This window comes from Rissa tridactyla, chromosome 18 (genome assembly GCF_028500815.1).
Source record: "Rissa tridactyla isolate bRisTri1 chromosome 18, bRisTri1.patW.cur.20221130, whole genome shotgun sequence".
Lineage (NCBI taxonomy): Eukaryota > Metazoa > Chordata > Aves > Charadriiformes > Laridae > Rissa > Rissa tridactyla.
In genome coordinates, this window is record NC_071483.1 from 2161643 (window position 1) to 2300004 (window position 138362).

General features: G+C 53.5%; 7 protein-coding genes across 13 annotated transcripts; 1 reads left to right on the forward strand and 6 right to left on the reverse strand.

Moving 5' to 3' along the window:
• Positions 1-1725: 1725 nt before the first annotated feature.
• On the forward strand, positions 1726-4356 carry LOC128919055 (SH3 domain-containing kinase-binding protein 1-like). The gene is made up of 6 exons (XM_054224015.1): positions 1726-1890; positions 3244-3355; positions 3518-3579; positions 3670-3976; positions 4069-4132; positions 4213-4356. Exons 2-6 carry the CDS (start codon positions 3264-3266, stop codon positions 4249-4251), a joined length of 564 nt encoding a protein of 187 aa, XP_054079990.1. The 5' UTR covers positions 1726-1890; positions 3244-3263; the 3' UTR covers positions 4252-4356.
• Positions 4357-5135: 779 nt separating this feature from the next.
• On the reverse strand, positions 5136-9013 carry EVA1B (eva-1 homolog B). The gene is made up of 3 exons (XM_054223771.1): positions 8652-9013; positions 6467-6583; positions 5136-6355 (listed from the first exon to the last, which is right to left on the reverse strand). Exons 1-3 carry the CDS (start codon positions 8839-8841, stop codon positions 5940-5942), a joined length of 723 nt encoding a protein of 240 aa, XP_054079746.1. The 5' UTR covers positions 8842-9013; the 3' UTR covers positions 5136-5939.
• Positions 9014-9609: 596 nt separating this feature from the next.
• STK40 (serine/threonine kinase 40) lies at positions 9610-35062 on the reverse strand. 3 transcript variants are annotated; one of them, XM_054223769.1, is made up of 12 exons: positions 34948-35062; positions 27545-27657; positions 25407-25526; positions 24312-24397; positions 23694-23837; positions 22484-22711; positions 21608-21660; positions 18490-18605; positions 14209-14353; positions 13720-13839; positions 12670-12754; positions 9610-11874 (listed from the first exon to the last, which is right to left on the reverse strand). In XM_054223769.1, the coding sequence occupies exons 3-12, from the start codon at positions 25516-25518 to the stop codon at positions 11656-11658; spliced, it is 1308 nt and encodes a 435-aa protein (XP_054079744.1). In that variant the 5' UTR covers positions 25519-25526; positions 27545-27657; positions 34948-35062; the 3' UTR covers positions 9610-11655. The 3 variants fall into 3 exon arrangements, with proteins under 3 accessions (XP_054079744.1, XP_054079745.1, XP_054079743.1); XM_054223770.1 differs by having other exon boundaries at positions 27545-27858; positions 34948-35012; XM_054223768.1 differs by lacking the exon at positions 27545-27657 and having other exon boundaries at positions 34948-35054.
• Positions 35063-36218: 1156 nt separating this feature from the next.
• LSM10 (LSM10, U7 small nuclear RNA associated) lies at positions 36219-38076 on the reverse strand. Of its 4 annotated transcripts, none has more exons than XM_054223922.1 (2): positions 38056-38076; positions 36219-36838 (listed from the first exon to the last, which is right to left on the reverse strand). In XM_054223922.1, exon 2 carries the CDS (start codon positions 36829-36831, stop codon positions 36460-36462), a length of 372 nt encoding a protein of 123 aa, XP_054079897.1. In that variant the 5' UTR covers positions 36832-36838; positions 38056-38076; the 3' UTR covers positions 36219-36459. The 4 variants fall into 4 exon arrangements, with proteins under 4 accessions (XP_054079897.1, XP_054079899.1, XP_054079896.1 ...); XM_054223924.1 differs by lacking the exon at positions 38056-38076 and adding an exon at positions 37355-37374; XM_054223921.1 differs by lacking the exon at positions 38056-38076 and adding an exon at positions 37333-37353.
• Positions 37515-48900, reverse strand: OSCP1 (organic solute carrier partner 1). Its single transcript, XM_054223919.1, has 10 exons — positions 48718-48900; positions 43112-43266; positions 42247-42414; positions 41547-41627; positions 40855-40958; positions 40345-40473; positions 39733-39802; positions 38813-38952; positions 38056-38119; positions 37515-37672 (listed from the first exon to the last, which is right to left on the reverse strand). The coding sequence occupies exons 1-10, from the start codon at positions 48827-48829 to the stop codon at positions 37556-37558; spliced, it is 1140 nt and encodes a 379-aa protein (XP_054079894.1). The 5' UTR covers positions 48830-48900; the 3' UTR covers positions 37515-37555.
• Positions 48901-49745: 845 nt separating this feature from the next.
• Positions 49746-56893, reverse strand: MRPS15 (mitochondrial ribosomal protein S15). Its single transcript, XM_054223836.1, has 8 exons — positions 56735-56893; positions 55443-55505; positions 54816-54891; positions 53907-53955; positions 53033-53117; positions 52099-52157; positions 50672-50863; positions 49746-49921 (listed from the first exon to the last, which is right to left on the reverse strand). Exons 1-8 carry the CDS (start codon positions 56829-56831, stop codon positions 49802-49804), a joined length of 741 nt encoding a protein of 246 aa, XP_054079811.1. The 5' UTR covers positions 56832-56893; the 3' UTR covers positions 49746-49801.
• A 129-nt stretch (positions 56894-57022) lies between these two features.
• Positions 57023-64849, reverse strand: CSF3R (colony stimulating factor 3 receptor). 2 transcript variants are annotated; one of them, XM_054223834.1, is made up of 16 exons: positions 64660-64849; positions 63669-63764; positions 63037-63336; positions 62552-62675; positions 62243-62412; positions 61299-61453; positions 60545-60698; positions 60370-60452; positions 60049-60262; positions 59567-59755; positions 59189-59290; positions 58737-58883; positions 58379-58519; positions 58168-58258; positions 57853-57934; positions 57023-57683 (listed from the first exon to the last, which is right to left on the reverse strand). In XM_054223834.1, exons 1-16 carry the CDS (start codon positions 64697-64699, stop codon positions 57192-57194), a joined length of 2580 nt encoding a protein of 859 aa, XP_054079809.1. In that variant the 5' UTR covers positions 64700-64849; the 3' UTR covers positions 57023-57191. The 2 variants fall into 2 exon arrangements, with proteins under 2 accessions (XP_054079809.1, XP_054079810.1); XM_054223835.1 differs by having other exon boundaries at positions 64643-64804.
• Positions 64850-138362: the final 73513 nt, after the last annotated feature.

A 138362-nucleotide genomic window follows, 5' to 3' on the forward strand; every position in this document is an offset into this window, starting at 1 on the left:
CTGGGCTGAAAGCAACTAACGGCCGGGGTTTGAGCAGTGAGTAAACCGTTGAGCTGCGTTGTTTTAGCAGTAACTGTGGGGGGGAAGAGGGAAGGTGACAGCCCCAGGCCACGTTCCTGGCCCTGCTGCCTGTCACCCGTCAACAGGACGACCAGCTCCATCCATGCTCTAAAACTGAACCCTTCCCTGAAGATCATGGCTCCGGTTTGAGCGAGGAAGCGGGGCCGCTGCGTGTCTGCTGCCTCAGAGGAAGGTTGCTCCTTGCTCTCCGGTGTCCCCGGCTTGGGGGTGCAGTGCCCCTGCCTTGCTGTTACCGGTGTTGGCTAACAGCGCTTGAGATAGTGATGTGGGTTAACGGTTCGTGTTTCCCTTCACACTTGTATTTGAGCCCTTGAGCCAACTTGGGACAAGGGGTGCCCAGTGCTCCTGGCCAAATGCAGGGCGAGCACGCTTCCTGCTCCCCACGGAAACTCCGCCGCCCTGCCGGCCCCCTCTGCCCCGTGCTGATCCGTGGCCCCCTCTGTGGCTCAGTGTTGGCCACTCAATGCCTTTGGTCTAAAGGAATATTCATTCCCTCAGCCTGGACCAAGCGCTGGCCAGGACCAGCTGGGGAGCCCTGTGGCCACTAATGGCCCCTCTGGCTGCTGCGCTCTGCGGAGGGACGGCAGCGGTGCGGCCACACCAGCCCTGTGTGCTCGCGGTCTGTGGGTTTTGGCCCCTCTGTGGTTGAGGTTTCACTTCCCCCTCCACACCGAAGGTGGCAGAGACACAGCGAGACCCGGGTGCCTTTGAGCTGCCGGCCGGGGCCGGGTGCTTCGCTCCCGCTTCACAGCCCGCGCCGGCTGCGGCCGTGCCCGTGTCCCTGCGTTCGGCTGCTGCTGGTGCGTGAGCTCAGGTAGGGACGTGCCACGCGAGCGGTGCCGAGAGCTCCGGGGGCTGCTGCCGGGAGCTGTCATGGGGCAGGGGGGGGCCTGGGGCTGCTGCTGGCGCTGCGGGGGCTCCTCTCCCCTCTCCTCACAACGCGAGGCACCCCCGGGTGTCCGAGGCCATGAGTCCCTCCCTGCTCTGCAGTGGGTCAGGTGCCCTCTTCACCTTTCTTTAAAGTACCTCGACATACAGGGCCCCTCATCCCTCGCCGCTGAGGAGCCGCCACTGCCCGCGGGCAGCCCATCGCTCCGGGCATCGCGCTCTGACTTTTGTGCTGCAATTCCTCCCTAAGGGGGAGGAAGGGGTTGTCTCCCTTTCTTGATATGCAGCTTCTAAGCAGGTACCTCGCATCTTGCAAGTTACTCCTTTCCCTTTTCCATCTTTCGTGTGGCCCCTAATTACTTGTAAGGGGTCTTCAATGATTTCCCAATTACGCCAATTGCCACAAGCCCCGGCTAATGAGAATTTGGGGCTTGGATTCACTCCATAGCTCCGCAAATAACCGGTGATGCCGCTCACCGGCCTCCCAACTACGCCAATGTGTCGCACGTGGAGTGACGCACTTCACTCGTGAGAGAGAAGAACGATATATTTTATTGATATCCGTCCCCCAAAGCCCAGCGTAAGCCAGATGCAGCCATCACGACCCCACTGGTGGGGATGGCTTGGGGGGTGGCACACTGTCACACGCGGCGGTGGGGAGGTGTCGCGGGTCCTCATCAGGGTGCAGGGAAGGACAAGGAGGTGGGTTGGGGCAGCCAGGGGCCCGTCCGGGCCGGGGGGGCTGGAGGAGCCCCGTGGGGCGCGGGGATGCGGCGTGGACCGGCACCGAGCTGCTCTCTGCTTCGACTTCCTTCCCAGCGCCGAGCCGATTTCCTCCGGCGTCACGTGCGCGGTGTGGGACCGTGGGAGCCTGGCACGGCATCGCGCCCCGCGGCCTCGTGGGCAGCCCCACGCCGGCAGGTAGGATGGAGCGGCTGCGGCTTGGGGGGGGGTCCCGCACCCGGGGCCATCCCTATGGCAGCACCTGCGCTGGGACACGCTGCTCCCGGGCTGTGCCGGTGCCCCGGGAGCAGGGGGAGCTGCTGGGGAGGAGCAGGTGCAGGGGCTGGGGGGACACGGGGCAGCGCCGGGCACCACCAACCCCACACTGCTGGGAGCGATGGAGCCCCAGGGACGCAGAGCAGCTCCCCGTGCCCCTGGCGCTGGGTGCCCTTGTCTCTGTCCTCGTCCTTGCGGCCCTCGTGGCTGTGGCCGTCTCTTTGGGTGGATGAAACCCACAGGCATTTTTGGTGCCTGTGAGGTCGCCATGGTGAGGGCTGAGCTGATGGCGGCAGGGACCAGGTGGCATCAGGGATGCTGGCCCGCCATGGGGACGGGGAGGGTGGTCTGCCACAGGGCCTGCGTGGCCCACCACAGGGACAAGGTTGCCCACCATAAGGACAGGGTGGTCCGTAGGCACATGCCTGTGGCCTGATGTTTCATATCCTGCTCTGCCGGGGGCCTCATCTCGGTGGGACCCCGGGCCTCGCTGGCAGAGGGATGCTGCTGTGCCGTAGGCGGTGGCGGGACGGCATCCTGCCCGTGCCGCGGTACCGGTGCTCTGGGGGAGGTTTGCAGGCGCCTGCTCTGCCACACGCAGAGGAAGCGCCGACCGCAGCGGGGCTGGGTGCAGGGCTGGGTGCGGGGATGGCAGGGGGGGCAGCTGCCCCCAAAGCAACCAAGAGGGCCCTGAGCACAGGGTGCTGGGGGCGGTGGGGCAGAGCCGCCATGGGGCTGGTTGGGTGCCACCAAGCATCACTGCTGGCCCCGGCAGCTGTTGGAGATGGTGCTGGCGGGAATTTTGGCCCAGGAGCACCGTGGGACCTCGTCTCCTACCAGTCCTGTGCACCCCCTGTCCCCCCCCCCACGACCCTGAGCCCGGGGTCCCAGGCAGGAGCTGGGTGCAGGGACGTGTGGAGCCAGGGACGGCCCCTAGAGACCATGTCCGAGCAGGGCGGGGGGGGGTGTCAGCCATCCCACCCAGTTGAAGGGTCCCTGGGAGAGGGGCCGTGATGGTGGTCCTTCCCCTAGCACCTGATGAGCCCCTTTGCCCCCCCAGGCAGCCTGTGACACAGCGAAGGACAAGGAGGGGAGCGCCCAGGTGAGTCCTGGGCTGGGGCAGGAGGGAGGGATGGGGATGGGACAGGACCCCTGAGCCCGGGGCAAGTTCCCGGTGCTGCAGCCGTAGCTCCCGTCGGGAAGCGCTTCCTGCCCCGCTCTCGCCCGGCTGTGCCGCCTGCGCCACCCCAGCCCCGCTCCTGCCTCTGCTCCCAGAGCTGCCGGCACCGGTGAGGATGGAGGCGGCCAAGGTCCCCCCCAGCAAGAGGATGGCTCCTGCTCCCCCCGTCCCTGCCAAGGCCAAACCAGCCCCCATGCTGCCCAGCAAGTAAGACACATGGCCGTGTGGGGGTGTCTGGGGCCACGGCGATGTCCCCAGCACCGCGGCCTTGCCCGATGCCCATGCCTGGTCTCCAGAGTGGGGCTGGCGTCTCCCCCACGGGAGGGCTGAGCATGGCCCGGCTTGACCACCTCTGCCACCCCCCCCCAGGCTCGGTGGCCCCCAGCCCTGTGCCTCGGCCGACGTGGAGCTGGGCAGAGCCGGAGACACAGGTAGGTGTTGGGTGCCAGCACTGGGCGCTGCAGCCATGGCGGGGCCGTGCCCTGTGCCGGCACCGGGCGCTGATGCTCTTCCTTTGGCAGATGCTGACGGCTTCAGCGTGGTGCCGGTCACCACAGCCAAGCTGAGCCACCCCACCGCCACGCGCCCCCGCGTGCCGGGCCAGCGGCCGCCCAGCCTGGCCCTGGGGAGCGCTGGGGGTCCCTGCGGGGGGGAGCAGCCCTGGGGGCTCTGTGCCCCTCTCCCCAGCGCGGGGCAGGCGCCCGGCCCGCCGTGGAGCGTGGAGGTGCTGGCGGCACCGCGGGCGGGAGAGACGCTGGCCCTGGAGGACCTGAAGGCTGAGGTCCGGTCCCTGCACATCCTCGTGGACCTGATGCGAGTCCAGCACCTGTGAGTGGGGTTGGGGGCGTGTGGGGGGGTCCCCAGCAGCTTCTGGCTGCTCCCCGTCGGGTCTGGCCCCCGGCTGAGCCGTTGCGTTGCAGGCGGGACCTGGAGGACATGCGGCTGGAGATGTGCCAGGAGCGGGCCAAGCGCCAGGCGCTGCAGGTGAGTCCCTGGCGAGGGGCTGCCCCGCTGCTGGGGTCCCGGCTGCATCCCCCCCCAGTGCTCACAACCTCTCCCCGCAGGCGGAGATCGAGCGGGTGCGGAAGGCGCTGCCCTGTTAGCGCGGGCGGGGGGCTGCGGTGCACCCACGCGGTGCCGCTGGGCTGTGCCATGTGCCCCCCACCCCGGCCCCGCTGCCCCCAGCGAGTTCTGCACCCACCAGGCGTCTAAACACCCCCCCCCCCCCCCCCCCCCCCCTCCACGGGCACTGCTCCCCGCGCGCACTGCGGCCCCGAGACCCCGCACCAGCCCCTGGGCCTATAGATATTGACCAAAATAAAGTATTTTGGGTATGGAGAGCTGCTGGGCTGCGTGGGCGCTGCAGGGGGGCTGCCATAGCCCTGAGGGTTGGGCTGGTCCTGGCGGGCACAGGGGGTCCCACCGTGGCACTGGGGGCCCCTCCCTGGTACAAGGGGTCCTGCCCTGACCCAGGAGGTCCTACCATGGCACAGGGGGTCCCTGCCTGGCACAGGGGGGGTCCCTCCATGGCACTGGGGGTCCTGTCCCAGCACGGGGGGGGTGTCCCTCCCTGGCACAGGGTGTTGCGCTATAGCAAGGTGTGGGGGGGTCCCTCCCTGGCACAGGGGGTCCCACCAGTGCTGGCTCAGTGGAGAGCCCAGGGCAGGAGCCTGCAGGGCTCAGCCCCCGTTGCCGGGAGCGGACGAGCCAGCAGCCACGGGCAGACACTGCCAGCCGGTCCCGGGGGTGTCCGAGTGCCCCCCGCCACCCCCTGCGCCTTGCCCCGGGCTGGGATGCAGAGCCAGGGCCTGCAGCTGGGCAGGGTCAGCGCCTCCTCCTCATCCTCCTCCTCTTCCTTCAGCCCCCGCACAGTTTCCCAGCCCAGGCCCGGAACATCCTGGCCTGCAGCCACCGGCAAACATCTGGAAAACATCTGGATGCTGCTGGTGCTGTCGGCCAGGCCTGGGAAGGAGCTATTTTTATAAAGCTGCTGGGGAGGGGGCAGCAGGGCCCCCCGCGCCCCACGGGGCCGGGTGCGTGGGCAGGAGGTGGCCCAGCCCTGTGGGGAGCAGCCTGTGTCCCCGGGGAGCGCCGGCCGCCCCACAGCCCAGCAGGGAGACATCCGCCCGGGATGGCCGCGGGTCAGGGCCGGGCGGTGCCGGAAAGGACCCGGCTAATTTTAGTGGGGACGGGGCGGGGGGGGGGTGGAATTGGCCTGGGTCCCCCCCACCCACCCGGCACAGCTTGTCCGACTGCTGCAGCCGCGGCCGCCCCAGCACGCGGGACCCCCCCTCGGCGCGCAGGGACCCCCACGCTGGGCTCCGGTCGAGTGTGACAGCACCATGTTTCTGGGGCAGCACCCCACAGCTTACACGGACGTACAGCCCGGCCGCGACCCACCGCATGGGCCTCCCACCGGTGCCGAGTCGATGGGGCCAGTGCCCGCGGCCGAGCCCGGCGAGGTCCGCCCTGTCCTCGTCCTTGTCCCCACAGGGTCCTGGGGCTGCTCAGCTGGTGCCAGCAGTCGTACCAATGGCTCAAAGTGCATTGTGTCCCGCAGCGGCGGGGGCGAGACTGGCCCTGGGGGTGCCCATGGCACTGGGTGCGGCTGGCAGCGGGGCAGAGGTGCTCTGGGGCGGCTCCTCCAACCCTGGGCAGTGAGCAGCCCCCCGCCCCCGCTGTCCTCCCACCTCCTGGCCCCAGGTCGGGTCCCAGGGGTGGCACAGTGTCGGCTGAGCTACCGGGGGGGGAGCTGGGCACGGTGCCGGGGCAGCTGCCCCCGTGCCGGGGGTCAGTAGTAGTGGACACGGCCCAGGGTGCCGGTGCCGGTGCCCAGGATGTCGGGCTGCCCGTTGCGCCAGATCTCGCGGATGATGCGCTCGCGCTCCTCCAGCCGCTGCGCCCGCTCCAGCTCCTCTGCCGAGGCGAAGACGTTGACGGCCAGCGCCCCGTCCCCGGGGCCGTGAGTCTCCAGGGGGATCTCGGTCATCGGCAGCAGCGACTCGGACGCTGCGTGGTCGACGGTGTCCTCCTCGTCCTCATCCTCGTCCTCATCCTCCTCGTCCTCGTCCTCGCTGAGGTCCCGGTGGCGGGGCGGGGGGCGCGCGGGGGGCCGGCAGGAGATGCGCAGCACCAGGAGGCACAGGGTCAGCACCAGCCCAAAGCAGACACCCAGCACGAAGTAGAGCCCGAAGCTCTCGGGGTTGGCTGTGGGGAGAGCAGAGGGGCTGAGGGACCGGCCGAAACCCCTCCCTGGGGCCCGAAGCGGCCCTGAGGCCCCCCCCGGGCCCTGTCCCTGCCGGGTGTGGGTGGGCTCACCTCGGATGTGCGCGTACGCGGCCATGCTGTTGCTCAGCAGCTCCATGTCCCGCTTGCGGCTCTCCATCTTGTGCCCGGCCACGCTCAGTGTCTCCAGGGACGGCACGTGCTCGGCATCTGGGGGACACAGGGGCTGACTGAGGTGCTGCTTGGGGTCCCCTCCGCAGCCATGCCTGGGTGCAACCTTGCCCCAAGGGCTCCCTGCTGAGCACCAGCTGGCGCAGGGGCTCGTGCCCGGTCTGGGCTGCTCCGGCCACAGCTGAGTCCCCCAGGTGCCAAACCGAAGCCGTCCCGCGCTCCCACCGCCCCTCTGTCCTTCCTGCGGGACCAGGACGGATACGGCTCCTCCAGGACACGGCGTCAAGCAGATTTGCGGCACTCGGCCAGGCTTTCCATCCCCTGGCCGAGTCATGGGCAGAGGACACGGCGATGGGACGTGGGGCTGAGCTTGGTGCCAAGCGGAGCTGGGGTCCCAGCGTGCCGGCAGGGCCACACGGGAGCTGGCGCTGCTTGTACACACACACACACACACACACACACACACACACCAGGATCTCGGACAGTAACCCCCATGCTCTGCCTCCACCATGGTCAGGGTCTCCCCACCCCAGGGCCGCAAGGGGCCGGTGGTGGGGCAGCGTGTGTGCCCCCCTCGTGGCGCTGCTCCCAGCTCGGCTGTTAGCCATGGGGCCCCACAGCCTGGGGGCAAGGACCGCCTGCGGTGCAAAGGCCACCGGGGTTGGCAAGCAGCAGGGATCGGGGCTGACCCCGCGCACCCCGGGGCAGGGAAGGGCGAGGGGCCGGCACTGGCCCTGGCTGCATGAGGAGAAGCCACCTACGCTCTCCCAGTGGAGGCAGCCACGGATCCCATGGAACCTGTCCCGGAGCTGGAGAGGGGACATGGGTGCCCCAGGCTGTCCCCCCCCACCATGACACCCTGCGGGCCGGGGTGCCTGAGCCCCATGCTGGGTGTGGGGGTGAGCACCCATCTCCCCCCACCCAGGGACTTGCCTGGCCCCAAGCGGCTGAGCTCCAGCCCCAGCAGCCCGTCCCCACAGCGCTGGTGTGGGGCCAGGTCCCCTCAGCTGTGGGGTGCCCCCAAGGCGTGGGGCTGGGCGTGGGGACGGGCAGCGGGCAGGGCAGGAGATGATGCAGCGCCCGGCCCTGGCAGGGGATGAGTGCATTTCCCAGAAACATCTCCACGGAGGGAGGAATGAGGAAAGAAATGCAGAAAATGTGACACATCAGCAGAACCGTCCCCGGACAGTCCAGCGCTGTGGGGCCGCTGCACATCCCCGGGCTGGGCAGCCCCTCGCCATGGGACACCCCGAGACACGGCCAGCGGTGTCCCCAGAAGGGTCCTGGTGCCCTCCCGGCGCAGCAGCCCCACCGCCAGCCTGCAATGGGGCCAGCTGGGGGCTGCACGGCCCCGCTGTGGGGCTGGTGGGCAGAGCCCCGCCATGGGGCACCAGGGACTCCCTGGAGCCCCGTCGGTGGCAGGGCTGCTGGCGAGGACACCCCGGGGCTGGCCCCAGGGACACGAGGGTGCTCAGCACCCGCAGATGGGTGCCCGCGGCCACGGGTGGTGGCAGGGTGGGGGTCCCGGGCGGCAGCAGGCACAGGGTGTGTGTGAGCGCGGGGGCACAGATGGCGGGAGCGGGGCCAGGTGGGTGCCAGGCCCTACCCTGCAAGAGACCCGGGGCTGCTCCGCACCCTGGGGACACCCAGGATCACCCCGGGATACGAGTGCGCCTGCGGGCACAGCCCCGGAGCGCTCAGCCCTGCGTGTCTGAGCACTGAGCCCTGTGGCCCCGAGCACTAAGATCCGCGTCCCCAAACCCCAAGCTCTGTGTCCCCAAGCCCCCAGCCCCGAGTCCCCAAGCCCCCAGCCCTGCATCCTCAACCGCTGCGTCCCTGAGCTCTGCATCCCCAGGCACTGAGCCCTGCGCCCTCAAACCCCACGTCCCCAAGCACCGAGCCCCACATCCCCAACCCCACGTCCTCGGGTGCAACGCCGGAGCGCCTTGAGCAGGGGACAGGGCAGATCCGCGACACCCCGCCGCAGCCATCGGGGCTGGATGGAGGCGGAGTGTTGGGGTCCCTTGGGGTGCCCTGTCTGCTCCATGGTCCCCTGTGGCCCTGAGCCCCGTGCTGGTGCCCGGGCGCTGGCGGGGCTGGTACTCACCGGGGTGGCGGGTGGCCCCGGAGCGGGGCAGGAAGGCGAGCGGCGGCAGGAGCCCGCTGTACTTTGGCTGGAGAGAGGGAAGAGAGAGAAAGGTCTGTTTAGCATTAACGCTGCAGCAACAGGAAATAGTTTGGAGGCGGCTGGCGGTCAGCGCTCCCCGCCGGAGCCAATGGCAGCCCCGTCCCAACATCGAGCGGGGCGCGGGGCTGGGGCTCGTCCCGCTCCCCCGGGACCCTGCGCTCGGCCCTGCCGCGGAGACGCCCGCAGCAGGATCAGCCCCGGCCCTCCCTGGGCCCAGGCTGGGCTGGCGGAGCCGGATCCCGGCCGAGCACCCCGGGCTGAGGGGGCCGTGCCTCGGCCGGACGAAGCCCCACGCGTTGCACTGCAGCCCCGCAGGGACAGGCGCGCGGGGGCTCCTGCCACAGCCCCAGCCCCGCAGCGTGGGGACAGGCAGGGTCCTGCCCCTGTCCGGGCTGCCCTGTTGGCCCCAGGGGGGCTGGAGCAGCCCAGGCCATGGGGCAGGGGTCCAGCCCCACTGACGCCCCCCCGGCCACAGCACGCGCTGCTCCGGAGTGGCAGTGGTGTGGGGCAGAGCCGAGGGTGGGGGGCTCTGCCAGCCCTGGACGTGTCAGGACTAGACATCTGGGACACAGAGCCCTGCATCCCACGGTTGTCCCCAAGGGCCCAGGGTCCCTCCCGCATGTCTCTCTGAGCACAACAGCCCCCGCAGCCCCCCGGTCCCCTCTCCCCCCAGTCCCTGCTCTCCTCCCACCCCAGTCCCCATGGCGTCGCTGTGTGCCAGGTTCTTGGTATGAAGTTTTATTGCCGACATGCAGGAGTAGTTTCGATGTAGTACAAAAATAATGTCTTTATACAAATTTTTTTCCTCTTTTTTTTTTTTTTTTTTTTTTTCTTCTTTTCTTTTTTCTTACAACAGGCTCCTTCCCGCCGCGCGGCCCCCTCTACCCGCACGCCCCCCAGCTGCTCCTGCCCTCCCAGCACCACCCCCTCTTCCAGTTTGCTTTAATACAAGTGTGATTTACTGGCGATGACCGGTGCACAGGAATACTGGGTATGATACAGCCTTGCAGGGTCCCCAGAATATTGCTTTAACTTTGGGAAAAAAAAATAAAATAAAGAGGTGGGAGCAAGACAGGAGAAAAGCAGATGGAGAGAGCAGGGCCCCAGGGTGGGGGTGTCCGTGGCCCAGGGGTGCTCAGGGGCTGGGGGTCCCTGCTCTGCTGCTGGTGGCACAGGGGGCAATGGGCACACAGCGGGGTGGGCCAGGACAGACCTACCATCTTTAAAATAAATAAGGCTAAGACTCGAGGCTACTGGCTCAGCTGGCCGGGGTTGGTGCAACCGTTCTAGTCTGTATTAGTGTTCACAATTCCCTGCCTGCCCGCTGCCGAGCAGCTTCGGCGACTTCGCAGGCAGGACATAATGCCCGACGCTGCCAAGGAGTTTCAGGTCAATCCCTACGTCCCCAACAGAGACACCTGGAGGTTGGCCCAGGCCAGACGCAGTCCACCGCCCCAGCCCGGGGCAAGAGAAGGCAACACGCTACAAATAGATCTGCTACTCGCTCCCTGCCCGCACGCCCGGGGCGGTAGAGCTGACCCCAAAAAACAGGGCCAGCCCCCACAGCCGAGGCCACAGCAGCTTCTCCCATCCCTACTCACGCGTTTCCTTGTGCCCAGCTCGAGGGTGGCAGGAGAGGGCGATGCCGGAGCTGGCGCAGGGCTGGGAGCAGCCGGGAGCAGGGGAAGCCCCGGCCAGGGCCCTGCGAGCCCTGGGACCTCTGTGTGAGAACAGTTCATCTGGCAAGACAGGCATCCAGTTCACAAAATGAGGCTCAGAAACAATCGTTCCTGTTCTCAGCACAGGCAGACGCTCTTCCAGTGGCATTAGGTGACAAACCGGGACATCCTTCTCCCGCCTGAGCGCCACGCGGGGACAGCAGGGGCAGCCCCGGGTTTGCAGGGCAAGGCTGGGATGGCAAGATAAGCACGGGAACAAATACAGTAAAGACTTCAGCCAGCCCCTTCCTAATTCTAGGCAGATTATTTTGGGAAGCTTTTTCACATTATAACTCATGTATTATATCTGTACCACAACTGAAGTGTGAAAATGCTAAATCAGAATTAATGCAATTTTAACTGCACCTTAGATAAGCTACTGAAAAATAAGATTAAATCATATATCCTTATGAAACTAAAAGAATCAGTGAAAGGTGGGAAAGAGGTCAGAGGCCACACCGGGCCAAGTCCTGCAAAACCTTTGAACTGCGGATAAGATCCGATCTTTGCAGCGACCGCCTGCAAGAAGGACTCGCGCCCGCAGCGGTGGCCGGGCTCTGGGGGCAGCCCCCGCTCACACCGGGCAACCGGGCGGCTGCCTGTGCCAGCTCACAAGGGCCTTGGCACGCTGCAGCCCACACATGGCCACCAAGGGTCAGACACCACAGCCAAACCAGGTGGCCCGTTAAGGACAGGAAAGATTTGATGCAGACGAAGGGAAGTGGGAGGTTTCAAGAAATGCTTCCTTTCGAGAAACCCTGATAAATCTAAGCTTATTCAAACCATATGGAGCGAACGCAATCAGCCGGCTCTCCATACTGCACAGCCGCGACTCCTGTGCCAGCAAACCAGCTTCACCCTTGGTAGTCTTCTCCTTTCCCACAGGCTTTGCTCGATCCAGAGAACAGCATGGTTAAAAAGACAAGAGAGGTAGATTACAGTCATGATTAAAAGCAGATTAGTCATCGAGGCTTCGATTTAAAAAACAGATTCCAGAAGATGCCAAGAGGTTGCTGCTTCCAAAACTAGCTTTTTCAAAAGTCTTCTCCCTCCAGAGCGAGTGTGTGTGTGTGTCCCTGAACAGAGCTCAGAAGAATTGCTACATTATTCTCCATCACGGGACACCGGTATTGCTGTTGAGCTGTAGTAGGCGATGTGAAAGGCAGACTGCAGGATGGTGCTTGTGCTCTCAGACGTGTGGGAAGCTACTTCCGAAGGTACCTCTGGGCCAGGATGGCTGCGTCCAAAGGGTTCATGGGCTGGGCGTCGTGGCCCAGGCGTCGCACGGGGGGGATGTTCCCAAACTGCCGCTTCTGTAGGAAGCTCTTGGCCTCATGCAAGGTGTTCTTCTCCTCAGCCAAGAGCAGCTGCTGCCTCATGTAGTTCTCGAACTCGTACTGTGAGCACTCCTCTGTCACCTTCACCTGCGAGAGAACCACCCCGTCAGAGCCACGGCAACACACAATGGTCCCACAACTCCCCTCCAATGGTCCTGAGCTACCACGGGATAACTGGAGTCACAAGAACTGGACCTGCTGCCAGACGTACAGGCAGGACCCTGGTGGCACTAGCGAAACAGAGGTCTGGAGACCTCAGGGGCTCTGTCCTGATGCAGCTCATCCCAACCCTGCCAGACATTCAGGGGCTGCAGCTGTCTGACCCCAGTTCTCGCATCCCCCCAAGCCCAGTGGAGGGATTCCTGATGGCAACACCGACTGCGGCATCGCAGCCAAAAGCTCCTACAAGGCTGTCCCCAGGCAGTGAGGTCACGGGCCACCACTTCCAACATAAAATACGCTGGCAAGAAAACAGGATGTTTGCTCCCATTGCAGAACTCACCAGGGAGCCTGAGCCAACACCGCAACCTCTTCCCAGCTCTCCCAGCGCGTGCGAGCTCTCAGCTGTGTGCAAGGGAGCGCGCTTGCTCAGAGAGCAGCGACCTGCCCCTCGGCCAGCTCCAGGGCCAGCGAGCTCACTTCCAGGCAGCATGGCCAGCTGGATGTGACTCCCGGTCCCAGCAGCATGAGCCTTTCCTTCCGCTGCACAGGACTGCGATGGACATGGCCACCTCGTAAAGCGGCAGACACAGCTAGGCCCCCGCCGCCCTCCCCTCACCAGCCCGGGGGCCACAAGGGGCTGCCATCTCTTCCCATTACACACAGACTTGGCACAGGGGCATGGAAAAACAGTTCCGTGGAAAGGAACGTAGGCAAACCTACCTCCTGGGGGTTTTCAGGGTTAGCCACTTGGTCATCGATGTCTGGCACCACTTGCAAAGGGCCACTCAGCGAGGACATAGACTGCCTGGGGGGAGAGCACGGCGTCAGGGACCTGAAGCACAGCCCCAGCTCGCCCACCCTCACCCAACAGCCTGGCCAGGGCAACCAGCCTGTGGCACAGCACTGTCTGGACGCCACACCGGCTACTGCTACTAAAGGATGCTATTCCAAATTCAGTTTCCCTGCCAGAGCTGCCTTTTTTTTTTTTTTTTTTTTTTTTTTTTTTTTTTAAAACAGGATGTGGAACTCTAACTCTTGCATAGGTAGGAGAGAAAACAGCCACAGCTCCAAAAATCACAGACTTCACTGCTGACTCAACAGGCAGCACAAGAACTTTGCCCAGGCGTGCTGTGCCGCACAGACAGAAGGTCACGGGGCTGACGAGAGAGGGCTGGACTGAGCAAACACTGCCAGGATCCGTATCTGCCGGAGTGCGCTACTGGAATCTCATCCCGGTTGGTTCATACCAGTCCTGGAGTCAGAGTTACCCTGGAAAGGCATCCCCACCCTGCACGTGTAGTGTTCCCACTGTAATGGCCTCTCCTGCTCTTCCCTTCTAGAGATCTCCTGCTGCTTTTACGTAAAGGATAATGCAGTGCTGATTACAAGCTTGCAGGAAATGCCTGCGTTTGGCTGTATCTGTTTGTACGTGTAAGATATTCCTGACCATTAGACTTCCTTTAAAAATCAAATCTGGGGAGCAGGAGGGGGGCACAGCAGCAAAGGCCCTCCTGTACCCCAGCACTGTTTTGTAACGTTACTGCTGTACCGGCTCCAGCCCCGGCCAATGACAAGCATTTGTAGAGGCCACTCTGGCTGTACCACCAGCAGACAACAATGGTTGAGACACAGGATTTAAAGACTTTTTTGCAGCCCTCACAGATCCTCCTCTGGTGTCCTGTTTGGCAGCAGTCTCTCCTGGCTGCAGCTGTAATAACACAGCCTGCGGCCAGAGGAGCCATGTTCCTGTCTCTCTCCTCTTGCACATACCATGATGCTATGATGGAGCTGAGAGAATCCAGCACTTCAGAAGCCGTCAGACGCTGCTGCGGATCCAAGACCAGCAGTTTTCGGATCAAGCACACAGTGTTTTCTGAGACCCGTCCATCCCTGGGAGAGAGAACGCGCGGTGAGCGCGAGTGCACGAGGCGGGCAGGGGCAGCAGCAGGATGGACGTGCTGGGAACACGGGTCAGGGACTGCAGGAGCCACCATCGCTCTGACCAAGAGACCCCAGAATTACCCAGGAGGTTCATTCCCTGTCCCTGCAGCATGGGACCTTTCTCACCTTTGTACAAGATGTCCCAGCTCCGCTACTGCTTCCTTGGTGGCTACCGCATACAGTCTTTGTTCTCATTACTGCTGCAACCCTCAGGGGCTTTGATTGAAGCCCCTCCAGCTCCGGCTGTCCCAGTAAGGCCCAGAGCACCGCCCACACAGGCACTAAGAGAAGGGCCTCCCCGGGACAGGCTGTACTCACTCAGGGATGGTGTACTCGGCAGCCTTGATTTTGCGGAAAAGCTCCTGAGGTATGCTGTCGTAGAAGGGGAACTGGCCATAGAGCATGGTGAAGAGCACCACGCCCAACGCCCACATGTCACTGGGTTTTCCACGGTATGGCCGTCCTGCAGGGAGCAAGGAGACAAAAGCAAGAGGCTTTACGACACCACTCACCTCTGCAGCTCACCACCAGCACTAAAGGCAATGAAGCAACCTCTGCTGTGATTCTTTTTCCTAAGTATTAATCAAAACCGCTCAAGAATTCCTATCGCAAGACACTAAGGACCTCTTTCAAAGGTGCATCCTTTGCCAGCAAGCACACTGTTCATCTCCATACAGGTGTCTTCCCTCTCCCTGCAGAGCAGAATGGCCCCGATGAGATTCAAGAGCATCAAGTAATCAGAGCCACTGCGTACTGTGCTGCCTTCACACCTCGCTCCCCTTCCCATCCCTGCAGGCTGCCGCCGCCGGCAGCCCGAGCCCCGCAGGCTCCCCAGACGCACCTTGCTGTGAGTTCAGGCCAAAGGAGAAGAGAACTTAAGGGCCAGTGAGTGCGAGGCACAGGGAGGCAGGAAAGAAATCCTGAGAAGAGTAAGTGCCCCACGGGTGAGGAGCGGCCCAAGACTAGCCCCAGCCTCACCACCCCAGCTGCAGTGGGGATTTCATAGAAAACCATAAAATGTGTTGGGTTGGAAGGGACCATCCTTCCTAAAGGCCACCTCGTCCAACCCCCTGCAGTCAGCAGGGACATCTGTAACTAGATCAGGTTGCTCAGAGCCTCATCCAGCCTGGCCTTGAATGTCTCCAGGGATGGGGCCTCCACCCCCTCTCTGGGCAACCTGGGCCAGTGTCTCACCACCCTCAGTGTACAGAACTTCTTCCTCATGTCTGATCTGAACCTGCCCTGCTCTAGTTTAAACCATTGCCCCTCGTCCTGTTGCTACAGGCCCTTGCAAACAGCCCCTCCCCAGCTTTCCTGGAGCCCCTTTAGGGACTGGAAGGGGTTGGAAGGTCTCCCCAGAGCCTTCTCTTCTCCAGGCTGAACCCCCCCAGCTCTCTCAGCCTGTCCCCACAGCAGAGGGGCTCCAGCCCTCGGATCATCTTCGTGGCCTCCTCTGGACCCGCTACAACAGCTCCACGTCCTTCTTGTGCTGAGCACTCCAGAGCTGGACACAGTACTCCAGGTGGGGTATTTGCGTGGAAGCACAGACTGAGACGCTCCGCACCCGGCTCAGATGGAGCCCATCGAGATCGGACTCTGCCTCTGGGACAGATCCAGCACACAGCCACTGGAGCCTGCTGTGAAGCCCCGGAGGGCGCAGGAAGGTGCCTCCCTGGCACAAAGACATTCCTGAAAGCTGCTGCAGCCCCAGCACGCCCTGGGATCCACTCAATCCCAGGGCTGCTTTAAAGCCCCTTCAATCGCACAATAAATCAGCCAACAGCAGCATGCATGAGGGTCAAAAAATTAAACTCCAGTGCGGTACCACAGCATAGGACTGAGGGAATGACTTCCTCTGACTCACACAGTGAGTCACTGCTGCAGCATTTGTTATTTGTACTAATTATTCTTTGCTTTATATGCTCAAAAAAAGGCACCTCTCCCTCCTCCTCCAGCTTTTCCTGCGGTGACATTTCAGCAGCCATAAAACGCAAGCCGTCTCTTAGCAGAAGACAGCTTCTCCTGGAGACCTAAAACAATGATTAATTCTTGAGGCGCTTTAGCTTCCTCTCGCACAGGAGCATTAGCGATACAGACAGAGGGAAGCTCAGAGTCTGAAGGTGGTGGTGAAGCCTGGAATGTCCTCAAGTAACTTTTCCCTCGATGCGTGGAGGGGAACTGCAGACTGAACCATTTGGGAACAGCATTTTCGAGAGCACGGGATGGAGCTGCACGGACTCCCCGTGGGGACGGGCTATTCACAGAGACATCAGAGCTGGAGCACGGTGCGATTGCACCCCAAGGTCAGCCCAGGTGGTGCTACAGCATGATGCAGTCCTGCAACTAAGGCTTCTCCTTGCAGGGTCTTGAACACCCTCAGCCACCAGAGAAGGCAGCAAAGAGCCTGTTCCGTGCCTTGTGGCATGTGGCCTACAGACTGGCTGGTCAATCCACCACGAGAGCCATCAGAAGAAACATGGGTGGCTGGAGCTGAGCTGTGCTGGCAGGGAGGGTGACAGGGTGTCGAGGACAGAATGGCACTCCAGCCAGGGAGGCAGGAGCAGCTCCGTGCAGCCTTTACCAGACACCGGCCACTCGAGCTGCAACTGCTCCAAGCTCCTGTAGAGCAGTTGGCTCATATCATCCATCTGGTTACAGGGGCCTCAGGATATCCTGCAGAACAGGAAAGGCCTGCAAAAAACACACGTCGCACCTCCCCGCCTGCCTCTGCTCCCTTCCTGGAAGCAGCCTTAAACCTGCCTGGCAGATCACAGCGGAAGAGCTCAGCTACATTTATTGCTGCCGCCTGTAAACCTGACAACAAACTCACTGAGGGGAGTCCACTGGGTCTGGAAATATCACGATTAGTTCCCTCCTAGGGCACTTCTGAAATACAACAGCTCAGGATACCATGAATGAATAAGTCAAATCTTCAGCAGAGGTGTTTTCAGTATTCTAGATGTTATCCTCACACAAACCAGTGTGACAGCCTGGTAAGGGTTCTGGCCTTGGCGCTGGCTATATGCACACCAGGGAGTGGTGCTGCCCGACACACTGCCAGTTGGTCCAGAAAAGCTGGCACCGATGACCTGCTGTCAGTTTTAGGCAGTTTCCCATCATCCAAGTGCTAGCTCAGCCCTGCGGATGGATAACCCTTGGCAGGTGGGATGCATTAGAATCATAGAATCATAGGGTTGGAAGGAACCTCTGGAGATCATCCCCTCCAACCCCCTGCCAGAGCAGGGTCACCCAGAGCAGGTGGCACAGGAACGCCTCCAGGCGGGGTTGGGATGTCTCCAGAGACGGAGACTCCCCCACCTCTCTGGGCAGCCTGTGCCAGGGCTCTGCCACCCTCACAGCAAAGAAGTTCCTCCTCGTGTTGAGGTGGAACTTCCCATGTTCCAGTTTGTGCCCGTTACCCCTTGTCCTGTCCCCGGGCACCACTGAGAAGAGCCTGGCCCCATCCTCCTGACACCCCCCCTTTCAGTATTTAGAAGTGTTGATAAGATCCCCCCTCAGCCGTCTTTTTTCCAGACTGAAGAGACCCAAATCCCTCAGTCTTTAGGGATGATCATGGGCTGCACATGCAGTTCAGCCCCATCCAAAGGGATTTTTATCTGTGCTCACAAGGAGTGCTCCACAACATGAGCTAATGCATGGTAACTGGAGTCTATACAGACTTAGAGAAAGATGCTTCAGATGCACAGTCCCAACTGTAAGTACATCTTCCAACACTTTAGTCAAGCTCACCTGGATGAGAGCGAAAAACCCCACAAGAACAACCCCAAAATGATGCCTTGGTCACTGCCCTGACAAACAGGACAATCACTGCCTGCTCAGCTCACAAGAGCTAGCACAGAGTTCATCCAAGAGAAACCTCCTCAAGCAACTAGACAGACAAAAAGTACATCTGCTTCGGAAAGTCCCATGCCCTGGAAACAGTTAAAAGGTAGGAGGACGTTAGGGAAAGCTGTTCTTCGCCAGGCTTCTGCTTAAGTCCTCAGCTGGAGACAAGGCACAGGCCAGACTGCGGGAGACAAGATACAGCCCGGACAGACTGCTGGTCTGGCCTGCTGCGATCATTCCTTTATGTTTAAGTAACTCCTCTCAGTTGGCCCAGAAGCCGCCCAGAGGGTCAGTAGTTCCCCTCTGGAAGGGAGCAGCAGCTGCAGCAACTGCTCCTGTTAGTGCACAGCCTGGAACAAACTGACATTATGGTGGGGTTTGGACCCATTGCCGCTTAGGCCTAGGGATTTACCTGCAGCTTAAGGAACAAGACTCAGATGTTGGAAACAGAACGTCTTGTCTGCAGTCGGACTTACTTAGTAACAGGCAGGGAGCTTTTAATTAGCTTTGAAGTTCAGACTAGCCTTAAGAAAAAAGTTACAGTTGCTCCTTCCCTCCATACTTTCCCAGCTGGAAAACACAGACTAAGTCTCATAACCCAACCCTAATTAAGAGGCTCTCACAGAAGGCAAGTTACATTTGGGAACAGAACTAGGTGGTTTCCATTTATTGTCAAGAGCCACAAATAAATGAAACAAGCGGTAAGTGTGGGGGCTGTGAACTCCCACTGAGGACCGAAGGGGATTCGCCTACCACTAAGCACGTCCGGGCTGATGTAGGCAGGGCTCCCTCGCTGGTCTTTCAGCAGGTCATCTTCACTCACGAGGTGCTTTCCAAGACAGAAGTTTGTTATGGTTATTCGATGAGTCCTGGGGAGAATCAGAAGACATCAGTGAACACGGGCTGTCCTGCACGAGCCAAACAGCACCGAGGAAGTTAATGCCAAAACAGAGGTGTGCGTCTGTGGGGTTCTTCGGGAAGCCTGAAGTGCTGGGAAAAGACAAGCGGAGCTGCAAGATCAACTCCATCCCGACAGGGAGGGATGCCAGGCCTGCCAGCATGGCTTGCAGGACTCTTACAGGGGGAGTAAGAGGATCTATTTTACAGCTATGGACAATGTCTACTGACAACCTGAGTGGCACGTGTAAACGTGGCTGTAAGCACCTTGTAGCCACACAGCCGCCTTCTGGCCAGCCACCCTAGGAGCATCCGCACCCTGCAGGCATCAGCAGCACCAGCATCCGCACTTCCGTGCCTGCTGACCAGCATAGGGCATGAGTGTTAAGAAAGCGAAAGTTTATTTTAACAGCTGATTCTCCCCTACACTTCCCAGCTACCGTCTGTGAAAGCATCTCCTCCGCACAACATCTTCTGGAAGCTGAGGGAAAACACCCTACGGAAGGGCTGCCCCATGACTGCGCCCTGTGCACCATTTGCTCGAGCGCCACTAGCAGATGAGTTACGGGACCTTCCATCAGATTCAGTTCACCTGCTTTGGTGTTACCCAACAGTCCCACAGCAGGAGCCCTGTGGCAGTTTTACCTGATCTGCAGGACTGTTCTTCACGTGCAAGGACACAGAACAATCTCATCAACACCCAAAAAACCTCTTACATTTCAGTACTTCAGAACAGGGGAGAACTGCAGGTACACGTGACTTCTCTGTTAAGATACCCCTACTTCCCTGTGGTATTGCCAGCTCCAATTAGTTAATTTTTCCAGGGAAAGTAAGCTTATTACAAAATTACTACCACGTTAAATCTTTCATGTCACTCAGGTACTTTGGATTCTAACGTACAACTTGAAGAACTGAGCAGAAAAACATTGTCTAGAAGATTTCTATATCCTTGAAAAGTATTGAAGTATTGCACAACTAGAGCCTGAGAGCATGAATTAAGTCAGTCAAAATAACCAAGAAATATTTCCAGCAAATCTAAGAGACAAGTGAAATAAAACCAAGTGTGGGTTGGCAATGGAGAGTTGATTATTAAGACAGACAGACTTGTGTTTAAAAAGTGTTAGCTTCAACTGTCAAGAGACTTCCCTGGCTGAATAACAATTTGCAGGATTTGTTAAAGATTTAAAAGACTGAGTGTTCTAAAGGACACTGAAACGTTCAGCGTTGCTTGGTTTTATTTAGTCACTGAAATTTGATCTAATCTGTAATCATCCAACTACTGCGCTGGCTAATTGGAAAACCTGCAAGGCTTTAACGTCCCCATCTCGCAGGGGACAATGTCAGAGTGATCTTCGTTAGCCCAGGGTGTACGAGGCCTGGATAGGACACCGCAGTGATAAGCGGCCACCTTCACTCCCCGGCCACCAGAAAAGACCTGGCTCTTTTGTGAGCAGGGCTGGAACAGAGCAAACGTTTCTGCTTAGCCCCAGTGACTGGTCCTCTCCATGGTGATCTATTCTTACACCTCACCCACCCTTCCACATGACTCACTGCTGTAGAGGCTACAGTTTTTCCTCACCAAAGCTGATGGGCTTGCTAGTAAAAAGCCAAAACATAGCATGCAATACAAAGAATTACTTTGGCAAGTGCGTTCACAAAGCTTCAAATACCTCCCTCCCTGCCTGCTAGTGGGGGCCCCTGTGTGCAGCTCCATCAGTGGGATGCTCCAGTGCACACTTTGCCCAGAAAAGAAGGGAAGCGCCGGGTGCATCCTTAAAGCAGCAACCTTTGTCTGCCTCTTCCTAGCAAGGAGAGTCAAAGCAGCAAGCAGAAGATAGGAGATTAATCTTAAAGCAGCTCTATAGAAATGACTTAAAAAAAAATTTACAGGTGGCCCTGAAAACCAGCAGCTGCTGTGTGCTGGGGGGACCAAGTTCAGCCTCAGCAGGTAAAAATCTGTTTGCTTTCAAACAGTGTTAGGGAGGGGGGGAGACACAAGCTGTGACCACAGTGAACCTGCATGCTTTGTACAGACTCTGGAAGCCTGCAGCCTAAAGCCTTCCGGTTTTTTATTAATTCCACAGAAAAACAGACAGTGCGAAGAGACAATGAATTCCTCTCATTCTTAAAGTTAGCGCAAAATATTTAGCCAGTAATATAATACTGAAGGACACAGCAGAACATCTGAACGGGAACTCGCTTGCCATCCAAGTAAGGACATAACCCAAGACAACTAAAAAAACCTCCAAGGAGCCACCAAGCCAAGTGCAGGTGCCACCAGCTGCCTCTCACTGCGCTGAACTCCTGCCCCAGTGACGCCGGTCACTCTGGTCCCTCCTGCCTCTGCCCAGCATCCTCCACAGGCAGGACATCAGCGCGTTATAAGCTGCGGCTGGCTTCAAACCAGCTAACGGGAACAAGGGAGCTATTTCAAGCACAGATACAGACCAGACAGAAGAACTTTTGTTTAGGTAAGTAAATATTTTACTGCTAGCAAAAACACAGCAGTGTAACAGTCAAAGATTTAACACTGCTGCAATTATAGTACAGGCTGCAGTGTTGGGAATTCCTTTAGCACGATGGAAAGCGAGTTATGTGAACAGAACCTCTTTATTTTAATTTTTTAACTCTTTTTTTTTTAATATATATATATAAGCATGCCTCTTGCAGGTTTCTGAATTACTATAAAATTTAGCTTTCAGAAGTCAGAATCCAAAAAGAAGTGCTGGCATTGGGTCGCTAAGGTTGGTGGCAGAGGAAACTATCTAGGTTGGGCTCAATTCATTTTTGGAGATTAACTCATATAACTTTGAACTGGATTTTGTATTTTTGCGCAGCCTGCTTCCATTTCCCTCGCCCTTCTCACATGACAGCACTCTCAACAAGCGTTGCCGTCTGCTGTTTCTAACAGAAATCTGCTTCAGAGAAAAACCGTAAGACAACTGCCAGAACAGCAGCTCTCCAGCGGACTTACCTTTTGTTTAGCACCATGTTTCCTAGTTTCAAGTCTCTGTGCACAATATTTTTCTGTAAAATATATAATAATACAACGTGAGCAAAAGCGTATTTGTTATAGAAGCATAAATTTGACACTCGGACAAATGCACTAGGTATCTTCTGAAATCGCGTCATCTTCATTCTCAGAAATAACCTAGATACAGGTTTCGAGTCATGCGGCACCCTGGGTACTTTGTGCACTTCATTTTCGATTCTGGTCAGAAGGACAGAACAAGCAAGTTTCCTACTTCGAACACACAGACTGTCTTGACTGAAACTAAGAAGCCTGAAACTTAAGCGTCCAGGCTCAGCAAGACCCATATGATGAGCATTTCCTCAAAAGACAGACACTTCGTTGCTCGGGTAAGGAAGGACGAGTGTCCCTTGCCACGGGGTAAGAATCAAACATTGGCATATTTTTATGACAGTAATTTCTATTTCATGGCTCTCAAACTTGTAGCTTGAGGTTCTGATCCCAGAAATCAATTCTTAGATACTGATTTATTTTGCTTCAAAGGGAAATAGCTTGAAGTGTTTCCTGCATTCGATTAGCCTCTGCTCTCCACTGCCACCACCCCTTTCTGAGGTTCCTAACACTGTAGTTCACCTCATCTGCATTTAGTCCAGCTGGGCCCTCTCCACAGCCAATAAATGCTACGTTATCATCAAGAAACTTGAGGGGAAGGGAAGGGAAGGCTCTTTTACGGCTTGAGGTCTTACGCAGAGGGAAACAGCTGAAACACCCATGCTCTGTAACCGTGCCACCGCCTGCGCAAGGAAGCCTTAGAACATCATTATGCTAACGTGGGAAAACTAAGCCTTCCAGCACCGAAAGGGATAACAAAGATCTTACCTTATGTAATGCTTCTACCACTCGTACCACATCATAAAATATCACTACTGTCTCCCGCTCACTGAGTCTCTTCTCTTTAATGACATAATGCTGCAGATTGATCAGATCTGCTGTTTTGTCACTGAAATCATGAGCACAGAGACAGTCTAACACAAGACAAATGCGCTTCTTCATTTTTCTGACCATTCTGTTGGCTTCTAGATCTTCTATAATTTCACAAGCTCGGTCCTACAGGGAGGCAAACAAATGAGCAATAGTTTAGGGAAGTGATCTAGGCATATGGACTCACGTACAGAGCACTAGAGAACAAATAACTACACGGTGATCTCAAAATAAGCAAATGCAGTCGCAGTGCTTGATCGCTGCCCCAAGCTGGGATTTCAAAAAGAAAATACCTGATCTCTAATTAAAGAAGCCAGAGAAAAATCTATGCTGTTTGGCTGTATGTGTAAGTCACACTGATATTCTTTATTTACACATAGACACCTTTAGATAAAACCTAGAACAACTCTACAGGGGTACAGACTCTGTGAATCCTAGGGATCCAAACACATTAGTAACGAGAAGAACAGAAACCTTAAGATACAATTAGCAGTTCTTCCGTAACATTAAGCAGGATACAGCTGAGTTACATATTTAGCTTATTTAAGATATAGTACAGATGTCCTCAAAGGAAAAAAATCTGTTGACAAAGTTTAACCACCAAGGCAATACCAACATCCAACCAGGAATTCCTGCCAGCCCGTCACATCCATGAACAGCTCTGAAGGTGATAACAGCAGCGCCATTCACTCACACAAGACACTGACCAGCACAAACAGTTTCTCGGCAATTCGTCCCCTCTTACGAGTCATCACAAAACAGTACAGGGACTGGAAAGCACAAATTCAGTTCTAAAGGGTGCTCCATGGCACAATTAATTTGCCGGTGAAGCAGCTATTTTTCCACTTGATGGGGATGCTACTGAGCACCTGTTCCATCTTTGAACGTTCTCACATTTGCCAAATCCCAAACCCCGTTACATCCCACTTAACCCTCAAAAGCCCCCGCCGCAAACTTGCTTGTTTGAAGCAGCAGCGGTTAATCTCAGCCATGTGCTGGTGATTCCTTACACACAAGAACGGGGTCAGCACGAACCGTACATTAAAGAGCAGCTCAAGCCAATAGCCATTCCTGGCGTTCCCCCAAGCCGGATGGTGACCAGCTGTACCTGAAAGAGCCCGTGATGATGGACCACTCCCTCCTGGTTGTGGAGCAGGGAAAGGAGAGAATACTCTGTGTGCAGCAGCATCTTGCCCTGTCGTTCCTCCTGGGTTTCTATTCCTTTATCACCCCTTTCTTCTAAGGTGAGAATCTTCAGGAAGAGGGAAAAGACCTTTACAGCTCCCAGAAAAACCCAAACACCCCCAATCCTCTCACATTTTAGGTATTCACATGTGTTTAACAGCTGATGTAATTATTCTGATGTTTGCATACTTGCCACAAACCTGTCTGAACCAACATCTGTGCAGAAGGCACAGCAGGAGCTTGATTAACACAGGAATGCAGCTCAGGTGGCTTTCCGCAAATATCCCAGGTGACTTTTCCCCACTGGAGCCCCCCCAATCCCAGGCACAGGGGAGCAGAGGGCTCCAGGAGAGCAGCGCACAGAGGCCTCGTCTCAGGGCTGATCTCGACAGCAGACCTGTGCCTGGCAGAACTGCCCTGCCGAGGGGAAGTTCCGACAGCGCCCTGGTGCTGCCAACAGCACACGCTACTGTAAGCGCTTCTGTCGCAAGAGCTCAAGTTAAAGAGCTCTGAAGATCTGGAAGCCCTGCAGTTTGCTTACCTTTAGCTGATAGAAGTCATCTGTCCCATCCTTTCTTGCCAAACACTGAACAATACTTGGCACAGGGGAGTTACCTAAACGTGGACCTAACAGCACAAAGCAAAAACAGACTTGTTTTCCTTTAAGCAGCAATGACTAATTCAGGGTTACATCAGTAAGCAAGTGTCACGCAGTTTACATTAGTTTAAACTAAGTTCCTTTTTTTTTTTTCCAGGAGACCTAATGTGTTTCCACAAATTACAACCTTCAGAATAAAAAAAAAAAAAGAAAAAAAAAGAGGCACTGAACTCTGAAACGTTTTCAGACAATGTTTCATTTGTTCACTGGAGAAACATTTAACTAAAGCCCACACATGGCACAGCTGTTTTGAGAAATTCAAATTTCTGCATGCCTGAACCATAAGGCTTTTACATTTACTAGCAACACCCATGGCAACTGCTGTTGCCACACCTCCGCAGCCAGCCGCCACCTCTGCAGGACTGCTCAGGTTGGCAGATCAGTCCAAGTTTCAGCTTAACCTACAGTCCCCAGCCCCCAGCTTCAATCAATCAGCTTCCAACCGACTACCTGTTGGTTTTCACTGGGAAGTCCATCATGGTTTTTTGATGGTTTATATAACTACTTCTGAACTAACAACTATTCCAGCAAGTCTCAAAAGGTAGCAGAGTGGTCTTGCCTTGGCACCTACCGCTTATAACGACCACTGCAGCATTATTAAATTGCCCACATGCCGATTTGGCAGCATATATCATGCAAGCAGGGTTGAACATCTCCCCAGAGACCTAACCAAAAAGCCCCCTGAATGAAGTTGCTCTTTAACAAAGTCTAAGGATGTGGGTTAAAAAAAAAAAAGAAAAAAAAAAGCAAGGGCTCATATTTATCTTAAATGCCAAGCCTGCCTTGCTGTATTAGTATTACAGATCTCCTCAGCTTGACTAGCTGCAGAAGCTCCAAGGGCTACAGCAAGTGAACTGCACTCTGAGGTAAGACGCTAAATTACACATCTGCTTTGTCTCATTTCAAAGCGCCTTTTATTTTCAGTTTTGCAGTCAGCAGCTACCTTGAAAACTGAAGAAGAAAACCCCCTCTGCTTACCTAGTATAAAAGGGCCCGCTCTCTTGGCATTATTTCCAGAAATCCCTGTACAAAGAGCTTTTGCCTTAGTGGATGTTTCCCCAGCTCCTCTGTCTGACGCTCGCCGCTTCATCCTTGGCTCTTGAAAGAGAAAGAAGATGGCATTTGATGAGCAACTGAGTTAATTTCTTATACTATTCCTTGTTTCATACTGGGAGGCTTTCACCTACTGATGCGCTTGCGTCTCTGCCTACTCGCGTTTCTACAAAAAAAAGCTCTGGCTCATTGCTGATAGACCAGTTGTGGGTTGGAGGCTTAATGCATTTTTGAAGGTATAAATCAGCCGTATTATTCAAAGCAACATTTCCTAGAACAGTTGTCTGAGAGACATGGTGGGAACAAGTCAAAATAATTAAAGCTTGTTTTACAGCAAAAACAAGTTTGCAAATTAACGTATTCCAAAAAACTCTGAAAGAAAATGCCTAAGACACGCTTTTTGTCTCTGTGTCTACTTCTGATTCAGCCCATGGGCTTCTGGGGGTTCCTTCCCGGAGGACTTTGTACCAGGCACCGCCGCCAGCTCACCGGGGAACTCGGGAGGCTCCAGTCTGTCCCACAAACAGCCAAGAACGCACAAAACTAACTGACCATGAAAACAAACAATACCTTTCACCTTTTCCAGCAAGTGCATAGAAAACTAACACATGCTAGTTATTGTGAGATTCTGTTAATTTAACAATGATTTTTAAAAAATGTATTTTTTTGGCTTAAGGTAAGTCCTCCCTCTCTCTTTGTACCTCTTTAGGCTCTAACCTTTTTATTACATCTCCATCTATCTACATCCAACGCAGCTGAAATTTGAGTCCAACATATGAAACTTTCACTCGAATCTCCACGATGCTTTGTTTAGAATTAACACGCGATTACCTGCCGTTAATGGATATTCCAGTGAAGGAAACACTGTGTTGCCAGTACGTGTGCTCTTTTGCACCACCACTCCATGCAAAGCACAAGTCAATCTATTAAATGAGAGTCTCATGCTTTGCATCCAAGTATTTATTCAAGGTCCGCACACCACTACAATTCAGCACAAAGAACTAAAAGTTTCACTAACTCCTGCTTATTCAGGTATTGCAGAAAATGCGATTTCTAACATGCATTTTCTGCTGCTTGGAAATCCAAAGAGCTTTAGGTATTGCAGAACCAATACCTAAAGGGACAAATAAGTTCAAGCCTCTGTGACTAAAACACTCCTTTCCCAAAGGAAAGTCTTGTTTCAGTTGAGCAGGAAAAGAACCTCTTGCGACCGCTGCCCGGGCAGCCTTCCCGCGCTGCACGCTCGCTGCCAGCGCAAATCAGCCCCAGCAGACTGATGGTTTGCCCCCAATACACCTCCTATTCACCTTTAGCTCTTGGAAAAGAGCTTCAAAGACTTTCACAGATACCTAGACATTAAATGCTCATGCTTTAACATTTCAAAAATTTTTATTTTTTTTAAGCGGGTTGGGGGGGAGTTGGAACTAAGCACAGATCCATTTTCTCCCTTGAGCAAGTCAAAACCCAGCCCGGGTAGTCTTCCCTAAGAGGTTACTACAGCAGAACCGGAAAATATTTTGGGGCTGTACTTATTTGTTTTAAAAAAGTCCCAGTGTTTCACCGCGTAAGACTCTGATAAATCACCACGCTTTGAATGAAGTTTACCCTCTGGCAGTCCCACCCTTTCTGTAGACACAAGCGTGCTCTCATTGCATTAATTCATCTCGCAGTACCTGTCACCAAGACGGGAGATAGCAGGAGAGATAAGGGGGGGAAGTCTTACAGCAGACTTCGCATCCCTGCGCTCCCTGCACTTCCACCAGCCGCCCAGCTCTCCGGCGCACGGCGTCAGCAGCCCAGCCAGCTGAGCAGAGCAAGTCCCGAGTCCCACATGCTCCTGGTTCTGTTCATTCCGCATCCCTGACCTAATATTGATTGCGCCTTATAAAATTCCCCACTCCTTGCAACATCATCATCCCTGCTGGAAATGTATGAGTAAGATTTCCACTGGAGAAACCCCACTGCACAGAAACTCTGAGATAATGACCGTTGTGCAATCCGAGCTGGATAGGAATCACTGGTGCAAACGGCGTTATCGTAAACAAAATAATCTGAGGACTCACGTAGTTCAGCATCAACTGTATCTTTACTCTTCTTCCAAACTAGGTTTTCCAACGTCTCAGGAGACAGGAGTCATCACCTTGGAGAAGGCTGGATGGTCGAAAGGTCGAGGAGTCTGTAATGCGAAATGAGATACACTTGATGCTGTGGTTCTGGATTATTCTTGATTACGATAACGTGGTATGCACCGAAACTTCTGCAGCTTGAAACATCTGTGTTTATTTTGGCTTAGAAAAGGCCTGAAGCTCCTGACATCACGTGAGAGAGTAAAAGGGCTCCTGAAGTTCAGTCCCCAGAGAGTCACAGACGCATGGCCCTGCGCAGCAAGACAAATACAAACGTCAACGATCTCAAAAGGCATTCTGTGACACGAGACAGACCTTCAGAGCAGAAACAAACACCTTCTCCATTTTAACCTCCCCCACACGGTGCTAGCTTGCCTGTTTTCAACAGTATCTGAAATACGCCCAAGTGAGCAATAGTGTCACAACAGAATCTTCACCACTGGAAGCAGGTCTTTTTTATATTCAGCCACTTAAAAAAATAATAGAATTAATTCAATTCAAATTCAGTACTGCTTAATAGTTCACCTGGTCCCATTTAAAAAGAGAAATTTAGGATTTAAATCTAGACACTGTAGAATTGAATCTATACCACCTCTACCAAATGCTTAAAGCTTACCCCTCAGATATTACACGTGTTACACCTTTCTTAATCCAAGCTGGTTTACTTTACCAGCATCCAGTTAGATCAATTTAAAATTGCCCAAGGGACGTTTGGGATGCAGGAGCCAAACTCCCAACACCACACAAAACACAACAAGGTATTATCGCCCGGTCCTGGGGGGAGGTCTGCAAAGCCTGCTAAAGATGTTTCCGAATTAAAGTACCGCAGCTATTTATACTTTGATGAACAATGTTCAGGCTGTAGGCAGCCCCGTGCCGGCGGCGCAGGCAGCCCGCTCGCCAGCCAGCACTTTCGCTATGAGTCGTCTCGGCGCTGAGAGCGAGCGGAGGTGCCCCAGCCCGACCGCTGCTTAAAGGACATCCACCGACTTAAATATCACAGCTTCGTCGCAGAACGCTTGTAAGAACAAGTGAGAAATGCACCAATATAAATGGGAACTCGACTCTTAAGGACAATCCTGCGCCACTCACGGCACTGCCTACCCCGTCTCCCTGCTCGGATCCTGCTGCTCCGGCTGCATCGCCAGGGTAGCAGAGCCCACCAAAAGCCACAGGGGCCTGCAGCAGCACCCAGAGGGTTCACACCTGAGCACTTCGGGTTCCTCTGAGACTGGAATGAAGGACGGTCGTACAGAAGGAAGGTCCCAGAGCAAAGGGAAGAAAATTGGGGCCAGCCGCTGTGAAAAAGCAGGAAGTTTGTTCCCTTTTCTGCACATTGTGTAACCTCAATTAGAGCAAGGAAATTGGTCAAAAGGGCACAGAGTTCCTTGTGCAAGCCTCCTGCAGAACAAGTGGCCATCCTCGAGGCATAGGGCTAAGAAGAGTATTTTGAAACAGGGTTCAAGGACAACCTTAAAACAAGAACAGCAGTGCAGGAGGCTCCCCCTCCCTGCCGAGCCAGCGGGCATTTTCTACCTGCAAATTCATTTGACCTTGGCTCAAGCTGGGCTGATACAAAGCTCTGACTTCAAGGGGCTTCACTGCTACAAGTACTCGCTGGCATTGCTCAGACACCAACTACATCCTGGAAGAACAAGCTTTTAAGTAAGTTTTAGACAAAAGCCATGATAAACTGGACCACTTAAAATGACTCCGCAGCTGTAAGCAGAAACACGAGGCCACAGTGGCCCTTACTGCTCAGACCCAGAGCGGGGCCCGTTGCGAGATGGGGGTCCCGTCCCACGAGCAGTGAGCTGATCTGCCATGCGCCCGTGGGCCCCGGAGCATCCCAGACCCCCAGCTCCGGCTCCCCCTACCCTGCACTGGCCGCAGGAGCCCTGCTCGCCCCGCACAGCGCAGCTGGAGGGGTGCCGGCAGTGTCACTGCTCCTCCACCTAACGCAGTCCAACAGCAAACGAGTTTCTTCTCTGTGGCAGCCATTGCCACTGGGGCAGCCGAGCCTTCCCAGGACAGGATTGCTCCGAGCGCGCCAGAGGGGATTACTGCATCGCACAAGGATTTCCTCCTCGCACACAATGAGCAGAGGGCAAACGAGCAGCAAGTGGAGCCCCACACACGAACTGGGTACACTGCAGCACAGCTGAGAGTTAAAACAGCCCAAAGGTGAGAATTTAGAACATTTCCATGAGAGGTGGTGAGCACTGTAAAGGTGAAGAGCATCTCCCAGCCCCTGCAGCAACGCCTCTGGCTACAGGCAGCCCCACAGACAGCCGGGACTTTCCAATTCTTAAGACTAAAAAAAAAAAAAAAAAAAAAAAAAGTCTTTAACATCGGCAGGATCACTCTCAAGTGAGTGCATCCAACATTTCTGCAAAGAATCAGAACAAAACCATTTATCCTTTAAACCACTCCATCCTAAGGAGAGGACTGCCGGGTACTGACGCGGTGGGTTTACCACCCCCTCCCCCAAAAACCGAACTGTACAATCTGAATCAAGCCACCCCCACGCCCCATCCCACCATCTGTGACACAAATGGTCTCTCTCACACAGACAATGAAGTTACAAGTCTAGCACAAAAATTCATTACTTAATTTTAATGTGGTGCATCCAATATATCAAACATCTTACTGGAGAAGTGTCTAAAGCTTCTTACTGTGCTAGCTATGACTTTAATAGAATACTTAATCAAATAATTTTGGAGACCTAGATGTAACATCTTTTAATTACATAGCTTAAGGAAATTGTCTAATTCCTGAATTACTGCATGGTGTTCCAGTGCCCAGCATAACAACAAAGGAAAACAAGAGAGGAGGAAACTGCCCTTTTCATCTCAGATCAAGGAACAGGCAGGTCCTGCAGTCCAGCAGCCACGGCTAATAGCTGGAGCAGGAAAAAAAAAGCACCTCTGGGGCGTTAACAGGATTACTCAGCAGCACAGAAACTAGTCAAGACACCGGAGCAGCTGATACAACCTCCGCATGATGCTTTCTGTTGTTTTATCTTGCAACAAGGGGGCAAAGCGAGTTAGCCGGTATTTACACTTTCTAGTGTGATGACTGGCAACCTCAAAGGCATCCTACCCCACTGCTACACGCGAGCTGATCTTGAAAAGTAAGGCAGTGGGATGAGCTGGCAGCTGGGAACCAGCAGCAGATGATGGAGCCCACCAGTGTCTGCTGGAAGTTCAGGGCTACTGAGGACAAGCTCCTTCAGCAAGGACCTCACACCATTAACGGAATCCTGCCCCAGGAGCCCAGGTGCTGCCGGGGCAGCTCCCAGGCGGCCGACGGAGCCAAGCTGTGGCTGCTCCCGCTCGCCCCACCGCCAGTACGCGGCACCCAAACCCGCCCGTTGCTGCTGACCTGGAAACGCTGCAGGTGGAAACACGACAGGGCTGCGCAGGAGTCGCAGGCAGGGCTGCCGACACGTGAATCACCGCTCCCCGCAGGCTTCCTCACCGGGCTCAAAACCTCCGTGGCGGAGAGGCGGCACCGGGCGCTCTACCGCCTAGGGAAGCACAATACTGCTCTGCACCCATGAACTCTCCATCTCCTTCCCCAGGCAGAAGACGACCTGACACCCAACGCGGCAGCGTTTCTGCCCGGCTTTCTCTTCTGGGAGCCAAACGCTGCAGCTTTTGGGATGAAGCTGGAGACCAACAGGTTTTGTCCTGTTCTCCCTGTCCACTCTCCTCTCAGCCAGTGCAGGCCCCAGCTTTTGCAAAAATTAAGCTGAAAGAATGGATTCAAATGCACAGTATCAGGCTGCACCTTTTACCACCGAAATAACACACTGGGCAGTATTTATCAGTGAAGACCAATCGAAGTTCACATTTAAGCCTGGCTCACGGCAAGTTCCAGCTCAGGAGAAGCTATGTTGGACATGACCTAAAAACCTACATGAATGCTAACATCAAATGAGTAAAACTTCGAGTATGGTCTGGCATCCCAGCATGGGAACAAGCAGGTCGGTATCGCTGCGAGAAGGAGCAATCCCAGAGCGTTGCCACACACTTTCCCAGGGCAAACCTGGCTGGAGACAGCTCAGACCCGAGTCATCAGCGCTCCCAGGGAGAGAGGCTCGATTCCCATTGGAAAAGCTTCCCTGAGAACAGGCAGAGTCGGGATCAGGCAGGTCTGTGGAGGAGTCACTGGCTGGGGGATTACAGGGAATGTTTGCCAGGCAGATTCCAAGCAAAGGAGGCGTGCAAGAAGGAGGGACAGCTGGGGTGGGCTCCCCCCTCCGCAAAGCACTGTGGTAGATTCACTGTACAGGAACATTAACTTTACCAAAGGCTTTGGAAGTTTAACTGTTCTGTAAGAGAAGTAATAATAAAAAAAAAAAAAAAAGCAGCCCATCAGATGACTCAGAGGCACCAGCACAACCCATGTACCGCTGCACGAGCCCTTCCGGGAAGGGAAGCCTTCTCCAGAAACAGAGGAGCCCTGACTCAGAGATTTCTTGGAAACGTGCGGAGACTCATTCAAGCTCCTTCCCTAAGCAAGAAGTTAGTGCAAAACCAGACCCAGAGAGTCTCTGACCAAAGTAGAAGGAAGAATCTGAAGGTGCCGGCACAGCACAAGGGGCTGGGGCACCCCTATGCCATCCAAAGGCACCTGGTAAGCTACGAACTTGCCAGCAGCCCCTGCTGAACCAACCCACTAGAACATCTCCTTCCTCAGCCCAACGTGCCGATTAGTTTCATCCCGGGCATGTAGGCATGGCACAGCCGGCACTTGAGAGGCCGCAGTGCTCAAAGGGACCCCAGTACACCTTGCCTATATCCCCACATCTACCTGTGGCCAGTCTCCAACTTCCCAGGGACAAAAAAGGCTTCCACAGGCCACACCAGGGAAAGCAAATTCCTTCCTGGCCCCCCGAGGAAGGCAGGGAAACTCTGAAGCACAGGATTCCAGCAACATAATTACAGTGCAAGCAAGCAACAAGCTGGGCTTTCTTTAAACCCTTCTGATGCATCAACGCATGAGATAGCCAAGGACTCATCTCTGGGAGTTCCCTGTTTGGTTACATAAACACCAGCTTCAGCTTAACCCTTTCACGCTGAAGCACAGCCCACATCCACCAGGAAAAGTCCCCGCGCTGGCCCAACATCCTCACGGCAGGGGGACAGCACAGGAAAAGAGCCGGGAAATCCAATGGCAGCAGTCGAGGCTGCATCGCTCTCCCAGCACAGAGCACGAGGTCCTGACTTTGGGCTGCTCCTGTGAAGTCAGGCAGACACTACCTTTAAAATCACCATCAGGTGAGATCCGTATTATATTATGAGATTTTATTTTTCCTTTATAGCTTATGTTACTATGTACACTTAATATTCCCTAAATCCACTGCAACAGGACTTTCCACATCCGCACAAAGGTTATCGCATGACTCACGCACGTGCTGACACTTTCGTTACAGTGAGGTGTGGCTGCTGTTTTTCACGATAGTCTACTCATCTAGCCTAAACAGATAGAGAGAAATACACTTAAGTTATCAATATACACTGCCACGCTAATGTTGCTATCGTTCGTAGCATGAAAGCACACTGATAGACACTGTAAATCCACAAATGTGCATCTGACTAACAAAAATAGACTGTTTCACATAGAAAACTACAAGGGGTATGGTACCTCCTCCGGTCTAGCAAGAGCTCACAGGTATGAGCACACCGTACAAGTCCCGAGCGCGGCCGAGTCCCTGCAGACAGATCACACATCCCTTGTTTTGGCTAAGCACAGTGGGCAGTCCAGGCAAAATCAATAGGGTTGTCCTTAATCAAACAGCAGCCAAGCGCCTACAAGGCTTCCCTCTGCATGGTTTCAGATGATTCCGTAATATCCTGAGGATAAAAAGCAGGTGAACACGAGGGTCCTTTTAAATAATGTGATTATGTGACCAAACCATCAGCAAGGATTCCACAGAGAAACAATAAAAGGATGTAGCAAAAACACTCCAGCATCAGGGAAAGATGTCCTGCATCCCAACCACTACCGGCCCAGGGCCATTTGCCACAGGTAAGCCTTTCCCTGTCCCTCAAGGAACACCCACCTGGGCTGCAGGCACCCCGCAAACACAACCACCCTCCCCCTGCACCCAACTTGGGAGGCTGTCACCGTGCACTGGCCTCTGCTCTGGCTGTTCCACCTCCCTCCAGACACAGGATTACAGCCAGGACGCCCAGCTCACCTACACAGCAGCATACGCTAAGCCTACACATTAAGACTCTAAACTAGCAGAGAACTGACCATCAACACCAGTACAGCATGTCTGCAGCCATGGCAGGAGCAGCTGGCCAGGGACAAGACAAGGCCCAAACCCCGTGTCAGGGCAAGGAGCAGCGGGGCAGAGCTGCCACGGGCTGCCTCCGACAGCAGCGGGAGACCCTTAACGCTCCCACCTATCGTGACAGCGAAGCTCCCAAAGGCCACAGCCAAGGGGTAACAGAAAGGGGTTGCGATGGAGGCAACCCCAGAGCGTGCCTCCTGCTCTCCTCAGGTGAGCGCACACAGGGAGGACGGGGCAGGTTTCCGTAGCCGGAGCCAGCTATAATGCTTTATGGTCTTACTCATTCTCACGGAGAGGCACAACCTCCAGCGACTCACTGCCGAGGCACACGAGACTCCTCCTCGGAGCAGAGGTCCCAGCCTCCCACACTGGGACATTCCTGCCCAGGCCGAAAGCGAGATCAGCCCCCACAGGACCCCTGTGCTCGCCCGGGGAGCCCTGAACCTGCCACCGCGCTACGAAACCAGCTCTGCCGTCAGCGGGGCCCGAACCCCCAGCTCTGACAGGGCAGAAAGGGACAAAGGGATTTTACTCGGTGACATTTTTAATTCCCCACCAGATCAAATCCCACCCTCCTCCGGGGAGCCTCCGCGGCACCGGCAGCGCACGGCCCGGCCGGGCCGCCCCGGGGGAGGCTCCCCAGAGAGGCCCGGAGATCCTCACGGCGGGTCGAGGCCACGGCACACGCGTGGGGACCGGCGCGGCCCGGCTTCCCCAGGGCCCCTCCCGAGCTGCCGGCAGCGGGCGGACTCCACCGGCGCGGCCCGGCCACGGCCCCGCGAGCCGGGAGGGCGCTGCCCCGAAGGCCCCGCAGAGCGGCCGGGCACCCGGCACCACGCGGCGAAGCCTCTGCCGGGGACCGGCGCAGAATGAGCACAAACGAAACGGCTCCACGCAGCGACTGGCCCGGTTTCGCACGGCCGGGGTTGTCGGCGGCGACTCTCGGCTGCGCTGCCCGGGCCGCCCACCCCCTCGCACAGCAGTACCGGGACCCGCCCCGGGCCCCGGCTCGCCCCCGCCGATCCCCGCTCACCCATGGCCCCGGGGCCGGCGCGGCGGCCGGCGCCTCCCGCAGCCCCACGCCCGGCCGCGGCCTCCGCTCCGCTCCGCGGCGGCGGCCACCTGACAGCGGAAGTGACGCACGCGCCACCGCCCCCCCGGCGCCACCATCCCGCCTCCCCCTGCGCCGCCGCAGAGATGGCGACGGGGAAGGGGCGGCGCTGATTGGCCGGCTGAGCCAGCGCCGGCTGCTATTGGCGGAGAGCCCGGAGGCTGGAAGGGGATCTTTGCGGCAGAGTTTCATTGGTCGAGGCGCGGAGACAGAGTGATGGCAAGAAGCGAAGGCTGATTGGCTGGGGCGGGATGACTCCCTCCGCCGATTGGCTGCCGCTCCGGACGGGGGGGTTGTGAGGCACGCGGGAGATTCGAACGCGCCGTTGATTGGCGGAGAGGCGGGTGCTTTCACGGCGGGCCCCGCCCACAGAGGCCCGGCACCACGGGCCGCCGGGGCCCAGCCCAGCCCAGCCCAGCGCAGGGCCAGTCCGCACCGCGGGGCCTGCAGCACCCGGGCCCGGGGTCGGCTCCGGAGCAGGAGGCTGGCCCCTGGCAGGAGGTCCCTGGCCTCCCCACTAAAGCCCAGCCGCCTTCCTGGCTTTCCTGCGGCTGGCGCTGTCCCCGGCCCATGGAGGACGCGTGGCCCCCATTCAGAGCAGTTTCTTACACCCGAGCTCTTAAACACCCTCCCGTCTCCCTGAGTCACAGCGAAGCAGTGCCCGGTGCTGCCACCACCCCAGCGCAGGGCCTGGGCCCAGAGCGGGGCCCACTAGGGGAGAGGCGCCCAGCTCCGCCTCAGGAGGCCCATGGCACCAGGTGACAAAGGGAGCCCTGTGGGAAGCAGATGAAGTCAGCTGTTGGCTGCGCGGTGCTCACGGCAGAGGCGCAGCAGGCCGAGGAAGCGCCGCAGAGCTTTGGGGATGGGTGACGGTGGAGTGGGGACGCGGAGGAGCCGGCAGCAGCAGCAGCGTTCCCCGTGTCTCAGGAGAAGCACCTTTGCACTTCTCCAGGCAGACAGTGCTGCCCCTTCCCCTCCAAGCTCAGCCCCGCTCCACTCGGGACAGACGTTCGTCTCACCCTCTTCCCATTAAACGCTTTCAGCCCAGCAGGAAGCCAAGAGAACAGACCACCAGCCCCCTCCCAGTGCAGGACCAGCGTCTCCGGCTCCTGTGGGCAGTGATGCTGGCAGCAGCAGGACTCCAGATCTGTGAGCAGGGGAAGGCAAAGCTGCAGGACGGCTGCGGCTGAGCAACAACCACAGAATCCAGCTTTGGCCAAAAGGGCTTTGTTTGACCACCAGAGAAGGGACACAAGTAGCTGCCAACAGAACAGGAAATGAGCTGAGATCACAGACCCTTCTAAGTGGGGTTATTAATTAAAAAAAAAAATAGTAACCCTGCTCCCCCACAGGCACCAGCCAGGGGAGCAGCAGAGCCCCAGGCCGAAGTGCGGAGGTGGCTGGCAGTCCGGTGGAAGGGGCAAGTCCGGGGTCTCACTTGTGCTTGGCGCGAGGGAACTCCTTCCTGCCCTTGTCGCGGCCCCCGAAGTAGCGGACCCTGTGGATGGCCTGCAGCTGCTGCTCGATGGTGGTCCTGATGTCCACCTCGTCAGGGATGTGGACGTAGCGGACGTTCCTGCCGGTCACAAAGAGCTCATCCAGGCAGGACACCGTGCCCTGCCTGTCCGTGAAGGTCACCTCAGCCAGCCGCACGTTCATGAAGGCGTCCACGTTAGTGACGCGCCCCGTGGCTGTGCTCTCATCACGGAGGTCCACGGTGGTGACGTGGCCGCGCAGACCCTGCAGCAGGATGACCAGGCTGTTCTCGGCGATGGTGCGCTCCTTGACAGAGTGGCTGACCTCCATCGCGCGGCTGTGGCGAGGAAGAGGGAGATGGCGGGGAAGAGGGAGATGCCGTGCTGCACCCCAGCGGGGCGCCCGCCTCCACACTGCTGGGAGACCCACCCTCCTCTCCTTGCACGCTCGTATATGCGCACACTACCCCTCTCCCAAGTCACTCCATGTGACCCCCCTTGCACAGCGCGGTCCTCGCTCCCTGCTCCCCTTGCACGCTCACTGAACACGGCCCCTCTCCCACGGGTCACTCGTGTTCTCCACGTGCCCCCCTTGCACGCACATACAGACTGTCCTCCCTCCCTTGCACACTCACCCCTACGCTGCCCCCCATCCCCTTGCGCTCTGCACGCCCCTGTGCCCGCTGCCTCCTCCCCTGGCACACTCACCCCCTGTCCCCTCCCCCTGCACACGCACACGCCACCTCCTCCCCTCGCACCGCTCCTCCCCGGGCACACGCACTCCACCGCCCCCCTCCCTCGCACGGTGCCGCTCCCCGCCTTGCACGCTCACCCGCCGCTTCCCCCCCTCGCACCCTCAGGCCCTGCCTCCCCCCTCGCACACTCACCCGCTCCCCCCCGCACACCCGCCGCGCTCCCCGGCGGCAGGAAGGGGCGGCCCCGCCTGCGCACTGCGCCCGCCCCCCGGCCCCAGCCCCAGCCCCGGCCCCGGCCCCGGCCCCGGCCCCGTGCGGTCGCCGCTCGCAGCCGGGCTGTGCGCAGGTCTTTAATGTCGCTCAGAGCCCGTCCATCAGCGCCAGCAGGTCCTCGCCCTTCCCGGAGCTGGCCGGGCGCGGCTCCGCCACCTCCAGTTCCCCCAGGATGCGGGAGAGCTCCGCCCGCCGCCCCGGCTCCTGCGGGAGAGACACCGCCTCAGCCCGCCGGCAGCGGGCACCGGCACCCGAACCGCTACTGGGCTGTACTGGGACGTACCCAACTGCCTGCTGATGCCCTTGAGCCCCTTTAAAAAGGGCTGCTGGCGTCAGGCTGTCACCGCAAGCAGGCAAACGACCCAGTTCTAGCTAAAAACTTGCTGTAATATTTGTCAGGTTTCAAGTTCTCTTATTAAATAGTCACCAAATCCACAGGCTTGGCAGGAAATACTGCCATTACTTATTCATGAGCTTAACTGAAGTGGGAAAAAAATGTATTTTTTAAGTAACTAATCTGGGTGAAACTTGGCTCTAGGCAAGGTAGGAATGATGGGGATCAAAGATCTGAAACGCGCTGTACGTACCTGCGTGGCTTCTATGTTGATAACCTTGTAAGACAACTCCTCTGGTCTAGTCAATGCAGCGTGTCTTGATTAAAAACATGGAAAGAGTGCTTAATCTCATGAAGACATACAAGTAAATCATAAAAAACAGATTTCCTGAGACTCCCATCGGCATTATTCCTACTAGGCAGATTAATGTACCGGCCCCAGTTTGGAGACTTTTCCCTGTCTTAGATTTTTTACACCAAGTGTAGAACAGTGGCAATATCTCTGCAGTTGAGATTAAAAGTAGGTAAAAACATTCTGCAGAAAATACGTAACAAAAAGTCTCCCTTGTGCTCCCTGCCAGGAGAGGGCTAAGTTTCAAGCCCGTCAGGCTCATCAGCTCCATCAGTTATATTCCTGTCTCTGAAATATGTAGATGTATTTGGGGCAGAGGACAGTGAAAAGGGCTGAAGGGATGTCTCTGTTACACGGGACAGAACTAAGCACAGATGGTCACCTGCTGCTGACCGCCAGTGTCACTTGGAGGGAATGCAAGGCTGACCATCGAAGGAGACACCAGCAGGGAAATGGCTCGCCTTGCCGCCAGCCTGAATAAAAAGGTCAAGCCAGGGAAAGGGCTCCTCTTTGTTCCTGTAGGGACCATCCGGACCAGAATAATACAATGCTAAACCCCCTGCTGTTCTGTTCCTAAAGCTGTTCTGGGCCAGCGTTAGTCTCCAGGGCTGTCCGCATGGCACTACATCACAGACCCCAAAGAAGGACTCGAGCATACTCTTCCTCCTCGTCGGTTGTGAACAAATTCAATCGAAATCCCGTCTCACTGCCACCAGGTGTCTTGACCTCCAGGCCTCCCAGCAGCCTGGCCAAAAAGTCCATTTCTTCTTTAGCGAGAGGGTTAGGGACTGTGTTCTCCTGCAGCAAACAGCAATGGGTTCATTGGTCAGGTTACCAGAGGTGAGGACTGTAATAATTTCTGTGTTTTCTGTTATTACATAAATGTTCTTCAGAGTGATATAAATACATTTCTGTATTGTTAACGGTACAGATTGTGCAGATAACTAGTAATTATCAGCTACACTTTAAAATGGTTGCTTGAATTTATAGACCCAGGACAATATAATTTTCCAGCTAAATTAAACAGCTGAGAAATCTGTAACACCAGCTTTCTGTTTTCTGAAGAGATTAAAATAGGAAGCAAGAACACCATTGCATAAGCTTGTGTGTAAGATTCTTTAGGAAAACATGCCCTTCCCCAGCTCAAAAGAGACTGTGGAGGATTGGATGGGGCTCTGAGAAGAACAACAGAACAGGTTCCCCTGAAGTTATCCATACCTGTAGACAAAAAGATGGTTATTGTTTCCCTGAGAAAGGAAATGAATGAAGGGGAAGACAGCACAGCTGTGTAGTCAATGATTTGGAGATGACGGATGGGGGTGTTTCATTCAGTGACCCCATCTACTAAGACAAGGGAAGCAGAATCATAGAATGGTTCGGGTTGGAAGGAACCATAAAGATCATCTAGTTCCAACCCCCCTGCCCTGGGCAGGGACACCTCCCACTAGAATGTAAAGTCTGGTAGATGTGGTGAAACTGCTCAAAGGAAACGCTCCCACCATGCGTGACCGGCTGCAGCACTCGCTGACACAGACTAGTTAGCCAGTTAACCAGGGACAGGAGCAGAACAACACTGACCTTCGCATGGGATGCCAAGTTTTTGGATGATCCTGACATGTGTGTCTCTACTGGCCGGCTGACGCTGTACCTAGAGGGAAAAACAGAGAGGAAGAGCAACCTGTTACTCGTACGGGATACAGGGACTGGAGGAAGCAGCACAGTATCTATGATTTTATTATATCTTTCTGAAGACTGTAAATAACTGAAATGAGAAGTTACAGTTCAGTTTTATGGAGTATTGAAGCATTAAAACGTGTGAGCCACAAAGCTGTAAGAACAAATGCTGCTCTCTTATTCTTTGAATGGAAAATTACAGTCAGACAAACATGAAAAGAAAGGATTTCTTGAATGCAGCCAAAATTAAATTACATTTCACATAATATGCAGCACCAGATGAGAACACTCTTTACTCAGCTCTACTTTAGACATAAATCAAACTTTTGCTCTTTTCCACAGCTCTTTATGCACATCTGTCCACATGCATTCTGTTTCAGGACATCACTTTGTAAAAAAGTCAGGCTGAGAATAGCGAAAGAGGCAAAAATATACAAGGCTGAAGATGTGCTCCTGAACCAATCCAAAACCATCAACATTTACTTCATGTTTCTATGTAGGACAAAAATTACTTACATATTTGTTCCAAGTTTGAGGACTCTGTCTCCATAAAGATCAAAAGATCCTTCCCTTTGTGGAGTAACATAATTTCCATCAGTGGTGAACTCCGTTCTTTTAACTTCATCTCCATTGTGATTAAACACCCTTAAAAACAAGTCATTATCGAAACATATTTAGTAGTTTTATTGCTGGTTTTCAGCACCGATTTCCTGTGCTTACTGCACAAGAAAATGGGGAATAAAACCCTATTCTCTATATTGGTAAATGCCTGTTTTATAGGATAAATTACTAATAGCTAATTTGCTAGAAGAGAGAATGCCGGAAATGGCTTAGTATTTCATTGCCGGGTGACTTAGTCCCAAATCCTGCCCTTTAAATAGCACTCACCGGAGGCTCAGCTATCTGCGCAACATGAACGACAGTCTAAGCTCGAGTCCTATCAGACCTCTGGGACTGACTGCTCCTCCGCGAGCAGCCACACACGCAAGGCACTGCCACCGGTACCAGCAGCGCTTCGGAACCCACCTGATGAGCCCTGGAACTTCTGTACCCCAAGGAACAGGGCCCGATATTGGCAGCACAAAGCGACCATTAGAGTTCTGCACCTTATCCTTCAGAAAGATAGAAACCTGCAAAAGAATATTCCACCTTTGAGAAAATCTACTGCATATCTTCTGATCCGAATGCTTTGAAGTCTGACCTTGCAGCCTTCCTGACTAGACTGGGTAGGTTTCCTAGAGATTTTGATGTATACACAGAAACGATGATACAGGCCAAAGCCAGTAATGTAGAATTGTGGTCCGGAGGATAGGCATGCTGATCTAACATTAAAAAAACCCAATAAAATATATAAAATATGCACTGTTTTTGCACTCGAGTATGATCAATTTATTTGGAGACTATTAAGCCCCATGATTTCAAGCTCAGGTTCTGAGTTTCGTATCATGTTTCTACTAAAAGGAAAAACATATTTATCACCTAGCAAATCTGTACTCGTAGAGATTCCTTTTTTCATAACATGTTAGAATTACTGAGTATTATTGTAGTAGATGTGCTCAATTTGTGAAATTTTGAAGACTGAAATTACAAGCACACTGAGATGGCTGAAAAGCATAAGTAACAAAACCAAACCCACAGTGTGATTATAACAAGATACCTTCATATTCTAGCCACAAACTCCCTTTCATTCTTACTGACTAGCTATATTGGGCTCTTACCCTTATGTGCATGTCCTGAAAAAAAATCAGGAGTGTTTGCCTGATGAGCTGAAATTCACCAGCAGAGAGACAGCTGTATGTCTGGAAAAGAAAAAGCATCAGGTAAAGCTTTGCAGGTGTACCACGTCCAACCCAGGTAAAGGTGGAAATAAGTACAGCAGAATACTGCTGGCCAAAAATGGTACGTGTGTGGCAGAGGTGTCAGAAATTATATAAGGGGGGCTGCTGGTCATTATCAGTAATTATTCTCCATGACTAAGAATCTGATTTAATTTCTGCTGAAGTCAGTGGAGACTGATCAAGCTGAATAAGCAATGTATTGATTTAAACCGGGCCAGCAGAAAACACTTGACTTGTAGGCATCTCCCCCTCCAGAAGCCCTCTGGAAACATTTCATGACTTCCCAGAACTTTTAACGCTTTCTGAAACCTAGTTGCCTTTGACTGCGACACTCATGTTCTTTGTCCAAAGAATTACAGCAGTTACATGAGCAAAAGTTGCTAACTGGGATGCCAATTTGTTTCCCTCGGGTTAAAAAGAAGAAAGGTTATTTGGTAGGTTCTCTGACGTTGAGAACTTCTCAACCTCCACACTTGATATGGCACTTACTGAGGTAGTATTCAGTCTCCAAGATTAGCTTGAAAGAGAAAAATAATACTGAAACCACAGTGTGTCCCGCCATTTCTCTAAGGATTCTTACTTCAATCAGCTGTCGGAAAGTCTCATCCACCTGGTTCAGAATGCCCGGGGAATCGCATATGAAATCCTTGATGGTGTCCAGGTGATTGAACGTGACCAGCAGAATGTCTTTGGGCCGAGGGCACAGCAGCACTTGGTATTTGAAAGCCATAGTCATAAGGTCATACAGCTGCAAAGTAACACGGGGAAAATTTGGTTCTGCCACAACAGAGAGAGCAACATGGCTCAGGTAACTTCACACTACTGGAGAAAGGGATTTAGACACTTAGGCCAGCACCTGCCTATGGTAAGAAGAACCATTTTAGCTCTGTTTCCTAAGAAAATAAGACCTCTGCATCACATCGCCGGCCCCCCTGCTGGTCTCTCTAACTGCCTTTAAAACTACTGCCAATGTCAACACCACTAACACCCGGGTAGAGGTCTCTCAGGTAATCCAGTTCCTGCAATTTCTTTCAAAATTGTCTGCTGGAAATACTGTTTGCAGGCAAAAATTCTAACACCTGCAACTGCAAAACAGTGAGCATCAATACAGAAATATCTATATTTATACACACTTAATTATATGTATATAATTTTAATATATGTAAAAAAATCCGATGAACGCCTACTGAACCTCTTAAAACCAAGCATTTAGCTTTTAAAGCAGAAATACTTAGTCCTGAAGTATCTGTTACTACTATGGATTTCCCCAAAGCTTCCTTGTCTGAGAACCATTTTACAAAGAAAGCAAGTGGAAAGAGGGCTGTTACAAAATGCTTCAAAATTACAGTGATGTAAAGCCACGTGCTAATTATCGCAATCAGAAACTTGTGAATGGCAACACAGAAGTGCAGCATAGTCAGGACTGGGCAGGTGGTCTTCTTTACCTTGTCCATGCTCGCCTGGTTCAGCCTCATGATTGAAGCATGCGCTAGCCGGTCGTACACCGTTCGCAGAGCTTTCTTGGAGTAGAGTTCCTGTGGTTTAAACAGCTCTTCCATAAATTTTTTATTGAACATGGTTGTGATGATGTCATTCATAACTGCAAAGACAAACAGTCTCTGTTTTTTGCTTCAGAAACAGCACATTCATCTGATTCATCCCACACTGAGAACTCGGACACTGAGAGCTGCGAGGAGCGACATGAATGCTTACCTGTGAAAACTAGGAACAGAGCCACAAAAGATAAAAGGAGGAGGAATGTCATTTCTTAGCGTCAACATTTTTCTCAACCCCACATTGGTCTAAGCGAGCAGCGTGATTCCTGCTGACTGTCCCCAGGGGCAGAAACACTACCTGAGCTGCAGACAACAAACCCTGTTTTCCAGTGGGAATAAGACTGGTTTTGTTGCCTTACTTTTACAGCAACGGTTAGCACTTTCCCCTTTTAAAATAATTTTTTTATCGGCTACTCCGGCATGTATTATCTATAAAAGCTACAGTTCTGCTTCCCAAGAAGACTGTTTTGCATGACTCTAGATTTTTGCAAACTGTAGGTAGCTGACTCTGCCTGTTCTCTCTTTAGCACTATTTGGCGCTATTAGTCAATTTTTCCTTCTAAACAGAAGCTCCTGACTGATTCAAGGCTCTTTGAAGTATTTGTGTTAAACGGATTAACGCTTGACAAGTATTTAAGGAAGCATTTATAACACTGGCATCTATGTCAGGCCACCCAGGGCTCTTACAAAAGTGCAGACCTCTACACTTCCTTCTGCATGCTTCATAAACGTTCCATGGAATTGTTATGTGACTTACTCAAGAGTAGGTAGAGATCAGGAGTGCTGAGTATAAGGACCGTGCTCTGGTTATCAAGCTTTTAATGCACAGAAGATAGAAGACATTTTGCAGTGATTCAAGGAGATACAATACCTTAGCTTTTGTGCTGGATCTGATACTTTTATCGTATACCTGATACATTCCACAGAGTTATCATAAATAAGCATTTATTTCTCGGTCAAAAAATGTTAAATAAAAAATTCAATTCATACATTACTGTACAAGCATGAATTTTCCTAAGCAGATGACCGTTACCGAAGCTCATGCTGCCAGCTGATTCTTATGGATTAGAAAAATCTCAGCGGAAGTGATAAAAAAAAAAAAAAAGAAAAAGTGAACATACTGAACATACTTATAGCAGTAGTTATCAGCTATTTGAAGCCCTGCTATAATTATTCATTGGTGGGTTTTCACAACTGTGGTACTGAAGATACACAAACCGCCAAAAAAAAAATTAATGTCCCAGTCACTTCATCTTTTCTTAGGGGCTTAACTCTCTGGGGAACACGGCTAGGTATGCTGTGCGTGCTGGGAACCAGGACACGGATAGGTGTTTTCCTGAAGGCAAGTGCCTTCTGAGGCGATGCTCTCTCCCTACTTAAACCTGATCTTTACAGGTGTTCTCCTGCACTGGCGTACGCCACTGGTGACACACACATCTGAGCAGCCATTGCACTCCATCCAGTGGGGCTCACTGGTTCCTGTTTTAAGCACCCAAACGATACAGACAGGTCTCAGCTCAGTTTCTGAGCAGCATGGATTACAAATACACGTAATTACGAATGGGAAATAAATCCCTCCCCTTTCTCCCTTCTTTTCAAACAAACTGTCCATAAAACAATCCCTACTTGCAGTCTCAGGCAAAAATCCTCACTTTTTTTCAGTGGAGAAACCCCAATATATTAGTATTAGTATGTGTTAGTATATATTTCATTACGCAAGCAATCAGTTAGGACAAAAATAAGAACTTTTGCCTTATACTGCGATCAAGAAAAATATTTTTTTAAGTTGCTTGCATATGTTGTCCACACAAAGGCTTCTCCTCTGTCTTCGGAGAGTCACTAATAACCAAAACTGTCAGGAGATGGACAACGTCCCAGTACGCTGACAGTGGCTGGTAGATATTCACAATGGAATCAGAAGATCTGTGTTAAACCAAACACCAAGCCTTACATAAATTATCTTCTGAAATTAAAACCTCTTCTATTGGCTATAAAAAGAACTGAGAAAGACATAAAAAAAATAATGTTAAAGGGCAAATCTCACATGGTATGTTTGATAATGACACAGCAAAGAGATCTCAGAGCACAGGTAGTCCCTAGGGAGGTGTTTACACCATTTTAACAATGGAAAATAATAGAGAAAGGAGCTCACGGAAAATGGCACGCGAAGCAACATAGCATAAAAGCAATTTAGCAGAGAGGGGTTTCATCGACTGGGATGGGGAAAGGGAAACGAAGTATAGACAATGCGATGGACAGAAGAGAAGCTGAGGATTTACGGTGGTTTTCGCCTACACGTGCCATGTCACCGGTGACAGACACGTTCCAACATCTACTGCGCTTTCACGTAACATGGCTCGGATGCATGACATGAGACTGGAGTCTTTATGTCTGTATTATGCTCATGCTTCTTGGAGGACATTCAGGCAGCAGAGGGAATGTTACGAGTCCAAAACAGTCATACATTCTCCTTACAATACATTTATAGTTAGCAACAAGGTCAAAGGCAGGTGAAGCCGCCTTCTCATGGCTTCATCAGCAATAGACTTAGCTAGTTACTCTATCATACCTCTTCAGAGACCGCCTCAAGAGCGGTGTCCACAGGCAAACTTCTCTCTCACAAGAGAAGCTGATTGGTCAACATGGGATCTCCATCTGTGCCGCTGCCATCTAAATGTGACAAAGTGGGCTTTCATACAGCTCCTCATCATTTGGATGTAATAAAAGAGGACTACGGAATCTTTTACACTTCTGAGATATTAAATGCTGGAAACAAGCGTTCTTGGAAACAGCACATAATGGTAGCAAAAAAAAAAAAAAGCCAGGGCAAACTCCAGGATATCAATATTTACCTCCAGTAAATATTCAAAACCTACAAACAATGCTTATTTTGAAAAACATGAATTATAACCCCCATCTCTCTTAAAAAAGGGCTGCTCAAAAAGACACTGAAAGTTCTAGTCGTGCTCACCTAGCAAAAGACCTGAGAGAGTTGAAGAGATTTATTTCTTCATCCAGCTCCTTACCACACCCTTGCTGGAAGGTACCATTTCAAGGCAGAGGACAGAAGGAAGCGCACACTCACACCTCAGCTGCTCCACTGAGAACCTGATGTCCCAGCTCAAACCCACCTTCAGGGATAATTTCAGTCAAGAGGAGCTTGGCTGAAGTGTGGGCACCCGCTCCTCTGTGATCGCTCTGCTGCAGGGTGGTGACCACCAGCAGAGATGGATAAGCAGCTAGGATGGAAATGCCTTAAATCTTTCCTGGAGTTCACCTGTCAAAACCCTAAGCAACGAATTAGAAAAAACTTTAGAAAAATGCAGTATACATAGTATTCCTGCATTTAAGCAGAAAACCCTCACAGTGCTCACAAAATTATATGCTTGTGTTAATACAATGCTAGAAAAATAAAATATAATTTTGGCTAGAAAGACCACTCTGATAAAAAGTTTTGATCTATTTATAGTCTTGGTTAAATTAGCAACTTATTTTTGAAGCCATATGATTTCAAGATACTGTTTATTTTTTCTAAGAGCTATAGTTAAAGTGCATTTTAATGAACAGGTGAGTATTATTATTCATCTTTGACACTATGACTAGAAGGCTGCAGGAACAGCATACAGTGTGTTCACGTACAATGAGCCTCATGTGTGCATGTAGTGGTGTTCGTCTACTGCATGCAGCTAGAAGATTACAGTACCTCGTTTCCTGTCCACATCTGTCCATTCATCTACACGAAGCATATAAAACAAAAACATCAGTTCAAGAAGTAAGAACAATAGTTTCAAGGAGAATAAAAGAAATAAACTAAAAAAAAATAATCTAACTAATGGACTTTGTTTTTTTCTCATCAGCATTCAGCACTTAACAAGAACAAACTCTTCTGTTACTTGACATCTGTCACTTCCAATGAGCACACAAAAGACAAAACCGTGCCCTCCCCTTGCAAAAAATCTTGTTTATTCAACGGAGATAAAATTTTACCCTTGATTGAATCTTAGCACATTTTGCATTTAGCTTGGAAAGTTTTCAGCTGTTTTTTGCACTTACAAATGAAGGATATTTGAGTGAACAGTTTTAAGCACTAACAAACACCTCGGTGTGAACAAAACCACATCTCAGTAAAACTAATGCCTGCTTTTTAAAAGATAAAACACATGTGTGGATAAACTAGCACAGATCTAATCCTCCTGCTGAGATACTCCACCAAGTATGGCTCTAAACTTTGACATCTATGGACAGTAGTAACCTTTTGTCAGCTCATTCTCTGAAGACAGGCATGAATAATTAAAAATCACATCGCTGTAGTGAAGCCTTTGCTATTGTTTAGCACTTCTTCATACCGGATAGGCAGGAGAAGGAAAAAACGTAACAACCTCTTCAACACTCGGTTAATATTGAGTTGATTTTTTATCACAAAATACTAAAGCTTCCTGAAGCACATTCCCCATCCCATGACAGAAAGCTGCAAGAATTTTTAAATGCAAAGCAGTTTTAATTTATAAGTGGTAAACAAAGAGGTGCTCAGCTGTAAGCTGTAATTTTTGTGCACGCATGTGAACACACAGGGCTCTACTTTTACAATAATTTTGACAAAATGATAGACTGAGAGGTTTTTATAAAAGGGTTTCAGGACAAGGGTTTCAGGAGCCACATTTATGTTATTTGAAGTTTTTCTTAATTGCGCATGCTGCTTCTGCATAGGCTTTACAAAATAGTTCCTGGAAACTACTTCCGATTGCAAAGCAATCTGGTCTTCCCGAAACAGCTCAGGACCTGGACTGAGATGCCTAAATCCGGAGTAATTTTGATTCCAAAAGTATATTTCTGAAGCTCCAACCTTTGAAACAAGTGCAGAAACACTGGAATATGTTTCAGTTTCTACCTTATCTGTCTGCATTTCACAAATTAGCTTCAGTAAAACCTTCAGGGAGTTATTAGCACAGAAACTTTCATGGGAGCCGATTAACTCAACGAGCTTTACTTGAAATTTAAGACAAGAAAAACACACACGATTAATTTCTGTGACAGAGCTGTTAAACCGTGGCGAGGAAACTACTTGCCGAAGACTGCTTTCGACGCCAGACACTGTGATGCTCTGTCACTTTTCAAGCATCCTTCCAGTAACAGCACTGCAAGTACATTCGCGTTTATTCCTGTACTACGTTAAGAAAACCAGCCCCACAGGCGTGAGCGGCCCGTCGCTTCGGGGGGCACTGAACCCGGCCGGGCTTTGGAAAGAGCCGAGAGGGAGGGCGGGAGGAGAGGCGGCCCCGGGGGACGGGAGGAGCGGCACTGCCACAGCTGCCGGTGCCTGTCCCCCGGGGCCTCCCCGCCATCGCCAGCGACGTCCCGGCGCTCTGCTCGGCCCCGGCTCCGCACTCAGCCAGGGAAAGGCCGCAGGGAGAAGCCCCGCACGGAAGGGACAGGCCGCGGTACCCCGCGGCGGGCAGCCCCCGGCCCAGGCCCGGCCCCGGCCGCCCGCCGCTCACCTTTGCGGGCTTTCTCCCCGGGGATGCTCTGGGCGCGGAGGCGCTGGTCCAGGATGTAGAGCATCTCCCCGCCCAGGTTGAGGAACAGCAGCGGCAGCGTCCGCGCCGACATGGCGACCGCCGGCCCCGCCGCCACCGCCGCCAACGTTGCCGGGCAACCACGGGGCCAATCGGGAGGCGCCGTCTTGGCCGGTCGGGGCTCGCGCGCGCAAGCTCCGCCCCTGTGCGTGCGCGGCCCCTCACAGGGGCGTGGATCCCAAACAGCCTCTGGGTCAGGGCTGGTGCTGAGCGAACCGAAAGAAGCGGTAAGAAAACGGTTGAACTGAAGTAATTTCGATAAATAAGGAAGGGCTCGGCGCAGCCCGGGGGCTGGCGGGATAACCGTGCGTACCGCGGCCGAGGGCAACACAGGGAAGTCTTGCCAAAAGCCATAGAAAAGGGGACACCATAATCATATTGGTAATTCTTGAGAAACCATTGTTGGCGGGTTTGGTGTAACACACACAGTCGCCAAGTCTGGGAGGGATGGAGGGATGATTGCCAGAGAATGAATATAAAGGTGTAAGTCCACTGGGAAATTACAGACTTGATTATTAACTCCATTTCTGCAGCTGCAGAGCTCCCCATCCACCTGCGTTTTCCTGTGAGAAGGAATGGTGCTTTGAGCCGCTGTCAGGGCTGCTTTCTTTCCAAACAAGCAGCATTTTGCCTCATTCTCCTCATTCATCATCTGGCAGCCCAAATCCCTCATGAGCAGCTGGGTCAGTGCTGTCTGACAGCACGATCCTGCTGTCAGGCCAGGCGGTGACAGGAGGGACACTGCCCGGGGTGTTCTCACTTGCAGACATCCCTGCCCAAGGGGGTGCAGCCCCCCCAGGTACTCCTCTCCCCCAGATCAAGCTCCTCACAACACAGCCCAGCGCACCAGCCTTAAATTAAACTTCTAAAATGCCTAATCCACTCATTGCACCTTTCTGGGTGCTCACCATGGCGCAAGACCACACATGCACAGAAGCAAAGAGGCAACGTGTCTTTAGGTGATAATTTATTGTTAGAGACCAGCCGTGTCAGCCTCACCGTGCCGCTAGACAGGCGTCCCCTCGCGCTGCGCCTCTTTCTCCTTCGCAGCTCTTGCTCTTGCTTGCCACTCTCTCCTCTGCTTTAGCCTCTCTGGTGCTTTCAGCTTCCGCGCCTCCTGAAAAACCTGCGGGAGGAGCACAAAGGAGGTGAGAGAAGGGGAGAGACAAAGCTGCCTGCTGCTGAGCAGAGCTGCTCCGCCACCGCTGCTTGCTGCAGCACAGACCCCAGCTCCTGCGCCAGAGGCCAGGCAGCATGCTGTGCAGCAAGAGCAACTCCTTCCCCTGCACCTCCGCCGGAGCTCCAGCCAGCCCTACTTTCAGGGTACCATTCGGGGGTATTCTGTTCTAGCTACCCAGTCTTTTGGTTATAATTTAATTGGATTGAAATTTAGTATTCACAGACTGAAGGTGTGTCCAGCTTTTTGATTCTGCTCAGTTATACCCAGAGATACTGTACACAGCAGTTACACCAATGTATTTAGAGCAAATGAAAAGTAGACAGTGGGGAGTACCCACATTTCTGTTCCAAAGCTACTATCAAATTCAATTGTCTCACATATTAGTTTCCATACTAGGCTTTGAAAAGAAGCTGTTTTGAATCATACATTTCTGAGCAAACTAGTAGCGCAATCTGAAGTTCTCAAGCACAGTGTCACTCCCACTGCATAACTGTCTTTCATGGAGCTCTTTGCTGAGCTTATGTATTTTTCTACAGACATTATAGTCTCCTCAAATTCAAAGCACAGATTAAAAGGACTAACCTATCTGTCTTTTCTAACTGTCTTAACTGTGCCCTTCTACAAAGAGAGGTTTTTTATATAAAGAGATATTTTCCTACTCCAGCTATGTGGCGCTCTCCCCAGATTGCTGCATACCTTGAGACAGAAAGCCTTCTTCACAACCCAGCGCTTGGTGACCCTCCTGGAGTAGGGAGGGGGCAGGGTGTACTTGATATTCAGCTGCTTGCAGGTGTTTTCAAAGGTATCATAGCGGACACGGCGAAGATATGCCAGTAGTTTCTTCCGTCGATCTATATCCATCAGCATGCGACGACGGTTACTTTTATCCTGCAAAGGACTTAACGTTCACTAGATTGCAGACAGATTATACTTCCATTCCAATAAATTACTTAGAATAGACCAGATTATGGCTGAAAGGAAACAATCAGGTTAAGGACAGCATCTTAGAACAATTTTTCTTGGCAGATACTGCAAGCACATTAGGTCACTACAAGGAGATCTGAGAAGACTTAATTTACTTTTTATGGGAATTGCTTTCTTCATTCTGTGTCTGCACCTTCCTCCCCCAGCGCTGAGGGCTGTTTTCAACTTGTATGCTGTTTCAGGCAGCGGCAAAAGCTGCAATGGCTTGGAGGCAAAGGCTGTAGGGAAGGTCTACAGGGTAAAAACTCTGCTTCCCCTGAAATGTATTCTTCCAGAAATAACACAGAAGCATTTACCTTTGGTTTTCCAGAAATTAAATGTGAAAATAAAATGTGACTTGGCTCTATCTGATCATTTGGGTTGTTCTTTGGAAGAGAATATGCATGGCTTGAGCCATTCAGGGAAATCCTCCATGGGAGAAATTTCCCTATCCTATACAAGCTATCAAGTGATTTGTGTAAAAAGCAGGCTTCGTCCAAGTAATTTCAAAATGTCTCTTCTGCTGAAACATTTAGTACAACTTCTGGCTTCTTAGAAAAACTGAATTCTATTCTGTTTTACCCTTCAAGCTTTTATAATTAACAAATAATTACACATGTTTTTCAAATGCAGTTGATGAATCCATTTCCCACCTTTTGCACTGCATAAAGAGTCTTTAATATACCTTGTTTATAAACTCATACTTGTGGTGTTTCAAATTTGGGCTCTGAAGCCAGGTAGCTTTAGATAGGAAAGTGGTCATTACGACATTAACACAGTCCTGTCTGCTAAACATTTTCATAGGCAGAACAAAGAGAATACAGCTGCTGAAGAGATAACAGTAATTACTTTGAAAACTAAGCAGTGAAGTCACATCTGCAGCACGGATAAATTTAGCTAACCTCTGCTCAAAGGTATCTGCTCGGCCATTTCCACCAATCCAGTAACAAAAAAGAACACTCTCCACATTTCAGTTGGTGAGAACGCAGCTGTGGCTGAGCCAGCAGTTTCCCAGACCGGCACCAGGGAACAGTTATAACTCGTTTATAAACCTTAGGAAAGCCATAATCCCCAGAATTAAAATCCTTTTGTTCTAAACTGAGAAAACAACCCGACCAGCTGCTGTCTCAGACGTGTGGGCTCACATTACTGATAGTTACCTTGGGATGCCTCTGAAGATGCTCCTCGTAACCGCGTATCTTGGCAGTCAGCAGAGCAACTATAAAGAACAGACATAGAGAGCCGTGTGAGAGCAGCAGCTTTCCAGGGTGTCATCTGCATTCCCTTCAAATTGCCAGTGGAGGACTGCTGTTCTTATGGGTACCCACTGCACCACAGTAATATTGCCGCACAGCCCTCCCAGTAAGTGCAAAACAAACCACAAAATATAACCTACATAACCCAAATCAGAACTATGGTTATTATGAAGCTGCTTAATTAGAGGTTAAAATTGTAACAACAGATCATATGAGTTTATCTGTAAAATGCCTCTTGCACTCACTTAATTACTGGTGACTTTACATTCATTTCACTTCACTTGGTTTAAATTTTGGAGGAACAGACAAAATTAGGAGGTTCTTTCTAAGAGCTGCAGCCAGCCCTTTGCGATTTCAGGCTTTGGAGAAAGGTGCTGGGGGCATCCAGAGAAACTGAAGGCCTTTACTAATGATAAAGGAGCGCATCTTGGGCAATGGCAGTGTGACCTTCATCCTTGCACTATGCTTCAGCCAGAGCTCTCTGACGCAGAGGGGAATTTGGGTTCCATGGCGAAATCTAGTAGTTCATTTTGGTAATGAATGCAATGCAATGCTTTGTGTCATATAAGCACTTCAAGCAGAATAATGCATGTGCTGCCTTTGGAGCAGGAATTTGGAAAGCACCCTGGCAGACATCTGCCAGTAAGTGCATGCGCTGCCTGTCACACGTTCCCAAACCCCAAAGAGGCCTTCCTGCAGACTCCCTGCCTCTCAGGTGCTCTTCCTGAAAGAGACTGTCCTGACTGATACAGGGAACTTGAAGTGCTGGGGTGGCAACAGCCGAATAAAAGCAGAGATCTATCACCTGCCAACAATGTCCTTCTACTTTTTAACTCACCTTGCACCTCAAAGGAGCCATTGTCACTGGGAGACCTCCTGACCTTCTCCACCAGCTGCTGTGTCTTTATTTTCATCTTCTCCTTCTGTGGATAACAGAAAAGAGCTTGTGACTTTCTCAGGAATACTAAAGGTCTGAGACACCTCAGCTCTCTTCTCAGATAAAGGCTTTGTAATTAATAGCTCTACTCAGTGTCCATCACAAAATGTGTAAAAAGTGCTGCAAAAAAGGACATGCTGCTTGCAGGACAGTGCTCAAAGTACTGCAGCGCAGCAAAGCAGCACAAAAAGATCTCACAATGGCACCGTCATTGTTCAACCCATAGGGTGGTGGCACACCCTTCTTCCCAAGATGGCAGAGAAGGGTGTTGAAGAGGCCCCGCTGCTCCCCTGAATGAAAGAGAGAACTGAAGCTGATCTCACATTGCAGCAGCCTTTACTTTTCACATCTTTTTAAGCTTAACTGGTAAGCCGCAAGAAAATGCAAGATCTTTCCGCTACCTGACGATTTGCTTACTTCATTTTCTGGGCATAGAAAAAGTAAAAGTAATCTGAAGAACATCTGCTGTCCAGTGTACTATTTTCTGGAACACAGGCCAAGCATCATCAGTAACATAACACAGCTCATCTCCCCTGCAATTGCCTAATATTTTCTTCTCTCATTTTAGTATGCAATTATTACCATAAAGAAGACTGCATGATAAATTTTAAGAGCATACAAGACTTATCACTCTCATGTATTTAATAGCCCCAGATTTGCAGTTATCGAGCAACACTTAAAAATAAAGTGAAGGGTATTTAACAATATAGACATGTCTTACACAAATGTGCTTGCTAAATCGTCTCATTTTTTATGCAAGTAGAATGAAACTAACCTGGCTTGCCATTTCCAGTGACAACAGTCTTCTCACTACATCGTCAACACTGCAAGGAGATCGCAGATTACTTCATAAGATAGGAACAAAGTATGTTTAACAACAGAAATGAGGTTCAGTTTTCAGAACATATTAACTTTTCTCAACTTTTATTCTACAAATTTACAGCAACTCTCCTCCCCTCCCAAACCTGTCAGCCAGAAACCATTTCTTGCATTCCCAAGAAAAATCTTGGCTGAGATTACAGAAGCATCGAGTTGTTTTGCTGCTATGGGAAACACAGTGTTATTTCAAATGATGATGAAATCTTATGGATTCAGAAACAATTACATGCAAACTGGGTGATGAAGATTAACCCCCAAATAAGTGTGCAAGGACAAAAGAATTAATTTTAAGACTGACTCCTTCAAAGATCAGTGAAAGTCTCAGATACACCACTGGGGGCTCTCCATGCACCACACATGAGCAGTTCTGGAATCAGAGCGTAAAAATGTTCAGCTCCAGGTCCAAATTTCAGAGGCAGACGTTCATTTTGAGTTGTTTAACTACACATTCTCTAGCACCTGAGTTCAAGACAGGCACAGATTGTTTCTAAGAAGGTTATTTCTAGTATTTCAAGATTATTTCTTTTTTCTGTGGACTACGAAGTCCACAGAAGACGTGAGCACCAGCCCTTAAATCTTAATCTTACATTCATTAAACAAAAACTTTACATATCTGTAATCAGTGGCTGCTTTTGCAAATTTCACTTTCAATAGGACTTTGCAATTTTTTGTGCTAAATTGCATACCTGTGACCACAGAACATTAATAACTACTGAGCAGGTGACAGCTTTCACATATCGTGGTTGTGTGCATCTAAGATGCAAATTTCCAAAGAGAAGAGTCATTCCCTTTCCCTGTATCATACCTATTTATTATTGGGACATTGGCATAATCTTTCTTCAGCATTGTGGGAGGAAGATCATCCAAATGGCTGGGGATGTCTACAAAGAGAAGATTAACATTTGAGGAAGAGCAGTACGAAGTCAGAGCTCTGAACGTGCTTGCAAACTAGATCAGAGGAAACAAGCTGCAAAGAAAACAGACTGTATGCTCCAAACAAGAAGGAAGAACTTAAAGAGATCACGCTGAAGTGGCAGGAATTGACTCAATAAAATTGCGTCCAGTCTCTTGCCTTCAGTGGTCTGGATTTACAACATGGTGTATGGTCCACTGAGATCAGTGATCTCTTGCTAATGACAACTGCTAATTTCCCACACATCCGCGAGACGCTGAATTTTCTGAGTAACTTTTGAGCTTGCAAAGAATTATTTCTAGACGCACAGAACCACAAAAAGGTTTACAAAGGGACCTTATGAAGCTTCTAGTCCAATTTCCCCCTTAAAGTGGGACTGTCACCCTTTCTTTGTCTAGCAAAGCCTTGAAAATCCCTGAGGAATACCAAATACCTTCTCTTGCTGCGGCATTAGGGTACAACACTGATAATATCAGCAGTAAAACATTTTGCCATGTGATCCCATTAATCCTGACATACCTTTCCTCTTTCTTCTCACAGGTCTGGCGTACCATCTGGCTGTCTGAATAAAGGGACTGCAAACTTGATGGGAGAAAACAAAGATTTATCAGACTTGTGTGCACTGTTTTACCTATGTACACATCAAATATTGCCCAGTCTGTACTAGAAAACTGGTCAGAGTACTTAGACTTCAAGTCTAAGTGGCCAGCCAGGTCTTTTGTCCCAAAGGAGTGTGGATCAGTTCAGTGTGGTTCTCACACAAGTGCTAAAACAAATGGGCGAAGCGGTGCCGCTTCAGGGTGACCTGAACCCAAATGGTGAGAAGAACAGAGCAGTGGGAAGAGATTACAGACACTGAACAGAGAGTGCGAGGGCTCCCCAGCTGAACTGTGTTCATCTGAAGGGCTTAAACTGACAAACTAATTTAAGTAATTTCACGTGTGAGTTATATGGGCTGCTCTGGACTACCCCAGTGGCAGAGGCACTGAGACCTAGAGACAACCTTTGACCACCACAGCTTGGTGCAGATGAGAACATTCATAAGCAGCCTGAATTGAGCTGTTCTTTGACCTTTCAAGAACAAACTCTTCCAACTGCTCTTTCAAGGCCCCTGCTACTGGAACCAATACTTGCTTCAGAGTATTTACGTGTGCCTCAAACATGTTTTCAAGTACAGACTTTGCCAGTCCACATAACTCCCTGAGAAGCACGCGAGCTCAGCTCTAGATCTGTAAGGCACCAGAGCTGTGCGCGGGCTGCCAGCACAGGCAGTGAGCACGGGGCTCTGCACGCCCTGCCGTGCTTGCGGTGCAGAAACAGCGTGTGTGGAAGCCATGACGGGGCCGCAGCCCGTGCGTCGGCCCAGCTCACAGCACCTTTGAGGTCTCTGGCCTTGGAGCCTCCCAAGCTGCCCCAGCAGATCCCCATCGGACGTGGCGGCAGCCCCCACCCCAGTCCTCGCCCTGGCCCGTGCTCCAGCCAGCCTGGCTGCCCCAGCGCCAGCCTGGGGACTCAGCCCCGCCATCCCCGTCCTCCCCCGGGGCCCTGAGGGGCACCCCGGGGCCCTGCCCGCGTCCTGCCTCCCCGGCAGCCCCCCACGCCCCGCGAGGGTCATCCAGTCCCCCGTCCCCTCTCAGGTCCACCGCAGGCTCCTTCTCCCCGCGCCCCAGGCCACCCCCACCCTCCCGACTGCCCCTTCCCCCCCGTCCCCCCCGCCCTGGCCTTCTCTTCCTCCGCCGGACCCCGCTTCCTCTTCCACCCTCCCTCACAGCGGCCTCTCTAGTACGGCCGGAGCTCCCTCCGCGCCTCACCGGCCCCGCCGCTGCCGTGGGCGCCCCCCAGGACGGCGGCCCCGCCGCGGGCCGGCCCCGCCAGGCAGCGGCCGAGCACCGTCCGCAACGCCAACATCGCCCGCCGCTCACGGCCCCGCCGCCGTGGGCGCCGCCATCTTGCCCAGGCGCGGCGGCCGAGCACGGAGCGAGGGAGGAGGAGTCGAGCGCCGAGCACGTCGATGGGCGCCGCCAGCCCGAGCCCCGGCGGAGGGTCCGGGACCCACCGGCCGCTCGGGGCTCGTCCTACTGCAGAGGCGTCCCGGGCCCTTCTCAGCGCGTCCCCGTTTATTGCTGGAGAGGAGAGGAAGGGCGGGAGGGAACGCACATAGCACGGGCGGAGGGAGCCGGGCCCCAAGGCCTAGGCTCGGCCCGGGCCGCCTGCAGGCCGCGGGGGAGGCCCGAGGCTGGGTCCGCGGGCGCTGACCGGCCCCCGGCACTAAAACGTCCGGCAGTCCTGGAGCTCCTCGGCCCCGCTGATGCGGAGGCCCTGCAGCAGGGGGAAGGTGGCGAGCAGCTCCTCGGGGCAGCCCCCGTCCCCCGGGCAGCCGTGAGGGGTGGCCCGGTGGAACCAGAGGTTCTGGTAGGGCTTGGGGCTGGGGCTGGGCTCGGGGAGCAGGGGCTGGCTGGAGCTGGAGCGCAGGTAGAGGCGCGGCGGGGCGTGCTGCTGGCCCTTGTACCCGTCGCCCACCACCCGCGCATACTGGACGGTCTCCCCGCTCCCGCCGGGGCCCCGGTGCGGCTCCGCTGCCGCCCAGCCACGGCCCGGCCTGCCCAGTCCCTCCTGCTGCACGTAGGGTTGGGGCATGGCGGGAAAGGGGCTGGCAGGCTCGGCGGTGGGCTCCTTGCCCCAGGTGGCCCTTTCCAGCACTGTGACGGTAGAAATGGTGGCCAGGCCGGGCTCCCTCGTGCCGGGGACCTGCAGATGTTCCTGGAAAAACGGCTGTGGGTCACGGCCTGTCCGCAGGGTGCGTCCCCTCTTCTTCCCCGCATCGGGCAGCACGTGAGGGATGCTTCCCGTGCTCCCGTTCCCCTTCTCAGCGTGGCCTTGTGCCCAGGTGGGGAGCAGCAGCCGGGGGGAGCAGCCGTCCAGATCTCACCTGCTGCAGCTCTACCGGCACCCACTTGCCCAGGCTGCTGTTGGCGGGGTCAGGGACGTTGGGCCAGAACTGCTGCTTCACCCTGGCAGCCACAGGACAAGGAGACTCAGTGACGACGCCTGAAACTGGTGGCCCTGGGGGCTGGTCTTGCTCCCATGATGCTCACAGCAGGATGCTGCTGTTCCCCACAGCCACCCCATCCCTCTGGCAGCTGGGCTGTGGCCAGGGCCACCACAGCTGCCGGGGACAGGGATTCCGCAGGCAGCCCAGCCTGGTGCAGGGCTGGTCCAGCCTGTGGTGGCTCTCGGTACTCACCGCCCGTTCTTCTGGAAGCAGATGAGCAAAAGTATGAGCAGGACAAAGATTAGCGCGAGGGTCAGGAAGAGAAACTGGATTTCAATGTCATCTGGAAAGAGGGCAGGGAAGAGCGTCACAGGCGGAGCACGGTGGGACACCTCTGGCAGCACTGTGCCGCGAGGCAGGACCCAGGGTCTGGCGGGTCCCTTCCCGTCCGTACGCCCCTCACCTAGCACCATGGTCACCAGGGTCAGGCTGGTGCCATTGGTGCTGCCGGCTGCCGTGGATGCCATGATGTGCACTTTGTACAGGGTCGATGGCTTCAGCTCCCGAATGACAAAAGAGCTGAGGGAGGGATTCACAGTGGCACCTGGGAAACACAGGGGCTGTTGGCATGGTGGGGGCTGCTCTGTGGGTGCCCCTCACCTGCACAGCCCCTTGGGTCTCTGCTGGCAGGGGGTCCCTTATGGGACCCACACACCCCTCCTGACCCTCTCTGAGGAGGGCACGGTGTCTGCTGTCGTTCCCACCCAACACACGGCAGTGGGGTGGACGGCAGGGCCGGCGGTGACGCAGGCAGGACTCACTGGACACTTCTGCGGTGCTGTTGGCCCAAAAGATGGTGTAGCTGGTAATAAAGCCATTCTGCACCTCAACCGGCACTGGGTCCCAGCACAGCTCGGCGCCAGACTTGCTGATGCTCTTCAGGTGGAGCTTCGGGGCGTAGGATGGTGCTGAAACAGGACAAGCGACCGGGCGCTGTGCAGAACCGCTGCCTCGGGGTGGGGGACCAGCGGGGGGATGCGCTGAGTGGCGAGTCCCACTCCTGAGGTGTGAGTGTCAGGCCCTGCCCCACGCTGTGTCCCTGTGGGGCTCGGTCCACCTGAGAGCACCTTTGGAGACCAGCCAAGATCCAGCCCAGTGGGCTGAGCTCTTCTGCACAGCCCCGGAAGGAGGGGTACGTGGCGGGAAGGCTGGCTCTCCTTTGTGAAAGGCAGAGGTTTGGTGGTGTGGGGTGAGCCCCCAGGAGCACACGTACCCTTCTGCTTGGAGTAGGCTGCGGTGTGGACGGGCAGCCCTATGGCGTCCTTGTAGAGGGGGTACACCGAGATGTTGTACTGCTGGAAAGGCTCGATGCCATCTGCAACAGAGAGCAGAGGCGGGGCCAGGGGCTCGGGGCTCTGGCTGCCGAGACCCCCTGGCTGCCCTATGCCTGCCCCATGGCACCAGCCACTTGCCCCATGCTGTACCCAGAGCGAGCGGGGAGGGTATGGAGCAGGCTCGGGGCAGGGGTTGGTCCTGGGGCAGCCAGGCTGTGAGCCATGGATGCGGGCGCAAGAGGGGTGCCCATCCCCTGGTACAGCCCCCCCTGCACAGCCGACCACGAGGGCAGGGACCCCCGGCAGCCCCGGCTTACCCCGGATGAGGGCTGTGGTGGCCGCCCCGTCACGCTCCATCTGCCAGCAGGCACTGCAGCGCCCGGGCTCCGAGGACACCCGCTGCCACTCCAGGATATAGGCGGCCACCGGGGCCGGCGGGCTCTCCCAGCACACCCAGAGGCTGCGCTCGCCCCCGGGCACAGCCCAGAGCCTGGCCAGGGGCTGACCTGCATGGGGACAACCAGCCGGGATGATGGGAGAGGGGAGCATCCCTGCTGCATCACCCCCCTCAGCCCCCCGGCCGCTGCCTGGAGCCTGCCCTGCTCCTCGCCCTGGCTCTGTGCCCCACAGGCAGCCTGTGCGGGCCCCCCCCCGGCTGCGCACCCAGGGAGGTGCCTCCCCCACAGTGGGGCGAGGGAGCAGCACCCAGTTTGAGACCTCGTGGAGCTGCCGGGGGAGTGGCAGAGCCCCAGGGGGGTGCGCGGAGGTTTCAGGCGCGGGAGGTTTGCACTGCCCTCACCTTTCCTCTCCAGGAGGACGACCTCGGTCACTGCCGACTCGCCGGCGGCATTGTAGACTGAGAGATAGACCCTCCTGGTCCCCGCCGGCACGGAGAAGTTGCACTGGGTGTGGGTGGTGTTGCAGACGGTAGGGGGGTCCCTGCCCCTCCTCCGGGGGCTCAGGGTGATGCGGTACCCCAGCACTCTCCCATTTGCCTCCCGCTGCCGTGGGGCCTGGGCGCAGGCAGGGTGTGCGGGGATGCTCGGTCCCCACGGGGATGCTCCATCCCCAGGGCGATCCCCCGGCAGCCCCCAAGCCCCCACCGCCCGCCCGCACTCACCTTCCAGCGCAGCTGCACCTCCAGCCGCCCGCCTGCCCCCGCCAGCCGAGTGCTCCACCACGCGTCCAGCTTCCCCGTGGGGGCTGCAACCGGAGAAGGGGGAGAGCGTGGCCATGCCACCGCTGCTGTGCCACCCGGCCGTGCAGAGGGGACCCCCCGGTGCTTCCGCACCCACCTTTCTCATGGGTGGTGTAGTTCCTGCCTGGGCTCCACTCGCTCCAGTAGCCCCGTGCCGAGCTCCGCCGGCACCGCATCTGGAAGTGGTACTGCGTGCCGAAGAGGAAGCCGCAGTGCTGTGTGGTGCCGGCCTGGCCGACGATGCCGGTGACCTGGTGGCACCAGAGGGAGGACCAGCAGGGGCCAGCCCCGGTGTGGGTGCTGCACAGGGCATGCGAGGGGGCACTTTGCCGTCCCCCTCCCACGCAGGCACCCTGCCGTTCCCGTTGCCATCTTTCCTCTCCAAGGAGGGACACGGCGGGTCCTGCTCCAGACGGGCTCAGGACGCATTGCAGGGTCCGGCCCCACAGCCCTGCCCTGCATGAGGGCAGCCCTGTCCCACCTGGGCACGGGTCTGGGCCAGCGTGAGCAGAGCAGCAAGGATTGGGGCAAACTCCTCCTCCCCTGCACAGGGCAGCTCTGGGCAAGGGGGGGTCACACAGGTGTGATGAGACATGGCGGTCTCAGTACACAGCCCGAGCGGGATGGGCTGTTTGTGGGCAAGAGGCCGCTGCGATGGCACGGTGGGAAAGATGCTGGTGCTGCATCCCTCCTCTGGTGCCCAAGCCTGAGAGGGAACTGGGGACTCCGACCTGTGCCTGGAAGTGCTCGGGGTGCAGAAGGCAGGCAGGAAACCTGGCAGAGCTCGGAGCAGGGGGAGGGTCCCAGCTGCTGCTCACCCTCCCCGGTCCCACTGCCCCAGCAGCACTCACCAGAGCCCACGCAGGGTCCTCGGCCGCCCGGTAGCGCAGCTCGCACTGCAGCTCCATGTACGCATTGCTCCGCGCCACCTCCCAGGCCAGGGCAATGCAGTCAGTCTGGAATGGGATGGACTGGATACTCTGCAGGGCCGGGGGGTCCAGCTTGGCTGGAAAAAGAGCAGGGGAGAGAGCTGGAAAGGTGCCACGGCGGGTGGTGCATTGGGCCATGGCCTCACATGCAGCTGTTAAAGCCACGAGCCGTGGCCAAGGTGCTGGGCTACCTGAGGTGAGGGGCAAGGGATGGGGAGAAACCGCCCTGAAACATTGAGGAGAACAGCTTGTGGCAAGGGATGGGAGCCAGTGTGCGCCCCTGCGCGGGACACAGAGCGATGCTCAGGAGCACGGCTCCAGCACTGCTCTGCAGCCTGGGCTCCAGGCAGGGTTAACGCCTACGCAGGAAAAACAGATCCCGCGGGACGCGGACCCGGAGTCTGGTACACGACCAGGAAAGCTGCACATCTGGGTCTGCCCAGGGTCAAGAGCCCAGCGCGGCTGTGGGAGGGCTCAGCTGTTCATGGGCAGCCCTTCCACAGGTCCAGAGCGGGGAGGACGAGTCACATCATCTGGGAAAGGTTCCTTTTATAAATAGTTTATAGGAGCTGGATGTATTATTAATAGACCTTCTGAATAAATGGGTAATCAATTGCTGGAGAGAGTTGTAGAGTGCAGCAGGTCAACTGACAGCTCATAACCCGCTAGCACATGCTGCTCAGTCTGTAATGCTGTTTTGGCACCTATTCATCCCAGCAAGCCATTTATCACGGGAACCCGCCCGTAAAATATGACCTAAAAGCCCGATGTGCTTTAATGGCACTCTAATGCCCCTCTCTCACTGCTGATGAGCTTCCCTGGCCCCTGACCTCTGCACAAGGCGGGTGGCTCTGGCCGTCACTCACCGACGTCCATGGGGTCGATGTAGAGATGCTCCGACTCGGCCGTGCCCAGCGCGTTGGTGGCGGACACCCAGATCTCCATTTGCCGGTAGAGCTGGAGCAGCCGCCGCGGCACGGTGCAGTGGCTGCGGTCACCTTGCGGGGTGCAGCCTGTCACCGCCTGGGCTCTGCTCCTGTGGCAGCGAGAGGAGTGGGCTCGGGGGTCCCTCCGGCAGAGGACGAGGCTTGCCATGTAGTTTGGCAGGGGGTCAAGGCCAGGAGAGGTGGCCCGGGGGCCAGTCACCGGGGACCGTGTCACCCCCCGAGGCTTACCCGGCACACTTCAGCGCGACGCTGGTGGGGAGGTGGCTGTCGGCTCCCTGCTGCCACTGGCACGTCAGCCCGTAGTCGCTGAGGGTCAGGACGCAGCTGAGGTTGAAGGGCTTCGCAGGCGGGTCTGGGAGAGAGCGGTGGGGAAGAGCCTGAGCGAAGCACCCGTCCTGGCTGCGCAGGAGCCGCAGCCCGCTCTGTGCCCAGCAGCGCAGAGCCCCGCTGCCACGCCACTGCTCCCCAAACCTGCCCGGCCCCGCAGCCTGCCCGCAGGCCACCGGTGTGCCGGGACGTGGCTGGGCACAGCCCCGCAACAGCCGCCATCAGCCATCAGCCCCGGCCGCTGCTCCTGTCCCAGCGGCTTTGCGCAGCTTGCCCGGGGCAGACACGCGTCTCGAGGAGGAGACGTGCAAACCCCGGTGCCAGGCTGCACCTCGGTGCGGTGCACGCGTGCGCACACGGGTGACCCACAGCAGCAGCAGACTTACAGCCCGCCCTGATCTCGGCCATGCCAACGCGCTGCTTGGTCCCGTTCCACTCCACCCAGCACCACAGCTTGGCCTGCGTGCGGTTGAACTGGGGCAGGGTGAGGTTGGACACCTCGGTGCCACCCGGGCCCCGGCGCTGGCTCCCAGCCATGGGCTCATTGTCCAGCATCCAGGTGATTTGGACCTTCCCCTGCTCCAAGCCACGGCAGAGCTCGCTCTGGATGGTGCAGGATGCCGTGACGGCCGAGCCCAGGGGCACAATGGGTGAGCCCACGGCTACCGAGGCACAGCCCAGGGTCCCTGCAGGCAGGAAAAATGCGTCACATCCAGGGCATGGCTATGACAAAGCCATCTCAGTGCGTTAGCACCCAGGCAGGACGGAGGGATGAGTGTCTCTTCCCTGAGACGGGCCCCCCAGCTGCCGGAGAGGAAGAGCGGGCGTTGGGCAAGCCTGCTGGCACACGCCAGGCCCCATCCTGCCAGTGCCAGCCATGCCGCCGCCGCCGCTCCCACCCGCCCACAGCAGCCCCGGCGTGCTGTGGCCACGGCCGGTCCGGGCAGGAGGGACGGGCGCTGGGTGCACAGGGACAGTGCGGGGCACATGGCTGCGGGGCGGGATGGACCCCACTCACCGCCCGGGTGGAGGAGCAGGAACAGGGAGAGCCGCAGCAGGAAGGGTGTCCTGGCACTGCGCCTGGCCATGGTCTCCTCCGTGGCTTTGGCATCACCTGGAATGGAGAGAGCAGCTCGTCCCGGCGGGTCAGGAAGGGGCTGGGGACGAGGCGGGCTGGAAGAGCCGTGCTGCCACTGTCACCAATGCTTCCTGGAGCAAAATGTCCTTTTGCCATCAGAGGCAGCCTCTCCCCTGCAGCCCTTCTGCGGCGCTGACACCTCCGCCTCCAGGCTCGGCAGCCCACGCTGCTGCAGGCACCGGTGTGGAAAAGCGCAGCGGTGAGGGGCCGCGGCGGGGGCCCCTCGGGCACAGCCTGCCGCCGGCGCTCGGCCCCACGCACGCCCATCCTGGGGCGCATTGCCCCATGGCTGGCCGCAGGCTGATTTTATCTCAGGTGCCTTCAGCCTCTGCCGGGCAGGGATTTGCGGTTTCAGGGAGGGCTCGTGCTGGGGCTTGGGGTGTCAGAGCTGATCAGCTGAAAGAAGGCAACGAATGAATGACGGCAGCACAGCGGGGCTGGCCAGAGATGTGGGGTCCTGCCTGTGCCCCCCCTTCTGCTGCCCCCTCCCGCTGCCCCCCCCGCCTGCTGGTGGGCATGGCCCCGGGAGCGGTGTCTGCCTCTGCCCTGCCCCGCCACCGGCTCATCCTCTGCCCTGGGCTGGTCCCAGCTGCGTCCTCGTCACTGCCGGGCACTTGCCCCAGGAGGGGCTGCCTACACTGCGCCCGGCTCTGGGTGCCCACAGCTCCTCTCCCCCCCGAGCTGACCTGCGGAGGCAGATGAGGGACCCAAGTGTGGGAAATGGGGGAGCAGCCACCTCCAAGCACCGGGCATGTGCGGCTGTCCCAGGCAGGAGACAGGGCACAGCCACAGATGAGGGGCTCAGCCGGACCCAAGCACCGTGCAACCCATTCCTACCCCAGCACCATCCCTACCTCGCCTCCATCTCTACCTCTCCTCGGCGCCCGGTGTGTCCGGCCGCTGCTCACCATCCGCTCCGAGTGCCAGCCTCCGGCTGCCGGCGGCTCGCCGTGCTCAGCCCGTTTGCTAACATGCTGCTTTCACCGTTAGTTCCTCAAAACCAGTGCCGTTAATTGCTGTGACTCTCTGAAGAAGGTGATTGCAAAACACTTCCCTGAAGGCTGCGACCGCCTCGCTCGCCGCAGGAAGGAAAGCCCAGCGGCACGCACGCATCCAGCGGCGGGAGCAGCGCCCGGCCTCCCACCCTGCCTGCTCCAGCAGCCGGGACGTGGCGCAGCCAGGACGTGGCACGGGCGGCTCCTTGCTGCGACTGCCCTGGGACCACGGGGCTGGGCAGGGGGACAGGGCAGGGGGACACGGCTGGGGCATGTGGGACCCAGCCATGGCTGCCAGTGCAGCGTGATGCCGCCTGGGCACAGCTCACATCCCCCAGCCTGCGCCGGGGTCCTCGCCGGGCACTCTCCATGGGGGGACTGGGCTCATCCCCCCATCCTCGTCCCTCTGAGCTTCATTCCTCTCCCAGGATACGCTCGCCAGCCTCCTGCCCGGTGCCCGGCGACAGCACCGCTGCTCCTGGCTGGGCTGTCTCCCAAAGCCTGGCCCAGGGAGAGAGCTGCCCTGCGAAGCCCCGTCTGACCCAAGTTGTCCATGTTCACACCACATAGTCCAGCTTGGCCCAGCGTGAGGGGACCATGAGTCTCCCCAAGGGCAACCCAAGACTCGACCTTCCCACTGGTACCTCCCCGTGCCAACCATTAACCCAGGTTTTTCCAGCAGCCCCTTGCCCAGGGCCCTGCCCCGGGGGGCTCCCTGCCGGGACGCGGGCAGCTCTGCCCACCCGTGCCAGGCTGGCACCGCAGCCCCGGCTGGGGAACCCCGTGTCCCGTGGGACGGGACTGGAGCATGGGGGTAAACAGGGGATTGCCCAACCCGCGCCGCACTCGTAGCCTTCGCAACGGGGGCGGCTGTTGTGCAAACGGCTGTTTACTACGGGATTTGTAGCACGCGTTTCACCTCCGGCGGCGCGTTAATCAGTGCTCACGCAACCCAATGCTGCAAACAACCGTGGGGCCAGAGCAGCCCCCCCACCCCGCCGACATCCCCCAGGAGGCAGGGTGGCCACAGGGGAGCATCCCAGGGGACACAAGCTCCCAGCATTGCTTCCCGCAGAGCCCGGCTGCCGGCCAGAGGGAGATGGCCCAGGGCTGCAGCTAGCCACCTCGCAGCCCCAACAGTCCGGGCAAAGGTTTTTTCCCCCAAACCTTCCCTGCCCAGGGCCTGGAGCAGGCCGGACTGGTCACCAGGGCTGTGTGGGGGCACAGCTCCCCGGGCTGGGGCACGGAGCCGATTCCCACAGCCGGTGGGCCGGGGTGGGGGAGCTGCCCTTGCACCATTTCCCTGAGGTGTAGCAACCCCCAGTATTTTGGGACGGAAGCGCGCAGCTTGCAGGCTGTTTACCAGCCAGAGCAGGAATATCCGCGGGTAGCCATGGCGACGTGGGCATCTCCGTGGGAACCGGAGGGCAGGCAGAGCTGCAAACACCCAGCTGGACACAAACAAGCGGTTCCCTTCCCGCCCCCACCCACCACTGCGCCCTGACATGGTGGGACCCCGTGTCCCGGTGCGCAGAGGGACTGAGCATCCCACCCCAGCGCACCCTGCCCCGGGCTCAGCTCTCCCGTGCTCTGCAGGGAAAGGGTTTTTCCCCAAGGAGGCTCCAAGCCTCCCCCTGAGATCAGGGATGGAGCAGATGTGCCCCCATGAACGTGCTCTCGGTTCCCCTTCGGCTCTGAGTCACTCTCGCAAACCCACAGATCCCACCCCGGGGATGGGACAGGGGGACAAGAGGCAGGGTGCCGGAGTCCCAGCCAGCGCGGTGGAGGGGCTTTGGAGGGACTGGGGCAGGAGAACACGGTGGGTGGGGGCTGTCTGGGCATGAGAGCGCTGGCTGGGTGACGGAGGGTCCCACGGGATGAGGCTGTGGCAGTGCAGAGGGGTGACAGGGGGCCACGGCGTGGGCCAAAATGGGGAGCACGGTTTGGAGGGAGGGTGGGTGCTCACAGCCCGGATGAGGCACGTTTCGGGGTGAGTGGTGGGGCAGTGGGCGCCCAGCCCGTGGCGCAAGAGCCCCCCCCTGCCTGAGGCCACCCGACGAGTGGGAAGGTGGAAAGGGGAAGCAGCTGCGGGGCTTTTCCCGGATTGCAGCGCGTGGGACGGGGACTGGTGGCACTGGGCAGCAGCCCGCCAGCACCGCCAGACCCCCCGGGCAGCGCTGGTTGCAACCCACAGGTAGCACTGGAGGTGACAGGTAGGGACAGACCCGCACCCTCCCTGGCACCGCAGCACGGACCCTCCTGCGCCCAGAGGCACCGCTGACCCTGCCACCACCTGGGGCAGAGCGGGCCCGTCACCGGGGGGGTGTGAAGCGGCTCCATTCCCCGCTGAGGCTCCCGCCAGGCTCTGAGCATGACACGGGGTGGGGGGTCAGCGGGACCCCCGTGTGCCCGGCTGCTGCTGAGACACCCGCTGCTGCCACGGCATCCCGGGGGCCAGGTGCCGCAGGGCTGGTGGAGCCCCCCCGACCAGCACCGCTCTCCCACCGCTCCCCACGTTAACTGCCGGGGGGCTGTCAGCTGCCTCCATTTCTCAGGCGCGTTATCAGCGCCTCTCATTTAATCCCTGCCGGGCGGATCATTGCTATTAAGCACAATAAAGTACGTTACCGGCTTGTATCAGCTCAGCTGTCAGCAAGAACCGGCCTCCCTAAAGAGATTTTCCTTTTCTTCTTTTCATTCCCTAAAAAAAATAAAATATTGTCAGTCATGTAAGATGCAAGATCTGAGCGTAAAACCTGCTGCAGTCTCTAATGGATGAGGAGAGCTGTTTAATTGCTGCCCAACACGATTAATTCAAACAAACCACCTTGGTCAGCTGTCGGCAACGGGGAGGGAGCAGAGGGCTCCTGGCCCCGCCGTGCTGCAGGAGACCCTCGGCTGGGGACGGCAGCACAGGGGGACAAGAGGGGACACGGGGAGCCCAGCACGGAGCCACCCTGGGGAGGGCAGCCTGGCTGGGACTCTCCTGTGTCCACAGCCTCCGGTCATCCAGTCCCTGGCACCAGGGATGCCCACAGTGCTCGTCCCCACCATGTGCCACCGCCGCTGCCCAGCTCCCCCCCAGCACCGCGGCTGCACATTGGAGAGAATTGATTACAGGGGGCTGAGAGGCTGACCTTGAACACGGCTCCTGACACATTACCGTAATTAATGAGGCAGGAGGATTAATTTTCTGCGTTGCAGGGATCTGGGGAGTCCCTGGTGGGCACGGAGAGGGGGAGGACCGGGCGAGAGGGGCTGCCTGCCATCATTCATCTCTAATCTGCAAGACGCCAAAAGGACGCCAAAGGGCTGCAGCTCCAGCATGGGAGAACCGTCCTTCGGGTGGATGGGCGAGAGGGAGAGAGACCTGCCCTGGGACCACATAAAACTTGCATGTCCCTAAATTACCGGCTGCATCGCCCAGGTCCCTGCAGCAGAGGAAGCTCCCTGTGCCCAACGGCTGAGCCCTGTGCCAGCCCCTCTCCCCCCGGCACTCCTGGAAATTCCCACTCCTTTTTGCTGAGAAGCTCCGGAGCTCAGGTGTGCAGATCGTCTTCTCCCTCTGCCATTGCTGAAAAGAAATTTCCCTTCGACGCCGCCCCTCATCAAACCAGCCGGGCAGGGGGATTTTTGTGCTTCCCCCCCCCCACCCCCGCCTGCAGTGCCAAGTGGCACGTTTGATCCCAGCTGCCAGGGCTGCACGGCCGACTCCTGACACTTCCCGGCAATCAGGCTGCGAGCACAGCACTATTATTTTTCTGCTCTAATAAACACCCCTGACAATAATAGAAAAAATCAGCTTTTATCGGGAGAAAGATATATCTGGAGATTATTTACTCAGAGTCAATAGTTGCAAGCGGAGGCTGTTAGCCCCGGCAGGCGTCGGCAGCCGCTCGCTGTCGGAGCAGCTGGACCATTGCACGGAAACGGGGCAAAACCCTCCCAACAGATCCACCGCTGCATAAATGCACTGTCCCGGCTGCGCTCTGCGGGAGGACCCTCAGCATCCCCCACCGGCTTTACCCTGGGATGAGCTGCAAGGTGCTGCCCCGGGGCCGGACCCCTGCGTCGCTTCGGGTGCCGGAGCACCAGGGGTGGGAGCAGCTGGGGCTGGAGCCCGGCTCGGAGCCGGCCGCCTCTCATCAGCCAAACGCTCAGGTCTGCAAGAGCGAGAAGTTCATGGTCAATTGAGCTGCAGCTAATGACAAAGGGCAATTAAATGACTGCTTCTCGAGGGCTATAAACATCACCAATTTAAATCCAGTGACACACGGAAATAGGAATCCAACCAAGCAGCCTCCAAAAGTACTTTATTCCCCATTATTTTCATTACCTGGCTTGTAATTTGATTTGTCCCTCTCCTGCTGCTGGCTTTTTCCACAGCCAGGAGGAGCAACAAATGAAACACCCTCAAACTCGTGAACCCCGACGGCGTCCACATGGGTGAGGGGTGACACAGCTCCTCCCGCTCCCAAGAAGTGACACATTTGTGCCCTGTGAGAGAGGACCGAGGGGTCGGGGCGCCCGGACTGTCCGTGCTGGGGAACCCCTGGCACCGCGGCACCCCGTGCAGCCTGGTGCAAGTCACCGTGGCCAAGTGCTCCGGGCATGGGGACAGGGCCCGGAGGTACAGAGCAGGCAGGGACACCCCATCCCTGCTGCAGGGCAGGTTTTATCCTAGGAGCAGCGTGCCAGGGACGTCACCTCCGCTACTGTTGTCACACGCCCAGGCTGGCTTGTTTTCTACAAATTCCAATTAACTTCACTAGGCTTTTCTGACAAGACGGATTAAGGTCTTTCCCCTTCAATCCACTCTGCTGCTAGTCTGCAGCAGAGGAAGTCGGAGGCGATGCCGGGCCAGTCTCCCCGCAGACCTCTCTTCCCTCTCCCCTTGGTGTGCTTCCTTCTGCCTGTTTTCCCAGGGGGCTCAGCTCAGGGTGGTGGCCCCGAGGAGTCAGCAACCTGGGGGCTCTGCCACCACTCCCCGCTCTGGGCTGCTGGCCGGAGCTGTGTCCCCAGGCTCAGGAAGGGCAGCTCTCTGGGGACACATCTGCAGTGCCGGGGTCGGGGGGGGGGGGGGGCGGTCCCACAGGTCTTCGTGCTGCCCTGAGCAGCTGAAGCAACTCCGGGGATGCTCTGTGCACCTGCAATGGTCCTGCTGCAAACTGGAGCCTGCTCAGCTGAGCCTGGGAAGCACCTCCGAGGCTGACGCCGTGCTTTCCAGCCGCTGCTCTGCCCAGGGACATGCTGCCGCAGCCGGGAGAGCTCGGGACCCCAGGGCCGGCACCGCCATCAGCATCATCCGCTGCCGAGTGTTCCTGTGCACCCTGCGCCGTGCTGGCGTCCTCCCCCCGGTATCTGCAATTTCCTTGAAAGCTGTCAGGCTTCCCTGGGGCATCTTTGCGAATGAAGAGAGGAGAAAACAACCAGGTCTGCATTTATTGCACTAGAAATTAATCCCCCCCTCCGTATTTAAAGGTATCAGTGAATGAGGCCAAGTTGTTAAGTGACAAAAGAAAAATGATTCTTGCCTTCCAGGGTTATTAAAATCATGTTCTACAATTTTAGCAGCCACAAGGAAGCCCAGATAATGACAGATGATGATAATACATCTCCAGCACAGCCTGGTCTGTAATGATACTGCCCATATCTCTTGTATTACCACCAATTACTCAGCGTATAAGTATAATGAAAATGTACATCCATTCCGGGGAACTGCATTTGCTGCCTCTGAATCCAATTTCTCCCCCTCCCAGCCGCTGAAGGAGGCGGCTGCAGCTCGCTGCTGACTGGACTCGCCACCTCCGTGCCTGGCTCTTCTCCGGGCCAGTGCTGGCCCCGCAGGGAGCTGTGCCTGCGCTGGGCACCAGGTGCCCCTCGCCCCGGCCATGTGCCGCAGTGAGGACGGGAGCACCTGCAGCATGGCCTGTCCAGGAGGACACGCTCTGCACAGGTAGGACGGCCGGGAGATACTTTGAAACGCAAATTGCAGGAAGAACCCGCAAAGATACAAAGGAACATGAATCCTCTCTCCTGGACAGGAGGGGGTTAGCATCTAGCCCAGCTGGGGCTGGGGAGGGGACGGCCCCCACCGAGCTCCCGAGGGCTTCCTCTGCTGCCAAAACCCACTTTGAAAGTCCCCATCCCAGTGCTGAGACAGCGTCACCCTCCTCAGCCCAGCGTCACCCGCGCCCCAGCCTGGAGGCAGAGCTGCCTTCAAACCCCACTGTCACCTTCGGCCAGCCGGAGGTGGCAGGTCACACATACACCCACGTTCCCCCGTGGCCGTGTGTTAGGGAAAATGCACCCTCGAAGTTTTCCAGCGTCGTTCCTGGCCGGGCAGGCTGCTCCCGCGCCGGTGGGCTGCGCGCTGGGGGTGGGCGCATCCCACAGCGGCACTTAATCCTGTTAAAGCAGAGTGGAAATTGCTCAGCGAAAGGTGGCCCTTTGATTACCCGCTGGATCCACTCCCGCTGCAGCACCTGGAAGCTCAGAGAAGGCTCTCTCTGTGTAAGATTAATATAGATATATATTTCATCTGGATTCTATTATCTTTCACTTTGTTCAGGTCAAAAAGCGGGAGACAACATCTTTTAAGATGAAAACATAATCTTTTGGAAAATCGAAAGTATAGCTCATTGTTTGGGTAGCAGTACGTGCGTGCGCTCACCGCCAGTGCCTCCAGCCCGGGCGCACCGCGGCTCCCGAGACCCTCAGCCCACGCGTGGGGGCGGCCGCACGCGGGTCCCGGGGGTAACGCAGCATCTCCTGCCAACGGAGAGGAGCTGGAGGCAGAAAAAGCTCCCGAAAAGCTTTGTGTGTGTGCGCAGGCGGCACTGGGCAGCCTCAGCAGAGCCCCACGGGGAGCCCTGCCTGTCCCGACACCCACCTCGGTGACGGTGAGCACGGGCTACACCCACAAGGAGGAAAACCCCACTATGACAGCGCTGGGTCCCCCCCCGTAGATGTTTTCCCTTAGAGCAGAGCTGCAAAGCCAGGCAGCTCTTTAAAACAGGTCTCCAGAGAGCAGAACTTGCCTCATTACTTCTTAAACCAAATGCCTTTATTTTTTCATAACTTTGTGTAATATATATGTGTGTGTTTAATCCATAATTAACAGCCCCGCCATGCTCTAAGCTACTCTATTGCAGAACGCCCGTTACCTCCTCCGAGCAGATCGCATTTCGTAGCACCATTTTAAATGAGTTATTAAAGAACGTAGGTGCATCTATTAATTATTTCATAAATATTAACAAGCACTTAATGGCTGGAATCCTGGAATAACGTGTTCCCAGGGAGTTAATTTTTAAAAAGGTTGTTAACCACACTGACCACCGGGCTGGGGGGGGGGGGGGCCGGCAGGACAGCTAGCTGGGGGGGGGGGCCTGGGGCAATTAGGAGCAGGGCCAGCACTTGCCAGGGAGCATGTGCCCAGCTGGGCCAGTGCCCGCTGCCACACTCAGGTCCCTCAGCAGAATCCCCACCTGGATGTAACTGGTGCGATGCCCAACAGCCGCTCTGACACACGCACGGAGCTGTGAGCTGGGACCAGGCAATTACTGAACGAGCTTATCTCAAATGAAACCGCCACCTCTGGGCATTGCCGGGGGCAAATCCTGCTGCCATGACTCACGTTACCCCGAGGAGAGCGGGTGGTGGGGATACAGAGTGAATCCACACCCGCGCCCGAGCATTGAGACTCCCCATTCACAGCTACCGGCCAAAACAAACCACCAGAACAGGGCACTGACCTGGAGGGAGGGAAACCCCGAAATGAACCGTTACTGTCTGCCCTCATCCTCTTGCAAGTCAGATCTAACCCGAGGATGCAGCTGGCATCACCTGGGACATGCCGATGCTTCAGGTGGGCTGCAGCTCCCGCAAGCACAAAGCCAGGTGCAGGGCAGCCCCTCCAGGCAGCCCAGCACAAGGGCAGCCCCTTCACAGCTCCTTAAATCATCCCGGGCCCGTTCTCTCTCGTTAACCAGCCCGGCTGCAGCAGCGAGCAGAGTTATGGAATAATTATCTCCCATTAGCAGCACTCCCAGCAGCTGGTAATGCCGGCAGTATATCTGCCGGCTCCCCGGGGCCTATTTAGTCTGTGCTTTTCCTTTCATGGAGATATACGGAGATGCTGCTAGTAAGTGCGGGAGAAGTTACAGCCTTGAACCGTGCACAGCTGAACCGCGGGGAAACGGCTGGACCTCGGGGCTGCGCTCCCAGGGCGGGGTGCGGAGAGAGGGACCCCAAACCATGGATTTATGAACCCCCCTCTGCAGCACAGAGCCCAGCCTGAGCCGCCCGTGAGCCATGGCCGCGGCTGCAGGGCCAGTGTCCCATCCGAGGGGACACCTTGGGCGGGGCTGCCAACGGGGCTGGCATTCAGGGGGTGGAGAAGTGGTGATGCCTTTGGAAACCCGGGATGACACTGATTCATTGGCAATTAAAGCTCTTTCCGGCCTTTCCTTATTGGCATTTTGGCATTTGATTCTTCATGAGTTACTGCACCTTCTTCCCCAGGAGAAATTTATCACTATGAATTTTGCAAATCCCAGGAGAACATAATTATCTCCTCACATAAAGCAGGGGACATGAACCGCAGCTCCCATCCGCGGGGGAGGTGCGTGGTGGCTCCAGCTCCAGGCAGGGGGTTTCCAGCCAGGGACCCCCGGTGAATCCCCCCGGGGATGGGGCTTTTGGAAGTGAGAAACGCAGAGTCAAACCTATGGGGTTTGGCACATTTTTTCATTCCACCTTGCAAATTGTCTTTTGCCGCGGGAAGACGTCCTGGAGAGAGCAGGAGTCCCCTGGAGCATCGCCCTGGGGTGCAGGTCTGGCAGCATCCCTGCCCCGGCGCTGGAGCGAGGGATGCTCCGGCACCGTCTCTCGCGCAGCTGCTCCTGGATCTGCTCCTGGATCCTGTACCTGGGGCTGCTTCATCTCCGACCGGCGTTTTATCGCCGCGATCAGGCAGTAGCAGCCTTGGCCCGGCAGCACACCCCGGGAGCGGCTCCGGCATGAATATTGATGGGGCAGCTGGATGCGGGGGGAAGACACACACTAATTTAATCAGGGTGACAGGAGCGGGGCTCCCTGGAGGCGCCGCGCTGCCGTTTCCTGACATTAATGTTACTTTGTGTCACAAGGCATTTTTTAATGTAGCTTGCCAGTAAAATAATCAGCCTTCTCTGGGGGTAAAGAGGAATTTGTTTCTCATCTATTATGATACAGACGTCGCTCCTCAGCTGTCATTAGCGCACAAGAGGAAAGCCAGGGCGACACGTCTGGTATTTTTAGAAGTATGACATGGATGAGAAACATATTCTTGCCTTTCAAAGGCAACGAACAACCTCTGTCATGCGACATCCCTCGGGGCACGCGGGACGACGGGTGCTGCGGAGCCCGCCCAGCCCCACACGGTGCGTGGGGCTCTGTCCCCGGCTCTTCCCTGGGCGAGCGGGGCTGATCCCCGGCCGAAGAGCTCAGTGCCGGGAGCGGAGTGGGGTCTGGGGGGTCCTGGGACCGGGGCTGAGGCAGGAACATCGCTGCCCGGGGATGCCCGTGGCCCCAGAGTTGTCGCTCGGTGGGTCAGAGCCCTGCGTGACCTCGGCACCGATGAGCCCAGGGATGTGGGGGAGCCCTGGCCAGCTCTAATTGCAAAGCCCCTCCTCAACAACTGCAGTAATTGGAGTTCGTGGATTGGTTTGTGTTCATAAGATGAAGGCATGCAGACAGCCTGGTGGGAGCCGGGTCCTTGTCCGAGCCTATGAGAAGGTGCTGGGCGCACAAGAAGGGCACGATGAAACATCGAGCCCCTCACCCTCAGTACGGCCGTAGACATCCTCACCGGGATGGGACACGGGGGACAGGGTCAGTGCTCGGGATGGACGGGGACTGGCTGCCGTGTTTGCCAGCAGGACAGGGACAAGCAGCTCAAAGGACGAGATGTCACATTTTAGCCCCATCCCCTGCCCTCTGTGCCGAGAGCGGGCCCTGGGCTCCCTCCCCCGGGAAAAGTGAGCTGCTGGTGTCCAGACACACCAGGGATGCGGCGCCAGGGAAGGTGCAGGGACAAACAGCTCCTTGCTCAGCACTGCCAAGTGACACCCCAACCGATAAATGTCACCGTGAAACACAGCCTGAGCTGCTGCGGCTGCCCCAGTGGGCAGGGGGTGACACTGGGGAAGCTCTCTGGGGACACCCAGCCGTGCAGGGCCAGCCCCCACCAGGGACACGGGGACAAGGCTGTAGGTCTGGAGGTCCCTGAGCCCAGGCCCCTGTTTCACACCCCCATTTCACTCCCCCAGGAGCTGGGTGACCTGCAGAGGGCACGACGGGAGCCCTGGCAGGGACATCTCGGTCCAGAGAGGACGCAACTCCTGGTAGCACCTCGGTGTACCGGGACCCTCCTGCCAGTCCCAGGGTCTGACATGTGCCGGGGCACTGGGCTGGGGGGGAAGAGTTCAAAGCACCCCCAGACGTAGTGAGCTTGGAAGCTGTCTGCCTGTTCTGCTCCTGACCAGAGATCTGAGGCAGTTTATCAATTTATTTAGTGAGCTTTGCACCTCACCTTCAAAGCCTCTTGACTCCGCGGTGAGCAGCCCCGCTCAATTCTGCTCATGCATCTTTCATCTCAAGTGAAAAATGAAGGGTTAGGTTTCTTTTTTTTTTTTTTTTTTTTTTTTCTTCTTTTCACTGTTTGGTTTCCAAGACTGAGATAACAAAATCAAATCTCCTCCTCAAGCCAACACAGAGGTGCAGCCAAAGGTTGCCTCCCCCAAAGGTGGCCATATCGCCCGCCGGGCTCTGCGACACCCCCGACCGATGACAGCCGGGGGAGCAGGAGCCGCCTGTACCCTGTGCAGGAGCCGTGATGATCTTCCCCGTCACGGTCATTTGGGCACCAAGCGCTAAGAGGAGCCAAACAAGCACTTGAAGAGCATTAAATCCACTGATCGGTCAAAACGCAACTTCATCTTCTGCCCTAATGGGGTCTGAACAAGGAACCAGCGGACAGCGGGGAAAGCACCAGTGCTGGGGTGGGAGCACAGGGACACGCTGGTTTGTTTTGGTTGTGTTTTATTACCATTTTTTCCAAGAGGGAAAAATTGCTATGGCAACTTCTGCAACAGCCGAGCTGCTGGGAGACTGGCTGCAAGTGAAACTTGCCACTCATCATCTGACAATGTTAATCTGCCAGATTTACATAGTAATTAATGTCAAGAGGCAATCTACAATTTGAGCAATCAGAGTTCCTGTGCATAAAGTCAGGCTCTGCAGACAGCAATTTATCATTGTGTATAAGAAAGGCATTTAACCCCTTGTGGGTTGTCCCCAGGGAGGGGAAGGTCCCGATGCCTGTCCCTCCCTCACCCTGATACCGAAAATCCTCAAACATCCCCCAGCCCCGGCACCGCCGCTGCCCCCCGAGTCTGGAACCCCCGGCTGAGCCCGGGACCCCCACGGCAGCACCAACTGCAGCTCCCACCCCCTGCGCCTCCCTCAGCTCCCAAATTCCTGCTGATTCCTCTTGGCTCCCGAACTTCATCAGCTGTTCCCTGAGTAGAAAACTCCTGCTCACGTCTGGCCTTTGCTGCCTAAGAGACATTGTGCATTCCACCCCCCCCCCCCAATGTAATCATTAACTCAGCAAATTGCAGGATCCGTTTCTAACGAGGCTGCCATCGCTCTGCTGCCTCCCCGGGACTCACCCTGCCTCCCCCAGGATCACCCCCAGCTTTTGAGCTGCGGAGGAGCTGCTCCAGCCCCTGCTCTCACTGCCCCCTCGGCCATCCCCATCCCCTCCGGCCATTCCCGGCTCCCAGGCTGGCTGGGAAAGCCGCAGCCAGGCAGTTCAGGGGAGCTGGTTTTGGGAAGGGGCGGTGGGAGAGCAGGGGGACACCTGGAATCTGGCCCCGGAGGAGAGAATGGGGGTATGAAGGGGGGACGGGGCAGCTTTGCACCCCACGACCAGCCGGGTGTCGAGAGGCTGCTCCCGTCCTCCCCCGCGCCCTGGGACAGGGTTTGGTGTCTGCCTCCCAGGAAACACTGCAAATCCCTGCGTTAAGCTGCTCCTGCAATCTCCTCTGGAAAGAATAAAGCTCAGCTGAATCCCAGCATCCTTTCTTCCTCCATCCTTTCGGCTGGAGCCAAAAAACCTTCAGAGGAGGGGGGAAAAAAAAATTTAATTGATTTCTTCCGTATTAACAAGTCAATCACTAGGGTGGGTTTTTTTTAATGACTCATAAGCAAGCTTGACATGTCTGTTAATTAAATAGCCATCCTAGCTCTAATCCGCTGAAAGTTAATCACTTGGGGAATTAAAAGGTGTCAGCACTGAATACCTCATTATTATAAGTGCTCGCCTGCCCTTGCGCGCAGGGGGAGCCGGGCCGTGCTGGGGGCCGAGCTGGGGCCAGCTCTCGGCCAGTCCGAGCCCCCCGCACCCCCAGCCCCATTCCCTGCCTGCCCACGACCACCCCCCTGGGGTTTGCTCCCACCAAGCTCCCCCCCAGCACCGACACTCCGCGGTGGCTGCTGCCACCTTCCCGTGGTGACAGTGACCCCCCTGCCGAGGGCTGGAGCAGATGGAATGGGACAAATTCAGGGGTAACAAACTGGTCTCTCTTTATTTTTTTTTTTTTTTTTTTTGAAAGCGAGCTTGGTGCCTCCGCTCAGGCTCTTTTGAGTATCATCTAACTTAATATTGATGAAGCCGCTACCATTTAATTTATTGGCTCAGTGCATCAGTGCACACACGCTGTGACAAGCTGTGTGCACGGAGCCGATAGCGGAGCCATGGGACATGGCGGCCGCCTTGCCCGGGAGCGGAGCCGCGGCTCCAGCGCTGCCGTGTGGCCGAGCACTAATCCTGTCTTATCATCCACACAGCACAATTAGCGCCGCGTTATCAGGGCGCTCACGGAGCCAGGGCACGTGTGTGCTTACCGAGCGGCTGCTGCCACATAGCGAGACCTGCCCACGTCCCACGGTGCCACCGGCCGGGATGGCAGCGCTTCGCCAAGCCACGCAGTGACAGGTTGCTCCAGTGTCCGGGCTCAGCCACCCCCCTGCTCCCTCTGATCCGCTTTTTGGGGATGGTGGGCACCCATGCCAGGAGGAAGCCTTTCCCCGCCCTGGTCCGAGTGCTGCAGGACACCCTTGGAGAGGGCTGGCTGCCCCCCGGGCCGGGCACGGGGCTGGCACATCCCCTCCATCGCTGCCCGCGGCCGGGGCATCCCGCCTGCATCAAAGAAAGTATTGTGAAAAAAAACCGTAGAAAGCAAATAGAGAAAAATTCCTTTATCTTCCAGAAATTGTCTCATCTTGGGTCAAGTTCTTTAGGTTTAAAATCCCTTCTGCGGGGTGTCAGCGGGCCACAGACTGCGCTGGTGATGCAGAAAGAGGGTCAGAGGAATTTACAAGCCAACTAGAGGCTTCTGTGTATTAAATCTTTATTATCTATTCCTCAAAGACAATTGTCCTGCCCCAAAAACATCCTGACCCAGCCCTATGGGTCCCTCGCCTTCCCAGCTGCTTGCCCAACAGCAGATACAGATTTCTTGCATTTCCTGCTTTTCTCACCATTTTATTAAGGTAAATAACAAGAGGGCAAATAGGATAATCCTGGTGGTGAATGAAGGATGCAGTTTTGTGTTGCCATGTGCATTGTATTAATCATTTAGTGACATGCTGGCTACTGGCCTGATGTGAGATAATGAGAGGTAATTAGTTACAAAAATTAGGAGGTGGGCAGATTGCCAATTGTTTACAGGCACCCTAGCAATGGGGGCAGCCAGGAGAATTTCCTTTTCCAAGGGATCAAAGCTTGTTTTAAAACATCTGATTCAATTATGGACCAAAGGCCAAGCTCTGAGTGTCAGCAGGAGACAGACCGAATGTCCCCAGGGTCCCTGTCCTGGCTGCAGCGGGAGCATCGGAGCATGGATGGGATCGGTCCCCTCCAGGGAACGTGGGAATGTGCCCTGACCCCGCTCCATGCTGGAGCTGCGGCTCGGTCCCAGCTGGCCCATGCTGGGCAGACCATTCACAGGGACACCAGCAGTCACCCCCCCCAACATTCCCACTCCCCACGACAGCTCCTCTGGCCGAGTTTCCAGATGGACGTTTCTGGCTGGACTGCCCATGGCTCCTCCTTTGGGACAGGGGAGCTCTAGGACACCAGCTGCTGGGGACAACTCCTTCCAGACCCACTGCCATCCCTACACGACACCCAGGTCGGGTCCCAGCCGCCGTGGTGTGCAGGAGGGAGGGGGCTCTGGGCAAAGAGAGGGTCTCCTGCAGCACCACCTCCCTCCTTCCCTCGTCCCAGGCTCGGGCCAGCCCTGCTGCCCCTCAGGAGGGGTGTTCTCGCCCGCAGGAGCCCCCTCCTCCCGCATCCCCGTGCACACAACACTCACCCAGTGCTGCAGCCTCCCCACAGCTGGGACAGGAGGAACAAGGCACAGCAACAGGCAGCTTAGGGGAACCCTTGTGCTCATTAGCAGCAGAATTTAAAGGTTTTTCCTCCCACGCATTTGGGCATTTCACTGGTGGCAGCTGCGGCACGGTGCACATGTGAAAAGCATTGATGAGTGAGTGCTCCCTAGAAGTCAGCATCCCGCTGTGGGGTGCTCCCTGCCCAGGCTCCCCAGTAAAGCCCTGTTTCTTGTCACGCTGACACGTATGTGGCAGGTTGCACAGGGCACCAGTTTGCAAACTGGCGGGCAAAGGGCAAGGAAAGCAGCGAACCACGCGGAGCTCGGTTTTGCTCCCCCAGCTGTGGGAGCGCAGGGGGTGCCCGGCCTCCCCGGGCTGCGGCCGACGGAGCAAAGCCCGTTTGATCACGGCAGCACGGGGCGGTCACGATGCCCCATGGTGACGGTGTGCATCTGCTGCGGGAGCGCTGTGTGTTGGCCAAACCAGTAACCACATGTGCCCGGCCACGTGCACGCAGGCACCCGCAGCACCCACGGCGTCACCCGCCGGCAGCACGGTTGGGAAACCTCCCCTCCCCTTAACAGGGTCTGGAAAAACAGCCGAGGGAGCACTGATATTTTTCCCTCATAGACACAACTGATGTGGGCAGAAAACATCAGCTGCCACTTGGAGAGGGGCGCAGAGGCCAACTCCATTAAAGCTGCTGGAATTGGTACATTTGACACAACTGGCTATAACTTAAAGCCAGAGTATGAATAATAGAGCTCTGCACTCAGACCCACAAGTGAAATATATCTGATTGTTATATCGCCTTCTGCACAGAAACACAATCCAAAATCAATTCCCTGCGTGTCTGGCAGCCGCCTGGCCAGGCTGCAGCCTTTGCTCCCCTCCTCTGCTTCAACAGCCCGGCCGGGCGGCCCCTGCCCCTGGGTGACGCAGCCACCAGGTCCCTGGCTCTGTCCTAAGCCAATCTGTACCTCATTAAAAACAACAGCAGCGCTGGGCGTGTGGAGCTGAGGGCTGCGGCAAGGTGATGTCCTGCAGCAGCCGGGGCGAGGGGACGGCAGGAGCTCTGCAGCCCAAGGGGGAGAGAGATGCTGACAGCAGCAGGACCATTTCTGCGTCCCCTCAGGGAGCCCCTGGTGCTGGACACGTGTCCCAGGGACACCCTGCTGGGGACCAGGGCCCGGGGGGCTTCTCCCGAGGGCCGATAGTTCAAAGCGGGAAGGGTTAGTTTGGGGATGGTCAGTGGCTTTGGGTTTTTGAGAGCCTCCATGTGTCCGCAGGCGTCCTGCAGAAGCGCTGAGCCCACGGGTGCTCCCATGCTGCCCCCCGGCCATCACCACCCCAGAGGGCTTTGCGAGAGACTGGGAGATGTGGGGCTGCTAATTAACAGAGGCTCAGGCCTGGCATGTCCTGGGGCTGGGGTGCGGCAGGGGCCGGAGCAGCGTCCTCGCACGGGAGAGGAGGGCGAGCGAAGCCCCTCGGTGGGGAGGGTAAGCAGGGAGATGTGGGAGCGCACCAGGATTCGCGCCGGCAGCACGGGATTTTTCAGGTTTAGCCACTGTGCCTGGCGAGCGGAGGAGCCCCAGCTAATCCTCTCATTACCGAGGTGTTTAAGGAGGGATTACAGGGTTGGGTTTGTCGATGGTTTCCCAACACCGCGGCGCGACGGCGCGGCAGCGCTGCCCACGCTCTCCGGGTGAGGGGCTTTCCCGGGCCCCCCGCAGGCTCCAGCTGCCGGCACTGTGTGCCACCCGCCATCAGTTTCACTGCCGTGCTGGTTTTTACAGCAGGAGACGGCACTTATCCGTCTTGTAAAACGCCTTTGTCAGAGTAGCTGGGGAACGTATTAGGAGGTGGAAGGGGAGGAATCAGAAAGGAGCAGGTGAAGGTAAAAAGCACACGACATTTATTAACTATAGCGAGAAGCTAAAGCTTGACACCCATCCCCTCCACTTAGGCTCGGGCTCAGGGAGTCCCAGGGGGAGCTGGCAACGCACGGGGAGCACGAACATTTCCACCGCCTCCGAGCCGGCTCCTGCTCGCAGCACTCCTGAAGGCAGACGAATAAGCACAGGTTGATCTGAAATTAATATTGTCTGAAAAGTGGATTTCAAACCACCCCCGAACACCAGATTTTTCAGGTTAGCAACTGAACTGACAAAATGCGTGACACCCCCCTAATCCGTCGTCCCTTGCCTTGGGGACGGGGAGCTTGTCAGGGGCACTTGGCTCGGGCTGCCCCTTGCCCAGCAGTCAGCAGGGCTAGAAACACACTTTAAACTGAAATTTACCGTGTATTCATTCATTCAATCATTTGTTTACATTGTCTAATTTGTTTATTTACATTTTTCTGTTTATTTGATTTTATCCGTTTATTTATTCAGCTTTCTTTGCTGAAGCCCCACGTTGCTGCCTGCTGACCTCCAGTAGCAGGACAAACCCCAGCCCAGTTTTGCAGGAGCTGTTGGCAAAGCTGCTCTGGCGGGTCGGTGGCCCCAGGTGTGGCTGGTGGCCCCCTGTCCCCTCCTAGCCCCAAGCAGCCCCCTCTCCCCAGGGACCCCGCGGGGCTGCACCTCTTCCCAGCAAAGCTTCACCTCCCTCCCGTGCACGGCTCTGACAAACCCACTTCTCAGTCAAAGTCACCCTGGTCCTGCTCCGGTTTTGGGAAGAGATCCGTGTCTGTGGATCTGGCTGGCGAGACACGGCACGGCAGGCATGCGCCGGTGAAGGGGACGGTGCAGCCTGTCCCGCTGGGTTGGCTGCGGCCCAATATTGGAAATAAAGGAGGCAATGTCAGGGTCTCCAGTGATGCCGTGGTGTTGTGTGCCATGGCAGCGTGTGATGGAGGGCTGGGATGGCCAGATGGTGAGAGCCAAGCCTCGAGCATCCAAAGGGATCGGCACATTCCTTCTGCCCGCTCACTGCCTTTACCTCACTGCCTTGCACTGCCGGGGCCCAGACCCACCCGAGGTGTGCGGGACCCCTCTGGCCGTGCCCGCCGTGATGATCCCGCAGCCGTGGGCCATCAAACCTTGTCTCCTGGCCAAGGGAGCTTGGAAAAGCCTCCCTCCATCCTCCCGCCTGGGGATGCCCGTCGGGAGCTCTCCCTGGGCCGCCTGTGCCCCGTGAGATCCAGCTCCGGACCGGGGCTGATGTTGCCCCTGGACTGCTCCACTCCTGGCAAAGCCAGAGTTGGGAGTGGGGCAGCTCCGGCAGCAGACCCAGCCCCTTCCAGCTCACCCTTGGGCTGGTGAGGGGCCGTATGAACCCTCCCGTGGTCTCACAGCTGCAGGGCTTGGAGCGGCAGCCAGGGAGCAGGACTGCTCCCTGCTATTGCTCATTACGGCGTGCAAGCTCTATTAGCGATGGAGCAAACGAGATCAGCCCAACGCAGTTCACCCTTATTTAACCCAGGCAGAGCCCACCGCCCACGGGCACGGCCCGGCCAGCGCAGGCCCTGGGGTCTGCGTGTGCTGCTCCTCCCGCGGCGTCCCGAAAGGAGGGAGCAAGGGCCAGGGTGACATTAAACCGCATGAAGCATCTCACCCGCTCCGCGATGTGACCCCAACCCCTGCTCCCCAACCCGGCCCCTTCCAGGGAAATTCTTCAGGAGTAATTGCAAAATCCTCCGGTGTATCAAAGGCGGGCTGCGATGTTATTAACTTGCCAGCCAAGAGCTGGCAGAAAAGCAATCGTGGCTCTTTCCCCAAGACTGAGTCGGGGATAATTGAGTTGAATGGGAAGGAATTGCTGCTCTTTGTTGTCGGTTAGGAGATGATCTTCCAGTCCTTCCATACTGATCTCATTTTGGCTTATTCAAACAGACTTTTGAATTAAGAGATAAAGTTGTTTAAAAAGACTCCAAAGCTCTTAGAAAAACTTTGAAAATCTTTCTATTTAAACACAATTCTTCTCCTGGTGTCAGTGCTCGAGCTCTGCAGTGCTGTGTTATGAATGCCTCGAGCGGAGAAACGCCCAAAGAGTCAGACCTGAGCTCACCCCAGACACCCCCAGCATCCCGGCTCCGGTTGCCGTCCTCACCGGACCACGAGCCCTCTCGGCCAGCTCTCAGCGGGGTGTGGACGATGGAGGGTCCGGTCGGGCTGGGTGGTCTCAATTCCGGAGCTGTGTGGGGATGGCGAGGTGCAGACACACTCTGCCCATCCCATCCCGTCCCACCCCATCCCATCCTGTCCCATCCCATCCCATCCTGTCCCCCCCGCAGTGAGGGAGCCCCGTCCCGGGGAGGGGGAGGTCACTGAGGGATCACTGAAGTTCACGTTACAGAAAGCACAGGGTGCTGACAGAAAATCAATGCTGACATATAGCCAGCTTTACTCCCCCCTTTAAATAGCTCTCTTAAGACTGTTTTAAGGTGAAATTATTGAAGGTCAGGGAGGTCAAGTACACAGTGCAATACTGGTGAAAATTTCCCTCAGTTTGAACTGTTCTGCCCCAATAACGGAGCCTCCTCCCTGTTTGTCTGCATCTGCCGACTAGCTCATCCTAAATGCAGAAGAACTTGGGGTTCTCCTTCTACCCAAGCTCTGAGATGTGAAATAAAACATAAAAACCTGCAACACTTGCAGCAAACCCATGAGAGATGGCAGTGCTGGCGGCGGGATTTTGGCCCATGCTTCACGGGAGCAAATACATCAGCCGGGTAGAAACAATAATCTTATCAAAACACAGGCTTTGCTTCATAAATACGTCCAGGCTGGAGTGAAATACGCCACTGCAGGAGGAGGGAGAGCAGTCAGCAGAATATTTCGATTGATTAAGATGCCAATCACAGCAGGGCTGCCATCATCTCGCGAAGCACAGACAGCAACAGGTCCCGGCTCCTGCCAGCGCAAATGAAAACCCTTCAGCAATCGTGTCTGTGGAAGCTGATTCTCCGCGAGTGCTCCCTCCCTTCCCCTCCGTCAGCTGCAAATGCCCCTCAAAACACCTGCAGCCAGGCAGGACCCTGTCCCTGAGACTGGCCGGGGGCTCGGTGGCCCTGGGCATCACCGGTGCCCATCAGGTCCTGGGGACACAGCCACGGGCTGGGGACACCCCGGGCAGGAGCAGAGACCGGGGGCAGAGTCAGGCCCTGGATGCTGATAACAGCAGGTAAACCTATTTAGCTTGGAGAGAACAAGGAACACTGGAAAACACCTGGAAACAACCAAGTTATTAGAAGAAAATTGATACCAAGCCAGCACAGGGGACTGAACTGATTAAATGCAGAAGCGAAGCTGTTGGGTTCATTCACAGAAACCAGCCCCAGCCATGAATCTCTGGCTGGCTCCACTGACAGCAAATAGCTTATTGAAACAGCATATTTATTTTGAGTCTATGAATTTTTTTTGTATAAAGGGATGCTGCCAAGATAACAGGTTTCTCCCTCCCACTAAAATAATAAAGTGCATATTCAGAAATTTTGGAATTAGTTTCTGCGAATTCACACCTTAAGCTGCCAGCAAATTTTTCACAAAAGCAGCTTGTCCTCGGTAAAACTCGGCTGTGCCGTGAGCAAACAGGCCGCCGGGGCTCCCTGGGGTGGTTTGTGTCGGGAAACGTCAGGCAAAACCCCCCGTGGCCGTTTCTCCCGAGCCCCCGAGGCCGCCGCGCGGGGCACGCGCCCCCGACAGCTTTGGCTGTGAACATCGTTCATGGCAGCAACGGCGGCCTGAGCCCGAGCGCTGCCCCGGCTGCTCCCACGGCAGAAGGTGCATCGCCGGGCTGGGGCTCCCGCACCGAGCTACCCACCCTCCGTCCATCCTCCGCGCGCGTCTTTTTCCTTTTTCCCCTCCATTTATTTCCATGCCGGGAGTTGACGGCGGCGGCTCCGCGAGGGCTGAGCTCCACGCTCATCCCAGCCGCTGCAGCAGGCAGCGCCTATCGCCGCAGTCGTCGCAAAACCAAGCTCATTGTCTCCTCAGACTCTCTCTCCCCACGCGTGTATTCCCTTTATCTCTGTGGCTCCTGTACATGTGCGCAAGCAGCAGGACCTGCGGCTTCCCGCAGACCCCCCTGTCGGAGGGAACTACTCTGCTTCCCGGGGGGAAGAGGTTTTTCCTCTCCCTTCCTCATTCGCAAACTCACATTCTTGGGTTTGTCACATTCTTGGGTTTGCCACATTCTTGGGTTTGGCACTTGCCTGTTTGCTAAACCAGTTGGTGCTTTCTTCCTCCTCGTTTGCCACAGGTTAATTTATACATGTTTTTCATCTCCAATTAAAGACAAATAAAACTTTGCACTGACACAAAAAAATTAAAAATCTCATCAGAAAGAAGCATCAGTCCTTGGAGAGGCGCAGAGTCCACGAAATATCCCCCACCCTGCAGCGAACGGAGGAGTCGCTGGTGTTCGCAGCTGCTCCCCGCAGCCCGGCGCTCGCTCCAGGCCATCGCCGTCCCCATCACGGTCCCCAGCCCTGTCAGTCCCCGTCGCCATCCCCATCGCCGTCCCCGTCGCCATCCCCATCGCCATCCCCGTCCCAATCCCACAGAGCCGGGGAGCTCCGGGACCCGCCGCAGGGTGATGCTGCGGGAGCCTCAGCATCCCCCGCGCGCGGCGGGTTCTCCGGCGGTGAGACGCCGCCTCGCCGGGGATTACACTCTGCCGCTGAACGCGCATAATGCTATAAAAAAAGACGAGCACAATTTCTCTTTCTAATCGAGTCCACCTCCATTTGGCCTGCATGCCTGCCTGGATATCACACACATATTTTCCTGATTAATTTTCAATTAATGGCCTCAAAGTCTTTCTGCCTGAGCAGTGGTAGAAAATTTTTTATGCATGTATCAGCATGAAAAATAGGACTGAATTAGCATCTGCTTAAGCCCTGGTATGTAATCAGGCTAGAAACCGCTGCCCAGAGGCTCGAGGTGGGTAGGAAAATCCTTCACATTGAAATAACCCATCGGCGGGAGGAGAGGGACCCCCATCCCCGAGCCCCCTCGCCCCATGCGAGATGCTGCCCCGCGTCCCTGCCTCCTCCGCTCGGAGGATGAGGCTCTTTATCCCCGAACCGGCATCGTTTTGTGGCCCCGGCAGGACTCTCGGCTGCTTCGGGACCTCCACAACCTCCTGCAAAGTCAACGACAACAAAGCCAGGGCCTTGGTTGAATTAATTTTGCTTCAAACCCAACAAAAACTTGCTAGGAAAAGAATTAATTATTCACTAAGCTCTAAAGATAATAAAGATAAAAATTAAGCTTGGATTTCGAGACAGAAAATAGTTCCTCTCCTGTTCAAATATAAATTAGGAGTGCATATAAACGCCACACGACTCAAAATTCATTTTAATTTCTAAGCAGCCATACAATATTCATAGTCACATAAGTGATTTCATGTCTCACCCCCGAGATGGCTGCGTTGGCGCAGTAGGTAAATAGCTCCAGCGTAAGACACCTGGAACAGAGAAGAGCTTCGCAGCCGCTTCTTGAACAGAAGCTTTTTCTGAAAGGATAAATCATCCCTTCAAAGCTCCTTCTGGTTCAGAGGTTTATTCCCAAAGCCAGCCCATTCCAGACAAGGTTAAGAAGGAAAAGCCACCTGGGTTTGGCACAAGGAGTGGGGGTCACCGGGGCTGCCGGGGGGTCCCTGCCCCTCCCCGAGCCCCCGAGCTGGGGGGTCCAGCGCGAGCTGGAGGAGCTGGGCAGCGCGGGCCGGGCCAGGGACCCCACGAGGGGCAGGGCACCGTGGGGACGGGAACCGGAGACCCCCACCAAACATGTGCAGGGGCAGGGAGCTGGGACCCTCCTGGCACACAGACCGGCAAACGCAGAACGGATCATGGTAGCCATGTTAATAAAGTTGATGGGGTGGTTTGGGCAGAGCTCGCTGATTGCAGCAGCTAATTAAAAAGTATTGGGGGGGGGGGGAAATCCATGCAGGAGGCTGGACCCCTCCTGCAGCGACGGATCCTGCCCCCGGCTCCATGCAGCCGCACGTCTGCTCCGCTCTGGTCTCTGCAACAGCCCCTGTCACCGCTGCTGGCACCCAGGCATTATGTCTTCGGGAGAGCAGAAAGAATTATTAGCCTGCTACAGCTTTATAATACTTGACAGCTGTTGCCTCCCTCGGTATTTACAGCGCTCGACCTCAAGCTGTCCCTCTCCCTGACCAGGGCTTTGTCCTGCCCGCAGAGAATCCAGTGTCAGCCCCCCCGCACCGGGGGCTTCGGCCACGATGCCCCAGCACCCAGGGGACGGGGTCCCTGCGGGAGCGGCCTCTGGCAGTGCCGTCGCCAGCCAGGGACTGTTTAATCCTCCATCACGCAGGCAAAATTTTATCTAGTTACAGGAGCAATGAAATGGGATGGACTATTGATCGTTGTCTGCCTTCCAGGGCATCGCCGGGGCCACGGGGCCGGGGGCACTGGGCGGGCTGGGGGCACTGAGAGCGCTGCCCTCCTCACCCGTCCTTCTGGGTCTCGGCTCCCCCTGTGCCCCCTCCCACAGGTGCCGACCGTGCCCTCGGAAAGTGGCACCGGGGGTGGGATTTTCAGTGGTATTTTCCGACCCATATTGGTGGGATCATGTGGGGCAGGCGCCTGGGGACGCTGCTGCCAGGGAAGGGGTGCCACCGAGCGCTGAAGCAATTTGTCTCTGGAATAGCATGAAAACAAGAGGAAAAAAAAAATTATCTGCATTTTTGCCACGTATTTTTGTAAGTGTTGTGCAGGGAGAAAATAAATGTGTGTAGAACAAATTAGTTTGTCGTGAAGAAGCTTGCCGCTAAAACGTTAAGATGCAGATAACGCAGGGAAAGCTTTTGAAACCAAATGCCCAGCTGCACTGACAAGGTGATTTTCGTAAATGCTGTTCAGAACAATTTGAACAATTAATTTTAGCATTTAATGGGCACTTGCACTATCTGCTGGAGCAGAAATGAGTAGGTGTCTTTCATTACCTGCCACACTTCCCCTATTCCTCATCTTCTCACCACCATTCCCCGGGGGCAAAACAAGGCATATGTTAATTGAAATCGCAGCACAGCTGCCAAAAAAAAAGGGAAAAGAAAAAAAAGGTGGATTTCAGGTTTTTGTCGACCCTGTTTTCCACAGAGGGAATGTGATACTCAACTATTTACAAGCAGAAAACTGTCAGGGGATACAAAGGCTATTCCAGAATGAAAACAAACAAACTGCAGCCGCATGTTATGCAAACGGCGGTGGAAAGTGAACCAGGTTTATTTTTGCCTGTTAATCAGTGTAAATTGGTCCCTTGTCCACGGAGAGAAGGGGAATGTGGCTCACAAACCTCCAGCCCCCCGGAGCAGGAAAACCTTCGCTGTGCGTTTGCCCCGTTTGCTGCCCCTTTGCAGGGGGTCGGGGTCCTCCCGATCCTGCCGTGCCCTGCACCCCAGTGCTGTGCCACCCCGGTGCCGTGCCACTCTGGTGCCATGCCATCCTACTGCTGTGCCACCCCGGTGCTGTGCCATCCTGATGCCATGCCACCCCGGTTCCGCGCCATGCTGTGGGCCCTGGCCATCACTTGCCCAGCGACTGCTTGTTCACTGCCACGTTTCTCAACAACGCGGCCCCAAGTGTGCCATGAGTCACGGCAGCGGTCGATGGCAGAGCTCCAAGGGGCTTTTAAGCCGCGCTCTCTCCCTACTCCCGAGGGGCACGGTGCAGCTCTCGCACCTACGAGCCATCGTCTCCTCCTGCCAGCCATTGCACACCGCGTCATGGCACTTGCAGGCACCTGTGAAATCCACCACCAGCTCCTGGATGGGGATGCGCCGCCTGGGAGCTGGGAGTTGCCTGGCTCTGCCGTGCTGGTGTGTCCCGTGTGGACGGTGGAGCATCCTCCTGCGCCCGGTGTGCCGCATCGCACCTCCAGCCGCGATGCCCAGAGGCTCCGGGATGCTCCAGCCAAGACTGGGGCCTTGGGGCTGCATCACCGCCCCCTGCTCCCGTCCGCCCCCTGCTCCCAGCAAAGCTGCACACAATTCAGTCTGTTGCTCGTCCCGCAGCACGTTAACTCCCTCGCAGACGGATGTCCCCTCCAGCCACGCTGGTCCCCACTGACCGTGTCTGGTCCCCGCCATCCCTGCCCAGTCCCCACCGTCCCTGCCGGCCGCCGGACTCGCTCTCCGTAGATGGCAGCAGCAGCCCGCGGTGCGCACGGCGCGCGGTGCCCAAAAGCTGCTCAGAGAAATTCTGAGCAAACGCTTCGATCGCCCTGGGGATGCAAAACGTGGGCTGGAAAATGGCTGCTGGCACCGGGCAGGGGGGGCTGAGAGGGTCTCGGGTAGAAAGAGGGAGGAAGAAAGCCAAATGTTAGTTTTATGTTCAACTGCAATTGTCTTAATTTGCTTCTTTCAGTAACGAGGGGCAGGCTCAGGAGTCCTTTTGCTCCTGCCGTTTGCTCACTATCAAGATAGCATGCCTCCTTGATCTGAAAATGATTATTTTTCTTGACAAATCCTCCTGCTGCCGCTTTTTCTATTAATCTCCCTCTGTCTCTTCAGAGAGAAGAGAATTACAGCGGCTGCTCAGAGGCCCACTTGCTCCTCTGTCCTTGAACCTGGCTGGCAACCCGTTGTTAGCAGAACTGAGCAAACAGCAGAGAAAGGAATTTCTACAAATATTCTCTCAAATTTGAAAAGAAATTTTCATCCGGCAGCACTCGCGGCTCCTTTGTGCTCCCATCCCGGGAACGCTGCGGCGTGTGCCCTGAGCAAGCAGAAATACAGGAAGCATAACTTACGCTTCTGTCGTCTCAAAAAGAAAGCATTATTTCTGACTAAAAATATTCAGTTTGAACGACAATTAGCTGGTAAATTGATTTCAGAGTTGGAGGAAGAGGGGTGGCTGAATCCTCCGGAGCCAAGGCCGCGTTCTCCCACTGCCGCCCCAGCGCTGGCCTCTGGTGCTTGGAGCAGCGCCAGGTCCCCGGCAGGACAGACCTTGGGCATCCTTGTCACCACGCCGCCATCTTCAGCGCTCCACAAAAGCCTTAAAAAATTGAGCTATTTGACAATTCAGAGAAGAAAGGCATCCAGAATTTGGGATTCGGGTTTAAAACTCCTATTAGTTTCTGCTGAACACTTAGGAGAGCCTAATCCAATTGGCCATATGGTCCTGGGCTCCCTCCAATCTAATTCACCCATCCCTTGGGCATATTGAAGGGAAAAGGGGGGGGGGGAAATTGAAAAAATGTAAATCACATTTTAATAGACTCATAAAAATACACAAAGTGATGACCGAGAAAACTTATCAGATTTTATGGGCATGTGGGTTGCTCGACAGAATATGGAAATGCCACTCAAACGGCAAAGCTGCCCTCATAGAAAACTTCACAACATAATCCAATTTATGCCGTTCGCGAGACAGAGCAGCCGGAGTAATTCAAGCCGTCTGCATCACTGTCACCTCTGCTTCCCGTGTGTGCCACTCAGGGCCGGCACGGCTCGCACGGCATGGCACGGCACAGCCCTTCAGCTCACTCGGCACGGCACAGCCCTTCCCTACGGCCGGGGCTGCCCAGGTGGCCAGTGGGGCCCGAGGCGGAGGGGCCTGCTGTGCCCCATGTCCCAGCACCCCTGGGGACAGCCCAGCCATGGCGCGGGGCAGGAGGAGTGATGGGGACGGTGTCAGGGCAGCCGCAGCGGTGGCATCTTGGTTACCACCATCACCATCACCATCACATTGTCCGTTCATGTGAGAGCCAACAGGAGGGAAGGAACGGGTTAAAATAAATAGGGAGAAAGTTTATCTCAGGTCTACAGGGCCCCTGATGAGCGCAGAGCGATGGAGGGGAAAGAGTATTTACCGTTCCCATTGACACGCGCTGATGCACCCGAAGCCGAAGCCGTGTCCTCGCCTGCAAGGATGGGGGCCAGGGTCTGCTCCTGGCAGGTGACATCCAGCCCCACTGGCAAGACACAGCCCCCCCAGACGCTCTCCCCGCTGGTGTAGCAGAGCCGAATGGAGACACGGGTACGGCCTGGGCATCAACAGGGCTGGTGCCCCGCAGTGCCAGCCCCCCTCCTGGGACAGCCTGCCCCAGAGAGCAGAGCGCGGGACCGAGCCGGGAACCAGGGTGCGGGAGTGTTTGGCAAACGCTTTGAGACCCCGTTCCCCGGCTCTCTGCCGGCTGTGCAGCTGCGGAGCGTTCTCACTGACGGTAATTTAGCCAGGGACTGTTGTTGGGAACAAAGGAAATGTTTGAAGCTCTGACAGAGACTGTCTGTAGAGGAGAAAATAGGTGTTGTGCAGGTGAGTTGGTAAAGTTCACCCCTCTAATTGCTCTGTAATTGTTCGGCCTCTCAGTGGAGTTCTCTCTTGAGCCTGTTTTTTTTGCTGGAACATGCTTGCAAAGAGCTATTTTGTTGGAAGAATTTAATTTTTGCCATTATGTTGTCCGGCACAGTCCAGCTCTGGGTACTTACCACCAATTACCCGTCTGCTATAAAGCTAATGTTGACACTGAGGTCCTCAATGCATCGACTCTGGGAATCTGCCAGGAAGGCTGGTTTCAAGCAGAATAATTAGTGGGCATGGATATATGTGTAAGATGCCCTTGAACTGATGGACTGTCTTTATTCACTGGGATGTGATCAATTCTGAGGTTTTTCTTTTAGACAAGCCCTTGAATTTAATTCCATTCTGTACAGTAAGGATTTCTTGTCTGAAATTCACTTTGCATCAAGAGAGCCTTGTCTGAGCTCCCTATTAGCTATTCTTTCCCCTCATCTAGGAGCCTTAAAGCACTTTACATGGATTAACTAATTAGCTCTCTTCATAACCCAGGCTCTAAGTTAATTTCCCCATGTGCATTATAAGGACAACGTCAACGAGCAAATCGCGCTTCCCCCAGCATTTCTCACCTGTCGCCGCTGCAGGTAACACCGAAGCGGTTGACATTAGAGAGAAAGGAGCCCAAAATCTCATGGGAGGGTGACGTGAAAACCAAGCAGACGTAAACCCTGCTGTTGTACCTGTGCTCGCCGCGGTGCCTTTCCCACCCCCGGCATTTCCCCTGCCCGGGGCTGCAGCGGTGCTTCCCAGCTCCCGGGGAGCCGGCGGCCGCGGGCAGGGATGGGGAAAGAGCAGCTCCTTTAGCAAAGCGGGGCAAACACGTCGCGCAAAACGTCTGGCAAAAGAGCAGCAGGAAAAAAAGATGAGAGCAGTCTGAGAAATAAGGGGAGAGGAGGGCAGGAGGAAGATCCAGGCTGCTCTGCTGTGAAGGAATCGATTTGGAAATAAAGGTGACGCAGGCGGCCGCGGGGGCGCTTGCCAGGGCGAGGGTTATTTAAACTGCAGCCGGAGCTGGCGTGAGCTGCACCCAGGGCCTCCGCCTGGGAGGGGTTTTAGAGGCTTTTAAATCCTTTCTGTGTCCCCGTCTCACCCCGGGCGCAGGGTGACGCAGCCCCTGCACCCCCTCGACGGCAGCTCCTCCCGGCGGGAACGGGAGCAGTTTCCCGCTGGGCTGTACATTCGAAACAGCTGGGAGCTGAGCTGTGCAGCTGGAGGCTGAGCGGGGAGAAACCTCCTTTCCCCACTATCTTCTGGAGCTGGTGAGAGAATGACAATTCTGAGGATTCAACAGAATGATAAAAATAGCCCCCCTTACAGAAGGGCTGTCATCCTCTCCTGAATTCTGCAGTTTTAAGAGAGATTACTACAGGCTTTTATACTCCTATTCAGCCCCACTGATTTCATCATTGTTGCTGTCTGCAGGACCTTTCCAGAAGGATGTGAATGGAGCTGCTCTATATCAGACGGTGCTCCTGATTGGGGCTTTTTGCTCTGAACGGGGGCGTTCAGGCAGGTCTGGTGTTTGGGACCCTGCCCCAGTTGGCACAACCCTCTCCCCCCCGTCCTGCCCCCTCCTCACCCAGGCAGGGATGGAAGCCCCCAGCCCCCCGAGCCAGCCAGAGGGCACAGTCCTGTTGGCAGAGCTGAGCTGGAAATCGTGAAACCTGCTTCTTTCTGAAATATCTCGATTAGAAATAACAGCCTCCTTCCGTACCAGCACCGAGATCTGTGGCTGGGGATCGCTGCAGGACAGGAGCGTTATTTGTTATTCCCACGTGCTGGGAGCCAGGCAGCAAGTACAACGCCGCCTCCCTGGGTCACGGCTTTCCCTGCCAAAACGTGGTCTCAGATGAGCTGGTTGGAGGTTTGGAGGGGTTTTATGGCCGGTCGGAGGGCTGGGTGCCCGCCCTGCAGTGCATTCGGTGCCCGACTCCCTCAGGCTCCCCTAACATCACCCAGACCGCGTCGCCCGTTGGGGTGCTGCACCCTCCGCTCCAACCCTGCCCTGCAGGCTCCAGTCCCGGCTGCTCCCTCTCCCCCGTCCCTCCGCCTTCACGCACCTGGGAATTACCACGATGCAAAGGCTACATGCTAACAGCTGCCCACACGCAGAGATGAATATACCCCTGTAATATCTGACTGTGCAGCTTCCGTGATTTCTTTTGAAAATGTGCCTTAAATGCGTGTAGGAATAAGGGCAAGGCGGCACGCGGCGAGGGGTAATTTCCTTCTGCGGGCAGAAATGGGGGTGCCCGTGCCCATGCGTGCGCACAGCGAGCGTGGATATCGCAGGCGGTGTTTTTCGGAGGGGAAGCTGCCGGAGGCAGCCGTGCTCCAGCAGTCCCTTCTTGCACTTTTATGTCCAAATTACTCCTGCTGCCTTTCACCTGCAGCAACTCCGCTTGGCGCAAGCAGAGGAAAAAGCTTTGGTGCTTGTGCTCGTCTCGCCTCTCTCCTGCTATTCCCAAGGGCTGTGATTTTATGTTCGTTTAGAGATAATTTCACTGGCCCCTGAGTTTACAAGGCACTCCAGCTCCCTTGCATGGAAAGTTCGGTACACTGTGTACATGGAAGGGTTGTTTACTACTGCTTATATACTCTGGAGGCAATAGGAATAACCGCTGCCATATATTAAATGCCGCAGTGTAAAATAGAAGAGGAAATTCATCTTTTATTTCTTTCCTTTTATAAACTCCTACTCATGTTCAATTGCTGTTCTTGTAAGTTAAGAAAAGGTTTATTTTTTGGTAAGCATGTTCCACTTCAGCATCCAAAAAACGAGCAGTGTGTAAAGGGAGGATACAATACCGCCCGGCAGATCCTGGAAAGGAGTGGGCATGAAGGAGGGGAAGAGATTTATCTGAAGGAGGAAGGGAGTGAAATTAAGAGATGGGATTTACACTAAACAGCAGGGAAATGTGCTAGGAGGGAAAGCCATTAGGCACAGAAGAGCTTCTAAAGACAAGGGCTATTATGCTGGGGTTGTAATATTTGGGAAAAATTGACAAATTGTAGATCGTGGGAAATTGGCAGAGATTCTGGACCCCGAATCACAGGAGGTTTCATTTGCGACCCAAGGGCTGGCTGTGCCAGGGCCACATCCCCGTGGGACGGGTTGGGGACAACCTGCAGCTCCAAGGGGACATGCAGAGGTCCCCCAGCCCCACTCCCACGGGCCGTCCTGCCGGGCGTGGCGTGACGGCAATGACTATCAGGGTGCAGATGTGGCTGCGTGTATCAGTGTTGAGAGGCCCTGCTCTGGTTCTGACCGGCAGCCCCACGGGAGGGGAAATATCCCCCTTCAGAGGGTGCTTCGGTGCCTGCTCGCAGTGGCCCGTGGGCTTGTTCCTTCCCGGGAGGCAAGCAGAGCCCCGACTTGTTAATGCCGCTTTTCCTTTTGGCTCCAAACTCCCATGGTTTTAGGGAGCCCGTGGAAGATGTGAGCAGCGACCAAATCCCCTGAATTTCTGGGGGTCTCTCACGGGTTGCAGGGAAGTTAATTCTCGCTTTTGATGAAGCCTTTGGTGATGATTGCTCCTCTGGGGACAGGGCCTAAATGCAGGACTGGTGGCCAAGAGCCCGGCTGGGATTCGAGCAGGTGGTTTGGCCACAGCCTTATCATTTATGTTTCTAAAAAGCGACCTTTCCCCACCTGGTTGGAAGGGACTGACTGACAGCACGGGGCTGATGGCAGCTGTAAATCTCGGTCCAAGAATGAGTTAGAGATGGAAATTTGTTGCTGCACCTCCAGCAGGTGGTAAAACCCATTGTAAATCTCTGAAAAGCTTGTCAGGATGCTAATGGATTGAGCTCCCGATGCTTAAATTTCACAGCTTCCAGTTCTCCTGAAATGTCACTTGGAGGACTCTCTGCAGACGGACACGGGGATAGAAACGAGCCCCCTCAGCCTTTGCCGATCCCTGACAGCGGGGACGGCCCCGAGCTCTAGCACTGGAGGGAAGAAACGTGGTCTCGTAGCCAAACCCCAGCCTGGGGCTCGCGCAAGGTGCTCGGCTCCGGCTCCGCCACCAGCCAGCCCGTGGCCCCATGTGGGGCAGCTGAGGCCTCGGGGCGCAGGGCTCCGTGGTCTGGAGATGTTGCTGCCTGCACGGACGCGTACCCCCCCGGTGCTGCTCTGCTGTTACCTCCCCTCTCCCGCTGCCTTTGACACCCGGGACCAAGCCCCCAGCTCCGGCCCCACATCTGGGGGTGCAGGGGGTGGTCAGAACTCGCTGTACCTCTCTTGGCATTGCCCCCCCTGGATTCAGCAGCACAGACTGAGGGGAGGGAAGAGCAAGAATTCACGCCGCGAGGCTGCCTGTGGCACAGGGAAGGCGTCGGGGCTGAGCCGGGAGCCCGGGCAGCAGGAGACAAATGGGACAGGGAATGAGTGGCATTAATGTGCCCGCAACCGGCATTAATTTTACCTCTGCCTTCATCAGGTGAACAGCGCTGCGGCAGCACCCTCCCTTACAGAAGAAATTATGATCCCTATTTATCTTGTCTGGCGTCTCAGCTCTGGAAGCATTTTTAATTCAGTTTCTCCATTTTTACCCTCTTTTTGTCTTCCTAGTTGTAAGTCCCATTAAAATCTGTCTTGTTGGCTGCTTTGTAAGAACACAGCAATGGCAGGCAGGGGAGAGGTATTTCAGGTATTTCTCTTCTGAAGGTCTGTCCTGACTCAAAGCAAGTTAACCCCTTGCTATTTCTAAGCTACTTCTGTTGTATTTTCTTTCATTTCTTTGAGTAAACAAAAGGGAAACAAAGATGCCTGCTCCTGCTACAGCTCTGAGGTCAGAGAGATTTGCAAAATTAAAGGACTGTTACTTTATTTAGCCTTCATGTCCCTGCTGTAAAACAAGATGTGGCTTTGCATGAAGAGATAAAAGGGTGCTGGGAATGGACGTGCGACTTGGGGATCCATCTTGCTCCTGCCACGCTGTGCCCAGATTTCCCTGGGAGTCGTGCCGGCCGCTGCCGGGGAGGGAGGTGAAGCTCCCCACAGCCCCAGCACAGCCGGGGCTCGGGGACGGAGGTACCGACGGCGGCAGGTCTCCCCCTGGGTGGCTGCGCTCGCTCCTCACGCGAATGCGCCGGTTCACCCCAAGCGAATCCATCGCCCAGCCCAGCCACCCCTGCTTGACACAACATGTCATAACTCATCTGTCACAAACAATTACTCATTACATGCATTAACATCCCCAAACTGTGTGTGTTCTAAAATCCAGACCAACCACAGACCGTAAATATAAAGGAAACAGGCAAAAGAGTGCAGGGGATGTCACAGCTCTTCCAGCCGCCGCTCAGTGGAATACGAGCCCAAATTGACCTGGGAATATCCTGATTTTTAACTCTGTAAGAGTAAATTATTTTCCAAAAGGAAATACCACAAGTTGTTCTTTCAGGAAAAAACCCCAGACCCCTCTTGCAGCAACGCTACCTTCAGTGACGCTGGAGGGGACCCACCCGTCGACACCCGAGCTGTCTGAAACCACCCTGGACGCCGCAGGGAGACGCGCCACCCCTGGTGGGAGCGCGCGGGGTGCAGGAAAATCGACTTGGACGATTCCTAACCCAGTTTTGCCAGCGAAGCCCAGCGTGTCCCTGTCTGGGAGCCGATTCCGGCTGGCGGGGGCTCGGGAGCCAGGCAGGAGGGAGGGCGGCAGCGTCCCAGGCAGAGCAGCAGCCGCCGGACATGGAATAAAAGGCAGTCATTTGAAAGAAGGAAACTTTTTTCCTAAATCTGGTTCTAATAAGCAGTCCGACTTGCTGCCTTCCTGCTCACCTCCCCAACGCCTTGTAATGCTGACAGACCCTGACCTAATGATGCATTTTACGGTGTTAATGCTATTATCAAACTGCTGTCGGCTGGGAGCTTTTAATTCATTAACTTGCTTTGGCTCTGGTGGGACTGTCTGGATTTTCAGTGAACAAACAATAAGAAACAAAATATTTAACAAAATCTTCCAGAATTCCAATATCATGCCATTGATTTTGAGTCACTTGGACTTCAATAGCTTAAACATTATTGTTTTCTGTCATTAAGGACTGGGGCAGTGGAGCTGTGAAAAGCTGCAAGGCAAATGAGTAAATATGAGCTGTTTTTTTCCTCTTTGTATCTGGAACTGCCTTCCTTTCCAATAAGCTGTTACACCACAGGAGAGTCCAATCAATTAAAATAAAGTAAATTATGAGTTGAAAAATATTAGGAAGAAAGGCACGAACCGAAGAGATTTGCTAGCACCACCGAGGATCACAGCAGGAAACTCCAGAGCAGCACTGGTGCTTCTCCGCGTCCCCAGGTTTCGTTTCGGAGGGTTCAGCCCCGCCAGGCAGCGGCTCAGCCCCCGCAGTTTGGGTCAGGACAGACCCTGTCCCCGCGCCGGGGGTCACCCCGCGGGAGGGAGCCTGATGCTGCTGCCAAACCCCAGCACCAAACCAGGCACCGAGAGCCCCCGCTCCCTGCCGCAGTGGCTGTGCCACGGGGACATCCCCTGTAAAGGTGTCCCTAAACCCCCGCGAGCTTCCCCGAGCATGGAAGGGGCCACGGCGCTCGTCCTCTTTACCAGAGGAGGAAACCTGAGGGGCAGCGGGAGACGAGGGCACCCGCTGGGTTTTTGAGTGACCATCTGCTGGTTATTACCTGGGCTGGGAAATCATTTTCAGATGGAGGGAAAACAAGCTGTTGGGAATGAATAGATGTTAGCGTGCAGATCATCTCCTGCACAAAAGGAATATCATAGCACGCAAATGTCATTTGTATTGTGATCATTAGCTTGAGCTGTGGGAGGTGCCTTATATCAGTTAAATTCTTCCAGGGGCTCCCACAGAGAAGAGGAGAACTTCTTAAGCGCACAGTGGCATTTAAGCGATTGCTGCCTGCTCTGAGCAGATGTTCCAAGGCTTAGATGGCTCAGTTTGCAAGACAGCTTCAAATTAAAATAAAAGAAGCTACAATATTTATGGGCTGCTCTGCATGTGCTGGAAATCTGAGAGGAACACACGATGCCTGGTAGCTAAAGTTACAATCAGAAACATGCCTGCAAACACACAGAGCTTGACTTCAAAGGGGGAACAGCCAGAGGTCGAGGGTGATGCAGGGGTGGTTGAATTAGCATCTCTTGAATATTCACAATCATTTCATTTAGATCTGGATGTTGATAAGCAGCTCTGACTGCATGCACATCAGTCCTCAGCTGGCGCTGCCGGGGAGGCAGAGCGTGGGGCTCCTCAGACACGTTTGTGAAGGACAAGGATGTTCACAGGGTCTCTCATTGCCTGCTACTCAGGTTTTTCAAAAATTTGTTTCTGTCCTTCTCCTTGGCAGTACCGATTACAGACAGAGATGGCTGACCGTGCTCCTGCAGCCAGCCTGTCCCGCCGTGCTGCCAGCACAGCCCCAGCCTGACCCGTTCCCAGCCCCGCTCCTGCCAAGCTCTGCCCCGACACCCTCCTGCCAGCCCCATGCCATCACCTGGACTTGTCACGCTGCACCTGGCACCACAGAGGCTGAACAGCCCTGCATGACGCTCACCTCCAGGCTGGTCCCACCTCCACGGAGGCTTGGCCCTCATCCCCAGCAGAGAAGGGCCAGCTCACAAGCGCCCTTGTTCCCTGGAGACCTCAGTGGGTGCTGGTCCCTGCCCGGCCTTGCCCTCCCCGGCACAGCCTGCAGCCAGAGATGGCTCCGTGCAGAAGCAGCAGCACAGACAGCCCTCCCGGAGCTTTCCCTCTATCACTGAATGAATCTCAAGCCCAGGGGACGCAGCTGATGCTGGCCCCTTTCTGCCCCAGAGCAGCGACTCTCCTCACCCCCACCTGCTCCTCTTGCTTCCCGTTCAACCCGCTGTCCCCCGAGCTGCCCGCTGCTTTCTCGGGGCGAGTTTTCCTGTTCTCCCCGTTAGCCTCTCTGCAGGGGGCTGAGCTCTTATTTCTAAGGCTTCCAAAAGAGCTCTCCTGTGCCCCTCAGGAGCTGGCTCGGGGAGGGCTGGGCCAGCGCGCTGGGGAAGGGCGAGCTCTGCGTTCAGAGCTGACGGGGCGGCTGGGGAGGAGAAGGAGCAAAGCCTCAGGGTCACCCCTTCTCCGTGCTCCCCGGGGGATCCTCTCTGGAGGCTCTGCAAGTGTCTCTGCCCTTTGATGGAGAAAGCTCTGCTTTGCCCTGCATATGGGCACTGCTGCGGGCTTCGGGGAGGCCAGAGCGCAGTTTGCATTGCTGCAGAGCCGCTATAGATGGCAGCATTGACGAGCCACAGGCTCCAGCTCCTCAGATGGGCTTATTGAGATAATTAATATACAAAAGACAACAGAAAATATGATATAGGTAATCCCGAGCGCAAACTCTTCCCTCACTGTAGCTGCATCTCAGGGCTCTGGCAGCAGAGCCGCTCTCCCAGGCTGGGCTCTCCACCAGGAGCGGCCGAGAGCCATTGCACCAGGCCGGGCGCCTGTGGCCATCCATCTCCTCCACCCTGAGGTTTGGGTCACCGCTGCCTTCCCGTGTGGGCTCTGCTCCTCAGGGAGGTTCCATCACCCCCCTGGATGAGGTGCTGCATCCACAGGTGGTTTGGGAATGCCGCGCGGAGGGGAGGCGAGACAGGATGGAGAGCTCTCACGGATAGGTTTTTCCAAGCCCTCACATCTCCAATATTTATAGTGACTGATGGTAACTCAAACACGGTTTGTGATTCAACCTGATGAACCTGAAGCCCTAAATCACACTAGTCTGCCAAGTGAAGTACTTTAGCCTTCTGCCCTCACCACCGTAAACAGAGTGTGTCTGCAGGCTCCTGGGAGCAGTTTAATGAACTGCCTGATGCTGCCAACAGACTTTCTAATGCTTTGTGTCCCTCCTGTGAAAGTCCCTTGCCCCTTTCCCCACGCTTTCTGCAATGTTTTCCGGTAATTGCTGCCCTTCTGCTGGGGAAAACTACAGAGAAGAGCAGCTGGGCAGGCAACGGGCCTCTTAAGTGGTACTTTTCTGCAGGGAGGGCAGCGTGCGCGGAGCCGGGATGTGCCCCAGCCACGGCTGTGCCGGAGCAGAGCCTGCGCCGCTGCGGGTCCCTGCTGCAGGCAGGCCAGGCGAGGGGAGGCTGCCCGGCTCCACGCGCTTCTCTGGGGGGAAAAGGGGGCGGAGGGGATGCTGTTGGGGACCAGGCTGTGATCCCGGCCCCTCAGGAGCCTCCAAGAGGCAGGGGCAGCTTCCCGTATTGGGCGAGGGAAGAAAACGCTGCTCAGCACACTGACGGTAAGAATAAAGGTGTGTAAGATCCCATCCAAAGTCTCCGTTATCTCAACAAGTTCCCTATTTATTTTCCAGACACAATACACTTCGTAGCCTCCTGTTTCACTCAGACAGGAAAAACAATTATATATTTATTTATTTAAATTGAGAACCCTGGTGGAAAACAACCTTCGGTTCCAGAAGCAATTACATTCCACCTCTTAACTGGATTAGGTAACTTGATAAAACTCCAGTGGAGAAATATTTGCTCATATTTAATCATTTGTTGACTTGGCACCTCGCAGAAAAAAGCAAAATTAAATAAAAATGTGTAAAGGGCAACCCGCTTGCTGATAAATCCTACCCACTCTGAGCAGTTTATTACAGGAGCAACGATCCATTAGCTCTATACATAAATTAGAATCATGCATTCGGTTTATGGAGTTGCAAATTGTCGGCTGCTGCCATTATGTCAAAAATACGCTGTGCCAAGAATGAAACATGATTATTGTCTGTATTGTCTGCCCTCAGCAGATGAAGTCCAGACAGTTTAGGGTTAGCCAGTATGAAAAGCAAAAGGAATTCAAGCCCTTTCTCTATTTATTTTTTTTTTTTTGCTGCTTGTAAAAACAAAGCAATCAGCATGCTTGCATGTTAACATAGTCTGAAGACACGTAGTGAATACTCTATTAGTGCCCTGAAAACCAACCCCCGTAGCATCTATCGATCACAGCCTTTTTGTAACCGGTGTCCAAGTGCAGGAATACAGCCCTTGAAACGAGATCCAGCCATCAATATTCTCCCTGGGCGTACATGCTGCCGGAGCGCCTTATTGCAGGTTGGATCACCACCCTCGGAGCTTTCCATTATTTCTTAGTCCAAAAAGAGAGAGTACTGCCGTTTCTGCCTGATACCGCCGCTGCTACATATATGCTGTTAACGGGGAAATAAAAGGCTGTAGTGTTGCTTGGGGTCCACAGGTAATCATTATACAGCTGTAACGATAGAAAAACAATAGGTCTTGGGGGAATTACAGCAGGAATCAGTTCAGCTAAGTATTGACACCATTAGCCCCACTAAGGCTCGCTGTCTTGTAGCCCAAGCTGAGGCTTGAGCCTGGATGGGATTCCCAGGCGCGTGGGAAGCAACAGCAGATCCCAGGCAAGCCCCAGTGCGGTGGGAAGTGCCTGCGGTGCCACGTTCGCCTCCCTCAACACCAAACCTCTCCTGGGCACCTGATGCACAGAGCACGGCGGGAACCCCCGCCTCGGGGGCTCCCCGCGCTGAAGGTGCTGCCGCGGTGCGAGGGACACAGTCCTGGCGGTGCCGGTTGGGAGCGCGGGGCCACGTTTGGAGGGATCCTCGGAGCCGCTGGCATGAGCGGAGCACGGTCTCATTCAACTGTCAGGGGAAACGGGGAGGCTGTCAGAGCACACTCCTCGGAGGCTTTGACGGGTATCTGGAAGGTGTCGCTGTGCTTTCACCTAGCAATTAATAAAGCCCGAAGACTGAATCTAATCCTGAGGAGGTGATTTCTGCCGGCTGGGAGGGAGAAGGCATCTGGAGATGTCCCGGGTCGGAGCTGGGTTTCCCCAGCACCCAGGCTGTGCATTGCTCTGCAGCGGGCATGAGGTGCTGCTCAGACACGGGCTGTGCTGGATGGGGCCACAGGGTCAGATCCTGCCCCCGGCTCCGACCCTGGGCTCCCTCAGGACCAGGAAGGTCTCCTGATGCACAGACAGGGACTGCCCTGGTGCAGGGGACCCCGCTGCTGGCTCAAAGATGGCTTTACACCATGGCAGCTTGGGTATATGGCAAGGAGGGGTACAGCCGGGGCAGAAATAAGTCATACATCTGCTGTCACACGGACGTAGGGCTGTGGTGTGGAAGGTGACTGGAGAGGGCATGGGGAGAGGACAGCACGGCTCAGGCCAGGGGCAGCGGGGATGCAGGTGGGAGTGCAGAGCGGGCAGAGCGGCTCCCCCCGCTCCCCCCGGGGCCGGCAGCCTGCGGGTGTGAGCTCTGCCAGGGGCTCACCCTCTGAGCAGCGGCAGGGAGTCAGCTTAGTACTTAAAAAAAATTATAAAGACAAATGTAATCCCATAGAAGTAATGTGCCCTCACAAAAAAAATACCTTTAGTACCCGCTAAGAAGCTGCTCACTTGAGCTGGGATAAATGTGTTTATGCAGGAAAGGTCCCTGTCACAACGAGCGTAGTACTTTGCTCATTAAAGGCGTCAATTCTAATTTAGTTCAGCCCACACCGAATATACTTAGTCATGAGGGGGCCAAGTAACCCAACGGGGCTATGTTTAGTATGTTAAATCATTCACTGAGAGGCAGCTTTGAGCAATTCATTTATTCTATGGAGGTTTATTTTCTATTTAATTATCCATTTCACATGGAGCAGTTGCACCATGGGAGATGCGTGCCCAGATGCCCACGTGTGTGCACACACACAAACCTGCACGTATTATCTGGCTACAGACTTTCAGAGGCAGCTTCAGTAAAACGGCAGCTGCACTCAACCTGAGAAATGTCACAAACAAAATTGCAGTGTCTGAGGAAAGGCCCGGCGTGGGCTTTGGGCAGTATTTTTGTAGTTGCCAAGGTGACCTGAAGGCCCGTTTTACTCTTGCCTTTCCTGGGATCTTAACTCAGCTCATGCAAGTGGGGTCATGGCCCGGGATTCCCCAGAAAAGCCTGAAGTTTCTTCTCTAAAGCGAAGACCAGCTTTTGGAAAACTTCTGCACAGTTTATTATTTCCTGAAGATCTGCCACGGGTTCTGAGGATAAGCCTGTGCTCAATCCTCTGCGTGTTTGCCAGGGTGCTGGGTCTCCTCCGTGTCTGTGCAATGGCCAGTGCGCTGCAGGAGGGATGTCTGGATCAAAACACCCAGTGCCGTCTGGCGTGGGCTCGCTTGGCCGGCCCCGATCGCTCAAGCCAACGCTCCTCAAAGATTTAAAGATCTGGAGAGGGCACTGCCAAAGGGAAGGATTATACAAATTATTTTCTCTTCTTTGGACCCACAATGCAATGCCGCGTTTTAAGCTCCCCTCCAAGGCCAAACACCCGCGATTCTGGGGGCTGAGCCGTCCCCTTCGCTGGAGGCTGCGACAGCCCGCGGTGTGTGGAGAGCCGGGGCTGGGTGACCCCCTCCTTCCAGATGTGCTCATTTAAAATGATGGTTAATAACCCCATCTCACCTGCACGGGCAGAAGGAGTAAAATAAAGGAGGTTCTGCTTTATTTATTCTTCTTAATGTGAAATTCATGCCCTGATTGCCTTTGCTCTCTCCAGCCAGGCTTCTGGGAGGTAAGAGATTCAGTTCATGAATCTGAATTTGGGGAAGCTCCATCTTTTGAGCTTTCTGTTCAGGGAAAGTTACTTGATAGCTAGGGAGCCAAGGGGGAAATACATTATTGAAAGAAAAGCTTCCTTTTTAATCTAAAATTCAGCAGGATCTTTGAGATGAAAAAGGTTATTTCCAAGAGTCTGTCCAGCATATCTTGCGGGCTTCTCCTTCCCACACAATAGCGAGTGGCAGGGAGGGAGGAGCCTGGGTCAGAAACACGGGCTGCTGCTTCTCTCTCAATTACACCCGCATCCCATCTCCTGACATTGGAAGAGCAAATCCCCTTGCAAAGAAGTGCTTGGAGGCTGACTGTAAAAAGAGGAGAAAGTAATTATGGCTTAACTGTGCAAACAGTGACTCCTGGGAGCAGCCTGGCGGGGTGCGGGGGGCTACTTGCAGGAGTGACCTGAGAGGCAGCACACTTCCACCCAGGAAAGCACTTAAATAGCAGCTCGGTCCCTTTGAACTCAATTTGTCGAACGCTGTTAAAGAGCGTATTGAAGCGCAGAAAAGGGAATGCCGGGTTTTCTGGGGATGGGTGGATGCTGGGGACTTTGAACTTGAGGGGATCGTGGTTGGCTGCCAAGAGATCCATGAAGCCCTGCAAGAGGCACGCATTTTCAGGGGCTTGGTTTCTCCCATTGCCGTGCCGCCAAAGAACTTGGGAGCAAGATCAGGAGGAGATGCCTTTTTCTGGCGAGATGGCAAAGAAGGTAGTACCGTATTCTGTACTGCCGGAGCAATACCCCGTGCCATCACCCCGCGTGGCTGAGGACAGGGTGGCGGAGCTGGTCCCCTCGTGAGGCAGTGGGAGAAAATCTTGCAAGAGGGTCAGATCCATGCTTGGGAGAAACCTGTTTTTCTCTCTGACCTGGAAACAATCCAGATTTGCTTCTGCTCCCAATTTAAAAACATTCTCTTGCCACGGTCAATTATTTTAAATCCTCTCCATGGACTGTGCTGTGCTCAAGGAGCTGGCAAGAGCAGGAGCGGCGTGTCTGTGTCTGCACGGGCAAACAGGGAGCGACAGGCTCCTGCTCCTCTCTGGGGATGCCATTAGGTGGGATCTATGTGCAGGGATGGAAATGCAGTAATTCTGCTGTCAGCAGTTTTCTCCGCAAACATTCACACTGCTCTCCACCCTTGTAGCTAGATCGTGTGGCTTGCTGTATTAAAGGGAGACTTGTGTTCCTGCCACTGAGATGACAAACACTAAATGAGACATTCTTGTTCCAAACGATGCATTTTTTTTTTCTTTTTGCTTCCGTTCGCTACAGGCTGTCAGCTGCGAGGCGCCCCGTGCCCTCCCGGCCGGCCCTTCTCCGCTCTCTGCATTGCACCCGGGCTCTGCCATGCCCGCGCCCAGCGCTGAGCGCTGACATCCCGGCTCCAGGGCGTTTCCGTGCTTATCGCAATGCAGGCTCGACGCCTTCCATTTATTTTGAATCACTGAAACGCCATTAAGCTGAGAGGAAATGTAAAAACCTCTGCTGGCATTCAGAGCGACAGAATTACGCTAAAACGGTACTCAGAGCAAATTATCTCTTCTACCTGGTTTTACTAGGAACAAAACCTCAGGCCCCGGAATTCAAGCTCCCTGGCAAAACTAATTATAAGATATTCATAAATGTAAAATATTAGTTATGCAAAGATGTCTTCTAAACAATATTTATGTTGTTCTTGCCTTGTTGAACAAAAAGCATTTAAATGAGTTCTTTTTTAACTTTTGAGGAATTTGAATGTTTGCGCTGATGGAAGGCAGCAGGCTGGCAGCCCGCGGAACTGGGAGGATTTATGGGTGGGTAAGTGGAAACTGGGGGGAGGCAAGGCTTTTTAACGAGAGGAACTCCCTGCTGCCGGACACCCCGTGGCCACAGCGCTGAGGTTTAGGGACAGAGAGCATTCACACGGGTACAGAGAACGCCGGCACTGCTGTAGCAAATGAGAGAAAGAAATGATGGGGAGTTGTGCAAAGCACCATGGTTTAGCTCTCTGTTTCCTTCCACCGTGGGAAAACACCAGAACTCCACTTCTAAATGGTCATTTTTGGTTTGCTTGTAAAAAGGCAGAACAAGGGTATGTCTCAGCAGCTCCGTACACCTTCCAGAACATTTTCTTCCTCTTGCAGGTTTCAACAGAGAGCAGGAAAATCCTTTCCCTGTTATCCAGTGGCAATAAACGGGCTGCACAGGGGCTACGAGGCAGGTCCGGGGCAGAGCTCACGTGTACGCTCTCTGCAATTGTTTCGGTTACAGAGCGTTGTTTCCTGCGTGCCTCACCGCGCGGGAGCTACGGGGGTTGCAGGTGGTTTCCCACACCTCCCACCGCGCTTCCTGCACCTTCTCCTTGGTTTGCTACGTGACGCCGTTGCGAGCGGAGCCATATGGTCTTGAGCAATCAAGGCTACTTTCTGCCTCATTTCTTTTGCAACCTGCATAGCGATTCCAGCGTTAAGTTTAGAGCTGCTAATTATTATCCACTGCAATATGGCAGACAGCGTATTATTTTGTAGTAATTCAGGACAGTTCCTCCACGTGGGCTCAGACGGCAGGTCACGCAGTGGGTGCAGCTGCAGTCCCCGTGGAAATATGGGTGCGACTGGGAGTCTCTGCATTTTCCTCGCTGTCAGGACACCACCGCGCTCCCTTCCATAGCGCTCCTCCCATGAAGCGGATGCATGTGACTGGGTGCTTCGTGTCAGTGTAACTATTGCTTCCAGAGCACGACTGCTCGTGTTCACTCTAATGAAGTTAAGATAACAATCTTCTCGAGGAACCTGGCACTTTGGACAAATAACCAAATCATAGCTCCTGCCTACCTGCGTTCCCTTTCTCCCCCTCTCACTTGACCGGCTCCGTGGCTGCCCACGCAGCAAAGGCAGAGCAGAAGCCCCTCAGCCACGGGGTTTGCCGCAAGCCCAGGGCTGAGAGACGGGATCCCTGCCTGCAGAGAACAACTATTCCCCGCCTTCCTCGGTGTCTCCTTACCCCAATTCTTGCCCTGCCCTCTGCAATGTAATTCTCCAGTACACTTTTATTCAAAAAGGAATCACCTGCCAACCCCGCAAAAGCCTTTATCTGAGGGGAGGTATCAGTTAATATTGGTTAAAATAGATTTTTCTGAGCACAGAGTATTGCTTTTTTTTTTAATGCCTAAACTGCAAAGTGATGCCTTGAAGATGAGATTAGTTCATTATTTATAAAAGTAAAATCCCTCAGAATGTATTAAATATGAAAACATTGTATCGGGGTGTAAGATTTGTGAGGATTAGTCTCTGAAGTCTAGACATTTATCTCTGAACGCATTACATTTGCATTCATTACATACCCTGCTGTACCTCTAAACATGAAAACTGATCTGCAGAACAGATGATCAAAGCAGGGAAATGCAGATCAGAAAACATGCTGTGTTCACTTAGGAACGAAAAAATGTTGTAAAAAAATAATAATTGTCTGATATTCCAGTACATGAAACTATAATGTAAACCCCCGCAGCAGCGATGGGGAACCTCAGAAGCAGCTGACATTTGGATTGGAGATGCTGCCGAAGGTGCTGATGCTTTCACAAAGGTTCTCTGCGCCCCTTGGCGGAGGACGGGCGCTGGATGGCAGGGACACCCCGCGCCCCCCGGCCGACGGCAGCGCAGCGCCCGGGGTCAGTCCTGCCTCTGCCCCTGCCTGTGCCCCACGGGGCTCACCCCGGCACACCCCCCTCATGCCTTAACAGTCCCACCGCCACTGTGTCACCACACCTTCCCTTTTTCCGCAGCATTCGCCTCATTCCGAGTCTCTGAACTTTCATCCAGTGTTTTAAGATTTACGAAAAAAATCAATATTAATGATCTAGAGACCACTTTGGCCAGCTCTTCCGCAGCTCTTGGATGGTAAGCTATCCAAATGTGTCGAATTTAACATCAGTTTTATCATTAATAATTGCTGTTTAGCATTCCCCTGAGTTCCTGATGCAATAGAGGTCTCTCAGCATCCTGATATGGAATGCCTCCGCTGGTACACCTTTTCCTAAGCAGAAAACTGAAATCTGCATTGGGTATTTCTGCCTGTTTTGCTTGAAAGCCGTGTCACATTCAGGACTGGTCAACAAGTTTGTAGCTAAAACCTTGAAAACAGGTGAAATTGCAGGTGAAATTTATCTAATTTTCAGGAACTTTTGTTCGACACTGGGACTAATGCCAGGTCTGCTGGAAACATTCCCAAGTTCCATGAAGCATTCCAGTGAGTTTGGAATCACTTTAGGATGATTTATATGTTTGGAAAGAAACCAGGCTCCCAGGCTCCCCCTGGCTCTGACCTAGACGGAGCTCCATCGGTTGATTTATACCATGATTTATACCATGCATTTTTTGCATAACTTCAAATCAGAATAAAATTTCAGTCCACAAAAACATGCAAAGCGAGACTGACAGGATGGTCTGCAGAAATCCCTTCTGTATTATTAATCTGCCTTATCTCTTCAGTACGCTCATTTCCTAGCCCAAATGCACCCAAATCCCAGATCAGAGGGTACTATTGTTTCCAGTCTCTCTCTGTTCTTACAAAGGAAAGCCAATTACGCTGAAATCTCAGTAACTGTTTAGGGTGGCAACAGAACCGATGAAGCACTGTCAAAGCTTGCGCTAACTGGCCCAAAACTCTTACGCTTTTTACATAAAACTCCCTTTCCTAATAGAAATTTTAAGTGACAAATCCGCGGAATGAATCTGGTATTCATTATTTGCAAGAGAGAAGAGAGGGATTTAAATGAAGCATGTATTCTGCGAGGAGCCTCAGGAAATCATTTAACAGCTCAAGAGAGAGGGGAGCTGCGTTATCATTAGAATTTACATGATACATTAGCCAGGAGTAGAAATGTTAATCTTTCTATCCAAAATCTATTTGCAAAATTAGTGGAATACCGTTGCTTTAATGCCCTTTTCTTAGCGTCAAAGTGTAAATCCTTTCACCTCTGCTGGGAACTGGCGAAATTAATTTTGTGAACTACTGTCCGTTTCCCAAAACATCACTGCAACAAGAGCAGGGAGAGACTTCAAGGTCAAAAAGGCTAAAAGTTGCAAAAAAAGAGAGGCATTTTTAGCCTTAATGAACTGCTCATACAGAATGTGCAAGATAAACAACCGGTTGTTTTATCCTGCTGCCTCCTCCATCTGGATCTGGTACGGGCGTGCAGGGAACTCTGAGCTCTGACTCTCTCCGACTCCTCAGCCTGGAAACAATGCCAGACCTGGGAATGAACCAACCGAGATTCTTGGGGCGCATCAGGGTGCAACAGCTTATTAGCACCCACAGATCACCTTTTCCTGAAGCCGAGTTTCCAACTAAAATGGAAAATGAGTGGAAATATTTTCTCCCGGATTTCACATTAAAAACCTTGTTCCTTTTAGCTCCAGCGGTCCACAAGTGAACCCAGGACTCATGCATAAACTTGAGCACGCGAGTATCGTTATGAAATTCAGTGGAGCTAAATATCTTTCTGTGTTTAGGAAGCGCTTAAATACCTTACTGGATTGCAGCCCAATAGCTAAGATTTCTCATACTCAAAAATCTCACTGTAAGTTTCCACTTAATGGAAAAAATGGGAAATAAACCCCTGCTCCTCACTGCTCCGACATTCCTCCTCATCAGTAAATCTCTGCCAAGCAAACCAGGAGCACGCCGTGGTGGTTGGAAAGACTGGATGTCCGTGCTAGCCAACCCAGAACCAGAATTTTTCCTGAAAAAAGCTAGGAACTTCTCTTGTGTGACCCAGCCCAAAATGGTACTAATCCCTGAATAACAAAACCTCCAGAGTTAAGATTGCCAGGAGTCAGAGCACAGCAGGGGGAACGCTGCAGCTCCCAGTGTGCCTGGGGGGTCGTGGGACACCGTCCCCAGGGGCTCTGTGTGACAGTCATGTCGTGGGCAGTGTAATGTGATTCAAAAGAGCTTTATGCTTAGATTAAAAAGGCCTAATTGAGTGCCCTGGTCGGATAAGACACAGATCCCGATACTCTGGAAGACAGGCAAATATATGCAATGGACGGTCAATGAAATCTGCTCAAACCTGATTTTCCTCTGTAGCAAACCATTGCCCTGAAACCTCTTTATTCATTTTCACAAAGGCTGAAAGCTATTTTCTGGCACCAGATCCCCAAATTTCCAGTTAATAAGCAGGCTTTGTGCTGTTGACCTTACACATGCTGGCACAGCCAGATTTTCCAGCAGAAATGAGAGGCCGGCAGCCAACTCGTATTACATTTTAAAGCACTGCAGCTTGGAGAGGAAAGGGAAATTATACAGCAGTGCCGCAGCCGCAGCGCCGTGACTGGCACCCTCGGCAGAGAGCTGTGGCACTGGTACACAGTGTTGAAATTACTTTTGGATGCTCTGTCAAGCACAAGATATAAATTGCACAATGTTTTTAAATGTTTTGGAGAGATTGCCTTTTGAGTGGCACTCTCCATTTCTGTATGTCCAGTAAGGTGTAGAGAATTCATTTGCATTTTTCATTTTTATCGGCGTCTTTTAGCCAGCCTGGACCAGGAAAGTGAATCCAGCTGTGTGGATGATGCCAGGAATGGCTCAGCCTCCATCTGCTCTAAGATACAAATTTGATTTCCCCTCATCTTTATTTTCATGTCAAAAATTTTCTCCTCTTTTTCAATATCCTTTTTTCTTCCTCTTTTATCCCTGGTGTAAATCGGATACTATCAAATGAAATGAAATGGAAGGGAATGGACTGCCTGAAGCTATTCACTGCATGGGAACTAAATACACCTCCTAATAAGGCACTCCCTATTTATTTTTAGCAGCGTACCGTTCATATCTTCCCTGTTATTGTTGAATACTCAAGTGATGCTGCTGCTAAACATTATGACTTTCTTTCCTTTGCTTAATTACGTGCCAATCAGCATAGAGCAGAGCAGTGCTATCAGCTGGTTGCTGGATAAATATTGAGTGCAATGAAATTGCAGACATTACCAAGTAAATGGGCATTTCCAAACCTCAAGTTGTTTAACTCCCAGTGGCAATGTGTGCCAGCTGTGTTTCTGTGGAGCCGCGGAGGCAGCTTATGGCCCCCCATGTCCAATTAGGGCATTTCCAGCTTAGATAACCCCCCCACGGGGCTTAGAAGAGAGGGTGATGATTTTTGGACATAATAACAAGAAAACCCACTTTCTGGTACCCAGTTGTCTTATTTTCAGCTTGTCCACATATTTTTGGGCTGTGCAGGCAGGCAGGTGAAGGTACCCTGAATAACCTGAACTGCCCTCGGAGACTTGCTGTAAATAAATTACAGGTTCCAAGAGGCATCCAATTTGTAAAGGCTGGCCTCCATCCCCCCGTGCCGATGAGCTGCCAAGGGATCCACGGAGGATCAACAAATCTTAGCCTTTTTCCTGCATGTGGATGTTTTTTTTCTTCTGGTGTCTTTGCTCTGCTCTTTGTTGTTGTTTTTACATAGCTGAAAATATACTGCCTCCTTCTAATGAATAGCATGAAAAACATACGCTTCCAAGGCTCTTGGGTCCTGCCGAGTAGTCTGTTGCTCCCCGTATACTGCTGGGATATATTTGCCAGCATTTCAATTAGATCATCAATAACCTAGTGCAGCTGCTGAGAGAAGAACTCAGATGTTCATAAATGTTATAGTCCATTAAGTTCAGATACTTCAAAGGCAGTTTGGAAAGAAAGTCATTTGTTAGGCTGAGTGTCAGTATAGCGGAATGCAAATCATACTGGATGCCAAAGCAAGGGATTAAAAACTGGAGTTTAAAGGTCAAATTAACTTAATTTGACCACTTCTGACACATAATGCAACACCCTGACTTTTAAAATATTGCAGCCATTTGCCAGGGTAAGGATTCCTCCAGAGGGCTGCAAGCCCTGGTGTGCAGGATGATGCTCAGAGCGCTGCCAGCACCAGCGCAGGCACATCTCGGTAGATGGGGGTGGTGGTGTGTGTGTCTGTGTGCGTGTCTGTACTTCCCTCAGCAAAATCCCTGTGATATTTCCTGCCCTCTACAATAGGAAAAGCAAGTTAGTGCTTCGAGTACAGCAAATATTTAAATAACCGATTAACATCATGAGAGGTTTTTCCCATTTTAAAATTATTTCCTTTTGCAGCAGGCAGAGAATTAAAACTCCTTTCCCGGGATGTTTTTCTGCAGCCTTTCCTCTCCCCTGGGGAGGCCGATATTTGCATGAGGGAGAAGCGGCATGATTTGCGGTGCTTTGGAAGCAGATACGAACGCAAACATCAGGGTGAATTAACAGCTGATGGAAAATGTGGCCAGCTCACCTTAGAGGAGGGATGGCATGACAGAGAGAGAGAGAAAAACACTAAATCAATGTGGAACTGCCAAACTACAGCTGAGATTCAACAGCAGAAGAAATCTGGGCACGGCATCTGCTTTCAGCAAGTGGAGCTGCATCCAAGGAGCTGAGCAGATTGGCACCGACTGGAGGTAGCAGCGTGACAGATCCTGCCCCAGAAATAGAGACAGGACTTTCACCCTCTGCCCAACACGCTCGTGGATTGGAAAGACTTTTCGGCAAAGGTGGGAGCTTTAGGAGGCATGACAAATGCTTTCCCCACCTGGCAAGGGCAGGAACATGCAGCTAACCAGACAAATCTGTCCTTTTCTGCATATCCTTCATGACTACGCACATATGGCTGGGAACGGTCACCCCAGCCCGTCCCCTGCTGACGTCCATCCTGCTGTTCTTTCTCAGAGGCTCAGGGTTCGGGCTGGCTAAAATATTACTGTGACTACTTCGCTGGAAGATTAGGTTTTTGTTTAACGGAGTTTTTCAGCAAATACTTGCCGCTATAAAGCAAGTTCCAGAGTTCTGGATGTTTATAGCTGGTGAACCAGTTATGGGAACTGTCTGCCAAATTTTGACCCCCAGTGTGATAGGTTTTAAAATTCCTTTAAAAAACAGGGCAACATTCCTCAGAATCCTGCCCCAGCTTTGCCTGAAGCTTGCTGGCCCTCGGCATCCACAGCTGTAAGGACAGGTAGAAGTGCAGCGGGTAGGTGGGTGACTGGGGTTCGGGATGTTTTCGGGCTCAGTCGGCAGCACTGACAGTCTCAGGACTGCCCTGGGTGGCAGGGACGGGGGAAAGGGCAGGTTTGTGGGCACTGCAGGAGGAGAATTGCAGAGCTGGTGAGAAGTTCTGCAATGGAACACATGAATTCAACCTCATGCCTGCAAAATATCCGGGGAAGGTGAATAAAAAGGAGGTAGAGAAAATTCAGGAGAGAAGGCAGGCAGTGATTGTTCTCTTGGGAACAATCTAAGTCTTCCCCTCAAATCAGCTTTTCCAGCCAGCACAGAAGGAAGGTCCAAGTCGTGGTTTCACTGGGAGAGCCTCAGTCCTCCCTCCCTCCCTCCCTCCTCGCAGCCGCTTTGCCATGGTAGGAGCCCCTGGACACCCCCCAGGACAGCTCTAGGCAAGCTGGAGGAGAAGCAGCCTCTGGCTCACCCGGCTTGCAGGGACCTCCTGCGCCAGCAGTGGAGAAGCTGGATGTGCAGCTACCTCAGGGAATGGATGTTTCTCTCCCTGGGGAGGCTGCTAAGATCACAGTCGAGGCAAAATCAGGTAGCTGTGCTGCCAGGCTGCCTGCAGAGCTGACTGCGCGGCGCGGGCAGGAGCATCCGCCCAGGGTTTGGAGCTGTGGAGGGTCCCCCCTCATTCCTCCCCTTCTGCTCACTCATGTTTTTAAGTCAGGCGGGGTGGCAGGAAAAGTCCCTCCTGGAAGGTGATTATCTAAATATCTGGTTCATCATTGCCACTGGTGATACCGTCTGTGAGTAGTCAGGAGAAGGGAAGGAGGCAAGGAGGGAGCTTTGGAAATAACTCATTAGCAGAATGTTAATGAAGCTCTCAGCTAAGCAGAGAGCAGAGTGGGGAGCAGAGGCAGAGCACGTGCGATTCCCCTCCTCACCAGGCCCTGTCCCCAGGGCCTGTGACAGTTCAGAGAAGGGCGGCGGGTTCAGCTCTGCACAGCCTGCAGACTGGGGGGATTTGGAATGGGATAGGATCGGAGCAGGTACAGGAGCCAAATAAAGCAAAGGCAGAAATCCTTCTGAATACTGAACCAGCTGAAGCATTCAAATTTCACACAGCTCTTGCAAGGACTTGACTTTCTGTGCAGCTGTCTGGCAGTCGGAGCGATTGCCCTTGCTTCTAGGTGCAGCTTGTGGCTTGAGCGAAGCAGGGTGACACAGTTCAAATGAGTTCTGCTGACCGCCTTCACGATCTCTCCTTTTGCAAAACTGGTAGGAGTGAAGCATGAACTCTTGTACCTCTCCCCCTTTGTCACAGCTCAGTCACACGCTGGCTTTGTGATGTGCTTTATTTTTAATTTAAAGGTTTCATTAATTCATGGGTTTTCTTTTTTTTTTTTTTCTAGGTGCTTTCATTTTACAAGCTGGGAGAGATGCTGTATTTGGGGAGGAAAGCGAGCTGTGAGTTGAATGCTGAGGCTGTGACTGTCAGCCTCCTGGAGCAAAGGACTTCCCTGGGCAAGGAGGCTTCAGCAGCATTTCTTGCAGAGGGATGGGGTGTGAATCCACCTCTTGTCCTCTGGAAGCTGAGCCATAGCAACGCTGTGGACCCACACCTCCTTTCTGTCAAGACACCTCCCCTTGCTTCCATGGGCTTCACGCTCCAGCTCCAAAATCCTCCTTCTCTCTGTTTGGCGCCAAACTCCTTCTCTCTGTTTGGTGTTCACAGCCTCCACCCCCATTTCCATCACGTCTTCCTGATCCCATTTCATCCACCACTCTTGCTTTTCCTGTTCCTCTAAGCCCTGCACCTTTCTCTGGCCCACGGCATAACCCATCCCTGCTCTCCCCTCAAAGACTGACCATCCTGGACCCCCGGGGCTCCGTGACAAGGGAAGAAGCCGCAGGGCTGAGCTGTTCTCAGATGAGAAGGGAGGGAGGCACAGAGATGCCTGGAGGGACACAGAAGCAGAGCTGTTCTCAGAATAGATATGAACTGCAGCTCAGCCCCGCTGCTCCGCCAGGCAGGGCCAGAGGCAGCTGGAGAGCTGGCACCGTTCGGACCTGCTCTCCCACGCCATCTCCCCTGCCTGGCATCGCCCTGCTCTGTCTCACGTCGATCTTCCATCGGTGAAGCTCTGGGAGAATTCAGATCAGGTTATCAATTTCATCAGAGTCGGGAGACAGGAGTGAAATTTGATAAGCGTGTGCAACGGCTGATTAAGATGGAGAGAAGAGGAGCCTCCAGTTTAACTCCCATCTGACCTTTCGAGAGGGAGGCAGCGTGTTGAAAAATGCCATTTGGAGCTCTTAAAGGTTTTATGCCCCTGAACATCTCAGAGCTGCTTAAGGAGAATGATATTCAGCTTGCTCATGTCCTGCCAACTCTTGCTTTCGCTCCCAGCAGCGGCAGCCTCAGTGGGAGGCTGGGAAGGATTTATGAAAGGTCAATATTTGAATGTGCAAAACTTACTAAGTCTATCAGAGGATGGGGAGAGATTCTGCATCAGCTCACTGAAAAGTCAGCCTAAATTTCCACTCAAGTAGGGCAGCAGCTGGAAAAACTCTACACGGCTCCATTGATGTTGGTTCCGGTCAGCTGTGCACCCATCCTCAGCTGGCACCCAGAGCTCTCGTCAAACCACCCAAAGGAACGGGTGAAAAGAGTCCTGCCTCAGTGTACCCAAGATCCCTGCAATCCCTCTTTCCTTTGTAAGGGGCCGTAGCTTAATGGGGCAAGTTCCTATCGGGGGCTGATGTGAGCTGCTCCAGCCTTCTGAAGAACCAGGACAGTCCCAGTGGAAAGGGAGAAGCACTCCCAGTCTGGCCAGGCTGGGAAGCCCTTTCCTAGCGCTGACCGTTTGTACTGGCCAGGGGACATCTCAGAACTGCCTCTACTGAACTGCAGACATGCCAAGTAAAGCTAGAAAGCAAACTTGGCTCTGAATCTAAATGCCAGGGAATGTTATTGCTTGTTTGCAGGATCACAGCATCTGCAGCTTTCATGGATTTTGTGGAAAGAGAAAGAAATTTCACTGGAGCAGAGGAAGGAACCCGGAGCGGAGGAGCTGGTGCAGCCATTGACATCTGCTGCAAAGCCAGTATGAATATTTCATATTATACAATATGAAAAGTTTGCATGTGTCTCACAGACTTGGTAGCGTGGTGATGTGTAACTGAGGGGTAATAGTGTTTCAGTGGGAACATATGACATGAATTTGTTCCAGGATTTCAAGATTCTTAGCTGTAATTTTATTCTCATTCAGAAATTTGACAGGCAGCCAGTTAAATTTCAACATAAGAGATAAAGTGAGAAAAGGCTCCTATTTCTTGGAATCGGCCAGATGCCAAGATTTTTCTCATGCTGGTTGCACTTCTGGTCCCATGTCAGGACCCGTGTGCCAGGACAAGCTGGGTCAGGAAAAACCAGGCTGGAACGGGGCTGGGCAGGGGGCTCCTGACGCCGTCACAGGCCACTCTTTGCTTGGTCCTGTTCTACAGCCCCAGAGCTTCTGGAGTCGCCAAAATAAAGAGCAAATGTCTTTTGCATCTGGTTTCCAGCAGGGACCGAGTCCACGTGTTTGGCAGTCAGGCACATGCGGTAGGAGCACCGAGAGGCTCACGGGAGACCAGGAAGCCCATCTGCCCGAATGCCAGGGCTTCCCTGCTACTTTCCAACAGCTAGAAATATTAGCAAATTCCTCAGTATTTAAATTCCTTTCAAGAGCTGAAGTGTCATTAAGTTTCCCATTTTGCCGCAATTTACAATTAGTTTACCTCATTAAGCATTGTAAAAGCTGCCGGTGAAGCACCTTGGAGGTTATCCATCACGGGTTATTGCTTTGTGCTGCAGGATTACTGCACCGGCGAAGCGGGAGGCTCCCCCGAGACCAGGGGGCTCAGCACTGGCGCTGCGGAGCCCTGCACACCAGGGCACGATGGCACCGGGGTCCCCACTCACGAGCAGCAGAGCTGCAAGGCGCAGAGCGGAGGGATGGTGGTCACCACCAGCCGGCCTTTCCCACAAGGACATGTGCCGGAGCCCCTCAGCTGGCTCCGCTGCGCCTGCCCCGGCCACCGAGAGCCACCGAACGCAGCCCAGGGCCAGGGGTGCACCTCCTGCGGCCAGTGGGAGAGCAGTCTCTGCAAAACCCTTCTGCAGCCCTGAGTATCCAGCTCAAAGGCCAGAATGATTATTGCTCCATGGCTATTTTTTATTTAAAAGCATGACAGTTTGATAATTAGAGGCAGCAGAATGAAGCAACGCACTTTACACAGCACAAATGAAAGCCGCAAAAGTAAAAAAGTCGCTTTTTACCAAAGCCTTTTTAATACGAGCCTAATATCAGCATGAGACCGTAGCTGCATTTTAAGAGAACAACCTGTGAGTGTTGTGCATGTAAGAAGCTCTTATCCCTTCAAGCGATCCTGGATCTGTTCTGGTGCTCTTCCTCCCTGCCTTTCCCAAGCACTTGCAATTCATAGTGAGTAGTTAAGTTTGACCTAAAGATAGCGGCTCACATTTTGCAACATCTCTGCCTGAGGACGGTGCTTAAATCCAGAGACGGGCTCCTCGCGGAACTGCCTGATGGAACTTGAGCAACTGCAGTTCTCATTGGAGCTGGTGCGATCCTTATGTCTGGAAACCAGGGCGCTTCTACTTAGTCGCTTAAATTTGCAGAAAGAAGTTTTATTTTAAATAACTGAACTAGAATAATTTGAATAGTATTAACCAAAGCACAACTTGCACATTGCTCGTGGCACCAGGAATGGTTGAAACAAACAGAACATCTATGTCTTTGTCTCTTGAGGGCCACTGTATATTAACACGTTTGGGTTTTTGTAATTCCCAACAGTGATGCTAAAAATCGCTCTACAGGTTGTCTTAAGCCTGCTAGCTCAGGCTTCACACCAGAAAAGTAGGGGAACGTTCAGCGAAAGCCACCAGAGCTGTCCGGTGACATTTTTACCCCAATTCATAGAATCATAGAATCAGGGAATGGTTTGCATTAGAAGAGACCTTAAAGATCATCTAGTTCCGACCCCCCTGCCCTGGGCAGGGACACCTCCCACTAGACCAGGTTACTCAAAGCCCTGTCCAACCTGGCCTTCATCTAATAAATCTCCATACCAACACAGGGCATTTGGGCTCTTAATTGTTTTGATAAGCACAGGGCATTTTGCCAAAGAGTCAATTGAACAAAACTGTGGCAATTAGCTAAGAAGTTCTCTCTGCAGAATTGTGCTCCTTAAGCTCTATTCAGATTTACAAATGAGATTGCTTAAGTGAGGATGTACATACTAATCCCTGTGTACACACACACACCTGCACGCGTGGCCCGGTTCAGTCTCAGCCCTGCTGTGCACAAATGCTCCAGGCTCTGGGGAAGCCTTTCGGCATTCCTCTTTGGAATAGCAAAAGAACACTATGGAGGAAGGCAGTAACGGAACTGGTGACAGGTATGGAGCTCGGAGGAGCTGGGCACGGCCCTGAGCATTAATTACATCTGCTCCCTGGGTCCGCAGCTAATGAAAGGCTTGACTTTGCCGCCACGTCAGGACCCCAAATACCGAACTTAAAGCCCACTGAAGTCCTTGGAGAGCAGTCCTTGTACTCAGGCTACTGGCTCAGTCAGCTTCCTGCGATTTGGGGCTGAGATAACGGAGATTGTCTAAAGTGGAGGACACCTCTAGCTTGACCAAGGGGACCTTCTTGTGGAGAGAAATCCTTGTGTGACATCCGTCACTCCCACTAGAGCTGGTGCAGGAACGGTCCCTGTCCCTGCTACCCTGCAGGGTGCCACCCCCAGCACGCCGGCTGGCTGCACGCACGTGTGCCATGCAAAGCTTTGTGCTTGAAATTGGGATTCAAAACCATACTGGAAGCTTTCACCTCAAGTTTAAACACTGTTTAATTACTCATATGCTCCTGATGCCACTTCCTGAGACACAGGTGCTTTGGGAACAGGTACCTGCCCTCCTCCCCTGTGGTGCTCTGCTCTCCTTCCCTCGCACTCTCCCGCTGTGCATTCCGGCCTTTCTCTTTATATAATGGAGGATAAATCCTCTCAACTTCAAAGGTTTGTCTCCCAGGCTCCAGCCTTCCCCCAGCCTTCCCAAGCCGCTCTCTCAGCAGCTCCGCAGCAGAAGCATTTGGCATCAGGGGATTTTCTGCCCACCACTGTGGCTGGCTCACGGGTCCCGCTGCCCCGCGGCTCGAGCCGACTGCAGCGCAAACCCAGGGCTTCTCCACAGCCCTCCCCTGGTTGCATACCTGCAGCTCTGCTCTGTAGCCTTTGGTTTTAGATGGAGTCTCTCTGTCCATTAAATTTTATGACTCACATGTCAATAAAGCACAAATGAGCAAACAATCTTGGAAGATAAAATGCGATCTGTAAAGAATGGGAGGCTGCTTATTCCTAACACAAGGGGACAGTTAGTCAATGAAGAGGGAGATATACCAAAGAAAGCTGCCACAGGGGAAAGGGGGAATGAGCCTGCTTCATTTTTTAAAATCAGTTTTCCTGGCTGTAGTGACACCTCTGGGACGCGTCCCCATGCGGGGCACGCGGCAGGGCTGTCACTGCCAGGGCGAGCTGCGGCATCTGAACAAAGCGGGACACCGCTGGGTCAGCCTCAGCCCCGCTGGTCCGGGGTCTGCTCTGACGTCCCAGCCACGTATTTTTGGTGATTCTTACACACACAGAGAAAGCAAAAAGTGATTTACCTAGTCGAGAAAGGACCATATTTTGCAAAGAAGTTCCCATTGCACGTATATCTCAGATTGTCTCCAGTGTGGAATTTCAACCTCATCTTTTCATTATCATAAATACATTTATAGAGTCATTCCACCTCCTGACAGCCCACCTCTAGGTCATAGACAAGGGCTGAGTCCACTCACTCGGAATCTGCCTGTCCTGTATCTCTCCGTGGGAAGCTCTTCTCACAGTCAAAACACATCTGTAGGAAAATTGAAACCAAGAAACTGCTTCTTCTAGTTTATCGTCTCTGCATTTGGAAAGAAAGATGCTTTGTTTCTTCCATGAGTAGCTGTGATTATTAGAGATCTGTCTGTGTTAATTTTAATGGTCTTCCTACATGGGCTCCACTGTGACCAGATTATTGATGAACGGTCTGATAGCAAATCGATGTGAGGCTGCTGTGTCAGAGTGCTGAGATTAATGAACAGGAATCACAGGCAGGGCCCCTGCACCTGCTTCATTTCTGCAGATTCTCCATCGAATCGTTTTACTAACCTGAGACCTAGAGAGCCATGCCTGTTTGCCCATAAACCTGAATCTTTGGAAAATGCCAGAGAGTGAAAGTCTTTCTCTGCAAGCACTTGCTGGTATCCTACAAGCCAGTGTGAGTCTTACTGACAGGTAATGGTCATGGCACGACTCGTGGTGCTGTCTGGAAAAACGCACGGGGACAGTCCCCTTTGCCAGGTAACTTTCCTGAGCTGGTTTTACGCCGGCTCTGTGTGGCTGAGCTGGAGGTGGGTAACGTCTTCTTGGACACAAATTTTTGCCCCAGGAACTTGGCTCAGTGTGGAGCACGGATGGATGAGGAGCTGGGGGAGAGAGCAAGGCGGCTGCGACAGACTGCTCCAGATCACCTATGGTTTTAATAAAAGTTCAGGATGCGACCAGAGCCCTGTATTTACTAATTCACTTGACTGGCAGGCATGTGTTAGTGGGAAAATCGCTGTTTCAATAACCTGTCTGGCTCCGTCATGCAGAATCTCGAAATGGAAACAATTGTGTCTGTCACATCACCTGTGATAACCTCCAGCAGGAAGCGTGTCCCTCTTTGTCAGGCAGATAAAGCCATTGGTGATGTGTAATATACTGGGCCAGTCAAACCAGCTTGAGGATTGTCTCTTGCTTTGCTAATTAATTTTATCACCCTTGTCATCTTCTACTCAAACCTAGGCAATCCTAAGCCTTGTAGAATTGATTTCAGGGCAAAGGAGCGATATATGCTTCTTACCAGCCAACTCCAGTTACAAATCTGAAGCACTTGCTCTCTGCTTACTTGCATCAGCGTGTTCTAAAGTAGGACACAGCACTTGGATGATTTCTATTTTGGTATCTTACAATGTATTTTTACAATGGTTTTTTTCCTCCCTCTCCCCTCTTTTTTTCTTTTATCGGAGACAAACAACAGCTGTGTTATTGGCACAGTGCTGAGAAAGGGAAGCTAGAGGTTAGCAATGGCATAAAGATAAGCAGTTCTGGTGTAAATCGGATCCTTCAGAAGGCTGAGATTAGAAATTGTCCCTTGTCTACAAATAAATGATGATTTCTTGCCCTCCCTTTATGTGCGAGGCACTTTAATTTTCCATTCAAATGGTTTCTGAACACTTGCCTTTGGAGTGGAAAAGGCAAGGATCAAGTCTCCATTCATGCTGTGGAAAGACTGAACCTGATTCTGCTCTCAGTGCGTGCACACCATGTGGAAAAACCCTGCTGTGATGCCATCACAAAAGCAGAGAGCAGATTTAAGCAGAGAATCTGGCCCATTGTCTCTTTGCTGGCTACCAAAAGTCTCCAGGTGGGTGCTGAGCTAAGCCTGGGGATGGGAAACCCAGCAGGACAAGGAAACTGGTATCTTTGCCATTAAACACACACCTACGTGCTGCAGAGAGCTCTGCACAGGCTGCCAGGTCCACCTGAGAGGCCAAGAAAGTATTTGGTCAAATCAACCTGGCTTACCCCGGGCACAGCTCCAGGACGTGGGGCAGTTGGGATTAGGCGACACTGCTTCAGAGTCACATCTTCGGTCCATATGGCACTCACACCCTGGGTGCCTTCTGGTGGAGGCTGCGCAGGATGTTTAATCCCCGTGCCCAGAGGTTTTTGATGGGGAGAGCTCAGCACACAGTGATCACATGCTTGGCTTCTCGGAAAGCTGAAGGATGATCAATAGTTGATTAATCTAGTGAAGAAATTAATGTATTAAAAGTAGTGACTGATGTCAAATACATTCTCTCTTGCTCATTGATTTCCTTATTTTTAACTTGCGTGTGCCAAAGTTATGAAGCCCAATTCCACTGTGCAGCTAGTACATTCATCTATTTAATTTCATATGGATATAATTTACTAAGCAATGTATTTGATTGAGTAAATGTGGTGCCATTGATTTTGTGGCTGAATTATCCGATTTGATTGGCACCGTGTCCCATTTAATAGAGAAGGCAACCAATCCAATAAGTAATGTTAGTAATTGGGTAGTTGTTTTCTAAAGAAAGATTACTTGAGTTTAAAGAACTAATGTTTCTCGGTTGCAGTGTAAACCGGATGAATTTCTACAACAGATGAACATGGTAACATTTATCAGATGTAATAACAAAATGCTGAGCTCTCTAATGCAGCATCAAGGCTTCTCAGGAAGCATTCACAGAGTGGCTTATATAGAATCACAGAATGGTTTGGGTGGAAAGGGCCTTAAAGCCCACCCAGTGCCACCCCCTGCCCTGGGCAGGGACACCTCCCACCAGCCCAGGCTGCTCCAAGCCCCGTCCAACCTGGCCTTGAACCCCTCCAGGGATGGGGCAGCCACAGCTTCTCTGGGCAACCTGGGCCAGGGGCTCACCACCCTCACAGCCAAAAATTTCTTCCTGAGATCTCATCTAAATCTCCCCTTTCAGTATAAACCTGTTCCCCCTCACCCTATGGCTCCCCCCCTGATCCAGAGCCCCTCCCCAGCTTTCCTGGAGCCCCTTTAGGGACTGGCAGGGGCTCCAAGGTCTCCCCGGAGCCTTCTCTTCTCCAGGCTGAACCCCCCCAGCTCTCTCAGCCTGTCCCCACAGCAGAGGGGCTCCAGCCCTCCCAGCATCTCTGTGGCCTCCTCTGGCCCCGCTCCAACAGCTCTGTGTCCTTCTGCTGTTGGTGGCCCCAGAGCTGGACACGGCACTGCAGGGGGCTCTCCCCAGATCAGAGCAGAGGGGCAGAATCCCCGCGTTGCCCACGCTGCTGCCAGCGCTGCTGGGGATGCAGCCCAGCCTGCAGGGGGCTTCTGGTCTGCCAGCGCACATTGCCGGGGCGTGTTGAGCTTCTCACCCACCAACACCCCCAAGTCCTTCTGCTCAGGGCTGTATGCGGTTTGTACATTAATACAAAGCTCAGGCATCAGGTCCATTAATTAATTAACCCTCAAAAGACATTGAGAGACGCCATACATGCTGATGAATTCACAAAGGTGCAGTGAAGACGGCTGTCCTGCCAGCCCCATGAACTACTGCCCTGCTACCGCAGCCCCCTGAGCTCTCCCGCTCCCGCGCACCCCGGGGCTCCAGCCCTGCTCCTGGGAGAGCCGCACCGCAGCGCATCGTGCTCCTCTGCACGCCCCAAGGACTGACCCCAGCCCCTCCGAGGGACAAGACCATGCTAGACGGCAGCTGACTGTCCGACTCGCTGTGGCCGCTGCTGCTCTCGCGTGCCAGGACAAGCACTCGGGGGTCAGACAGGTTCTGATGGCTCTTCTGGGCACTCGGCTCCAGGACGGGAGATGAGTTTTCTCCATTTGCTTGTGTTCTAACAAACATGACTGTGAATGTTCTGGACTAATAGCAATAACAACAACCGTGGGCTTAGAGCAGCCATCTCTGGCTGCAAATCAGTAGCGTGCAGATAAGGGAGCAGGAGCAGCCTTCACACCAATGCGGCTCTACACAATTAAGGACCCATTCCTTCCTGATAATACCTTTCCAAGCCTGAATCTAAGGTAAGTAATTTTACTCAAGGTGATGTTCAATACTGTTAAGAGGAAGGATATTTAATTAAATGCTATACTCAACAAATTTGGTACCAACAATCATCTGTCAAGTTCATGTAAAACTGATAGTAATAAAAATGGAACAATTCATATACTGATTTTTTTCTTGCCTATGCTGTATTATTTTTCAACAAGGGAAACCAGCATACATCGTTCAAATTCCATGCTTATATATTACAAAATACAATCTAGTCATAACGCTGATGTGACAGCCAAAAGGAGCTCAGATATTAGCAGAAGAAAGTGATTTTTTATTATACTATTTTATCACTGGATGGAAATTTCAGGACTTAAATTTACCATCACATCCACATCTGAACCTGAATATCTGGGAGGTCATTTACTCCACTGCACAATAAAAGGGAGTCAGACAAGGTAATGCATAATGGAAATCAAAGCAGAACTTCCATTTGCAACTGTGCCATACATAACACTATCAGCTGCACTATCTAAATTATGAGGAGATGCGACTCTCTGATGATGAATACAGAACATAATGAGCAGGGAAGGACAGACCCCGAGGGAGGGGGAATGTGCCACTTGTAGAGGTGTTTATCAAAAAAGAGATATGCTTCTGTATCTTAAAATGTTATTTTTCTCAAAATCTATTGCAGCTACTGATAAGCAAGACCTGTTTATTTACTTCATGGCAATTACAGGGTCGCTCAGAACTGTCTATTCAGACAGATTTTCCCCCCAGAAAAGGCTTTTTGCTCAGCATTCCAGGGCTTTACTTCTAAAAATTCAGGACTTCAAAAACATTTTTAAATGTAGAAATATTCAGCTTTTTCTGTTCCGGAGGCCCACGCTGCAGCTTTCAAATTACTAACTTCTTAAGAAAGGAAAGACGTTTCAGGCTCCAGAACAACAAAGAATATTTCCTTTTCCTCGGAGCACTGCAGGGAAGGAAGCCCTGGGGGTCCCAGGGCGGCAGGGGACAGGGTGCTGGCCCCTTCCCCCGGGGGGGGGGTGAACCGTCGCCCCAGGGATGCTGGGCGGGCGCCAGCCCCAGCTCCTCCTGCTGCCACGAGCACAGCACGATGCTGCTTTGTTTGAGAGGGCTGTTGCCAGCCCTGGTGTGCTGGTGTCTTCATCTGACAGGCTGGATTTACCAAGAAAATACAGTTCTTCCCACATAAAGCGGAGGAAAAAAGAAAAAAGAGAATAGCTTTGTGTTAGGTCTTCTCAGCTTTTCAGAGGAGATACCCAGCGCACAGGCTCTCCTGCCTCTCCTAAGCCGGCTTTGTGTGAGAACCGGAATGGAAAACGGCAAAGACACCAGTTTATCCACCCTTAATTAAATGCTGAAGTTCTTATGTGTAGTGGCGGAGATTGTGTTGTGGTGCGCTGTGAAACACAAACCACACGAATGGTGGTAATTATAAGTCAAGGGATTTTGCTAATACCAGACTTTCAGTCATTTTTCCCTCAGTAATTAGAGCACAGCAAATAAATCAGTATGCAGTTGATTTAAATAAACTGCCACTAGAAGAACTGTTTGCTGATGACTTTCCTTGCAAATCGCATATCTGCTCTTGCCACATACCAGTGAAATTATTTTTGTTTCTTCAAATCAAATGTGTTTCACACAGATGGCAGGTTCCCATTCCTGCTTGCTCTTGGGCAGTAGCAGGAGCATTGTTAAGAGTGGTGTGTAAGACGTTAAGTTGCTTGGAGCCCTGGTGCTCAAATCAAAGCGTGTTGCTGAGAATAATAAACGCACGTATGTGAGTGAAATTCAGATTAGAGGCATCTATTTTCAAACAAGAAGACAACGTTGTTGTCAAGGGATGGGCAGAGATAGGTGTCTCCGCAATAAAACCCCAGAAATCGACATCCTTGTCTTACTTCTGGCCAGAAGGACCAGGTGCTCTTCAGGGGCCTGTGACACACATCAGCTGTCTCAGTGCAGAGTTTATGGAATCTACATGAGTCTATCCTCCCTATGAACCAAAGAATCTAGAGTGGTGCGATTTATAGACCTAGAAAAACTGGGGAGATCTTAAAACACATTATCTGAAAGTATAAATGTCACTAACCAGGATACCCGTCATATGTTTGCAAAAGATGCAGTGGATCGGAAATATCCTGATGCGGCTCTCTCTCCAAGTGTGACCTCTCTGGACACCAGAGGGAACCAGGGTCAAGTTATCCCAGTGGCCGGTGGAAAGACAGCACGTTTTCACTACCATTAGCCATACTTTCACCATTTTGCGGACAATCTTCAGCTCCTTATTAAAGTGGCAATTTTCCCAAGCACTGTGCGTATGCTGAGGCTGTAAAAGCACCGACAATGTGTATCAAAAGCAGGATCTTTGCTTACCAGATGTCAGCTAATAATAAGAGGTATTATACCAGCACTGAGACCCATTGTGAAAGCCATGTACAAGCCTACGAGCTAAGCTAGCTGATTTACTGACTGCTTCATACCCGCATTGCATGAGTTGGTTTGAATGTAATCTACTAAAAACACCCCCATGGGACCCATAAACTTTATATAAGGAGCCTTAACTCAAACAGTAAGAGACTCCAAGGACCCATGGAGAATGGCTCAAATGCTGCAGCGGATGGATTTTTTTATGCATTTTGTTTTTTCTTTTGTAGTCACAAGGGCTGTTTTCTGTTTATTTTGCAAAACAAAAGCAGTCGTCCCCCCAGACTGTCCCCAGGTCTCCTCTGCCACAAACACAGGCATGGCAGGAGCGTTGTGCCAGCACATTGTCATCCATCCAGACTCGGATGGGCTGCACACTGCATGGGAAAACAGCTGGACGACCTTTCCAGGTATTTCTCCTCCGTGGGGATTTGTAAAAAGAATGGTCAACACTATTTGATGGAATATTTGCCCTCTTACTACAGCGGGAAAGTTTAGCAGGAATGTAAAAGTGTAGTTCCACTGTGGAAAAAATGCATGATGCTGGGATGAAAGCCTTTCCTTCAGAAATGCAGGGCTGCTCTGCTTCGGCTGCAGGTCGCCTGGCCTGAAGATGTGCATGGACTGATGATGCTCTCGCTGTGTGCTGGTGCGGCTGAGATTAGAATTAGACCCTGTATGACTGTAGAAGCGGCGGGGACGGCTTCCTCAGCCGCGGCATGGTGCTGGTACTGCCGGAGGGAAGCGGGAACGGACGCTGCGGTGCACAGGGCTAAGAATGACAGAGGGGACAGGACTTGCCGGGGGCCACGCTGGCCAGTGCTGTGGCAGGGAGCAGACGCTCTCTGGGCTACGTTTCCAGCCAGCTCGTGCTTTTCATGTGGATGCTGTTTGCCGTTGGCTGCCAGGCAGATGGCAACTTGCATTACAGGTTATCGAGCTGAGCAGTGGGAGTCAGAACAAAATTATCGCTTTACTCCTCCACGCTAATGAGAAGTGTGTCACCTGGTTGTTTCGGCACAGGAGGAATTTTACGCTTGCTTTGGATCCAGTCACTGTTGCAAGAAAAAAAAAAACAATCAGAAAACTTGGGCCAGTTGTCCTTACTGCTCTAGTAAATTCCTTCCACGCACATCTCCCGCTCCTTGCCTATGCCTGTCTGTGGGGAAGGCATGACAACAATTAGAAAATTCTCAAGTTTGTGCCGCTGTCATAGTTGATGTCCCCTCACCACACTCCCCAGCCTCTTCCCAAGAGCACAGGAAGGACAGGGCTCACAATACACCTCTCCTCCTCTCCATCACTCCCTTTTTGAGGTTGGTGCACTTCAGATCTGATGCTGGGTCCCCCAGTTTCAAACCACAGTTCTTCTACAGAAACAGAGTTTCTGGCCTCACCTTTCTTCCTGTGGTTTTTCTCGTGAAAACAACAATAAGGTATTGATCTACCTTGTTGAGATAATGAAGTCTCTTTAATTAGTTCATTAGTCCTTAGCTCATCAAGACTTGGATGAATGCTCCATTGAATTCTGGTTAATCACAGGAGGAGATGATTTCGAAAGGCTCAGAGGATGTACACGGAACCGAGGGCTGGAGGCGGCGTGGGTCCCGGGCCAGGGACGTACGCTGGGCTTGGCTGAAGATCGTGGTTTTCTCCATGGAGTGAAAACTCAGGCTTGATGAACTGGGCCTCAAAGGTCTGCCTCAGGGAGAAGGAAACTTAACAGTATGAATTTGAAGAGCTGAAAGGGTCTTTTACTGAGGAGTTAAACTCTGCGATGCAGCAATGTATTCCCAAGGCTGCTGGTAAGTTTGGTCCAGGAAGGAGGTTTTTCTGGTTTTAAATCAGTGTTTAAAAGTAAATACGAGAACAGGATGACTATAAAATTACACAAAATTACAATGTAATTAATTTTTTGGTTGTTGTTAAAGAGACAGTAAGCACATAAATTCCAGAGAATGAGTGGAAAGTTTTCACTACGAAATGCCTAAGACCTGCACTGAAACATCAGTACAAGTTCTGAGCAGTAGCACAGGTCAAATCAGAGCAATGGCTGCACCACCGCACGGGCTGCGATGCCCCCGCCCAGAAGGTTCTGGGCTCTTTCTGCCCCTGCCCGCAGCTCCCTTCCTGTCCCACCACGACACTGCCATTTGAACTCCGTTCCTTTCAGCTTGATGGCACCCGTGGCTCAAGGCTTGTCCCACCACTGCCGTACTGCACTCTAAAAATTAATTTCAAACCCCGTGATGCATTTTCTATTCACAGCTCAACCTAGTCCCTGGGGAGCAGAAGCAAGTAAATTGCAGGAAGCGTCATGTCGGTTGAAGTTTAATGGTAACTTAGTGCTCTCCTGCCTTGACCCCCGGTTTAAATTAGAGCAATAATTCAGCAGGTGTATGCTAATCAAAGGGTGATGGGGAGAATTTTGATCAAAGACGCTCCTCTGAGCGTGAACCAGAAGGAGCATTTTCCTTTCTGTTCAGCCCAGATAATTCAGCGGAGAGCCCAGCTCCTTCCCAGGGCAGGTCCCTGCTGGGAGGACACAGGGTCTCCTGCTGGGAGAGCTGCTGCCAGCAGAGCTGGGCGCCTGTCTGTCTCCTCGTCCTCGCACAACGGCCGTGCCACACGGCCAGGGCCCGGTGTCCCCGCTCAGCCGGGCTGTGCCACCAGCGCTGCAGGCCACCGCTCAGAGCGCGCCCTCCGCCAACCGGGATGCTCACGTCAACAACGCAACGGCACAAACCTGCTGCCCTTCCGATCCCATCTTCACTCCCGTTGCTTCCCAAAGGAACAAATCTCTATTAAAAAGCGTAATTTGAATGGCCACAAACCATGAAGAGAGACTGGAAATGCATTATCTCCCTGAATCTGATACAAATAAGGATTTGGCCATTTGTGCCACTTTGAGATAATTGTTTCAAAGGATCTGAATGTACAAAATACTTTAAAACAACTTTAGAATCAATAGCTATTTTAATTTGCAACTTGCGGCTCACTTTGACAAATAACACAAAAAGAGGATAAATAATACAGCTTCAATTATATTTCTGTACAATATTTATCTTATTTTGTGTTGTGTGCTGCTGAGCTAATTCAATTTTCTGCTGCCAGCCCATACTTGTTCCCCTTTCACTTGTAATATATAACTTTATGAAGAGGGACTAAATCTTCCGGCGTGAATGGCACTTTATCCCTGAATGTGAATGTTTCTGGAAAATAAAATAAAACAGCAACAATACTCTTTGTAAAACTAAGAATAAAAGCCACGCAGCTGAGCTATTTTTCAGTAGGGACAAATGACACACAACGGAAGGAACGCAGGTGGCAGCTGGAAAGCATCCAAAAACCGCCGGGGGCTTCTGGCTTCACAGCTGGGAACCAGGACCTGACCCCTTTGCTTGAACACGGCACTCCTTTGGATTTGCAAGCCAGAGGGGAGGGCGGGAGATCACTCCCTCCTACCTCCCGCTGCCCCCCCGAGGGACCCAGAGCCCTGCTGGGTCACGCTGAACTCTGCGGAGGAGCATAGGCAGGAAAGGTGATTCCTGGTCTCTCTTAAGAGAAAAATTTAAATTGATTTTGGAGCCTGGGGATGGAAATTTCAAGTTAGGTTTATCTAAAGATGAAGGCAGAAGCTCACTGGGACATTCCAATGCACCAGAGCTGAGTGCTGCAGGTGCTCACTTGCCTCGGAAGCGCTCACCCTGTGCTGACACGAGACAGACAACGCCTTCTGCACCTGGTGCTACTGCATCCGCGTCCATGCTGGCGGCTGGCACAGCTCTCGGGCGGGATTTTCTCTCCCTACAGGCACTGTAGCTCCTTCTGAAACGCAGCGAGGGGCATGTGCGGTAGACAGCCTGCAGCTCGGGTCATCCACAGGACCACCTCTGTGCTGGAGCAGTGCTGGTGGGCAGGCTCTAAAACTTTTCCTGTGATGCTCACTTACTGACATTTCCGTAACTTTTGCCTTCCATAATTCATTCTCATGACCTGCTGTTGGAGCTATTTCTGCTCCTATCCCAATGCCTTTTAATTTCTTTTTCTCTAAATTGCTGCCTCTGGAGGTGGAAAACAAGCCATGAGCACTTGTTTCATGTATCAAGGCAAAATGTCAGTCAGCTTCCGCCTGTGGGCACCTGCGCTGGTGCCAGTCGTCTTCAACTACACCCAGTGCAACCAGAAAGGCTGCTGGGAAAAAAATAAAGAAATCGAGAGGAGGCCATTCAGCTAAAGGTTGGGAATTGTTTGCAGCAAACTGACAGATGTCTGTGGTTCATAAGTACATTCCCAAAAGGACAATGTTAGTAGCTTGAAAAAATGGAAAGGAGGAAAGATGGAAGAATTGGTTTAACATCTGTGTTTTTCTTGAAAATGTTTTCTCTTAGGAATATCAGGGAAGCTGACATTTTCACAAGGCAGGAGAAGTGGGATTTGTGGCTAATTGTGGTCCTGATGGTGAAACAAAGCAGGGGATGCAAAGGAAAGCTTTGTAGGCTCCAGCATCTCCTTCACAGCTTCTCCCCTACCTGGAACACTCACAATGAGAAAAATAAGGGCTCGCTGTAACTTTGGCCCTTGGCTTGTTTCACACGCTGCTTAAAAACTAACAGCTTTACAGCCTGTCCTTTGTCTCACCCCTACACACAACCTAGAAAGAACACCACTGCTTCAGAAATGCCACGCTGGGAGAGAAACCTGCCACCAAATCCTGACTTTTCTCACTGCCTCTCTCCTCTTGGGTCTGCTGACATGCAGCCCTGCTGGTTGCGGACTCTCCCATGCAAACAGTTCGGGCTACGAGTGTTTGATTATTTTTTAATTGCCCACGAAACTGGCACTGCTCTAGTGCAAATGTCACGTAACAGGCAATTGCAGGAGCTGTGCACGCAGAAAGTAAAACAGCAATAAAGCCGCTTGCTTTCTATTCTCTCACACTTCGGAGTTACAAGATCCACATCGCACTTTCTTTCATTGCAGCCTGCTTGGTGTTAATTTTAGCATCTAAACCTTCTATTTTAGAGCTGAGAACGCAGCTGATAACATGGTTAACAACTGTTGCTGTGGGCTCCCTTGGCAGGGAGGCATTAGCACCCTCGCTAGCATATTGCGTTCAGCTGCACTCCAGGTTTCAGTCTCACAGCTCCTCCCCAAACATGCGGTTGGTGCTGCAGAAGCTCTGGTCACCACCACCACTCACTGCTGATCTGGCTGCCTTATTAGACAAAGGCTAGGGTATTTTTGCCACTGATAATATCACCTCTTATGTGATGGATGAGCCTGCAAGCTATTCCTGTGTCTCCATTATTCATCTCTACTGTATGCTGCCAAAGAGCACAAGGTGCTCAATCCACCGTGCCAGCAGGTTACGTTTTCGGGAGCAGGGAGCCGTACGTAGGGTGTACATCAAGTACGCACAAGATACCTTCCCTCACTTAGCTGGCACTTGGTGCTCTCCCCTCTCACAAACTCTTCTCCTTTGTCCAATAGATCAGGCTGGGGCTCCTCCTGGAGCCTGCCCGCTGTGTCTGGCCAGAGGCGATGCTCCAGCTGTGGTATTCACTGAGGCCCTACAACTACAATGGCTTCTAAGGCAGACTGGTAAAGTTTTGGGGGGTCTACAGCTCTGGACTTGCATGAAAAAACAGCATCTGCAAGGTCACTAGCGCATCTTCTCAATCAGGCCACAGAGGTGTAAAGCTGCGCACCCCAAAACTGGGTTTCAGTGAAGAAAAGGGTGAAAAGAAAAGCATACAGATCTCTGGTACATAGCAATGCCAGAAATTTCAGATTCGCCAAGAGCAGAATCAGCTCAAGATGTGGAGATTTTCTTTAATTTTATTTTCAAAGTAATAAACTCTGTAATTAACCATAGCTTAATAAGTCATCAATCTTGTGCAAAAAAAGGAATAATGAACTAATTAACTAGGATGCATTCTCCCAGTGTAGACAATCGATGCCTTATCTTAATGTAGGGGTATCTCTGGAGGGGAAGGATGGAGATTGGAAACAATTAAAGAAACTAAATATTGAGAGAGAGAGACAGAATGCTTGCTTGTTTTTCCCCAAAAAAGGAAACAGATGAAGAGACAAACTCCAATGTCTGAAACCCCGTACGCTTATTTCCCTGTTTTACTCCTTAGAGAAAATACAGACTAGTAAACTACCCTCAGGATTCTCTGAGGAACTGGTTTATATTTAACTAAGACAACAAGAACCACAAGGCTAGCAAACCCCCTTTTAATCACCCTTATTCTCCTCCTCCCAAGTTTAAAGAAACGCAAATCTGCCATTACAGAGTAAGTACCTTGAAAAAGAGTGAGTCTGCATTTGTATGAGATTTCAGAATGCGTCCTCCTAATCTTCCTGTCTCACACACATTTATTCCAGTGATTCCCTTTGCTTCCTCTTGTCAGCCTAAAGTTAATTCAAGTCATTTTATACTCTAAAAGCAAGTCTTTTCTTGTATGTTTAAAATACAGCTCGAGTCTCTCCCAGTTCAATAGAGTCACTTAGGTTGTAAGCAACTGCTCAAGCAATTGCCGCTCCTTTCCTCAAGAATATTACATTCCCTGTTGCTCACAACAAAAATATCAAGAGTGTTAATATTGTTGTTGCGGTGACTGACAGCTGCTGCAAATATGGCTGATATAAATTACTACACTTTGGAAGCAGCGCAAAGCTTTGAACGTAGCTGGGGTGATCTGTTACATCCTCCTGGGGAAAGCTGGGAGTTGAGAGGCATCCACCAATTTCATCACAAGAGTGCTCAGAAAGCCGTACATACACCTCTTCTCCAAGTGAGGCTATTCAAAGGGACCAGCTTTTATCTCATCTTCTGTGCTAAGAACCTCAAAGGCACAAGGCAGAGAAGAAAGGGCCTCTTCCATCCCTTCCGTGGGGACCGCATGGCAGACAATGCCCAAAGAGGAGGGGAAGATACCTTTCTTAGCAAGAGTTGGTCCACGAAGGAACAAAAAGTGTCCCACATTTTGCCCTGGTGTCCCCCATGGAGCTCCACAGTGAGGTCTCAGAGGCATTCAGGCAGGCTAGCACATCACCTCCCTCCTGGAGAGCGAGCTGAGCTGCGGCATCTTCAGTGAGACACTGAAGACACTGAGACACTTCAGTGAGTGCATACTCAAGACATTTGAGGGCACACCAGAAGCCGATGCCTGTATCAGGACACCTCTGGAGAAGAGACCCATGTTTATTCCATTCTGTTCCATGGCAGCATTTTATTCTTGCTTCTACTCTGCAGGTATGAGACGGGCTCCACGCAGGGTGTGACACAGCAAATACATGCCATGCGCTGTGCTGGAAATCAGCCCCCCTCTGCCGGCTGAGCTCCCATGAGTACCATCACTTCTAGGAGCCTGGGCAGGTTGTTTAAGCTATCACATTCAAGTCCTGCTCCTTTCCCAAATCTCTCAGTGAGGCTCACTAAACCAGTTGGAGGAAGAAGCTCTGTGCAAAAGCACGTGCCAACAGGTGGGCATAATCTTGGCGGAGTAATGGTCTCTCGCCGTATCTCTAAAGGGCCCAAAAGCTACATCAAGGAATGAAAACCATGGTGGAGCTAGTGGAAGAATTAAATCAAACAGATGGAAGAGTGGGAGTAGAGTTTGGGCCAAGGAAGGCCAATTTCAAACCATATTTTTAATTAAATTGGGGAAGTTTTTAACTGATAAAAACATCTTTAGTTGGATTTAATGGCATTTAGCTGCTTTAATTGGGATGTCTATATTTGGAGTTTGTAGACAGAAACAGATAATAAGGCAACAAAAACAGATCACAGGGGCTTAAAATCCTGGCATTTGCATAACCCAATTGTTCACATTATGAAATGGAAACCCTGTTATCAGCTTGCATAAAACAGCTTGTTTTGGTAGATTGCAAATACTGTGTTTAATTAACCAAGCTTCAGGGACAGTGAATCTTATTGTTACAAGATACGAGTCTGTGGAAATAAAGGCATTTTCATTTAAATAAAACAAAAGGGGATGTTTATCAGGATGTTACTTAATTGTCAGCATTGCTAAAGAGTTTTGTTTCTGCTATAATTTATGAACTGGAATTGATCAGTGAAGCAGGGAACCAGCCGCCTTTGTCCTATACAATTAAAGCTCTGTCATCTTAAATCCAGGCATTAATGATGCCAGACGCTAAGAGGAAAGCGGAAAAAAATCTGCAAGTCCATTGAAAATCCTGGGTTATGAATGAAATCCGGTTTTACGCAATTAGCCCTCTCAAAGGATCTCTGTCTTGGTAATATCTACCTTTGGCACTTCCAGAAAGTCCATTACAACATCACCAAGGTCCTAGCTTGTTCCTCACCAAAGAGCAGCGAATAAAGCTGGGCAAGTATAAGGGTACATGGCATTAATACGTTCTTTGACACCCCCTCCCTCAGCATTCAGGCAGGAGATCTTTATCTGAAAAGACAAGAATTGTCCACAGAGTAAGACGGAAAATAACTGAGCTGCTGGGGAGGAAATGATTAGGTTTTCCTTGCAGAAAACGCTGCCGGGAATGGAAAACATTCTTGTTTTGAGTTTGAGACACAATAAAAACTAAACATTTCTGTATCTAGCTGTATTTTTGCTAACATTTCCAGTATGTCAGAAAACATTTTTCACCAGGGGGAAAAAAAAATAATCAAGCATCTCCAGAAATACAGTTTGCTATTTTGCAGCCTCCCTGGGAGCCTGCCCCGGGAATGGTGCCAGAGGCCACACCTGGAAGCGGCAGTGCCACACAGGCATGGCAGGAGCATCCCTGCCCCGGGAGCACGCCGAGCTTTGGGAAATGCAAACGGGAGGACAAAAGGACGGTGTGCACACAGAGGACAGGCCCCGTCCGCATTACCACTAACGCAAAGCACAAATCACGGGATGTTTCTCTGAAATATGTGATTCTATTTGAAAGGACACAAAAGCTGCAGTTGCTGAGCTGCTTCCAGGAACAAAATGTATTCCATGGCCTGAAAAAAAGTCTTATTTATATGCTGTGTTTTTCTATGATTGCTTAAATATGCTTATCACATTGGTCTGCTCGCAGCACAGCACCACCAAATTCCTTCTGTTCAGAAATGACAGTGTGCAACACAAGATTTCTGACCACAGTGAAACCCCTCACCAAAATACCCAGAGGCGGCGGGGGAGAGTCTGCACGGCAGTTTAGCAAGAGGCAGAACCCAGTAAAGCATATTATCACAGAAATGTGCCGGAGTAATCGGAGAGGAGAGCAGATGCTGCTGGCAATAAAAGCCTATGCGAAATCCAGCTGAGAAGCCTACTGCGAGACCTACAGGGGCAAATTTCCCTGCGGTAGGACAAAAGAGACCCAGCAAGTGAATAGCAGAAAAATCTATTGCAAGGTGCCCATTATCAAACAGCAGTGAAGCTGCAAAAAATAGAGAATTGAATTTGAGGAGGAAGGGGAAGCAGGCACCCTGTGGACACAATTACAGAGACATTTCAGAAATTGCTGGGTGTGTCAGTGCAGGAATAGCAGATGGGAGAGGTCTGAGGATGAAAGGGTAGAAGTGGTCTCCCTACATGTGCCAAGGAAACACCCAGCTGCCTGCCTCTGCCGCAGCCAGCTCAGGCACACGCACACTGCCCGCTCCGGCAGCACATCCACGGCCCCTCCTGCACTCGCCACGGTCCCACCCTGCAGCTTGGTCCCCTCCGTACCCCGACTCTGCTGGCAAAGGCTGTTCCCTCCCTCCCAGCAGCACATGGAGGACCTGGTTTCCTACTGCCCTGGGCCCCAGGGCTGTTTTTCTCTCCCTGCACAGCATCTCCTTTGCCTGGGCCCCTCGGGTCACCTCTGGCTCTCAGTCATGCAGGTGGAATTGCTCCTTTGCGCCCACAGCCCATGTCTCGGCTCTCGCCCTTTGCAGGTGAAGGTGAGGGACAGTGCAAACTCTGCAACAAAGCCCAATGCCCCCTGCATGTCCTGGGTGTGAATTTTCAAAGGGGCTGGTCTTTCACTGTAGGCACCAGGCTCTGTTCTCTCAGCTGGGTTAGCCCATTCCAGGCTAAGCCTCACACAAAAAGCTCGGCATTTCCCACCTTCCACACGGTGCCTGGAACAGCTGGGCCCAGGACTGCAACCCAAACGGCCTCCAGCTCCTTGTTACAAGCAAGACGCAATCTCTGCGATGTGGGGCTGTGCCCAAGTCATGGAGAGTCCCAGCAGCGGGGCATGCTGAGAGCTACCCCGGCAGGAGCCCACCACCACCTCGGGAACCTGCTCCCAGTCCAGCTGGTCCAGCACTGCTCAGCCTTGTGCTACCCCAGCCCTGGAGTCTCCCAGGGAAACTTCCCAGCAGCCAGGCTCCTCTTGGAAGAGGTGAGCCTGGTGCTTGAAAGGCACCAAATCCTTTAATCCCTGCAGCCACTTTAACCCTTGGCCTCCTGAGCTTCGCTGAAGGATCTGAAAGCTGCCTGAAATCCCAAAGTATCACAAGGATCATTGTACATCCTTAAATAAACCTCCCTTCTTTACCTCTCTCCCTTTGTGAGGATTTATGCTGTGAGAGGCACAGCTGCTCCTAAGGAAATGGCTTGAGGTTTGAAAACCCCCTCCTGGATTTTACTTCTTGCCTCTCAAGGGTTAACAATCCTCTGGAGAGTGCAGAGCAGCCTGTCTATCCACTTTGGTAATTGAAATCAATTTCTCTGCCTTATCTTTAGGAAACCTATATAGTCAAGACACTAATCTGCTGGCTCTGGCATCTTTTAAACGAAAACCTATTTAAAAAAAAAAAGGAAAAGGTCCTTTCCCTGCCTGCTGATGCTCCTTCACTCAGCTTCTGAGGGAGGAGACAGACTCCTGGCCTTAGACTGTTTTTTGGGAGCAAACACCCGCTGCTGGTCGGCCCTTGGCCCCCTGGGGCAGGCAGCATGGGCGAGCTCCATTCCCCTCTCCCCTGATCCCAGCACTTCTGACGTCCCCAGGCAAGGTGGGGGCTCTGCCTTGACAGTCCTGCTGTGCCTGGCAGAATGATGGGAAGGGAAACCCTCTGCCTACTCCTGGACCAGGGGAGCTCATGCACTGGCTAAAAAGGGACATCCAGTGAGGAGGATGGGTGCCAAAGACACAAAACCAGGATGCCAGTTGCACGTATCGATACAGGTACAGCTGTGGTCAGGGATGAAGAAGCTAACCCCCCGACCAACCTCTCCTCAAACCTTCACTTACATAAAATGAAGCCTGCAGAGAAAAAGCAGACCCAAACCATGTTCTCTCCTAATCCTGGTCATTAGGAGTCCAGCCAAGCCAATAGATTTCTAATTTGCAGTCAATCAGGCTTGAAATCCCTGTAGTTTTGATTGTAATTACACAGATCAAGTAATCAATAGGGAATCATACTACCCTGACCTTAAAGTACAGGAAGTAAAAACCCACGAGCACACTCGGGCAGGGCAGCACCAGCGCATGCACCGTGCCAGGCTGCCTCGGGTTTGCCCAGAGCGGGCTGTTCTGGAGTTTCAGTGGAAGCCTCTGGTGGGAAGGGTGTGAGAAATAAGTTCGGGTCCGAATGAAATAGGCTCAGGCAGAATCCTCTGTGAAGCACATTTTCATTCACGTTCTTGCAAGAGCGGGTGACCTAGCAAGTAGGCACACTTCCAGTTCTTGAAACACACCTTTTTATTTTCTAATCCCGGCCGAATTTTTCCCTCCCCTGTTTCCCATTGGTTGGGTACTCCAGGGTTCACAGTCTGTGCGAAGTGCCTAAAATCCTTCCCGGATGTCCTGCCTCTGTTTACTTCTCTTTATGCTACACCTAAAGGGATTATCTGACTAGTTTATTTCTTTCCTTTTTGGTAAAAATTTGCTCAATGTCATTAGCCCTGGTTAAATGTTTGAGTACCCTTCTAGACACTAATCCAGTATGAACCAGTTTGTCCTTTTGTCTGTGTGATGAGAGATGTTCTACAAGCCTTTGCGGGAGCCTGTTTGTCTTAGTCGTTCCCTTATCATGCCACCTCTGATGGAAACGGCTTTTCTCCTCTGCAAAAGCAATACCTGCCTTTCTTACAAGGGGAAGCCACACAACAGGGAATGCGAAAGCAAGCACAGAAACTGGTGGCAAGATCTGAAGTTGGGACTCCC

What these genes read in the sequence shown, in the direction of transcription:
- LOC128919055 (XM_054224015.1), top strand. Translation starts at nt 3,264, where the DNA reads ATGGAGGCGGCCAAGGTCCCCCCCAGCAAGAGGATGGCTCCTGCTCCC. An exon ending in GCCCCCATGCTGCCCAGCAA is followed by an intron (nt 3,356 to 3,517) that starts GTAAGACACATG and finishes ACCCCCCCCCAG; the next exon opens with GCTCGGTGGCCCCCAGCCCT. An exon ending in CCAAGCGCCAGGCGCTGCAG is followed by an intron (nt 4,133 to 4,212) that starts GTGAGTCCCTGG and finishes CTCTCCCCGCAG; the next exon opens with GCGGAGATCGAGCGGGTGCG.
- EVA1B (XM_054223771.1), bottom strand. Translation starts at nt 8,841, where the DNA reads ATGTTGGGACGGGGCTGCCATTGGCTCCGGCGGGGAGCGCTGACCGCC. An exon ending in CGGGGCCACCCGCCACCCCG is followed by an intron (nt 6,584 to 8,651) that starts GTGAGTACCAGC and finishes TGTGTCCCCCAG; the next exon opens with ATGCCGAGCACGTGCCGTCC. An exon ending in CGCGTACGCGCACATCCGAG is followed by an intron (nt 6,356 to 6,466) that starts GTGAGCCCACCC and finishes CTCTCCCCACAG; the next exon opens with CCAACCCCGAGAGCTTCGGG.
- STK40 (XM_054223768.1), bottom strand. An exon ending in GCCGAGTACACCATCCCTGA is followed by an intron (nt 13,840 to 14,208) that starts GTGAGTACAGCC and finishes TCTCTCTCCCAG; the next exon opens with GGATGGACGGGTCTCAGAAA. An exon ending in AGCTCCATCATAGCATCATG is followed by an intron (nt 12,755 to 13,719) that starts GTATGTGCAAGA and finishes CTCTCCCCCCAG; the next exon opens with GCAGTCTATGTCCTCGCTGA.
- LSM10 (XM_054223922.1), bottom strand. Translation starts at nt 36,831, where the DNA reads ATGGAGGTCAGCCACTCTGTCAAGGAGCGCACCATCGCCGAGAACAGC.
- OSCP1 (XM_054223919.1), bottom strand. Translation starts at nt 48,829, where the DNA reads ATGTCGGCGCGGACGCTGCCGCTGCTGTTCCTCAACCTGGGCGGGGAG. An exon ending in CGGGGAGAAAGCCCGCAAAG is followed by an intron (nt 43,267 to 48,717) that starts GTGAGCGGCGGG and finishes TTGTCTTTGCAG; the next exon opens with TTATGAATGACATCATCACA. An exon ending in GAAGTTCCAGGGCTCATCAG is followed by an intron (nt 40,474 to 40,854) that starts GTGGGTTCCGAA and finishes CTTGTTTTTAAG; the next exon opens with GGTGTTTAATCACAATGGAG.
- MRPS15 (XM_054223836.1), bottom strand. Translation starts at nt 56,831, where the DNA reads ATGTTGGCGTTGCGGACGGTGCTCGGCCGCTGCCTGGCGGGGCCGGCC. An exon ending in AATGTCCCAATAATAAATAG is followed by an intron (nt 53,956 to 54,815) that starts GTATGATACAGG and finishes ATCTCCTTGCAG; the next exon opens with TGTTGACGATGTAGTGAGAA. An exon ending in ATCTTCAGAGGCATCCCAAG is followed by an intron (nt 50,864 to 52,098) that starts GTAACTATCAGT and finishes AGTCCTTTGCAG; the next exon opens with GATAAAAGTAACCGTCGTCG.
- CSF3R (XM_054223834.1), bottom strand. Translation starts at nt 64,699, where the DNA reads ATGGTGAGCAGCGGCCGGACACACCGGGCGCCGAGGAGAG. An exon ending in TGCTTCCAGAAGAACGGGCG is followed by an intron (nt 57,935 to 58,167) that starts GTGAGTACCGAG and finishes TGTGGCTGCCAG; the next exon opens with GGTGAAGCAGCAGTTCTGGC. An exon ending in TGCCGGTAGAGCTGCAGCAG is followed by an intron (nt 57,684 to 57,852) that starts GTGAGATCTGGA and finishes CCGTTTTTCCAG; the next exon opens with GAACATCTGCAGGTCCCCGG.